At 38.4% G+C, this 144,179-nt stretch overlaps 2 protein-coding genes and 1 pseudogene across 3 annotated transcripts; all 3 read left to right on the plus strand.

The window, feature by feature from the left end:
- Nucleotides 1-32,941: 32,941 nt before the first annotated feature.
- Nucleotides 32,942-43,688, plus strand: LOC149025440 (putative LRR receptor-like serine/threonine-protein kinase At1g53440; annotated as a pseudogene). The gene is made up of 25 exons (XR_016171735.1): nucleotides 32,942-33,093; nucleotides 33,235-33,410; nucleotides 33,527-33,598; nucleotides 33,692-33,760; nucleotides 33,906-33,977; nucleotides 34,103-34,174; nucleotides 35,389-35,460; nucleotides 35,559-35,630; nucleotides 35,935-36,006; nucleotides 36,133-36,210; nucleotides 36,351-36,425; nucleotides 38,376-38,444; nucleotides 38,733-38,801; nucleotides 39,010-39,075; nucleotides 39,157-39,195; nucleotides 39,284-39,333; nucleotides 39,460-39,835; nucleotides 40,051-40,249; nucleotides 40,329-40,457; nucleotides 40,578-40,586; nucleotides 41,705-41,815; nucleotides 42,102-42,312; nucleotides 42,451-42,688; nucleotides 43,022-43,172; nucleotides 43,282-43,688. The product of XR_016171735.1 is annotated as a putative LRR receptor-like serine/threonine-protein kinase At1g53440 (transcript).
- A 29,505-nt stretch (nucleotides 43,689-73,193) lies between these two features.
- On the plus strand, nucleotides 73,194-90,192 carry LOC149025441 (putative LRR receptor-like serine/threonine-protein kinase At1g53440). The gene is given in 24 exon segments (XM_089143577.1): nucleotides 73,194-73,329; nucleotides 73,471-73,645; nucleotides 78,666-78,723; nucleotides 80,301-80,407; nucleotides 80,549-80,622; nucleotides 80,772-80,841; nucleotides 82,055-82,126; nucleotides 82,221-82,292; nucleotides 82,456-82,527; nucleotides 82,649-82,726; nucleotides 82,850-82,924; nucleotides 84,855-84,923; nucleotides 85,196-85,261; nucleotides 85,486-85,551; nucleotides 85,641-85,679; nucleotides 85,775-85,824; nucleotides 85,951-86,321; nucleotides 86,540-86,738; nucleotides 86,818-86,946; nucleotides 88,145-88,254; nucleotides 88,537-88,747; nucleotides 88,881-89,118; nucleotides 89,452-89,602; nucleotides 89,707-90,192. Coding segments are annotated over 24 exon segments (3,174 nt in total).
- A 17,224-nt stretch (nucleotides 90,193-107,416) lies between these two features.
- On the plus strand, nucleotides 107,417-118,203 carry LOC149025442 (putative LRR receptor-like serine/threonine-protein kinase At1g53440). The gene is made up of 24 exons (XM_089145670.1): nucleotides 107,417-107,593; nucleotides 107,724-107,898; nucleotides 108,017-108,088; nucleotides 108,182-108,250; nucleotides 108,397-108,468; nucleotides 108,582-108,653; nucleotides 109,936-110,010; nucleotides 110,113-110,184; nucleotides 110,348-110,419; nucleotides 110,548-110,625; nucleotides 110,744-110,818; nucleotides 112,751-112,819; nucleotides 113,108-113,176; nucleotides 113,371-113,436; nucleotides 113,518-113,556; nucleotides 113,645-113,694; nucleotides 113,821-114,194; nucleotides 114,410-114,608; nucleotides 114,686-114,814; nucleotides 116,088-116,197; nucleotides 116,485-116,695; nucleotides 116,834-117,071; nucleotides 117,405-117,555; nucleotides 117,667-118,203. The coding sequence occupies exons 1-24, from the start codon at nucleotides 107,455-107,457 to the stop codon at nucleotides 118,066-118,068; spliced, it is 3,078 nt and encodes a 1,025-aa protein (XP_089001796.1). The 5' UTR covers nucleotides 107,417-107,454; the 3' UTR covers nucleotides 118,069-118,203.
- Nucleotides 118,204-144,179: the final 25,976 nt, after the last annotated feature.

The following is a 144,179-nucleotide window of genomic DNA, read 5'->3' on the forward strand; positions in this document are numbered from 1 at the left end:
AGCTCGTCATAATTGACTTCTTCCAGCGGAGAATAAACAGGAGAATCTTCCAGATATTGCATAATATCTGGATCGGAAGGTGGAGGATCAATCTTATCCTTGGTCCAGTCGGGAGGAGGAATACCCGGGTCGGTAAATACTTCAGGATGGCAAACAAGACCGTAGGGAGTCGTATCAAAATGAGGATCTTTCCTTAATATTGATTCCCATACTTCGTTCTCACCATCCCGGTACGCCCTGCAAGTTATAAGCATTCAGGATATCAACAAAAGGCTTACTGTGTAAATACTTGAAGACGCAGGCTCTGCGAACATAAGTTGGAAGGGATTCGGGCAAAGGAACGACAACTTGCCTTTCGGGTAATGTTTCAGATCCTTTAGCTCCTGACTTTCCAACTGTCCGCTCCAGTCGTCGGATCTTCTCCCCGGCATCACCCAAGTCCGACCGAAGACGACCAATCATCGAATTCTTTTCTCCCTGCCACCTCCCAAGCTAGATTCCGAAGGCGAGCAATCTCAACATCTTTAGCTTCAGAGATTTCCCGAAGCCTAGAAACTTCATTGCTCAACCTACCGAGTCTAGTAACTGCTTCCACTTGGTTGTGGAAGTTACCAAGCAAGACTCCCGCAAACAACTTCCGAGTTAGCAAGGAGCAAAAAAGTAATTTTTCAGAATCGAGAGGATAATGAAGAAAGACTTACATCACCAAGTGACTTCGTAAAGACTTCATCCGGAAGTTTGGAAAGAACTGCGCTCTCGAAGTCATTCGAGCAGCAGTACACCATTCCAACGCTCCGTCAAACTCGTTTGACACTAATTCAAGCGAAGGATGAGAAGGATGAACTACATCAAGCAAAGGCTGAGCTTCATCACTTGTCACCCGATGGCGCTTCCAGTGGCAAAATCCTCCAACTCGAAGGAGAGGAGGAGGATGCCAAACAAGCACTAGAGTTAGAAATAGGAGCAGCACCTGCTGGGACAACACCTTCATCGACGCCAACATAGTTGCCTCGGATGCCCGAAGAGTCTTCTTCGGGGGTGCACCAACAAGCTCACCAACAAGCTCACCAACAGGCTCACCAGCGGAGAGTTCCGGCAGCACCATCGGCAACGGAGTGATCAAGATCTTCCGGGAAAGACGAGCGATCACTTCGGGCAAAGGAGGCGTAGGGACGGCATCAACGTAAGCTGCAGGAATCCGACTTGAAGATTCACCGCCAGCAGCCGCCTTACACTTGGAGGATTCACTAGCTGAAACCACCGCACCGGCCCCAACCACCACCGACGCAACCCTTTTCTTGCAAGATTTTGCTCGATAAAGTTCGGGTTGATCTTGGGAGTCACTATACAAAACAACAAAAAAAACCAGCCGTATCGATACGAAATAAACGACAAGCAACAATGGGGAAACCCTAGTTTTCTAAAGATTCTCGACGGACCAACAACCTAAACCCCAAGTATAACTACTGTGCGGTTTACTTCGGGGGAAGTGGGGAAAGAGATGAGAAATCAAAAAACTCACTTGTTCGAGAAATGGATAGAGTCTGTCGTTGGAGTACGAGGAATACGGAGGCAGGCCGAAGGACGAAAGGTTGCTTTGGCACTTTAGCAAATCTATCTTGCGAAGTCGGGATAGATGGAGAGTACCCACGAAGGCTTTAAATAGCCTAAGGTATAAGACGACGGCTGAAGGCTAAGGACAACCGACGACCCAGATCGAAACGACGCTTCGAAATCCGCAAAAGCAAGATCAACGGTCGAAGAGATGCCACATGGAAACATGTGGAAGCGAGCACCTGATGCGAGAGAAACCTCCAATCGTCGCACCGCCATTAAAATAATGGATGTATTTCCGATTCATTGGAAACAATGAATGGTATACAAAAGCAGGAAAACGTTTGAACTTCGCAGAAGGGAAACGTGCGGACTTTGCAATAAATAAAGTAGTGGGGAAGATTAACGCGTCTTCCCGAAACGCATCTTCATGAGATTTCTATAAGATCATTATTCGGCGAGGAATGAAAAGTTAAGTGATAAGTTTTATCATTAATACTTTGATATTCAAGGCAAGACTTCGGGCGGGGAGACGGGGAAATTTTGAGGCCAACATGAATAAAGAAATGTCTATTCATTAAATTGAGAGTACATCTTTACAAAAGAATAACTCCCTAAGCCTTTTCTTCATTGTTGCCCGAGGGACCCTGGGGTCGGGATGACTTTTCTCAGGACCATGAGAAGAGCCTTCCTCAAGAGTGGCATCGACTGAATCCTCTACAGCAACAACTTGAGACTCGGCTTGTGATTTCTCCTCTGGAAGTGCCGGCTCGTCATTCAGATATGCCTCATATTGAGGTTCAGCTGGAAAAGGATCATCTTCTCCCTGAGCCCAGTCTGGGAGATCCATACCAACTTTTCCGAAGACCTCTGGGTGGCATACCTCGCGAAAAGGAGCAGTGTCGAAGTCAGGGATCGTTCCAAGGATCTGCTCCCAAACGTCGTTTTGCCCCATGCGATAAGCCTGAATGTTGTAGAAACCTAGCAATTCGGAGAAAGGTACGCTGTTCAGGTATTTCCGAATGCACTCCTTCCGAAGGTCTGGCTTTATATGCTCAGGCTTGCTAGGGATTGCCAACTTCAGATGCTCTTCGAGCTCCCTACTTTTGATTTCAAGGCTGTCACCAAACAACGTGGCAGCTTTTCTTTCCCTCCCGGCCCCCCCCCCCGTCACACCCGCTCGCCGTCGGTCTCGGTTACCCGCCCGACAACCCGTGGGTGCGATCCGTCACAAGATCCAAGGTTTTAGTCTATCAACAATATTTAAGACAAATACAGATAATCATGAGCAAGAATATTCAATAACTAAATTAAATGAATTACAGAAGCCCAAAATGCTCCAATAACAAAGGAAAGAAAATAAAGAATAATGAATAAGTCAAAAATGAGGGCAGCGGAATAAAAGTGTTTAAATCAGTTTCTTTCCAGTTTGTTTCTCTAAATCAATGAACTTAGATTCCAGTTTAATGAGGTGAGGGGTTCTCCAATTCTTCTCCGGTCTCGGTCTGCGAACCCACCACCTTTCGCCTCCGACCATCAACCGGTGCGATAAGCGCACTCCATGCACCCGCAGGAACTCCCCGCACATGCTATTTCCATCTCCCATCATGGCGGTGCCACATCTTCTTCAAACGGGATGGTTCCTTCATAGGGAACCAGCCCATCTTCGATACAAATCCTTCTTCTCGTATAGGCTAAAAACATACAAAGAATAAAGGAATGAGTTCTAAAGAACTCGCAAGAAACAATCATATATCTCATCCATCATCCAAAAATGCCATGATACAACAAGTAATATGAATGAATGCAAAACATGAATGATGCTATGATTTCTAACTATGCAAGTCTCTAATAGCTGACATGCTTTAAGATAAACACCAGCCCTCCTCTGGGTAAGTCTCATCACTCTGATCCGGCAAGGACTGGTTACCTCTGTAGGGATCCAGGGAAAAAGGGAAAGTCCACACCTGGCTCACAAACCATGGTTAGGGGTTAAGTCCACACTCTCTCACCACGACCATTGGTAATGAGTACTGGCGCATGTCTGGGTTTCTAATCCAATGCAAGGTCATAATGGTTACATGTCTACATGAAGTCCAGATACATCCCCTATGGCACCGACCAACTTGGTTCAAGTATCCTTCGCAACCTAGGAGTAAGAATCCTCACGGACTGGCTACCTCTCGTTGGACTCTACTCCATAACCCTATGGTCATCCACATATCATTGGGGCGGATGCTCTCATGATTCCTCCCGACACCCGGTCCGGTCCTTGGACATCCATGAGCCCAACCCTAACATATGCAACCCTACCATTTCATGACCAACAAGTGGACCACCAAGTCACATCACTGTCATCACGGGTCACTCGGTTTCAATTCCCCTACCGAAAGGGTAGTAGCATGTGGGGTACCTAGCCATGCAATCTAGACTCATCCTAACAATGTCATCAATTAATCATGATAGTGCTGAAGGCATCAGCAGGCTTGTGTCCCATTCCACAGCCTCCTGATAACATCAGCCAAGATATCCCAAAAGGAATACCCCAACTATCATAATCATATACCAACTACCACCATCTCATAACAATCACAAACCATAAAGTAAATATGAAATCAAAGTAAACAGCAGTAGTATAACAGCATTATATATGAAACTACATCATTTTATATTGGTACAGATTAAGAATAACAATTACTAAATCAACATGTTGAAGTATACATAAATAGATAAGATAGACTGTCCTTACTTGCATATACTGAAACGTCCATAAAATGGAATCCAGTAATTATTAGTAGACTTTTCTTTTAAACAGTAATCACCTAAACACAGGGTTATTAGAATATATAAGTCACATAAACCAAATTGAATCAAAACCGAAATCTATTTGGTCATCATTTACCCAGCCGGTCGCTTGTTCCGGTCGCTTAGGTTAAGCGACCGCCACTAGTGACCGCCCTAAAAACAATGGAGTTTCAATCCGAAACTCAGGCTTCTGATTACTCGATTTCAATCCGGTTTTCGAGTAATCTCATCCTAAGTCTCGAATTAAACACTCCCTAAGCCAAAAGGGTAAGAGAAAACAATCCACTATCATCAGTGGATTACCCCTAACCCTCTCCTTGATTGGATTTACCATCTCACAGAAGCAGGGTTCCGTTTATGGTTATTCCATCTCACGTAGATTAAAAAAAAGGGTAAAGAATAACCAAGGGGTAATCACAGTGACGAGGGAAAAAGGGTAAAACCAAACTAACGGAGATAAGAGAGTAGAGAACGAAGGGTTAGTTCAATACCTCACACCAGAAAGCCAAAGAAGAAGAGAACTGATCTTCCAAACCACTGTCAGTACTCCAGAGACTCTTTCGGATCTTCCCCGCAGCCGTCTTAACTCCCAAATAAGAAATAACGAATAAAGTAATCGTTAATGAGACGGAGATTGCCTTTTATAGAAGTCTGGGGGCAAAATAGGGCAAAATCCCCGAAAACAGACCGGGCGGTCGCTTGGGCCGGTCGCTTAGGTTAAGCGACCGCCACTAGTAACCGCCCCCATGTAATTTGCCATACAAGGGTGCTTTTACTAGGGGGTTGATACCCAAGGTCAACCTAGCCCTAAATAAGAGATGGGGGAGATCTTACCTTCATTCCGGACATCTCTGAACGACACTTGACTTCCAGAATTTCCCACTCCAGCCAAGGCAGGCTTTTCAGACATAGGATCCAGATCCATGGGTCCTGGGTATGGATAATGGGCTTCAATCCGGATACTCCACAAGTTCACCCGACTAGACCTTCGGGTTCTCGGACCTGGAATACGGATCTCGGGTTAGAAATACGGGGGGTATTACACGCTCGGCTGCAGAGACACGAATTCTCGAAGCTTCAAGGGCTTCCTTGAGGGAGATCACTTCTTTCTCATGCTTTTTCTGCAGCTCCACGGTAGCTGCAGTCAGCTGGTCTATTTCAAAAGTGGCCTTGGCCAATTTCTCTTCACAAGTTTGCAGCAAGGAGCTGGTGCGACCAACCCGGCTCAATGCTTCCATGTGTTGATAAAAGCTTAACACAACATTCCTGGGAAGACGGAAGATATCAGAAGAAGTCATAAGAAATTATGAAAACATAAGTAAGCAAGAAGACCGTTACCTTGTAGATTGACTAACAAGGGAGGTGTCATCCAGGGCTTCAAACTCCTGGCGATCAGAAGGAGCAAGACTGAGGGAGCTCCACTCTACAGCTTTCTCGGGATCCCGAGTGACCCCGTCGGTCATCTTCGGGGTCCACTGGGGATGAAGACCTCCTCACCATCCGTCGAAGCTTTGGATTTTTTGTTGGAGGGAGCATCAATTGTGTCATGCCTCCTCTTGGTTCGGACGGAGGAAGAGACGTTAGCCCTCTCCACCATTGGTTTCTTCCCTTTACCCGAAGCATCAGCTACAGGCCCGATATTCCCGATACCCCCTGTAAGAGGGGTCGGGAGAGGGAAGAGAAGCCTCTTGATCTGCAGTCAAGACCCCGGGCGATCGTTGCTCGGCTGTCACAACGGCCCTAGCGGCCTTCACCCGCAGGCTTTCGGGGTTCGTTACGGGAGGCACTACAAAGAAGAAGGACAAGAATCGGAATTCAAGACATATCACTTCAGTCAAATCAAAGGATGATGGTTAGAAGCTCACAATGAGCCAAGCCCCAAGATCTTGAAGGATGGAGTTATACTCCATTTCATATCCATGTATCTCTTGATACCACGGAATGGATTTGATCTTCCTGATGGCCGCCTCGTCTTCTCTGGATAAGGGAAGGCCCCGGTTACTTTCGGACGAAGAAGTAAACCTCCTCCAGGTGGTCCGGAAGTTAAGATCTGATGGAGGCGCTCAACAGAAAAAGTATCGTTCGCGCCATCTTTTGTGGTTAGAAGGGCAAGTTCCTTTGACAAGGATGCTGCCCCTCCAATCAAGTTCAGCCTTATTGCGTTTGGAAAGAAAGACCCATCCGGGAGGATGGGAGATAGAAAGAACATGAAAATGTACAAAAAGAGAAAGAGATGGCGTAATGCCAAGCTCAAAACACAAACCCAAGAAGCTGACGATGAGACGCCAGCTATTGGGGAGGAGCATTCCGGGACAAATGTTCCAGTGATTCAAAACTGCGGAGAATAAAGGATTAAAAAAGGGAAAGCGAACCCCGCTTTCCAATGCATCTATGTACAGAGAAAATTCACCCGAAAGGGATGAATCAACCCTCTCATCAAGGTGGGGAGCCCTAACCTGATAAGAGGAAGGAAGTTCAAAATCTTGGACAGCTGAAAGAAGGGTTTCTCCATTGAAAATGGAAGGAACAGAGCCGGGTCCACCATTGGACCCGGAGGTTTGAGGCTGCCTAGAAAAATCGACGATCTTGGAAGATCCAGACTCGAGAAGGACAAGAGAAGTTTCGGTTTTTCTTTCAAAACCTTTTTGAGAAACTTCAGCGAACTCCTGACAGAGGACGGTTAGGGTTTTGTTATCACTATCCGACTGTTCGGGAGCAGGAGAAGCAAAAGCATCACTGCTATCACCAACATGGGGAACTAAAGATGCCCTATCGTCCGCCATTACTCGTTTCAAGAAACTACAAAAAGAAAAGAACAAGAAACTTACCGATTCAGGGGAGACGGAAGCTTGAGAGCAGGGAAGGCGCGGAGCGCATAACAACAAAGGTTCAAATTCCAGACAGGAAGAATGAAACCTACGAAGACAACGAACCACTTTTAAAACTCCCGTACAAGTGTTTGGGAATCTGAACGATCGAGATTGATTCAAAATCAACGATCAAGATTGAAAGACGTTTTGAAAGTTTGAACTCACGAATCCGAAATAGGCGTTCGGAAACCGTCGCTTGAATGACGTGAGCCACGACAAATCAACTACAACGGAGATACGTGGCCTTACGCTCACAACGCTCGAGGAAAAGTGACCACCGCATTAAATGTGATATGACATTTAATGAAGCACGCAGAGATCATCACCTGACGACGAACCCAGTTAAAAACCAAGCCCTCGGGATCGACCGAACGCTTGGTCTGGGGGGCTCGTGATATGGGGAGTTTATGATCAGACCGGGTTCATACCCGGTCTGACCCTCAACCCCGGTCGAGACGGAGAAAACCGAATCGCTCCCGAGCGAACCGGATCCGGAAGATGGCTTGCTGAAGAAAAAAGATTATTCGGCTGCAAGCGTGCCCTAATCTTACTTATGGATTAGGGTAATCACCCTGATGACAGCAGACTCAAACTGACGGCTGCGGATAATCATCATCAAAGGGATAACTATCGCATAACCTAACGGTTACCTCAGGAGTCCTCTACTAGCCCAAACTAGTAGAAGTCTATCGCTCAACGGATCTCATTGATAAGATCCAACGACTACCCGAAGAAGGCTCGAGTGCATCCAACGAAGGAGATTCGAGGGTACACTCTATATAAACCTCACTACCATACAAGGTGAGGGACGGATCAATCGATCAAAAAGAATACTATCTGAGACTCAGGTTCAGATACATACTGATAGATCCAAACTATCAGCCGTCTGCTATCTAGATCACCTTTCCCGTTTCTTCATTCATTAGCTCTGTGCTTCTAGCAGAGCCGTTTGTGATTAAGTTCATCAACTGACTTAGCCTTCGGAGGTGGACTCCCGACCCCAGCGGTCGGGCCACATCTGACGCTTTCGTTTTGCAGGACATCACATGAAGATCCAAGGGCTGAGCAGATTTTGGACGCATCAAGGCGAAATTCATGAGTGCCACTTGTTTAGGGATATGATAGAGGCCCTTCTTCTTTCATTTAAATTTTTTAAAAAATATATATATTCTCTTCTAATCTGTTCCACTTCTACTATACCATATTTCACTTCATGGAGATGTATATGGTTTATATATTAGTATCTCATTGGTGACTCTTCCAAGTCGTGTGATCCCTTGAATAGATCGAAGGTGATATGGATTGTTAAAAGCATGGTGAAGGTTAAAAGCATTGTGAGTAGATCTTCTTTGTAGTTGCGGGTCTCCGTAGTTAATACCACTGAGTGAGCCTTTTGGATTCTCACTGGGTTAACATTGCACAATTGGAGCTTAGGGACAAAGGCCACCGCAACGCTTAGATAGATAGTTATTTGAGAGCCATGTTACGAGTGTAGGATATGTCTTGGACTGCTTCTTGGGAGATGTGTTATCACTTAAAAAAAAAAATAAAAAAATAATAAAAAATAAAAAAAAGGAGAAAAAAAGAAGAAAAGAAAATTGGTGCTTCAATGTAATCATCTCCATATATGTATTTAGCTCTAGTCTATATTTCTTTCACCTTCACAAGTCCTCTTGACCTTGGATAAGTGATTGCTCTTCATTAGTGGAGAGAGGGATGATAGGTTGGACATAAGAATTGACCTTGAAACTAGGGAGTTGTCGGTTGCATTTGGGATCTCAAACATTCATGCACTTGATTGGTTAAGGTATACACAAACACACGGGTCAAAGTTTTGATTTTGTGATCTATCTACTCATCTCTTATTTAGCTTATTTTATACATTCCTTTGAATTATGGTTGAACTTGACTAAGATTGAATATTTAATCAAAACGAGAGTTTGTCTGATTCTGATGTTTGCTCGAGGACAAGCAAATGTTAAAGTTGGGGGTAATTTGATAAATTGATTTCATGCATATTATTTTATACGATTAATTTATTATATTTCCATGTATTTACAATTGTTTTATATCAATTTACCCTAATATAATATGAAAATGAATATGTTGCACCATTTCCTTTAATTTCTATAATTTGGTGATTTTATATATTTCCTAACAAATTCTAATTAAGATTTATTACTTTTACGTATAGGAAAATATCGATCAAATCTGGGTATTATTGCAAGAGTCCTACCTCAAGTCAAAAACATAGAGAGAATGAGTCCTTGCATGCTTCTATGATTTATTTCCTATTTAGGATTTGATCAAATAAGGGAAAAGAGGAAGAAGAATCGAATTCAAATAAGGAAGGCAGAAAAATCCCGTTTTTGAGGGTCTCTGTCTAGTTTTGATGAAGATTTTCATTGAATGGTCATCTTGTGTCCGATCGAGCCAATTTTTGGAGGAGAGCTTCACGACTTCTTGATCTTCAAATCCAACGGTGGGATTATGCATTGGAGATCTCTAAGTTAGTCCGATTCATACGTCAAAACACTCATTGGTTAAGTCAGATAAGAACTCTGAGTTTAATTAATCTATAAAAGGAGAGCAAACTCCAGGAAGAGGAGGAGGATGTTTTTGGGGAGTTTTGGAACATCAGAGAGAACCTTCTTGGAGCTTTGGAGGAGCGGAGAGGTCGAACCAGAAGACGTTGGATGGCTTTGGAGATCTGAAGCTTAGGAATAAGTTTTTCTTGATCTTCTTTCAATGTACTTGAACTCCTCTGTAATGTTTTTAATTTCGAGTATGAACTAATTTCGTTTCTCTAGGGATCAGATGTAGCCTATCTTTGAATTCCCACTCTTGAATTCATCAATATAATTTTGAATATTGTTTCGTTTGATTGAGTTTTTTACTTCTATTCTTCATACTTTTGATTAATTGGCCACTAATCAACTGATTTGTTAATCATAATGAACTGAGAGGGGATTTATGTGTTTAGTTCATTGGAGTAAAATCCATGAATTACATGTAGGATAGAAATATACTTACATGGTTTGTGTAGTTGTTACATGGGAATCCATAGAATTTAATGATTTCTCAGTTGTTGTAATCCACATAGAAATATAGTGGGTTAGCAATTGAAGGAATTTCTATTAGTACTCGAGAGAGACTAGTAGATAAGGAAGGGAATCTCGACTATCAATCAAGAAAATATTTCTCAAATTATAAAAAGGGATAAAAGGGTGGGAATGCTTAGTTATGGTGAAATCTGACCCCTAGGTCTTTAGCAATTAATAATCTCAATTTAACTTTCAATTTGCATTATAGTCTAGAATAATTATCTTCATTATTATTTGTTCAAATAAAATTGGTATAATTAATTTGGTACTTAATCTATAGTCTTCGAGGGATCAATCTTTTATCATTATATTACTTGTTATGACAATACAGACACTTGCGTTGTACTTTTTCACCTCCTCTATCACTTCTAAGTCGTTTCATTTTCAAATTTAACTGATTTTCAACTATACTCTTAAAAATCTTGAATTTTTCAAATGCTTCATTTTTTGATTTTAACAAATAAATATGACAATATCTAGAGAAATCGTCTATAAAGGTAATTAAATACTTCCGTCTTCCTCGAGTTGTGAAACTTTTAAAATCACAAAGATCGAATGTATTAATTCTAAAAGTTGTGTGCTTCTAGAAACCCGACAAAAATGTTTTCTAGTAATTTTTATTTTGGCACACACTTCACATCTATTAAAACCTTTAGATGTATCTAATGGTATGTTATAAATTTTAGAAAACTGGACCATCTTCCTATAGTTCACACGTCCCAAACTACAATGCAATGAATTAGAATCAATTAAGCTTGAACTAGTATGGTTTATGGTCTCATTTCCTAAACTTAGTTTGTCCATACCATTAATTAGATAAGCACGTCCAAAGTAGTAAGAGTTAAAGTTACACTACCACTATAAAAAGAAATACACATGCCAGCATGCATAAAAGGCTAAGTGAAATTAAAATTCTTTTCTAAATTAGGAACTATTTTAACATCTTTTAAAGTTAGTCTCTTACCTAAAGATAGAATCAGATTTGCAGTTCCTCTCTGGGTTACCATGGCTGATGCTCCATTTGCAACTGTTACAATCTCTCGAAGCCTCGATGTCACGACAAAGTTTTTATTGTGGTAAACATGACATGTAGCTCCTGAGTCCAACCACCAATTTGAAGAAGTACTGGTCTTGACCTCCTTTGCGCCCACCATGGCTTCAAAATGTCTAGGCTCAATGTTATCAGTCATCATGTTGATTTCTTTCTTTTTAGTGTGTCCATCACTCCTTTTTGGTAGTCTATAGTCACTCACATAGTGTCCCCATTTTTCACAGTTGTGGCACTTGCCCTTCTTTTTGTTTAGGATAGTCTTTTTGGCCTCCAACTTACTGGGTTCACTTTTATGTGGCTTGGTTTTCTTAGAATTATTGTAACAACCGCCATATTTCTAACTCGAGATCCGTATTGTAAGTCCGAGAACCCGAAGGTCTAGTCGGGTAAATTTGTGGAGTGTCGAGATAGGAGTCCATGATCCATACCCTGAACCCATGGATCTGGATCCTCTATTTGAAGAGCCTGCTTTGCTTGGTAGTTGGTCTTCTAGAAGACAAGTGATGTTAGGAGATGTTCGGAATGAAGGTAAGATCTCCCCCATCTCTTCTTTAGGGCTAGGTTGTACTTGGATATCAACCCCCTAGCAAAAGCACCCTTGTATGGCAAAATACATGGGGGCGGTTGCTAGTGGCGGTCGATCAAACCAAGCGACCGCCTGGTCTATTTTCGGGGTTTTGCCCTATTTGCCCCCTGAAATCTATAAAAGGTAACCCTCGTCCAATTTACGAATATTTTATTCGTGGTTACTGTTTTTGGAGGTTAGACAGCTGCGGAGAAGTGTCGAAAGCGAATCTGAAATGCTGGCAGTGATCTAGAGATCAATCCTTCCCTGTTTCTGGTATTTTGAAGTGAATTAATGGATTCACCCTTCATCCTTTATCTCCTTTGTCTTTCAATTTATTTTTAACCCATCCCCTCATCATGGTGGTTACCCTTTTGATCAATGGCAACTCTCTTTCCAATCTTCTTGATGTGATTCATCCGAAAACGAAACCCTGGTTTCGTGAAAAGGATAGATCCAGTCAAGGGGAGAGTTCTGGGTAATCCAATGATGGTAATTGTTAGGTTTCCTAGCACCCATTGGATATAGGAGTGTTAGATTCGAGATTTAGGCCATGATCACTCGAAATCCGTTTTGAAAACGGATGATCGAAGCCCGAGGTTTCGGATTAAAACTCTCTGTTTTTTGGGCGGTCGCTAGTGGCGGTCGCTCAACCTAAGCGACCGGCACGAGCGATCGGCTGGTAAACAGTGACCAAATGACTTTTGGTTTGATCCACATTGATTCAACTGACTTATGCATTATTGTAACCCTGTATATAGGTGTTCTCTGTTTGAAGAGAAAGTCTTATAATAGTTTACGAATTCCGTTTTACAGACGATTTACTTATATGCAGGTAAGGACATTCAATCCTATCTTTATGAATAGACTTGAACATGCTAGTCTAGTGTCTGTTAGTATTAGTCTTTCATTATGTATGTTGTTGTAACCATGTTTTACATACTGATCTTGTTATATTACTGCTGTTCATCTTGTTTACATATATACTTTATTGCTTATGAATGTCATGTATTGATAATGGTTGCTATGTGGTTCTGATGGATGAGGTATTCCTCTGGGATATCTTAGCTTGGGATATCAGAAGGCTGTGGAATGGGACACATGCCTGCTGATGTCTCCAGACTTGTCATAACTATTGGATGATATTCTTAGGTAGAGTCTAGAATTGCATGGCTAGGTACCCCACATGCTACTACCCTTTCGGTAGGGGGATTGAAACCGGATGACCCGTGATGACAGTGATATGACGTTGGTCCACTGTTAGTCATATAAATGGTAGGGTTGCATATGTTAGGGTTGGGCTCATGGACATCCAAGGAACGGACCGGGTGTCATGAGGAGTCATGAGAGCGTTCCGCCCCAACAATATGTGGATGACCATAAGGTTATGGAATGAAGTCCAATAGCGGTAGCCAGTCCATGAGGATTCTCATTCCTAAGTTGTGAAGTATACTGAACCGAGTTGGTTGGTGCCATAGGGGATGTATCTGGACTTCACGTAGACATGTTACCTGTATGACCTTACATTGGATTAGAAACCCCGACATGCGCCAGTACTCATTACCAATGGTCGTGGTGAGAGAGTGTTGACTTAACCCCAGCCATGGTTTGAGAGCCAGTGTGGACTTTCCATTTTGCCCAGGATCCCTACAGAGGTAGCCAGTCATTGCCGGATCAGAGTGACTAGATTTACCCAGAGGAGGGCTGGTGTATATCTTAATGCATGTCAGCTGATAGAGACTTGCATAGTTAGAATTATAGTATCATTCATACTTTGCACTCATTCATATCATTTATGCATTGCTGATTTGTTGGATATTTGGATGGGAATTGTAATTGTTCTTATTGAGTTCTCTAGAACTCACTCCTTTATTGTATATGTTTTATTAGCCTGCACAGATGGAGGAAATGTGTCGGAAGATGGACTGGTTTCCTATGAAGGAACCTTTTCGTATGAAGAGGATGTGGCACCTACAATGGGAAATAGAGATAGCCTGTGCGGGAGCTCCTGCAAGTGCATGGAGTGCGCTTATCGCACCTATTGATGGACAGAGACGGAAAGTGGTTAGACAGTTTGCTCAACGATTGGAGAAGAACTGGATGACGCCTTTTCTAGAAATTCATGAGAAACATTATTTAGCCTTAGAAAAGGAAACTGGAAAGAAAATAATATAACTCTAATTGAATTGCTTCCGCTGAACTCGTATTCATTTTAATTCATTATTCTTTCATTGATTATTTTTATTGGAGTATTTGGACTCCTGTAATTCTTTAATTCATTTATTGAACATTTTGTGCTCTTGATTATCTATATTTGTATTTATTATTGTTAATAGACTAAAACCGTGGATCCTATGACGGATCACTCCCACGGGTTGTCGGGCGAGTAACCGAGACCGGCGGGTGGGGTGTGACAATTATACTTGGGATGAGTGACCATATTCGCAACAGATTTTTGTCTATTCACCATCTCCAAGTTGTTTCTAAGTTTGTTCTCATCTTCAATTCGTATGAATCATTTGAGATCATCCAGCCTCACTTGTACCTTTTTTCTATACATCTCAGTCTTAAATGAGTGACAGGTTGATGGTAACTTATATATAATTGCCCCAACAAGAAATTTATCACAAATATTTATTTTTTCTGTGACTAGTTTGGATCTCAGGTTTTCAAAATCTATAACTTGAGGGAGTATTTCTTTGTCTTCAACAAATTTGAAGTCTATGAATTTGTCCACTAGATGAGTTTTAGACAATTCTTCCTCATTTTTATATTGAGCATCCAGGTTGTCCCATATTTCTTTAGCACTTTCAAACTTGCTATAGGTTTCTGCAAGTCTATCTGACAAGACATTCAACAAATAGTCTCTACAGAAAACCTCATATTTTTTCCATTGTGATTCATTGATTTCCTCAACAGTATTTTCAAAAGAGGTTTCTACTGTATAAAACACATTCAGATACCTTAATCCAAATTGTGTTTTTCTTTTCCAGGCATTAAACTCAGATCCAGTAAAGGTCTGCAGTTTGACCATGTCAATTGGAACAGCATCCATTATAATACTGGATATAAAAAAATAATTAAAGAAAGATACAGGTAATAACCATGTATTCTATTTTTATAAAGTCTTCATGCAACAGAAGAGTACTTATAATTAAGTCTTCAAGATGTCTGATCATCAACTAAAAAAGAAAAAAATAATCGACTCACTGTTTAACAGCAATCATAATAGGTTTCGTCAGAATAAAGTTCAGTTACCAAAAACCGAATCAGTAAAGTGACTTTTGTCTCTTTTTGGTTAAAAATGAAAACTATAAACATAAAGTTACTTTATGTTAAACTCACAAAACCGAGTATAAATAATCAGAACTGACAATGTCTTTTAGATAAAAAAACCCTTTAAACATAAAGTTACTTTATGTTAACTCACGAAACCGAATCCCAAGAAAACAAAATTGACAATGTCAGAATAACTCTTATTTTCATAACTCTAATTCCAAAAACTAAGTTAGAAACAAAATCTCCCTAAAATAAGCGATATCTCGTGTTGATCGAAGAATTTAATAAACAATGAAATCTCTAAAACGAGACAAACAGATATCAATTGTTCCGCCTAATAGAGATTCGTTCGAATCCCAAGAACAGAGCAGAACAGAATAGATTACTCAAAAAGATATTATTCTTTAAAAAGAAATCAATAAGCATAGAGAGGGCCACTTACTTGTGTGAAAGAGATAACTCACTCTAACTAAATTACAGATAACTTGAGTCGAGCAGTGTTCGATCACCTTTTTTCAAACAGGAACTTCTCTAGAAAAACTAATTCTTTAAGATTGTTTGGGTTAGGGTTTAAGCACGAGGTTGCTTAAAGCATTACACCCTGAGTATCTAGATTGGAATACCCAGACCGCTGCTTCCAACTAGTATTTATAGAATAAATACTGAATTCTATTGGTAATTGGACTCTCCTACAAAGGCCCATTACACCGTTAGATCATAACTAATCTGATGGCTCATATTAGAACAGAAGAGTATTACTCAAATACCTCAACAATAAGTTGGGTATAACTTGAGTACCTCAACATAAGTTGAGTATGACTCAAATACCTCAAGAAGATCTTCTCCCAATGGGCAGGACTATGATAATGAGCCTAATTCGCAGGGAGCTTTTTAAGGAGGAGGAGGGGGTGAGAGCGTCAACCGGAGTCGTAAGCGGCCTCATGTCGACCCTCTTGATGACATTCCATTGCTTCTTGAGTCCTTCCGCCTAGCTCTCAACACTCTCCTTGTTGGCTCTCCTGAACCAATCTCCCAATTTCTCACTTTCTGGGAGGAGATGAAAGCACGCTACATCATGATGTTTGGCTACCTGTTGAATGATCCTCTTTTCACTCATACAAACCAGATGAACAACATGGCATCAACATCAAATACCCCTTAGGCTTTCCCTTATCATACTATAAAGACTTCTTTAATATGTGCATTGTTTACTTTGTCTTTAATTTGGGCAATTATCTACTATTGGTATAAGGATTCTTGTTTGAAGTCTAAATCTATTTCTAGAAATAGGTTTTTTGCCTCATACATACCCCTATGCGTGCTGGTGTCTTTGGTTTGTTCGTTTCCTTTCTCGTTGGTTATGATTTTAGCCCTTTTGTTTGCCCCAATCTATATTACTTATGTTTTGTTTAGCTTCTTTATTGGTATTTTGTTTCTTCTTGTTCCGACTCTTTTTCTGTCCTTCAGTTTGCTGCTTTTGTGTGCATGTTATTCGTGCTCTCTTTGCTATCTTGAGAGATTTTATGCACAAATGAAAATCTTTTCTTGGAATATCCGAGGTTTGAATGGACAACTTTCCCAACAAACCCTAAGAAAGTTAGTTTACAAACATAAACTTGACCACATTTTCCTGTGTGAAACGAAGATTCAGAATCATTTAAATTTCTACTCTTCAAAAAAGACATTTCCTTCACGGCTACATGTTAGTAGGTTTTTGCAACAGCCTTGGCTCCTGAGGTCTTAAGGGGGGGGGGGGGTTGGGTGCTTGCACTGGAAAATGACAAAAATTCTTGTCTTATGCTTAACAACCATTTCATTGCTCTCCGCTTGGTGAAACCCTCTCCTTGGATTGCTATATGTGTCTACGCCCCCCCCCCTCTTCATCACATAGATACCCTTTCTAGGAGCTACTTGGGAACTTTGTTAATAAGCTCGATTGTCCTTTCATCATTTTAGGGGATTTTAATGAAATGCTTTATGTTGATAACAAAGATGGGGGATCTTTTGAACCCTCCCCTTCCTTTTCTGCTCTACAACAAATCATCTGCTCCTTTGACCTTTGTGAGAGTTCTGCTCCTGGAACCTACTTTACTTGGACTAACCAACAAAAATATCTCAATTTAGTCAAGGAAAAACTTGATCACTGCCTTGTGGAACCAAGATGGGTCTCCCTTTACCCAAATGCTAAGTTAATGAAATTATCCACATTATGTTTAGATCATAATCCCGTTCACTTTCTACTTCTAACCCTAGCTCCAGGGGCCGTCGACTGTTCCACTAGCAAATTGCTTGGCAATCTGCACCCTAAATTTCTTGATGTTCTATCCTCAAACTTGACTGCAAATGTGGAGAACTCTCTTCCTCGCAAGCTGGAAAACATGCCCTAATTCCTCCAAGGATGGAATAGAGCTGTTTTTGGTGATGTTTCCCTTCTTTTTGACCAATTGTCTCTCAAAATTGATGCCTTGGAATCTCTATCACATCCTCCCAGCCGGTACCCTATCTGGCATACCCGAGAGTGTGATCCACAGCCCGAAGATCAGGTATCGAGTAATCAACCTCCCACATAAACAATAACATAATCATGAACAATAATAATAATAGTGCGGAAGATAAACCATAGATCCAAATAAGGAAAGAATGAATCATATATAAATCAGAGTACTAGATATAATCAGAGTGTCTAAATCAGATAAGTAAAGTGAGGCGAAATCCCACTCTACAACCAGCGGAAAAGTAGTTCTAAAAGAATAAACAGGATAGAATCTAATCCCAATAGCAGGTACAATAGGTAACTAAATTGTTCTCAATCTTATAGACAACATCCCTATAAGTATAAATCTCATAAACGGCACAAGGGCGCTTCCACTCTATGGTCGGACTAAACATCGTACGGAGCATAACCACCCGCGGGATCTTCAGTGTAATTGTTGTAACCGCAATCACCTTCCTGGAGATATGCCTCTTCTCCTTGCGCTTCTTCATACGGGCCGTCATGATATTCAGAACCTATAGAATAGTCTAACAAACATTGTACAATAAAGGAATGAGTTTCAAAGAAACTCAGTAAGGCAGTTAAATCCATAATAACACAAATGGCAGGATTTCAGAACAAACATAAATGCAATATGGTATGAAACAAACAATGAATGTATGAATCTAACTCTACATATGCTGGTCTCTATTGGCAGACATGCTTTAAGTCATAGTACCGTACTTCTTTAGGAAGGTCTCAATCACTCATCATCAGTTGGTAATGGGTCCGGCATCCCTCGGGACATTCTATGGCTGGGGGTATAGGTCACCACTCTCTCACATCACCATTGGTCTAAGTACCGACGCATGTCAGGGTAAAGCCTAGCCAAATGCAAGTCTTCTACTTAGTTACATCAAGTCAGATCCAGATACGTCCATTCCTCGTCCCTGACGATCCTTTCCGGTATCCTTCACACTAGAGTCCTCATAGTCCCTGACTACGGACTCATCAACCCTACTGGTTATCCACATATGGTAAACAGGAAGCTCTCACGTCCCCTCACGGGTTGGTTACCGGTCTTGAGCGCCCGTGAGCCCAAGTCTATCCATATGCAACCCTCCAATAAATGGCCCCCACAATGTGATTCCTGTCCTCTCACGGGTTGGTTACCGGTCTTGAGCGCCCATGAATCCCCATTGCTACCACGGGTCGTTCGGTCTCAATACCCCTCCGATTAGGGTCTGACATAACGGGACATCCTAGCCCAACACTACTAGACAATCCTAGATATGTCATCCAACAGTTTAGGAAGGTGTCCAGAGGGCATCTCCGGAAACATCCCATAATATTCCCGTAGTAGTCCAAGGACAAAAGTGTCAAAAGGACACCTCTCCTTTCCAAACCATACTTAAGCATACACAAGCATCAATTCATAACATCACATATATGGTAGCTTCATATATGGAAAGAAATCAATAAGTACAATTAACTTGTATATAACTGGTAAGTAAATCATACATGAGTCAATTTAATATAAACAAGTAATGCTACTGATATCAAGACAGTACCACAGTAGTATAACATTATAAGAATCTAATTAAAGAAATAAATTAACAAGATTCAAATATAGAAACTAAGATATGCAATTTATGTTGTCAAAGAAGTAACCATCCTTACCTTTTATAACTTGCAAAGGAATCCTAAGAAATCAAGTAAGATCTTGACAAACTTGAGAAGAAGGTCCTAAACAAGTGTATACAACATATTAGGAAAGATCCCTAACAGAAAAGATACCAAAACATCCAAAACAGACCAATTCCGGAGTTGCTGTACTCATTGGTCGATTGGATTGGTCTATCGCCCCTCGACCAATCAATCACGACCAATGCAGACAGTAGCCTATAAAATCAGAGTTTTGAGATATAAAATCCGAATTTGGTGGTTCAAAAGGGTACTAATCAAGGGGTAAACTACATTAGTAGTATCCTAACATATAGGGGATCTCAAAACACTAATCAACTCAAGTCATCAAGATACAAATTAGGAAACAAAAAGTTACCATAATTAGATCAATCATGGTTCTTGAAGAATTCAAGATAGAAATCAAAGACAAGAACAATAGGAGAATGAATCATTGATTCAGGTAAAGGTATCATGAAAGGCATACTTAGATCTTCAAGAAATTAGACCTAAGAGCATAAATCTAAATAAGGAAACAAAACCTACCATATATGTAACTATCATGATTCATGAAGAAAACATGGTATGGTAGAAGAGAAACAACTAGAGATTGATAGATCATGGATCATGAAAAGAAAACACAGCAATTGACTACTAACATGATCAATATAGTAGATCTAAGGAGATCAGAATTCAAATCGAAAGATAAACAAAGACAAGATCATGATTTGATCATGATTCCTTCAAAAGCTTGCAATGATCATGGTTAAGATCATTGCATTAGCCATTAATCCTTAGGAAGATCATGAGAGACAAGTCTAGAGATGTTTGCAACAGAGAATGCAGCATCTCCTCTACTGTCTCAACTCAAAAAGGAAAGAAAAACAGAGATGGAGGAGAAGAAGAGAGTGTAGACATACCTTTGATGCAAAAGGAAGAGTTTTGACGAAGATCCATCAAGAAAAACACCAAGGATGCAAGGGAGATGACTTGCAGAGGTCTTTGGTTCGTTCCAAAGAGTTTGGAGGCAGAAAATACGAAGTAGACTCGAGAGTGGACTTAAATAGAGCAAGCAAGACCTAATTGCCAAAGACAGCACCCATTGGTCGAGTGGATTGGTCGACTGGTCCAACCGACCAATCGGTTCAAAGAACTCCTAAACAGGGAATTGAAGACCCAGATCAAATCCAATCCTAAAGGGATTTTGCACACATATCAAGTGACTTACCTAATAGGTAGAAATGCCTTCAAACCATGATAGAGAGCACTCCAAGTCCATCAACTAATCCGATCTTCATCAAGATTCAGTTTCCATAAATAGAACCTCATCATCAACTCTCATGGATTCAAAGCCAGACACCAAGTCCTCCACTGGGATGGCCCAAAGCTGACTTCTTACTTTACTTCGGGTCACCGGACCTACAAATAACAAGGTTTCCGGGTCAAGGTTAGGGCTGGGTTTTACATTCTCCCCCCCTTAAAGAAATTTCGTCCTCGAAATTGAAAGCGTACCTGTGCTTCCAAAGAGGTAAGAAAACTTCTCCTTCATATCTTCTTCCTTCTCCCAAGAATCTTCTTCAGGGGTATGGTTCTTCCACCGAATCTTCACCCAAGGAATGGTGCGATTCCGCAGCTGCTTGTCCTTCTTATCCAAGATTTCGGCCGGCTCTTCATCGTAGGTCAAATCAGCACTAAGTCCTTCAGGTGCTTGCTGCAAAATGTGTTCTGGATTCTCTATGTATTTCCGGAGCATCGAAACATGAAACACATTGTGAACACCAGCAAGAGGCGGAGGTAATGCTAATCGATACGCAACAGGTCCAACCTTTTCCAAAATCTCGAAAGGTCCAATGAAACGAGGGCTAAGCTTTCCCTTAACATTGAATCTCATCACACCCTTCATTGGTGAAACCTTCAGAAAAACTTTCTCTCCAACTTGAAATTCCAAATCGGTCCTTCTCTTATCAGCATAAGATTTCTTTCTTGATCAAGCAGACTTAATCCTTTCTCTTATCATATCTACCATAGCACTCGTAGCTTCAATCATCTCAGGACCTAAGACTTTTCTTTCACTTGCCTCGAGCCAGAGTACAAAGGTGTCCTACAAGTACTGCCATACAAAGCCTTGAATTGAGCCATGCCTATTGTTGCTTGATAACTATTGTTATAGGCAAACTCAACCAAAGCTAGGTGTTCATCCCAATTACCACCCATATCCACCACACAAGATCCGAGCATGTCTTCCAATGTCCGAATTGTCCGCTCGCAGTTGTCCATCGATCGTGGATGATGAGCTGTACTCAAGTTCAATTGGGTTCCCAAGGCCTTCCGCAAACTATTCCAAAACCTTGAGGTGAACCTAGGATCATGATCGGAAACAATACTCAATGGCACACCATGCGAAGCGAACCACATTATCCACGTAAAGCCTTGCTAGCTTATCCGAGTATGAGTGATCTTCATAGGAATGAAGTGGGCTGATTTGGTCAACCTATCAACAATCACCCACACAGTGGTCATTGCCTTTACTTGTCCGAGGCAAGCTAGTCACAAAGTCCACAGAGATATCCTCCCACTTCCAACTAGGAATAGGAAGAGGTTGAAGTAATCCAGATGGGGGTTGTCGAACGGCTTTCACACGTTGGCAAGTCTCACACTTGGCAACAAAATCATCAACATCAGCCTTCAAACCAATCCACCAAAAATGTTCCTTCAAGTCCTTGTACATCTTGGTGCTTCCCGGTGTATAGTAAAGACCGACTCGGTGTGCTTCCTTCAATATTTCCTTCTTAATTTCTTCGTTTGCAGGTGCACGCACGCTCTTCCTCTAAACAATAAAGCACCATCCATGGATATACCAAAGTCGGGGTCCGACTCAGGATTCGAAGAAATCTTCTCAACTTTGATCAAAAGTTCTTGGTCAGAACTCTGTAGAGCAACAATTTTATCTCTAAGACCAGATCTTGCCATCATGGCAGAAAGAATAAAATCAGAATTCTCAGGAACAATTTCCAAATCAAAACTCTCAATAGAAGACCACAATGGTAAACTCAAAGCATTCAAATCCAAAGTCTTCTTCTCGGTTCTTCCTACTAAGAGCATCAACAACAACGTTTGCCTTCCCAAGGTGATACCGAATATCACAATCATAATCGAGACTAGTTCCAACCATCTCCTTTGTCTCATGTTCAACTCCTTTTGGGTAAAGAAGTATTTCAAACTCTTATGATCCGTGAAAATGGCAATCTTCTCACCGTAGAGGTAATGTCTCCAAATCTTCAAAGCAAAGACAACAGCAGCAAGTTCTAGATCGTGAGTGGGGTAATTTCGCTCATAATCTTTCAATTGCCGAGAAGCATAGGCTACGACCTTGCCATGTTGCATCAGTATGCAAACCAATCCAATCTTTGACGCATCGGTATAAACTGTCATACCACCGAAACTATCAGGTATAGTCAAAATCGGGGCACTTGTCAATCTATCTTTCAACTCATGGAAATTCTTCTCACAGGCGTCAGACCAAACAAACTTTTCTTTTTTCCTGGTCAACTTAGTCATAGGAGCAGCCAACCGGGAAAAGTTCTCAATAAACCTTCTGTAGTAACCCGCCAATCCAAGAAAACTTCTTATTTCCGTTACCGACTTCGGTCTTTCCCAATCAGCCACAGCTTGAACTTTTTCGGGATCGACACGAATACCTTCGGCTGAAACCACATGGCCAAGGAATACTACTCTCTTAAGCCGTAAATCACACTTGCTAAACTTGGCGTACAACTTCTTTTCTCGCAACCTTTGCAAAGTGAAACTTAGATGGCTCGCATGCTCTTCTTCGCTCTTCGAATAGATCAAGATGTCGTCGATGAAAACAATCACAAACTTATCAAGCACATCGTGAAATACTCGGTTCATGAGGTCCTTGAACACCGCAGGAGCATTGGTCAATCCAAAGGGCATGACCCTAAACTCGTAGTGACCATACCGTGTTCGGAAAGCTGTCTTGAAGATATCACTAGACTTCACTTTCAATTGGTGATATCCGGATCTTAAGTCAATCTTTGAGAACACAACTGCACCCTTTAACTGATCGAAGAGATCATCTATTCTTGGCAGCGGGTATGTATTCTTGATAGTCAGCTTATTCAACTCACGGTAGTCGATGCACAGGCGCATACTACCGTCTTTCTTCTTGACAAACAAGACCGGAGCTCCCCAAGGTGATACACTAGGTTGTACGAAACCTCTATCAATGAGTTCATTCAACTGATTTTGCAACTCTTTCAACTCGAGAGGAGCCATCCTATACGGAGCTTTAGATACCGGAGCGGCACCAAGGACGAGATCAATAGAAAACTCGACATCCCTGTCTGGAGGCACTCCCGATAGATCATCAGGGAAGACATCAACAAAGTCACAGACAACCCTGACTTCATCGACTCTTTTCTCCACTTTACCCTTGCCTTCAGATGAAGCATCATCCACTAGGGCATAGACTTGCATCAGTGCAGACAGCACCTTCTTACAAACCCTTCTCTTCTCACCATGAAATTCTAAGACCGGACTTCCACAAATATGGAACTGAATCTTCTTTGAGGAACAAAGAAACACAGCTTTGTGGGCTGTTAACCAATCAATTCCCAAAATAACATCGAAGTCCTTCATATCAAGAAGTACAAAATTGGCTTCCAAGTTCTTCTCACCAATCAACACAGGACATTTAGATAACCCCACCCAACCACACCAAAAAAAAAAAAAAAAAAAAAAAAAAAAAAAAAAAAAAAAAAACAACCAAACAAAAAAAGGGGACCCCCCTTATTTAAAGGGGGGGGACATGAACGAATGAGATGCACCCGTATCAAATAAGACAAATGCAGAAATAGAAGCAACTAACAATGTACCTGTAATCACTTCATGGCTTGGATCCCATAATATTCCCGTAGTAGTCCAAGGACAAAAGTGTCAAAAGGACACCTCTCCTTTCCAAACCATACTTAAGCATACACAAGCATCAATTCATAACATCACATATATGGTAGCTTCATATATGGAAAGAAATCAATAAGTACAATTAACTTGTATATAACTGGTAAGTAAATCATACATGAGTCAATTTAATATAAACAAGTAATGCTACTGATATCAAGACAGTACCACAGTAGTATAACATTATAAGAATCTAATTAAAGAAATAAATTAACAAGATTCAAATATAGAAACTAAGATATGCAATTTATGTTGTCAAAGAAGTAACCATCCTTACCTTTTATAACTTGCAAAGGAATCCTAAGAAATCAAGTAAGATCTTGACAAACTTGAGAAGAAGGTCCTAAACAAGTGTATACAACATATTAGGAAAGATCCCTAACAGAAAAGATACCAAAACATCCAAAACAGACCAATTCCGGAGTTGCTGTACTCATTGGTCGATTGGATTGGTCTACTGCCCCAGTCGACCAATCAGTCGACCAATGCAGACAGTAGCCTATAAAATCAGAGTTTTGAGATATAAAATCCGAATTTGGTGGTTCAAAAGGGTACTAATCAAGGGGTAAACTACATTAGTAGTATCCTAACATATAGGGGATCTCAAAACACTAATCAACTCAAGTCATCAAGATACAAATTAGGAAACAAAAAGTTACCATAATTAGATCAATCATGGTTCTTGAAGAATTCAAGATAGAAATCAAAGACAAGAACAATAGGAGAATGAATCATTGATTCAGGTAAAGGTATCATGAAAGGCATACTTAGATCTTCAAGAAAATAGACCTAAGAGCATAAATCTAAATAAGGAAACAAAACCTACCATATATGTAACTATCATGATTCATGAAGAAAACATGGTATGGTAGAAGAGAAACAACTAGAGATTGATAGATCATGGATCATGAAAAGAAAACACAGCAATTGACTACTAACATGATCAATATAGTAGATCTAAGGAGATCAGAATTCAAATCAAAAGATAAACAAAGACAAGATCATGATTTGATCATGATTCCTTCAAAAGCTTGCAATGATCATGGTTAAAATCATTGCATTAGCCATTAATCCTTAGGAAGATCATGAGAGACAAGTCTAGAGATGTTTGCAACAGAGAATGCAGCATCTCCTCTACTGTCTCAACTCAAAAAGGAAAGAAAAACAGAGATGGAGGAGAAGAAGAGAGTGTAGACATACCTTTGATGCAAAAGGAAGAGTTTTGACGAAGATCCGTCAAGAAAAACACCAAGGATGCAAGGGAGATGACTTGCAGAGGTCTTTGGTTCGTTCCAAAGAGTTTGGAGGCAGAAAATACGAAGTAGACTCGAGAGTGGACTTAAATAGAGCAAGCAAGACCTAATTGCCAAAGACAGCACCCATTGGTCGAGTGGATTGGTCGACTGGTCCAGTCGACCAATCAGTTCAGCAACTCCTAAACAGGGAATTGAAGACCCAGATCAAATCCAATCCTAAAGGGGTTTTGCACACATATCAAGTGACTTACCTAATAGGTAGAAATGCCTTCAAACCATGATAGAGAGCACTCCAAGTCCATCAACTAATCCGATCTTCATCAAGATTCAGTTTCCATAAATAGAACCTCATCATCAACTCTCATGGATTCAAAGCCAGACACCAAGTCCTCCACTAGGATGGCCCAAAGCTGACTTCTTACTTTACTTCAGGTCACCGGACCTACAAATAACAAGGTTTTCGGGTCAAGGTTAGGGCTGGGTTTTACAATCTGAACCTCACCCAAACTGGCAAAGCATCTTTAAAAAAAAAGCAGGTTCTCTCTCGGATCCTTAATGCTGAGGAGTGGTTTTGTTTCAAAAGTCTAAATAAGGCTACATCTCGGATGGAGACAGTAATACAAAGTTTTACCATTTAATTACAAAAATTCATTGCCATTAGCGGAGAATTGTCTATTGAGCACAATGGGGTCACCTTATCAAACCACATTCTATTGCAAATGTTTTTACCCATTATCTTCAAGACTTGTATACAACCTCCAACCTCCAACCCCATTGATACAACCTTTGTAGCTAGCATGTTGCCTTACCTTGATAACTCTTCCCTGTTGGAGGGGTTATCGGCCATCTCCTCTATTGAGGAATTAAAAAGGTTGTTTTCTCCTTTGGCTCGTTTAAAGCCCCGGGGCTTGATGGATCCAATGCTTTCTTTTTTCAAAAGAAGTGGGATCTCATTCAACATGATGTATTCAGGTTTGAAAAATCTTAGTTTGAGGATCTTGTTCTGCCTTGGGGCACTAATCATATGCTAGTCTATTTCATCCCGAAGAAAGACAACCCAAATGTGGAGACCGAATTTTGACCTATCAGCCTCTACAATGTCACATTCAAAATCTTGGCCAAAACCCTAGCTCTGAGACTGAAACCCTTGCTCTCTACTATCATTTCCCCTCTACAAAGGGCCTTTGTCCCAAAAAGACAAATAACAAAGAACATCTTTTGGCTCATGAAAATTTTCACTTTATGAACCACACTAGAGGCAAGTGTGATTTCATGGCACTTAAGCTTGATATGTCTAAAGCCTATGATAGGGTCGAGTGGTAGTTTCTTTCTAATCTCTTTTCTTTCCTATGATTTGATCAGGTCTGGTGCAATTTGGTTCACAAATTGTTTAGCTCTACCTCGTTCTCAATTAAACTCAATGGTTGCCCATATGGATGGTTCAATGGAAGCCGCGGCCTTAGTGAAAGGTGCCCCCTGAGTCCCTAGCTCCTTTTTCTTATAATGGAGATTCTCTCCAGACTCCTCAGTGATTATAAGAAGCTTAATTTATTCAGAAGTATAAAAATTGTCATTCAGGCTCCGAAGATTTCCCACCTATTTTTGTCGATGATACTTTTCTCTTCTGTAGGGTTGACATGGATGATGTCCTCTCTATCAAAGTTGTTCTTGATCTTTTTTCTAACCTCACTGGCCAAACGATGAATTTTAGAAATAATGGAGCCTTCTTTAGTCATAATGTGCCAAATGACCAAAAATCCCAAATCCTATCGATTTTGGGAATTTTGAAAATGAAAAAAGATGCAGTCTACCTAGGAACAAATTTGATTTATGGTAAGGCCAAATCCATAAACCTAAGTTTCATTTTGCAAAAGATTTCTCGTCACTTTGACTCTTAGAAAGCTTCTTCTCTCTCATTTGTTGGGAGGCATGTTTTGATCAAATCAGTTCTGCAACCCCTCTCTTTGTACCATATGCAATGTTTTCGCTTTCCTAAACAACTTTATCATCAAATTTATTCTCTTTGCCAAAGGTTTTGGCTTGGAAATCTGGCGAAAACAAAACAAAAAAACCTTGATCTTGTGGCAAAAATGTTGTCAACCAAAACTTAGGAGGTTTGGGCTTAAAAAAAATGAATGATATCAACTGTGCCCTTCTGCTTAGACAAGGTTGGAAGCTCTTGACAAAACCCCAATCTCTTTGGGCTTCGGTTGTTAAAGCAAAGTACTTTCCTAAGACCAGTCTTTTTAATCCGAAGGTTAAAAAGAAAGGGGAGGGAGGTTCTGGCCTTGGCGGAGTATATGCAGTATCATTCCCACTTTACAAGGGATGGTGTCTTAAAAAGTAGGGAATTGGGGTGGATACCTCCTTTTGGTTTGACCCTTGGTTGCCCAGGGCGAAAAGTATTGTTTCCGAACACCCAGACAACATTGTGTGGAGAGAAGAATCTTAAATTTTTAGAAATGTCTCGTTTTTACACACTAAACAGGGAGCACCTTTCAAACTAATTTACCAAATACTCTTCTCTCCTCTATATCTCTCAATTCTTCTTTAGATTAGTGGATCTCAACTATTTCTTCTAAGGGTGTGTTCTCTGCCAAGTTGGCAAGGCACACTCTGCTGAAAAATAGTATACCCTCCCCTCTCAATAGTTTGAATCCGTGGTGGAAATTACTCTAGAAATTACCACTAAATCCTAAGTTTAAATTCTTCTTTTGGAGTTTTTTTGCATCCAAGACTTCTTATTAAATCTATGCTTGCCCAATGGATGGAGTTGTATACTGAATGTCAATCATGTGGAAATATGACAGTGATTCTCTAGCATGTATTCATCTCATGTGAATGGACCAAGTGAATATGGGCTGTAGACCTCTAGGATTGCGGACTGAATATCTACCCCAACAATCAATATTGGACTTATGTCTCTCCTTCTTTGGTGGGGGAAACCATACCTACTGGGATGACACCCTCTGGTTTTTTTCCATGTTTATAATTGTTTGTTTTTTCCTATGGAAAGAAAGAAATGTGGTGACCTTTAGTAAAACAAAACCCAATCCATACAAATTATTGGCCAATGTTTCCAAATGGATTTTGGATCTCCAAATTAGTCCAACTGTGGCCTCATATAATGACCTACAAACATATGTTATCAATAGTCAATCACAAAAATAAGTGCTTATGCCATTCATTACATTATGATGTAAAATACGACTCACATATACTTTTTTGTACCAGGGTATTTAACAGATTTCTAAATAGGACTGCATGGAGTGTGGTGATTATTAGTAGCCAAAGATCACTGTTGCTTAAAGTATGACTTACAGAATATGGAAGTGAGTTAGAAGTAGTGCAAGAGGTGATTCAGGAATGACTCAACCACCCAATTGCATAGGGTTCTCACTAGACGAAATTTGGTGTTATAGCAGCAATGCAATCCAGTTTTTACCTAAATTGGAAGGCGTAGCATGACCCCTCAATTTGCTTCCAGCTCTATTAAAAATATCTACTTTAACAGTTACTACTTCTTTTTGCCAATTCAAATCCCCCACCTTGCTAGAATGGTGTTTTATATTGCTAACCAAACCTTTCGCGAACCTAATAGTATTACCAATAGGAATGAATTATCTATATGTATTGTACGTAGTTATGTAGTTGTTTTTCTGATAAAAAAAAAGGGATAATTATTGTTGCCCCCTGTAGTTTGATTTTATTACTAATAAAACCCTGTTCTTTACAAAATTACTATTGCCCCCCTTCCTTATAACGGTGTTAAGTAGCCGTTAAGTTTAAATATGTAATGTCTAATTTGCTCTTCATTAAACTTAATAAATCAAAAGACGATGCTACCCCATTTATAAAAGTCAGATTAAATGTCAATCTTACCCTAAACTTCATTTATTTTGAATTAATGAAATGGGCAAAATCCAAATCCAATTTGGTTTCCCACCTTCACTAAACTTCTTTTATTTTGAAAAGAAATGGGCAAAATCCAAATCCGATTTGGTTTCCCGCCTTCACTAAGCTTCATTTATTTTGAATTAATGAAATGGGCAAAATCCAAATCCAATTTGATTTCCCAGCTTCACTAAACTTCTTCTATTTTGAATTAAAGAAATGGGCAAAATCCAAATCCGATTTGGTTTCCCGCCTCCACTAAGCTTCATTTATTTTGAATTGAAGAAATTGACAAAATCCAATTCCAATTTGATTTTCCACATTCACTAAACTTCATTTATTTTGAAATTTTTTTAGGTGATATTCAGTTTTCAATTTGAGTTGAATTCAATTTTCCTTCCTCTTCGGTTTCTATTTGAGTTTTATTCAATTATTATTTCTTTATTTGGTAGTTTTTTTTTAGAATAAAACATATTATAGTTTTTTTTGTCCACAGTTAATTAAGTGTACTACTGTAACTTGACAAAAGGGTAAATAAATAAAGAGATAAGTATAAGGGTATTTTAGGATTTTTGAGAAAATATAAAGATGCCACATCATCAGTAAACTAACGGAACTTAACGATAGGGGGCAGTAGTAATTATAGACAAAGTTGAAGGTTGGATCAGTAATTTTGAAAAGTACAGAGGATACAACAGTAATAAAATCAAAATATAGGGGGTCAATAGCAATTATCCCTAAAAAAATGTGGTTCATTATGGGTTAATTTTAATTTATATATCTTTATTTCCTTAATTGCAATTTCACGGCCCTTTCTAGACTTCCAAGTCGAAGTTTTTTTTTATTATTATTATTTTTTTTGCAAGTCAAGTCAAATCCATTCATATCATGTTTTCATGGGTCATATCTTAGGGTCGGTCAAAAAGTTTTCTTTTTTCTTTTTTTAGTAAAGGGATCAAAAAGTTATTGTGTATTCATGTTTCCAATAAAGATGACAATTGAAAGGACAGCAACCCTTATAAATTGATGAAAAAAAAATAAATTAATTAATTAATACACACTGCCAAAACTACGCATGACTTTTTTAAGGGCTAGACATGCTAACAAATAGCAACTTTTTTTTTTTCCATCCATAAATAGCAACAGTTGAGATGGTTAGCAGATATTTAATGGCTTATGCAAAATCCATGATTTTTTTATTACTAGCAACCAAGGAACAACTTATCGTCGAAATTCAGCGAAATATCGCCCCCGGGTGAACCGAAATTGGGGGGGGGGGGGGCGAAACAAGACTTGCGAGATATTGCCGAGAATTCGGCGATATGAATTCTCGACAATATCTCGCTTTTTTAATTGAAATTTGGCCAAATATGACGATTTTTTGTAATTTCTTGCCAACCCAACCCCTCTCTCCTCTCTCATGTCATATCGAGTTCTATGCTACGAATAAATAAAAAAATTTATGGTGGTGAAGATTCCAACCACGGAAGAATAGATCGCCAAAATTTGGTGAAATATCGCTGAATTTCTGTGATTTCGCCCCTTGGCGAATTGAAACCAGGGGGCGAAACGAAATTGTATTAATGTCAACGGAAAATCGATTTTCTGGCGAATCAACAAAAATAGCCGAAAAATTGTTGATTTTCCGGCGAATCAGCTAAAATCACCGGAGATACTTTACTTGCTTTGAAGAACTTGCCTCTTGTGCAATCTGTAACATGAATCACTTCATACGGTAATGAATTGTCTTCAAGATCCCCAAAAAATATTAGCAGAGATATGAAATCAAAAGTGTTCCCTGTGTCAAACTTATTGTTGCATAGGTAGCTTTTTTATCAATAAGAGTAAGAAGCTGATTTCCGTCGATGGCGCTGTTTTCAGCGATGCTTTTTAGGAACCGAAAGATCATGCTGAGACGACTACTCCTGAATTTCTCCTCCATCATGATGCCATTGAAATAATTTTATCAGAAATTTCTTCAGGAATACATGAAGTAATTACATATGTCACGGTATTATAGAAACTGAGATTGGGAACCAAAGAAGCTTTGAAGTTACGATTTTTCAGCAAATGAAACATAAGAGAAGTAGTACTAAAGCAACCACTGAATCTTGTAGCACAACTGAATCTCGCCGATTTGCAGGAACCTTTCAGGCTTTCAGCCCAGGTAATATTGGCAAAATCTCGACGAGATTTCGCCGGTTCGCCTGGTTTGCCAAGTGGCGAACCGGCGAATCTCAGTGAGATTCCGTTCCTTGATTCCAACGTGGTTAGCACTTCATTGAATGCCAAGGTTTACTTGTGATTCACGTTACCCTTCTACTCTTTTGTCTCACTCTCACCGTCTCTCGTTATTAAGTGTATTTTATTCTCCTCTTTTTCACTTGTCTTATAAATTAGCATTAAAAAAAAAAAAAATCATCTTTTAAGTAATTTGTCTTGTCTTCTTTAATGTCCAAACACAACACTCTCATCTCCATCTCCATCTCCGGTGACTTAGAAGATTTATTTGTAAAGATGAAATGACAGAATTTTTTTTCAGAAATCTAACTAATTCTCTCGTTGCTCCTCTTGCTCTTCTGCTGCTCAAACACCAACAAAGTAACAAACCTATTTACGAATTGGTTTCGGCAACCAGCAAACCAGCAAAGTTCGCCGAAAATTCACACCTTGGTAGCAACTCAGTGTTCTTGAAGGGACTAGATAGAGTAATGAGCCAAGGGAATTTGTTACGTGTGCTTTGTGGCATTAGTGCCTTATTTCTAATTTTTGTACTCTTTGTAGGGTTTCAACCTAGAGTCTAACTTCCCTTGGCTTGTTATCATGTGCATAAATAAATGGAAGACTGACGACAATAACTAGCAAGTTGAGTATATTGTGATTCAATAATTTTCACATCTTCTTGTGCTTGCTCTCTTATGGGTAAAACTTTTTTTTTTTAATCTATTAACCCAAACATAGAAAGGCTTCGAGAATTCTAGCATCTATGAAAATTGAAGAGTTTAAATGAAAACAAAAACTAGGCATCATATATCATAACACATTTTAAATACTTAGTACAATATAAACCAATTAAACAAGGAATAGTACCAAATTTGTGATACACAAAGATGGATCATCTTTTGGAAGTGATTGACATCTCCATTGTATTCATGTTTAATGAGGAATATTACCTCATTAAAGTTGCAATGATTGTCTCCTTTTTCTAACAAGTGGGAAACTCTCATTTCTCGATCTAGACAGTGGAGCAAAATCATCAAAGGGGAATCCTATGGAGTTTCACTTTGAGTACCAAAAGTGAAAATGATGAGATAAAGTAATCATCATTGGTAATGACAATTAAAACCCTAATGAGCTAAGCCATTACTTTAAATTTTCTTTTCTTAGTAGCGGTACTCAATTGTAGGGATCAAAGAAGGTAGTTGAGGAGGAGCTAGCAGTTAATGGCGAAGAGACCTAGAATTCATGATCATGCACTTGCAAACAGCAAGGTTTCATGGGTTCTTCTCATCGTTGTTGTTTTGTTGAATTGCTTCGCTTTGTTGATATCTGAAGCTCAAACCTTGCCGGATGAAGAAGGTGCGTATCTATATAGCTACAATATATAACGCAATAGCTGATCAATACTAGCTACAAGTACTCTCTCTCTTTCTCCTAGATTGATTCAACTGAAATATTTTTATCTCTTGAGAATTGAATTGTTTCCTTTGATGTTAACAGTACAAGCACTCAAAACGATAGCAGCAAAATTGAAGAATCCTTATTGGAATGTGAGCTCAAGTTGGTGCAAGTGGTGGTGTAGGTTTAAATAGGAGCTTTGGGTCTACGCCTACGAGCACGATCATGAGCAACGTCACTTGTAATTGCTCCACCACTGTTTGTCACGTCACGAATATGTAACGCTTCTAATTAATTGACTTCAAATATATGTTTCAATCATCTTAATTTGCTTTTAAATGTTTTTATATATATAATTTCCTCTTAACTCTTCTTTGATTTGTTTGAATTTCAGTCAATTAACGAGGTTGAACCTCAGTGGTGTTTTGCCTGAATAGTTCGCAGATCTTCTCTATTTGCAAGAAATGTAAGTCGTTTTCTTCTCTTCTCTTCTGTACTTAATTGAGCTTTTGAAATCATTGATCACAGATATGACATATGGTGGATTCCATTTGTTCAGCGACCTATCCATGAACTATCTGAGTGGATCAATTCCTCTTCGTTGGACTCGAATCCCTCTTGTCATCATGTAATTATTGTCCCTAGCTTCTCTGTTTTTTCCCCCCCTCTTAATTTGGCTACTTGGATTTCAGTTCTTCAAATTTGTAAGAATCGTTTAGTTAGGATTAGAAAATCTAACCTGACCGATGCATGGGCACATTAATTAACTGCAGCAATCTTCAGATAAACCGCATCAGTGGATCCGTTCCTAAGGAGATTGGTAGCATCGCTTCGCTGGAGCAATTGTGAGTGTTGATAAGATACATAGCCTAATCAATTAAACTCCTTGGTAGGCCAAACTGATTTCATTATTATTATTATTATTATTATTATTATTATTATTTCTAATTCAAATGGTCACTCCCTGCAGGGACTTGGATTCTAACCAACTTGAAGGAACCCTTCCTCCAGAGCTTGGTAATCTGCGTCGGTTGAAGAGATTGTGAGCTTTCTCTTCTCTAGCTTCTGCATGTTCTTTCCAATATTGTTTCTGTCGATCAAATAATTAAGGGTTTTTTTTATCTGGACCCCCTTAAGGTTTAGCTAAAGTCACTCTTAAGCCCAAGAAAGAAAAAAAATCTTTGCATCTGGCTCCCTTAGTTGATTAAAGGAAATCATTCATTTAACAAAGTGTATGACCAAAATACCCTGCGTCTTTTTGAATTTCTTTCAAATTATCTTTTTAAAAGAAAAAAAAAATCCTTTGTCATACTAAAAAAAATCAATCTTTCTTTCTTTAATCTTTTTCCTTTTTTTTTTTTTTGGTAAGATTACTTTCTTTTGTTCCATCTACCAAAATAAATAAATAAACAATGCTTCAAGAGAGAAAATAAAGACAAAATGAGAGATGAGAAGAGAGTAGCAGTTGAAAGCTGTAGTGCAAACACAAGTCCCTTCTCCAAAGAAGGCGCCGGAGATGGAGCCATCTCTAGGCTGAATGGTGACCACGAGACTAATGATTTGAACCGTTGGAACATGAGGGAACTGTAAAAGAGTAACTGAATAACAAGAAGATGAACACTACACAAGCTCTGATTTTGAGACATCTCCCACCTGGAAAAATGCAACATAATATACCAATATTTACTCAAAATACAATAAGTAGACAATGGGATTCAACAGGTGAAAAAAAAGAAGGTCCCAAGTGACAACAATATTCATGTTTAGAAAATCTACAAGAGCCTTATGAGGCAAAAAGGAGAGCTTGGAGCTCACATCAATGCAGATGGCTTTCCAAATCTGATTGGAGGATCGAGATTCAGTAGTCAATCTACGGAAGTTTCGGTTAGTCCCTCTAGATATGTGAGATGCAAGCCCTTAGAAATAGCTTTCTAATAGTCCTCACCGGTTGAATAATCTTTAAACGCAGAACCAAACCAATATGTTGCACTCAATGTCCAGGGGCTGGGGGCGCCTAGGTCTAGCCCAAATAAGAGAGAAGATGCAAGAGATCGAGAAGATTTTCCAGTCTATTGATTTGATTAATGTAGATTGGTAATGGTGTCGAAGAAATAATTAGGGTTATTTAATTATTTTGTTGTACCTTTATTATCATCATTGACATAAACTTTTAATTATATACACCGATCGACTAGTACTGTTACCATTTAATTCAAATGAAGTCATTAACTGTATACAAATTTCTTACTCTTGCAGCCGTGTTTCCGCAAACAATTTAACAGGAATTATACCGGAAACATATGGAAACCTTAAAAGCTTGGAATATTTGTAAGTTGGAGGTAGTTAGTTGCTTGAATAGTTTTATAAAATTTTGAAATAATGAATGCCTGATCGATCGATCGAATTAACTTGCTATAAATTTGTAGTCGGATACAGGGGACTGGCATCTCTGGGAAGATCCCTAATTTTATTGGAAATTGGACTAGTCTTGTTTCACTGTATGTACCAGAACCTTTCGTCTGTTTACTTCATTTGATAAATTTTGAACAAATCTGACGAGGATTAATCTTGCTATTATTATTGTATAAGATTAATTGAATATCTTATATATATATATATATATATATATATATATATATATATATATATATATATATATATATATATATATATATATATATATATATATATATATATATATATATATATATATATATATATATATATATATATATATATATATATATATATGTTGCCTTCGTCCTTTTGGGTTTTTGCAAACTGCATGTCTCTCTATGGCAGTGATATGCAGGGCACTTCCATGGAGGGCCCTATTCCTGCTAGCATCTCCTTCATGAAAAACCTAACTCAATTGTAAGTATATCTGCTTATAGATCCAACTTCTAAAGTTGTTATACTTAATCAACCTGAATATATATTGAAGGATCAACAAATTAAAGATTTGGTTAATTTGTTGCATTAATTAATTTTGAATATCAGGAGGGTGTCTGATCTTCATGGGACAAATATGACTTTTCCTTTCCCTGACTTGCGGAATTTGACAGATATATGGGAATTGTGAGTTTTCCCGCTTCAATTGAATAAATTTACTTGTAGTTGAAATACTGATGTAGTTAATGACATGCATGGTATTGACTTATGCCAGTTTGTTTATGGTTCTGTGTGATAATGAGGACTTGCTTTCTTTGGTGATGTAGGACACTGAGAAATTGTTCTCTTATGGGTTCAATCCCAGAATACATTGGAAAACTGATGCCATATTTGCAGCTTCTGTGAGTTTCATTATATGAAACTTCAACTTCTTCCCTTTTGACTAAGCTAATTATGTTCTTGTCCATGGATCTACTAAGTGATAATCCATCAAAAGTTAGTGTTTGTATATTCTGTTTCGCATTCTCATTAAAACTGATTGAATAAATAATGTAACCATGATGACAAATTAAAGGTGGTGGTCTATTAAGTGGTCATGATTTGATATTTCCTTCTGGTTTTACCTTTATTGAATTCTCATAATTAATGTTATCAGAATAGAATCACAAAAACTAAAGCAATCTACAGCCTCAAGGATTGTGGTGATATGTTACATGAAAATTTTATAAAACCTATCTAATATTCAAGATCCACCAATTGAAGGAGTATGCCAACTTCACTTGATTCAGAGTCTACAATATTGCAAGTTTGGGTTATGCATAAGGATAGAGTTGTGCCGAATTGTCCCTCTCCTCAAGGTGCTAGAGGTCTCATATTGGTGCAAATGGTATACTAGCCAATCAATCCCCAAAGTAAAACAACCCTAAAATATGAGGCTATCTAATAGGGTTGTACTCCCTAACTAGGTTGCAATATTTTGATCTCAAGGCTCATCTCAATAACTTAAAACCTAGCATTTTCATGAGATCTAGGAAACCATGTGTTGATTGGCTTTAGATCTCCTCAAGATCTCAATGAGTTGGTGGAATTTTTTCCCAACTTGAGGCTCCAACTTAAGGGTAATTAGGGGGTGATCATTTGGGACTTGATGTCCAGCATGTTTCAGCCCTTCTAAACACACCGGTGACCTTAAATTTATGAGAGAAAAAAATATATAAATATATATATATATATATATATATATATGAATTCCACTTCAAACCCTAACTTGAAAACCACTATGCTGAAGTGAAACCTTAAAACTTTTTGTACACATCATACACTCATATATTAATGCTAAATGTTCAAAATTCAAACATATTTAACACACCACGAATGTTTATAGTTCAAATTACAAAGTTTTGTCCACCAAACATAGATTACAAAGTTCAAACGATAATCCAATCATCAAAGTTACAAATCAAGAGTCGAGAGTCAAGACTCAAGACAAATCAAGAGTCTCTTGCTAAATGAAAAAAAGTAAGATCTTGTAGGTTCACGTACTATATGTCCATGAATACTTAAGGTTGTACTCAATTAGACATGACCAATGAAGAGGGATAAACCCAATAGAAAAACAAAGATGGGATTCTTAAAGCATTGTTAAAATGGACTTAATCTCCTATATTCATGGGAAGATACAAGAAAGAAGTTTGTCTAAACATATGCTTAAACATCATGTCTTTTCCACAAGACGTACTTATGCCTATTACGGAGAGATACAACTTTCTAAGAAAATAAACCACCCCATTAGACTTCTGGTTAATTTCAATTGTATTTTATATTGTTCTAATGTATGACAAGCATAAATAGTCTATTATAGAAATAACTCTTTGTGTAGTTGTTAATTTGAATTCTATTGTTTAATATATGACAAGAGCAGATTATTTGTTACGAAGGTTATCCCTTTGTCTAGTTGCATATTTCTGAAGGTTTATATTTGTTTTGTCTTGATTTATTTTGCCTTTCCCATATATTATCTTGTGGTTGACAAATTTGATCTCATTACTGTCAAAACACAAGGCAAATTCACTTCAAGGATTTGAGACTGAACTAATAACCCGACAAAAGTTTCATTAATTGCAAATTTAGTATCAAAGGCAGTTTGACTACTAGGAATAACTCCATTAATTTATTATCTTAAATCAATATTCTCTATAGACACATCAAGTGAATGTCTTCATGGGCTTAAATTGCTAAATTTAATTTTGTATTGATTAGAATGTATCACAAGTCCATCATTAAATTACATTATATGAACAATCTTTTATAGTTATGTTCTGAAGGGATTTGTTTTTTTCTATCATTTGTAGAGACCTAAGCTTCAACAGGTTGACTGGTCACATTCCAGATTTTCAAAGTTCAACGAATCTACAATCCTTGTATGTAGAATAAAATTTTTAATTTGTATTTTTTCTTTTTATATGTCATTATTTTATTTTATTAACTTCTAATTACTGACTGTCCATTGGTAAAATTAATCAAAGAATGATGTCTCATTATTTCTTATTATCTATGATTAGCACTTCATTAAACTTTCTTACTGGCATATTCATAGGTCTGTTGAATAAACATGATAATTCTACTTTTCTTATCAAAGATTTCTCTTAATATATTAATGAAAATTTTATTTATTCTCACAATAGACACTATATTGTTTATGGACATAGGTTTCTTGGTAACAATTTGCTGACTGGAGAAGTGCCACAGTGGTTGTTTACAATCAAGAGCATAAAAGTGTGAGTATTTCTCTTATTCAAAAGTTTCGGCGCATGGTTAATAGGATCTTTTAACTTCAATTGACTTGCTTTTTTGATGAATTTTTCACTTAGATATATTTATAGAAACTATCTCATGTATCTCAACATGTTCTTTCTTTCTATTTTTATTTTTTTATTTTTAACCAAGAACTACAATACCCTAACATGATGCCACTTTATCTATCAGTGATTTATCCTACAACAATTTTACTGGATACGCTTTGCAAACCAGCTGTGAAGAACAAACTAAACTGTATATTCAATACCCTATATTATCTCATTCCATACAACAAATGATTTTCTTACTTCTCTAATGAAATTGGTATGTAAACAGGAAAATAATTGCTAGTTATTCATTTTCAGAAAACAATTCGTAAGTTTTATTTTCCTTCTCGAATGTTAATTTTATTGATTAATAAATCTTGTGAAGAAGCTAAATTTATCTGGAGAACCTTTCGCAGAGTTGACTGGTGCTTGAAGAAGGACCTCCCTTGCTATGGAAAACCTAAATGTAATTGTACAACCTATTTACACTTTTAGATGACAAAACATTAGAGCCTTTATAGGGGGTTCACAAGTGATTGATAAGAAATAAACAAATATGAATACATCCCTCTGATTCCCGCTACCCACGCAGATCATTCATTGTTTATCAATTGCGGAGGTCCGTCAACAAATTTTGATGGGGAGGCATATGAACCGGATGACACACTTGAAGAGGATGCTTCAACATCATACATCTGTCACACTGATAGATGGGCTTCTAGCATTACAGGAAACTTTTGGGATGGATTCAATGATCAATATATCACTACAAACTCATCAATGTTGAAAATGCCTGATCCATCCATATATAAGACAGCTCGAATTGCTCCGATCTCATTAAGATATTATGGCCACTGCTTACAAAGTGGTAGTTATACAGTGCGTCTCCACTTTGCTGAAATAACATTTACGTGAAGATCGAGACATTCAAGAGCCTTGGCAAAGGTATATTTGATGTATCAATCCAAGTGAGTGATTGACAATTTCTATCGTTGGTATTTTGTTTATCTTGTCATTTAGTTTCTCTCAAGAAACTATCCTATTGTTCCTTTACTTTTTTCCCTTCACATGTTTTTTGAATGTGTGTTACAATTAACTTTCCAGCAAATTCCTAAGGAACATTGATAATCATTTTCTTTTTCCTTTTTACACAATATCTCCAACATTCTTTTGTTTTTTGCAGGGAAAAATATGTTTGAAAGATTTTAATATTGCACAAGAAGCTAATGGGACTGGTAAGAGCGTCATTAAGAAATTTAACGATGTTACTATCAGTGGAACTACTTTGGAGATCCACCTCTTCTGGTCTGGAAAAGGGACTAATATGATTCCCTATATGAAAGTATATGGACCCCTAATATCAGCTATTTCAGTGACGCCAAGTACGACACCTGTCCACTTTCTATTTTCCCCATTCTTTGCACTTCTCATTGTGATACTACAACTTGCTTGATTGTGCAGATTTTGACTCTGGACTTTCAATTGGAGTAATCATCATTATCGTTGTTGCTTCATGTGTCCTCATAGCATTGATTTTACTAACTCTTTGGGTGAAAGGTTGCCTGGGAGGAAAGGATCTTAATAACAAAGGTTGGACAAATTGATCATCCATGTGTTTGTAATGCAATGCATTATTCTATGTTTCATTTATAATTGACATGAAACTACATTTTAATTAGAAATCTTTGTTATTATTTAGGGTTAGAAAAGAGATCAGGAGTTAATGGGGAAATGAATAAAATAGAAAATGTAGGGGTTTCAGTATTAGTCAATTAACAAAATAAAAGTAATTTGTTTTGGAACAGTCTTAGGCTAAAACAAGGATTATTGGTTGAGAGAACAACATCAAGCCACCAACATCAATAGTTAAGATGGTTATCACATATTTAAGAGCCCATATAAATATCCACTATTTTGTTGTGATAATAAAGTGGTTGCTTTCAACCCAATGTTCACGAAATGACTAAACACATTGAAATCCATTGTAATATTGTGTGGATGTAGTTATGTAGAAAATAAATGTGACTTCATTCATTTCCTTTGTCAAACAAGTGGGTGATATGTTTATCAAGCCTTTTATCTAGTCCTACCTTTTAGAAAGATTGATCCAAGTGGGGCATGGATGATCTATATGCTCCAGCTTGAGGGAGAATGTTAAGTCATTAAGTGTGTCCCTCTAGTACTATTGTCTTGGCAGTAATATGTTAGTTGTTGTCACAATTAAGGATTTTTTATGTGATAATTGTTTTTGTCTTTTCTTCAGTTTCTTTTTCATCATGTAATTGCTAATCAATATTTTGTACTTTTAGTAAGTTCCTACTTAAAGTCCATCTTCCCTTGGTTTGTAAATCTGTTTATAAATAAATGGCAGCCTAAGCACAATAACTCCCAAGTTGAGTATCTCGTGATTCCAAAATTTCCCCTATCTTCTCTTCCTTTTTCTTCTTCTTTTATTTGCTCTCTTGTCTTCAAGTTTTTATTATTGATTGGTTCTTGGTCTATGCTCGATGATTGTATTAGAACTTCTATATGCTCTCCTTTACTTCGTATGTCTACTCTTTACACTTCATTAATTTATTGGTTTGATCACTAGTTTTTATGCATTTCACGCATATCATATCTTCATATTCGTATCACATGTTCTCACCTACATGTGTGCTCTATATTTATAAAAAACAATATCTATGCAAAATGTTTATAGATGCCACATGACACATATCATTAACTGGATATAATGTTTATAGATGCCACATGACACATACCATTAACTGGATATATTATGTATCATTATAGTTTCTTCTGTGTAAGGAATATTACTAATTCTGTTGAACTTAAAGCCATAGAGCTACAAACAGGTCACTTCATTTTGAGACAGATTGTGGCTGCAACTAGGAATTTTGATGATTCAAATAAGATAGGTGAAGGTGGGTTTGGGCCTCGTATATAAAGTATGTCGTGTTCAAATCTTTGACTCACCCTTCTCACTTGTCACCATCAATCTATATCTTATTTTGTGGGTTGAGCCTTTAAATTATTCTGGCAGCAGCGTGCTGCAACACTTTGATGTTGTTAATTTGCTTTAGTCTTCAATAGGAAAGACGAAAATGTAGGATGTAAATGAAAAGTTTAATTAAGGTTGGGGAATAGAAAAGAAAAGAAAACTAGTTTTATTTCAAATATTACCTTGTCTATTTTGGAGAAATAGTGATTCAAATTTTACTTATGTTGTCTTAGGGTATACTATCAGATGGCAAGGTAATTGCTGTCAAGCAGCTTTCTTCCAAGTCCAAGCAAGGGAACCGTGAATTTTTAAACGAAATAGTCATGATCTCTGCTTTACAACACCCAAATCTTGTGAAGCTTTATGGATGTTGTATTGAAGGAAACCAGCTGCTATTGATTTATGAGTATATGGAGAATAATAGCCTAGCCCGTGCACTATTTGGTAAATCCTATACTATCATCGTGAATATAATGTGTGTTCTTTTAGTAAATGAATGATAGTCATTGACATTGTCTACAATAGGTTTAATTTGCACAATAATTTATGGTTAAATGATGATACATTGTGATATGCATTTAGGTTTTGAAGACCAAAGAATGTACCTAAATTGGCCGACAAGGCTCAAGATTTGCTTGGGGATAGCACAAGGTCTAGCTTATCTTCATGAAGAATCAAGGCTGAAAATTGTCCATAGAGACATAAAAGCAACTAATGTGCTGCTTGATAAGGATCTTAATGCTAAGATTTCGGACTTTGGTTTGGCTAAACTTGATGAAGAGGAGAATACCCATATTAGCACTCGAATAGCTGGAACTATGTGAGTAGTTTCTTTCTTTCTTACTCTTCTTTTCTACATGTGAATATAGTTGTCAGGTGACTCATGCCATAGCTTAAGAATTGCCAATCCATTCAGGCATTTTCTTATGTCAAGATGATAACATACATTTTTCTTTCACTAGTTTATGTTGATTATTTTGCTATCTTTTTAGATAAATATGTATGTTCTAGACTTCGTCTATTATACATATATTTATTAGGTCGTTTCTAGCATAGTTTTATCAGATTGCATTGGTATGATTTCCGTGTTTCGTATAAGAATGACTATGAAATTAAATATAATATTAGTAACATAAAAATTTTAATGCTGTAGAGGATACATGGCCCCTGAATATGCGATGAGGGGTTATTTGACGGACAAAGCAGACGTTTACAGCTTTGGAGTTGTAGTGCTAGAGATTGTTAGTGGAAAAAGCAACACAAGTTACAGGCCAAGAGAGGATTTTGTTTACCTTCTTGATTGGGTAATTAAGTAACCTCAAATTCATTTTTTAATGGAAAGAAGAAGAATGCTGCTGCACCTGCATGGTTGTGTGTGTAGCTTTATCTTGATATGTATTTCTCTTCTCACAGGCTTATGTCTTACAAGAGCAAGGAAATCTGATAGAACTCGTGGATCCAATCCTTGGGTCAGACTACCAAAAAGAAGAGGCACTGAGGATGTTAAATCTAGCTCTTTTATGCACAAATCCGTCCCCTTCTCTCAGGCCTGCTATGTCTGCTGTGGTGAGCATGCTTCAAGGCAAAATTGCAGTTCAAGCACCTGTTGTGAAGCGCAGCAGCACTACTACTGAGGATTTGAGGTTTAAGGCCTTTGAAAAGCTTTCATTGGAAAATCAAGCCACATATTATTCAAGCACTTCCCAAGAGAGCCAATCAATGGATGATTCTTTGATGTCTTTTCAGAGCCAAAAAGACAGACAACGAACTGAACGAAGATCCTCAGAAATCAAGCTTCTCCCTGATCCAAAGTGATTACAAAAGAGACACAAATTTGCTTGAACCAATAATTGTGACATTACGCCCGGTCGGACACAGGATTTTCATAACCTTGGATTAAAAAATTATTGTAAGCATCTTAATTGGAACCAAGTAATAGTTTTGGGAAAATTAAATGACTAGTTACTTCTAAATTTTCTTTACAAAAATAATCACTCAATGATTCCATTAATAAAATAAGTTAAATTTGACTTTAGGTTTACAAAACTAACTAAAACAGTGAAATTCTCAATGCAGCAAGTTACCTATCTATATACATGGTCTGGTTCAAGGATATAGAGCTGTTTCACATTCTGCTTCTACTTCAGATCAGAACAGGCTGTCAACCCCACCAAACGATTTCACAGAAACTTGCCTCTGTTGAGTCTGTAGACGAAACCAATAATTTTGCACTTCCTTAGCAACAAAGAGGAAGGAAATTAAATAACGCATCATCTTGCTCTCTTACAAGGAGAGGTCGTGACCACCTTGTCTTCTCTGGACCGCTTCAACGTGTAGCTGCATAAGTGCAGTGTTTAGCTGAGGTGACACTAGATGGCTATGTTCTCCAAGTTTTGGATTTGCAACCACACGGTTGCAATAGCGCAACTTAACCGTTGCATCAATCTTGGGGTTGGGGTGGGGTGGGGTGGGGTGGGGTGGGGGTGGGTGATTGGCATTAAAGGGAGAGGGGACATAGAACACATTACCGGATGCTACTGCTACAATAAATTAGCTTTGTACCTGATCTTCTTTTCTTCTCCAGCAGCTTGTCATCTTCAACTGGGGGCTTTCGCTTATCACAAAGCCCACTTGTTAGATAGAGTATATAGTCAGTATAGTATATTGTATTCTTAGGGTTATAAATACCCTTGTAACTCTTCATTTTAGATATACAGAATTACTATATTCTACATGGTATCAGGTTTCTATTCGGGCCTCTGCCCTTAGGTTGTTCGATCTTAAGGTTTCTGTTAGGGTTTCTGTTCGATTCTTCTCTTTCTCTCATGGCTTCTACGGCGTCTGGCACGCTCAATCCACCGCCATTACTGGCTTCTTCTCCTTTGGTCTCTATTAATGTCTGTCTTGGGTGCGTCATCAATCACCAGCTAAGCTCTTCGGGAATTTTTAGCTCTGGTGGGCTCTCCTTTTTCTCTTCCTCTTCTTCGTGGTTTTTACTATAGCGGAAGTAAATTGGATCCATGTCCTCGTTCCTCCACCAAAGCTTCACCGGGGTGATTCCACAATCACTAGGAAATGAAACAAATTCCACAACCCAAATGCCGTGTGGAAAGGATGGAAGAGTGATTTAAATTTTTTGGAAAACTTACGTAATGCAATCACACTCACTTATGCAGTAGTTACCAAAATATATAACCTTATATTTTGTAACAGCCCTTATAGTGAGTTTCCAATATTGCCCTTGGGCATATAATTAAACTAATAACTATAAAATCCCAACACAATCAATACCCTTGAAAGCAGATTGCAGAGTACTTATAAAACAGAAAACAGATCACCTATCAACATCAGCACAACATATCTTTTGCAAATGCCAACTTATTTGAGTCGCTAAGGATCTAATCTAAGTTCATGTAAAACCTACTCCGTCAAAAACCCTGTAGCACCTTTGACTTTTTGATTGTCAAATAGGCTGAAAAGTCCAACACCCTTCATTATAAGTTTTGATGGATTACAGCTGGCAAGGGCAGTAAGTAAATCAAAAAGTTTTATGTCCAGTTATTTCTTTAGTTTAGGGAGGGAAAACCCAATATCTTTTCTACCTCATAATTTGGTGACCGATAAGATTGAGCATATAATCGAACAGAATAAATCATAAGAAAATTCATTAACCAACCAAGAAAACTGAGAAATCCCCACTTTTATTCTTTGCCTTCTTGAGAAGTCCTGGATCGTTAAATCGCAGTTTGAAAATGAATAGATAAAATATATAACATTACTGTCTTCAGAAGCTGCAACAGATTCGAATCATGACTAGACCTACCTAAATGAGGGATGGTGTTATGTCTTAACGCATCCCTACCTTATTAGAGATTTGCATGGTTAGCTATTAAATACATCCATACTGTTGCATAACATCTTTCATTTTTATTATTGTCATGTTTATGATATTGATGTATATATGGGATTGTTGCCTTACTGAGTTCGTCATAACTCATTCTTTGTAAATGATCTCTATTTTCTTCTGATGACTATACAGATGCGAGAGAAGTTCCGTATGTTTGGGAGAACCCCAAAGAAGAGGCTCTGGAGATGTCAATGGGAAGTGGTGCTGCACGACACGAAGCCTCTTAATGGTGCTTGGAGTGCACTTATAGCACCTATTGACGGCAAGAGGATTCAGGTGGTCCGTCATTTAGATAGATCGATGAGAGAGACTTTCATGACTCCTTTCATTGAGAGATTAGAAGAGAAAAGTGTCAACCCCGAGAAAGACCAAAATAATAATTAGACTTTGATATTCTCTCTACTTCCCCTGAAATACCCTTTTGTACATTTCTTTTATTCATTCTTTGGATTATATTCATTAATTTTTATTGAATTTTGGACACTTGTATTCCTTCATATTTAATTATTGGGATTCATTGCTCTTGATTTGGTATTGTGTGCATTTATTATTAGTGATGGAAAAACCGTGGATCTTGTGATTGTTGATCGCACCCACGAGTTGTCGGGTGGGACCGTTAATGGTGGGTGGGGTGTGACACTTAATGTTGAGGAATGATTTTGGTCTCAAAAGTCTAGATGCCTCTACATCTCGGATGGAGACAGGAATACAAGGTTCTATCATTTGATTGCAAAAATTCATTGCCATAAGCGGAGAATTGAGTCTATTGAGCATAATGAGGTCACCTTATTGGAACCCCATTCTCCTGCAAACATTTTTACTCAATATTTTCAACCTCTAACCCCCTTGATACAACCTTTGTAGCTAGCCTATTCCCTCTCATTGATAACTCTTCCCTGTTGGACAGGTTATCGGCCACCTCCTCTATTGAGGAATTAAAAAATTTTGTTTTCTCCTTTGGCTAATTTAAAGCCCCAAGGCTTGATGGATTCAATGCTTTCTTTTTCAAAAGAACTAGGATTTCATTCAACATGATGTATTCAAGTTTGCAAAATCTTTCTTTGAGGATCTTGTTCTGCCTTGGGGCACTAATCACATGTTAGTCTGTTTCATCCCAAAGAAAGACAACCCAAATGTGGTGACCGATTTTGACCTATCAGCCTCTGCAATGTCACATACAAAATCTTGGCCAAAACCCTTGCTCTCTACTTTTATTTCCCCTCTACAGGGAGCCTTTGTCCCAAAAAGACAAAAAACAGAGAACATTTTTTTGGCTTATGAAAATTTTCACTTTATGAACTGCACTAGAGGCAAGTTTGGTTTCATGGCTCTTAAGCTTGATATGTCTAAAGCCTATGATAGGGTAGAGTGGTAGGTTCTTTCTAATCTTCGTTCTTTCATAGGGTTTGATCAGGCCTTGCGCAATTTGGTTTACAAATTGATTAGCGCTACCTTGTTCTCAATTAAACTCAATGGGTGCCCCTATGGATGGTTCAATGGAAGCCATGGCCTTTGCCAAGGGTGCCCCATGAGTCCCTACGTTCTTTCTTCTTATAATGGCGATTCTCTCTAGACTCCTCAATGAATATAGAGGCTTAATTTATTCAAAGGGATAAAATTGCCAATCAGGCTCTGGAGATTTCGCACATGTTTTTCGTTGGTGACACTTTTCTCTTCTGTAGGGCTGACATGGATGATGTCCTCTCTATCAAAGTTGTTCTTGATCTTTCTTTTTGACCTCATTGGCCAAATGGTGAAAAAAGTAGTGCCTTCTTTAGTCATAATGTGCCAAATAACCAAAAATCCCATCCTGTCGATTTTGGGAATTTCGGAAATGAAAAAAGATGTGGTCTACCTGGGAACAAATTTGATTTATGGCAAGACCAAATCCAAAAACCTTAAGTTTCATTTTGCAAAAGATTTATTGTTGCTTTGCCTCTTGGAAAACTTCTTCTCTCCCATTTGCTTCCAGGGTTGTTTTGATCAAATCAGTTCTGCAACCCCTCTCTTTGTACCATATGCAATGTTTTTGCTTTCCTAAACAACTTTGTCATTAAATCGACTCTCTTTGCCAAAGGTTTTGGCTTGGAAATCCGGAGAAAACAAAACAACTAACCTTGATCTCGTGGGAGAAATGTTGTCAACCGAAATACCTATGAGGTTTGGGCTTCAAAAAAATGGATGATATCAACTATGCCCTTCTGCTTAAACAAGGTTGGAAGCTCTGGACGGAACCCCAAACTCTTTGGGCTTCGACTGTTAAAGCAAAATACTTCCCAAAGACCAATCTTTTTAATATGAAGGTCAAAAAGAAAGGGGGGGGGGTCCTGGCCTTGGAGGAATATATGTAGTATCATTCCTAGTTTACAAGGGATGTGTCTTGACAAATAGGGAATGGCGTGGACACCTCCTTTTGGTTTGACCCTTGGTTTCCAAAGGCCAAAAGCTTTGTTTTTGAACATTCAGACAACGTTATTGGAGAGAAGAATCTATAATTCATGAAATGTCTCGTTTTTTACACACTAAAGAGGTAGTACCTTTCAAACTTAAATCTGCCAAATACTCCTCTCTCCTCTACATCTCTCAATTCTTCTTCAGATAAGTGGATCTCAACTATTTCTTCTAAGGGTGTGTTCTCAACCAAGTTGGTGGGGGTGTGCTCTAATGAAAAATAGGATACCCTCCCCTGTCAATAGTTTGAATCCGTGGTGGAAATTCCTCTGGAACTTACCACTACATCCTAATTTTAAATTCTTCTTTTGGCGTCTTTTGCATGCATGACTTCTTATTAAATCTACGCTCATCCAATGGACAGAGTTGCATACTGAATGCCAATTATGTGGAAATAAGATAGACTCTCTAGCATGTATTCTTCTCATGTGAATGGATCAAGAGGATATGGGCTGCAGGACCTCTAGGATTGCAGACTGAACATCTATCCCAACAATCAATATTGGACTTCTGTCTCTCTTTCTTTTGTGGGGGAAACCATTTCAACAGGGATGACACCGGCTAGTTTTTTTTCTTTTTTTTCCTGTGTTTGTAATTATTAATTTTCCTATGGTAAGAAAGAAATTTGGTGACCTTTAGTAAACAAAACCCAATCCATACAAATTATTGGCCAATGTTACCAAATGGATTTCACATCTCACCGTGGCCTCATACAATGACCTACAGACATATGTGTTGTGACTAAAATATCCCAGTCCCGGTTCAAGCTGGTTCACTCCGGTCCAATGACAATGCGATTGGATTCAATTGTTTAAACAAAGTAATCTATGGGTTCGCTCAAAATTTACAAAGAAAGGCTAATCATAGCCATCCAGTCATAAGCTACGATCCGACGGTCACAGTTAAAAACACTACAGGCGGGAAAACCTATATAAAAAGGAAGCAAAGGACTCATCAAGGGTAAGTCTCTCAGATCAATATGAACACTGGATTCTTTCCTGATTTTACTCCATTAGAGCACCTCAAAAGCTCCTTGGAGCTCTGAAGAACTGTCTTCATAAATCTAACTAGACCGTCGGAGACACGACCCGATCAAGACGATCGGCTCCGTTTCTAACCGATGTTTTATTTTCCAGTGAACGAGAGACTAGCAGAGGGATCAAACGAATCAGATTGATCCAGATCTGAAGAGCTTGGTGAGAAGATTACGGTCCAAAGCTATTGGCAAATTTAGCACCAACATTTTGGCACCGTCTGTGGGAAGTCAGCTTGAACAAGTTCAAAACAAAGGTCATGGCTCAATCACCTAAGCGAGAGGAGATATTACCAGTTGAAATGGCAGAAGCAAGCGAGAGGGAGCCGATGAGAGTAAATCCGAAAAGAAGAACAAGAGAAACGGCTCCAACACTGAAAATTCCAACAATGCAGACTCAGCAAAAGCAAAGAATGATAGAAGATCGCTCACCTCATCCTGCTGAGATTTTCGAAAGACAGGAGAAACAACTCGCAGATACGCTGATTGCTTCTCATTTGGAACTGGATCTGAATCAAATCACTGAACGATTTGAAAGTATGCAACATCAAATACTTGAAATGCAAAATCTGATGAGGTTGTTCATCAAGCAAGTCAAAATTCAACCAGAAGGAAGAGCCAGCTAGAAGATCTCGAACTCTTTCTCGAACTGAGGCGATTTCTGTACGAATCCTCAGATCTAGAGGTCAAGAGAAAGCCAAAGGAGATCAATTCTCAGGGAGGGATTAGGAGAAAGTGCAGATCCAAATTATATTCCTCTTGAATCGAAAGATCAAGGATCATCTAAGGATGATTGATTAAGCCACATTCAAAGTAAAAAGAGTAAAACTCTTGGAAGTTGGAGAGATAAGAGAGAAGCAAGGAGATCGGAAGGTAGCAGATCTGAAGTTCATGGATCTGAAATCAGTAAAAGATTTTGTATCCTAGACGATCAAATTCAACGATTGACGAACAAAGACAATGGAGAAAAAGTGGAAGAAGCGATGAATCAAAATCCATTTTCTAAAGACATCATGTCAGAACCATTGCCGCATAATTTTAAACTTCCGGTGTTCACAATGTATGATGGAAGCTCAGATCCGTTGAAACACCTGGCTCAATTCAATTATGTTATGATGTTGGCAGGTAATTCTGATGTTTTAAAGTATCGATCCTTCCCATCATCATTGAAAGGTCCTGCAACAACTTGGTTCCAAGATTCCATTAGAGATTTCAGAGACTTGACAAAAATATTCTTGTCAAGATTCCAAAGTAGCATGAAAAGTAACAAAACAGTGGATAATGTGGCTGCAATTCGCCAGAAGTCAGGAGAGTCAGTTTGAAGTTATATGAAGAGATTCAATCAAGAATCAATTCAGATAAAGAACTTGAATGAAGCAGTAGCTTATGATGCTATGTTTAGAGGTTTGGCGGACGATCATTTGTTAGAATTTCTGATCATGAACAAACCGGCGAACATTGTAGAATTGACAACCCGGTGTAATCAATATTCAAACATGAAAGATATCCTTCAGGCTAGGAAGGACACTGATGGTGATGGAAGCTAAAAGAGGGAAGACAGAGTCATGCGGTCTGATCAGAGAGATCGAAGAAACAACAGAAATTATCCGAGAAATGGTCCTGATTGTCAAATTAGAAGGGATATTCCGAGACCATTCTTGGAAAATTATACTCCTCTTAATACTCGAAGATCAGAAATTCTGATGCGAATTCAACATCAAGGATTTGTAAAATGGCCAGCACCGATGATAGCAAAGACAGATGAGCGGAATCCAAACAGATTTTGCAGGTATCACAGAGATCATGGTCATGATATTGATGATTGCAAAATTCTGAAGAATGAAATTGAGCGATTAATCAGTCAAGGGAGGCTGGATCATTACGTTCAAAGGAGAAATGGAGGTCACCAGAGAAATGTTGCTGATCAGCCAAGAAGATGGAATAACCAGACACCAGTGAAGGAGGATTAGGCGAAGAGAGATTTTCAATCTAGTTCTCCAGATGAAAATGCTAAACATCAGGAAAACCAACGAGTTCAGCAAAAGCAGTCTCCTGTCATGATCATCTTATGGAGTTTAGATTTGAACTCAATTTCAAAGTCTAAGGCTCATGCCAGGTATGTCAATGTTGTCGAATCTCATGTTATTCCTAAAAGAATTAAGAAGATGAAGGAAATAGTCCTCACAGAGGAGGAGATGGATGGAATTCAAGAGCCACATGATGATGCCATCGTTGTAGTCATTGAGGTGGCAAACAGAGATATTCACAGGGTTTTAATTGATACGGGGTCTTCTGTAGACATTATGTCTTATGAAGCCTTTCAATGGTTGAAGATGGATACTGTCAAGATAAAACATTGTGGAACAAGATTATTTGGATTTTCTGGAGAATCTACTTCGGTGGAAGGAATTGTGGAGTTAACAATTACATTGGGAACACATCCACAAACAGTAATAACAGTTACTAAATTTTTGTTGATAAAGAATCTGTCGGCTTACAATATAATTCTGGGAAGGCCAACTCTGAATTCTATTGGAGCTGTGGTTTCAACGAGGCATTTAAAAGTAAAATTCCCAACTAAAGGAGGCATTGGAGAATGCAAGTCTGATCAGAGAACCTCGAGGCAAAGCTATACAACTTTCTTGAAAGATTCTAAGTCACAAGGTAAAGCTCTTGCCCTTACTGTTGAGGTTATGGATAATAGGGATGAAGAAAAAATTCAGAGAGTAGAACCAGTGGAGAAGCTAGAAAAAATTTCTTTTGATCTCGAAAATCCAGACAGGGGAACCATGATTGGGGCTGATCAGACCAATCAAGACAAGGACCTGTTGAAAGAATTTCTTCGACTAAATGCAGATGTCTTTGCCTGGTCAGCACAAGACATGCCAGGTTTGAGCAAGGAGGTAGCAGAACACTGTCTCTGGATAGACAATACTGCTAAACCAGTAAAACAAAGACGTAGGAATTTCTCATTAGAAAAGCATGATGCGATTAAAATTGAAGTGGAAAAGCTCAGAAAGTCAAAATTTATTGAGCAGATTGAATGTCCCAAATGGCTGGCAAATGTCGTAATGGTGAGGAAGCATAATGGCAAGTGGAGAATGTGTGTGGATTATACTGATTTGAACAAGGCTTGTCCTAAAGATTGTTATCCTCTGCCATGAATTGATCAGTTGATTGATGCCACATCAGGTCAGCAAATGTTAAGTTTTATGGATGCTTATTCCGGCTACAATCAAATTCTTCTGAAGAAGGAGGACCAACCTCACATGGCCTTTATGATGAATCGTGAAAGCTATTGTTACAAAATGCTGGAGCAACATATTAAAGGGCAATGAATAAGCTGTTTGCTGATCAGATCGGAAGGAATATGGAGGTTTATGTTGATGATCTTCTCGTAAAAAGCCAATTCAGATCTGATCATCTCACTGATCTAAAGGAATTCTTTGATGTACTCAGAAGGAATGGAATGAGACTTAACCCTGAGAAGTGTACATTTGGAGTTTCATCTGGTAAATTCCTGGGTTATATGGTTACACAAAGGGGTATTGAGGCAAATCCAGAAAAAATCAAGGCCATTCTAGATATGTCGGCACCCAGCAATATGAAGGAGATCCAGAGTTTAACAGGAAGTGTTGCAGCATTGAGCAGATTCATATCAAAATCAGGGGATAAGTGTGCACCATTCTTCAAGGCATTGAAAATGTAAATGCACTTAATGAATTCAGATGGTCAGAGGACCTGTCAAAGTTCGTTTGAAGAATTAAAAAGGAGGCTGACCAGTCCGCCAATTCTATCTCTGCCAAAGCCAAGGGAAGTCTTGCAGAATATATTTATCTTCTTCGAAAGCGGCAGTGAGTGCAGTATTAATCCGGGAAGAAGGTAGTGTCCAAAATCCTATCTACTTTGTAAGTCATACATTGTTAGATGCAGAGTCTAGATATCCAGAATTTTAAAAAAAAAAGCCTTAGCTTTGATAATAGCGGCCAGAAAGCTTAGGCCCTATTTTCAGGCTCATCCAATTATTGTTCTTACTAACTGGCCTTTAAAGAAAATATTACATAAGCCTGATCTGGCCGGGAGAATGGTATCACGGGTAGTAGAATTGATAGAACATGATATAGACTATAAGCCCGGAACTGCGATAAAGGCTCAAGTCTTAGCTGATTTTATTGCTGAAAGTATTTCATCACCAGAAGAGCAGAAAGATTCTAGTGAAATATCTACTGGGTGGATTCTTCATGTGGACGGATCAAGTCATTCTCAGGGATCAGGAGCAGGCGTGATTTTACAAAGTCCGTTCGGATTTGTAATTCAGAACGCTCTTCAATTTAACTTTCATGCTTCAAATAATGAAGCAGAGTATGAAGCTCTCATTGTGGGATTACGACTGGGCAAATCCCAAAACATTGAAGTGAAAAGCAATTCTGAGCTGGTGGTTAGTCAAGTCACGGGAGTATATGAAGCAAAAGATGATCGAATGATCAGTTATCTTAAGAAGGTGTTAGAATGTAAAAGATGGTTTTCACAATTCTCAATTATGAGAATATCTAGAAATCATAACACAATGGCAGATTCTCTTGCGAAGTTAGCATCAACAAAATTTACTTCTTTACCACAGGCTGTATATATTGAGGAGCTGGATATTCCAGCATATTCAGAGCCAGAGATAATGGAAATTGATACAGAAGTGTCTTGGATGGATCCTATTATACAGTATCTTAAAGAGGATATTCTCCTCGAAGACAGAGAAAAGGCCAGAACTTTGAAAAGAAGAGCTGCAAAGTTTATTCTAAAGAATGAACTGTTATATAAAAGAAGAATATCTGGGCCACTTTTGAAATGTTTGGGACCATCTGATGCACAATATGCTCTGGCGGAGGTCCATGAAGGGATCTGTGGAAGTCATCTAGGTGGGAAAGCCTATAAAATTCTTAGGCAAGGATTCTATTGGCCGCGAATGCAAGCTGAAGCAATTGAATATGTAAGGAGATGCCATTAGTGCCAAATTCATGCTCCAATCCATAACCAACCGGTAGAACAGCTGACATCAATTCTCAATCCCATTCCATTTGCAATGGGGGATGGATTTACTTGGTCCATTTCCTGTTGTGTCTGGAGGAAGAAAATTTGTGGTAGCTGCAATCGATTATTTTACAAAATGGGTGGAGGCAGAAGCCTTAGCCACAACCACAACAAATCAAATTGAGAAGTTTTTTAGAAATAAGGTCATCTTCAAATATGGTCTGCCAAAAGTCTTATTGACAGATCACGGAACTCAGTTTGACAATGAAGGTTCAAGGAATTCTGTGCAAATTACCACATCGATTGCAAAAACTCTTCTGTGGCATATCCTCAATGCAATGGTCAGATCGAGATAACTAACAGAACTCTCTTACAGGGAATTAAAAGAAGACTGGATGAGGCAAACATCCTGTGGGTTGATGAGTTACCTCATGTGTTATGGGCATATAGAACTACAGTTCGAACACCAACGGGAGAAACACCTTTTAAGTTGGCATATGGATCCGAGGCATTGGCTCCACTGGGGTAATGGTTGGGTCAGATAGATCAGAGAGGTTCGATCCAGTAACTAACGAAGAAAGATTGAGGGTAAATCTAGAGTTTTTGGATGAAGTTAGGGAGAGGGCTCTGTATCGAAATATAGAGTACCAGAGGAGAACAGCGGATACTATAATGCTCGTGTCAGACCTAAGTCTTTTAAAGTTGGAGATTTGATCTTGAGAAAAAAAATCAGCATCAGACCCGAGAAACTGTGGAAAGCTCTCCGCAAACTGGGAAGGACCATATGTGGTAACAAAGACTGTGAGCAAAAATACATATTGGCTCAAGGATGTTTATGGAAGCTGTTTGAGGCGACCATGGAATGTAATTCACCTCAAGAGGTATTATCAATAGAAAGGGAGCAGAATTTTCTAATATTCTTGAAGAAATTATTTCTATCAACCATTGTCACCAAAAGGTTCTTCCTCAAATTGCGCAAAAGGTCTTTTTCGTCGAACCAGTTTTCTGATCATGCTTTCTAAAGCTGATCCAGGATCATTCCTTTCGACGGTGATCCCGGCATTCCGAAGTCAGGCTCTTGTAAGCCAACCTTCCGAGGCCTGATTATGCTAGCTGATCATTCCTTCCGAGGGTGGTCCTGACTTTCTGTAAGTTAGGCTCAAGTAGCCAGTGTTCCGAGGCCTGTCATGCTTTCCGAAGCTGATCACGGATCATTCCTTCCGAGGGTGGTCCCGACTTTCCGTAAGTCAGGCTCAAGTAGCCAGCCTTCCGAGGCCCGGTCATGCTTTCCGAAGCTGATCACAGATCATTCCTTCCGAGGGTGGTCCCTACTTTCCATAAGTCAAGCTCAAGTAGCTAGCCTTCTGAGGCACGGTCATGCTAGCTTAATCATGGATCATTCCTTCCAAGGGTGGTCCCGACTTTCCGAAGTCGGGCTCAAGTAGCCAGCCTTCCGAGGCAGCCTTTCGATCAAGGGTAGAGGAGCTAATCAACAGGATTTCTCACAAAACAGTTTATATTGAAGATTCTAATTACATTTTATTAGTTACTTTTTCCTAAGAATACTTCATCAGCAACTGATCAAAGATATAGCAATGGATCAGAAGTACAACAAGTGGTCAGAAATATAGTGTGTGATTAGATGTGCAATAGGTCAAGGATTGCTGCCATTTTTTCATGTTTATGATCAACGTTGCAAAGGTTTTCTTCAAAATAATCTTTTATCAAAGCCACAGAGAGAAAAAGAAAAGGAAGGGAAGTTCTATTGATATAAAAAAGAGATTAACAAAGTCAGAGCCATTGTATCAAAAGGTTAACAAAAAGGTAAGTTAAAAAGACAAAGGAAAATATTCTCTTAAACATTTGGGTTTTCTGGTGGACTGCTATCTGTAGCAAGCATTCTTATCACCTTTTGAAGGTGACTCATCATCATCATCATCATTGGAAGAATAATTGTTGTCAGAACTGGCAGTCTCATCATTAGCATCTTCCAAAGAACTACAAGAACCTGGATGCTTTAAATTTCTGAGATCAAAAAACTTTCTAGACGGGAGAAACTCTAGAGGCAGCAACTTGAAATCCACATTAGGGCAAATTTTGAGAATTTCAGAAAAGATTTGATCAGAACAGACCTTTACCATGTTCTTGTAGAATCCAAGGAAAGCTAGATTATCTCCTGCTTCCTCCATTGATGAGGTAACTGAACTAAGGACAACTTGATGTTCATTATGAAGTCTTTTCTTTTCTAGTTCAAATCTTTTCCTTTCTGACTGTATTTCTTCAAGCATAGCAGTTTTATTCTTCAAGGTCTCATCCAAAAGAACTTTCAGATTTTCTTTTTCCTTAGAAATCAAATCTAGAGAGACCTTGAGATTATCTCTTTCTGCAGAAGCCTCGCAAAATCTCAATCCCAAATTATCGTTTTGATATTCCAAATCAGATTTTTCCTTCAAAATTGAATTAAAGGCTTTATGATGATACTCATGTGCCAACTCCAAGTTTGCATTCAATTTTTCAGTCCTTTCAAGCTTCTCTAAGAGCTCACTTTTCTCTTTCTCAATGCCTTTCGACCAAGCAAAGCCTTGGCTAATTTTTCTCTAAGATCATCTCTCTCAACTGTAGCAAATCTAGCCCTTTCCAGAGCATCATTCTTTTACATTTCTAGCTGTAGAAGCTCATCTTTGTGTTTTAAAACATAAATCCTTAAAAGAGAAACTTCTTCCTGCAAGTCAGTGCATAGGTCAGAGCAAAGTTGGAAATCATTTTGTAAATCATCTATATCATTGCACAAATCTATCTCTCTGAATTCAGCAGCTATCAATTTTCTCTCTAAAGATTTCAAAATGTTTCTGAGTTCTTGTACCTCATTGATCAGTTCAGAATTCCTTTTGATCAAACTATCATTTTCTTGGGAAAGAACTTTTTCTCTTTCCAACACTTCAGAAAAAGCATTAAAAGCAGCTCCAAAACATCTGCAAGTTAAGCAATAAAAACCAAACAGAATAAATAAATGAAATCACAAATAAGTCAGTTTCAATAAGAGGAATAGAAATTTGTTCCTTACCCCAATGCATGTGAGTAAAGATCAAGGTCAGACATTCGGGCTGTTTCCCTTTTGTCACGAGGGATCCTACCCTTTGTCCCCCATTCACGGGCAACTTCCCTATTCTAGCTAGCAGTATGGTTCTCCTTCAAATTCCATTCAGGTTTAAAATGATTCCCTGAATCAGCAACACTTTGGGAATCATCTAACTGATCAAGAATTGGGTGAGGGTTGGCGACCTCCACCATAACATGAGGACCAACATTCGCAGCCGCATCATTCGAGTCAACTTGCATATCAAAATTTCTGGCTACAATGTTCTCCTGGTCCCCAGGACCAATCGGAGGATCAGCTAGTACATTAACTTCAGGGGGAACACCATTAATCTCAAGGGGAGCAACATCAAAAGTTTCTTCATTTGGTGGGATGTTTTGGACATTTTCTTCAATAACAGGAGCAATGTTAATGTCTGGAATGACATTATTCACAGCAAAATCTTGTAAAGGGAAAGTAAAAGCAGGAGTATCATTCACAACAACATTTTCATTTTGAGGAATATTTTCAGAAATATTCTCTCCAGCAACAGTTTCCAAAAGAGGATCAGGCACAACAACATTCTCATCAAACAATTGATCGGCAATCTATTCAATAATATCACTTGCAGCATGAGCAAGGATATCTTCAGCAATTTTCTTCAAATCGTCAAAAGAGTAATCAGGAATTTCCTTACCTTGACCTTCATTCTCAACCATTTCTTCTGGGAGAATAGAAGCATCGTGGGGTAATTCAGCTGATACAGGAGGAGTGCAAACTTCTTTCTTGGGAGGAAGTACAGGTTCTGCAATTTCTTCATCTTCAACAATATTATCAATGGCAGTGGGGGCTTCTTCCTGAAGATTACTTTTTTCAATAAGAATTTCAGTAGGAACAGAACCAGATTCTTTCTTCTTTCTTTTCTTGGATCCAGATAATCCCTGACCAGAAGCCGGACCTATAGACCGAAGTCTACATATCAAAGTATTGGAGGTCTTGGAAGTTCTTGTCTTGACAATAGGATTGTTACTGGCAATTATTTTGACAAGCTGCACGTCAGGATTTTCTTCAACAGTTTCTTCTCTAACAGTGTCTTCTGGTGCCTGGTATGTTTTTCCCTGACCAGGCGAAGATTTCTACTCAACTGTCTTTTTCTTGGAGGGTTTTTTGTGGCTATGGTCACTGGAAGGACGGAGGGCAGCATGCTTTCTCTTCTTAACAGATTGATTAGGTTTCTCTTCTTCTGCAGCGGCCGTTCGAAGTTCAGAGACGCTGGGAACTTGATGAACAACAGTTCGTATATATATATATATATATATAGCTATAAAATAAGTTAAAAAAAAAAAGAAAAAAGGAAAAAAGAAAGAAAGAAAGGTATATCATTATCATTGTTCTTTACCTGGAAAAATACCATGGTTGGCCAGACCTGCATCAGTTTTCAGGTCAGCCGCATCAATCGGTACTCCAGTAGAAATCAAACCCAAGTCTCTCGATCATACTCGTTGAGTTCAGGACGCTTGTTCAGAAGAAGAAGAGAATTTAAGGAACGCAAGCACCAATGGAAACGGTAATTTGGATTGGGAATGGCACAGAAAAAATATTTCTCTTGCCACTGCTTGTTATCATGAGGGATGGAGGAATCAATAAAAATTCGGGAATCTTGACCCAGTTCACTTGCAATACAGGTTCTTCTTGCAAAGTGAATGTATCCACGTTCGCGGGATACTTTCAAGGTGTAGTAATTTCTAAAGAGTTCAACGGAGGGAAGATGCTTCATTCTATGAATAAAAGCAAAAAAGCAGTATACTAACCTCCAACTATTTGGAGTAAGCTGAGAAGGACATACATGGTAGTAGTCTAACAAGGACTGGACTATTGGGACTAAAGGTACTCTAAAACCAGATTCAAGGTGATCGAGATAAACAGTAATGACTCCAGGATCAACAGTGTAGGAACGATCAGCAGATTCAGGGACCCATATCTTGGCAACGGAGGGAAAGTGATAATCCTCTAAGTAAGACAGTAGGTGAGATTTCTTTACCTTGGTCGGGTATCATTCTGGACCAGCATATTTTGGGTCTTTCTTTTCCTTGGACATGTCCACAGGCGTATAAGGAACAATAACTTCGTCGTGGGCATAAGGAGAGGGTTTCCAGTTTGAAGAAATCTGATCGGAAGAAGAAGTACCTAAGGTTTTTTCCGGTTGTTTGGTACTTGAAAGCACAGTGGGCTGCACAGAAGTACTGGGCGCTGAAGGAATAGTTGCAGGGTCCATGGTTAAGACAGAAAGGAAAGAGGAGAAAGATTTGCAGAATGCAACTTAGAAGGAAACTTGAAGAAGAGTAATAGAAAATGGCGGATGGATATATTTGATATTTTCGAAGAAAGCGGACAGAGTACGGATGAGAACAGATAGCAGCTGATGATAAATATAAAGAATGAAGAGAGGTGAAGGAGGTTTCTTGAAAAGTGGAGGGAAATATACGATGTTTCAAGATCGATGGTCATCACTTTTCGTAACCGACGCGTGGAGTCAATCGGTGGATTTACAGGCATTGCGGTTGAGAACACGAGGATGATAAGAGTGGGGAAGGACATGATAACCATACGTTGGGAAGAGACAAAATTTATGATCAAACGGCACAAGAGGGGATAACGTCAAGGAAGATGAAAAGTTGTATTTAAGAATGTATAAAAAGTTTGACAAGATAAAGATTTTGGCTGGTCTGCAGGATGATTTGGGGGCTGAGCACAGAAACGCCATGATTATGGAGGATGGTTTGGTTATCGAGAAAATTGTGATTTTACATAGAAGATGAACCACAGATCAACGTTCGAGTTAATGATGATTTGACAACCTGATATTACAGTTTTTGAAAATCATAAATCTCTTGGGAAAAGTTATAAAGTATTGATCCAGTGAAGATTAACTGCGTGGAAAAGGTGATGCAAAGGTTAACGAGGAACATCAAGAATCGACAATCACGAAGGAGAAATATGAAGAAAATCTTTATTCTGATTGAACGATTCAGATTCAACATATATAGTCTTCTGATCAGAGTTAAATATAGTATTCTGGAGTTGCTTGGAAGAAAGATTCAAACCTCCTGACCAAAGTCTCGTATGAGTTCGACCTGATCAGCAGGCTTGGGGGCTTGTGTTGTGACTAAAATATCCCAGTCCCGGTTCAAGCCGGTTCACTCCGGTCCAATGACAATGCGATTGGGTTCAATTGTTTAAACAAAGTAATCTATGGGTCCGCTTAAAATTTACAAAGAAAGGCTAATCATAGCCATCTAGTCATAAGCTACGATCCGACGGTCACAGTTAAAAACACTACAGGCGGGAAAACCTATATAAAAAGGAAGCAAAGGACTCGTCAAGGGTAAGTCTCTCAGATCAATCTGAACACTAGATTCTTTCCTGATTTTACTCCATTAGAACACCTCAGAAGCTCCTTTGAGCTCTGAAGAACTGTCTTCATAAATCTAACTAGACCGTCGGAGACGCGACGCCGATCAAGAAGATCAGCTCCGTTTCTAACCGGTGTTTTATTTTCCAGTGAATGAGAGACTAGCAGAGGGATCAAACGAATCAGATCGATCCAGATCTGAAGAGCTTGGTGCGAAGATTACTGGTCAAAGCTATTGGCAAATTTAGCACCAACAATATGTTATCAATGGTCATCATAAAAATAAGTGCTTATGTCAATCACTACATTATGATGTAAAATGCAACTCACATATATTTTTTTTGTGCAAGGGTAGTAATAGATTTCTAAATAGAACTGCATGGAGTGTGGGGATTATTATTAGCCAAATATTGTTGTTGCTTAAAGTAGGACTTACAGAATATGGAAGTGAGTTAGAAGCAGTGCTAGAGGTGATAACTCACTCTAACTAAATTGCAGATAACTTGAGTCGAGCAGTGTTCGATCACCTTTTTTCGAACAGGAACTTCTCTAGAAAAACTAATGCTTTAAGATTGTTCGGGTTAGGGTTTAAGCACGAGGTTGCTTAAAGCATTACACCCTGAGTATCTAGATTGGAATACCCAGACCGCTGCTTCCGGCTAGTATTTATAGAATAAATACTGAATTCTATTGGTAATCGGACTCTCCTACAAAGGCCCATTACACCGTTAGATCGTAACTAATCTGATGGCTCATATTAGAACATAAGTTGGGTATAACTTGAGTACCTCAACATAAGTTGAGTATGACTCAAATACCTCAACAAGATCTTCTCCCAATGGCAGGACTATGATAATGAGCCTAATTTGCAGGGAGCTTTTTAAGGAGGAGGAGGGGGTGAGAGCGTCAACCGGAGTCGTAAGCGGCCTCATGTCGACCTTGTTGATGACATTCCATTGCTTCTTGAGTCCTTCCGCCTAGCTCTCAACACTCTCCTTGTTGCCTCTCCTGAACCAATCTCCCAATTTCTCACTTTCTGGGAGGAGATGAAAGCACGCTACATCATGATGTTTGGCTACCTGTTGAATGATCCTCTTTTCACTCATACAAACCAGATGAACTGTAAAACCCAGCCCTAACCTTGACCCGGAAACCTTGTTATTTGTAGGTCCAGTGACCCGAAGTAAAGTAAGAAGTCAGCTTTGGGCCATCCCAGTGGAGGACTTGGTGTCTGGCTTTGAATCCATGAGAGTTGATGATGAAGTTCTATTTATGGAAACTGAAACTTGATGAAGATCGGATTAGTTGATGGACTTGGAGTGCTCTCTATCTTGGTTTGAAGGCATTTCTACCTATTAGGTAAGTCACTTGACATGTGTGCAAAACCCCTTTAAGATTGGATTTGATCTGGGTCTTCAATTCCCTGTTTTGGAATTGCTGTCAGCATTGGTCGACTGATTGGTCGACTGGACCAGTCGACCAATCCACTCGACCAATGAGTGCTGTCTTTGGCAATTAGGTTTTTCTTGCTCTATTTAAGTCCAATCTCGAGTCTACTTCGTATTTGCTGCCTCCAAACTCTTTGGAACGAACCAAAGACCTCTGCAAGTCATCTCTCTTGCATCCTTGGTGATTTTCTTGACGGATCTTCGTCGAAACTCTTCCTTTTGCATCAAAGGTATGTCTATACTCTCTTCTTCTCCTCCATCTCTGTTTTTCTTTCCTTTTTGAGTTGAGACAGTAGAGGAGATGCTGCATTCTCTGTTGCAAACATCTCTGGACTTGTCTCTCATGATCATCCTAAGGATTAATGGCTAGAACAATGATCTTAACCATGATCATTGCAAGCTTTTGAAGGAATCATGATCAAACCATGATCTAGTCTTTGTTTAACTTCTGATTTGAATTCTGATCTCCTTGGATCTTCTATATTGATCATATTAGTAGTCAAATGCTGTGTTTTCTTTTCATGATCCATGATCTATCAATCTCTAGTTGTTCCTCTTCTACCATACTATGTGTTCTTCATGAATCATGATAGTTACATATATGGTAGGTTTTGTTTCCTTATTTAGATTTATGCTTTTAAGCCTATTTCCTTGAAGATCTAAGTATGCTTTTCATGATACCTTTACCTGAAGCAATGATCCATCCTCCTATTGTTCTTGTCTTTGATTTCTACCTTGAATTCTTCAAGATCCATGGTTGATCTAATTATGGTAACTTTTTGTTTCCTAATTTGGATCTTGATGGCTTGATTGGATTAGTGTTTTGAGGTCCCCTATATGTTAGGATACTACTGATGTAGTTTACCCCTTGATTAGTACCCTTTTGAACCACCAAATTCGGATTTCATATTTTAAAACTCTGTTTTTTTTAGGCTATTGTCTGCATTGGTCGACTGATTGGTCGACTGGACCAATCGACCAATCCACTCGACCAATGAGTACCGCAACTCCAGAATTGGTCTGTTTTGGATGTTTTCGTATCTTTCCTGTTAGGGATCTTTCCTAATATGTTGTATGCACTTGTTTAGGACCTTCTTCTCAAGTTTGCCAAGATCTTACTTTATTTCTTAGGATTCCTTTGCGAGTTATAAAAGGTAAGGATGGTTACTTCTTTAACAACATAGATAGCATGAATCTAGTTTCTATATTTGAATATCATTGAGTTGTTTCCTAAATTAGATTCTTAGAATGATATACTACTGTTGCATAACCTTGATTACAGTAGCATTGCTTAATCATATTGAATTGACTCGTGTAGGATTTACTTACCAATTATATACAAAGTGATTGTAATTATTGATTTCTTTCCATATATGAGGTTACCATATATGTGATGATATGAATTGATGCATGTGTATGCTTAAGTATGGTTTGGAAAGGAGAGGTGTCCTTTTGACACTTCTGTCCTTGGACTACTACGGGAATATTATGGGATGTTTCCGGAGATGCCCTCTGGACACCTTCCTAAACTGTTGGATGACATATCTAGGATTGTCTAGTAGTGTTTGGCTAGGATGTTCTGTTATGTCAGACCCTAATCGGAGGGGTATTGAGACCGAACGACCCGTGGTAGCAATGGGGATTCATGGGCGCTCAAGACCGGTAACCAACCCGTGAGAGGACAGGAATCACATTGTGGGGGCCATTTATCGGTAGGGTTGCATATGGTTAGACTTGGGCTCACGGGCGCTTAAGACCGGTAACCAACCCGTGAGAGGACGTGAGAGCTTCCCGTTTACCATATGTGGATGATCAATAGGGTTGATGAGTCCGTAGTCAGGGACTATGAGGACTTTAGTGTGAAGGATACCGGAAAGGATCGTCAGGGACGAGGAATGGACGTATCTGGATCTGACTTGATGTAACTAAGTAGAAGACTTGCATTTGGCTAGGTTTAACCCTGACATGCGCCGGTACTTAGACCAATGGTGATGTGAGAGAGTGGTGACTTGACCCCCAGCCATGGAATGTCCCGAGGGATGCCGGACCCATTACCAACTGATGATGAGTGATTGAGACCTTCCTAAAGAAGTACGGTGCTATGACTTAAAGCATGTCTGCCAATAGAGACCAGCATACATAGAGTTAGATTCATTCATTCATTGCTTGTCTCATATCATATTGCATTTACGTTTGTTCTGAAATCCTGCCATTTATGTTATTATGGATTTAACTGCCTTACTGGGTTTCTTTGAAACTCATTCCTTTATTGTACAATGTTTGTTAGACTATTCTGTAGGTACTGAGTATTATGACGGTCCCTATGAAGAAGCGCAAGGCGAAGAGGCATATCTCCAGGAAGGTGATTGCGGTTACAACAATTACACTAAAGATCCCGCGAGTGGTTATGCTCCGTACGATGCTTAGTCCGACCATTGAGTGGAAGCGTCCTTGTGCCATTTATGAGATTTATACTTATAGGGATGTTGTCTATAAAGTGGAGAACAATTTAGTTACCCATTGTACTTGCTACTGGGATTAGATTTTGTCTAGTTTATTCTCTGTTAGAGCTACTTTTCCGCTGGTTGTGGAGTGGGATTTTGCCTCACTTTACATATCTGTTTTTGACACTCTGATTATATCTAGTACTCTGATTTATATATGATTCATTCTTTCCTTATTGGATCTATGGTTTATCTTCCGCACTTTTATTATGATTGTTCATGATTATGTTATTGTTTATGTGGGAGGTTGATTACTCGATACCTGATCTTCGAGCTGTGGATCACACTCTCGGGTATGCCAGATAGGGTACCGGCTGGGAGGATGTGACATGAACAACATGGCATCAACATCAAATACCCCTTAGGCTTTCCCTTATCATACTATGAAGACTTCTTTAATCTGTTTATTGTTTACTTTGTCTTTAATTTGGGCAATTATCTACTATTGGTATAAGGATTCTTGTTTGAAGTCTAAATCTATTTCTAGAAATAGGAATTGTGCCTCATACATACCCCTCTGCGTGCTGGTGTCTTTGGTTTGTTCGTTTCCTTTCTCGTTGGTTATGATTGTAGCCCTTTTGTTTGCCCCAATCTATATTACTTCTTATGTTTTGTTTAGCTTCTTTATTGGTATTTTGTTTCTTCTTGTTCCGACTCTTTTTCTGTCCTTTAGTTTGCTGCTTTTGTGTGCATGTTATTCGTGCTCTCTTTGCTATCTTGAGAGATTTTATGCACAAATGAAAATCTTTTCTTGGAATATCCGAGGTTTGAATGGACAACTTTCCCAACAAACCCTAAGAAAGTTAGTTTACAAACATAAACTTGACCACATTTTCTTGTGTGAAATGAAGATTCAGAATCATTTAAATTTCTACTCTTCAAAAAAGACATTTCCTTCACGGCTACAGGTTAGTAGGTTTTTGCAACAGCCTGGCTCCTGAGGTCTTAAGGGGGGGGGGTTGGGTGCTTGCACTGGAAGATGACAAAACTTCTTGTCTTATGCTTAACAACAATTTCATTGCTCTCTGCTTGGTGGAACCCTCTCCTTGGATTGCTATATGTGTCTACGCCCCCTCCCCCCTCCTCTTCATCGCATAGATATCCTTTCTAGGAGCTACTTGGGAACTTTGTTAATAAGCTCGATTGTCCTTTCATCATTTTAGGGGATTTTAATGAAATGCTTTATGTTGATAACAAAGATGGGGGATCTTTTGAACCCTCCCCTTCCTTTTCTGCTCTCCAACAAATCATCTGCTCCTTTGACCTTTGTGAGAGTTCTGCTCCTGGAACCTACTTTACTTGGACTAACAAACAGAAATATCTCAATTTAGTCAAAGAAAAACTTGATCACTGCCTTGTGGAACCAAGATGGCTCTCCCTTTACCCAAATGCTAAGTTAATGAAATTATCCACAATTTGTTTAGATCATAATCCCGTTCACTTTCTACTTCTAACCCTAGCTCCAAGGGCCGTCGACTGTTCCACTAGCAAATTGCTTGGCATCTGCACCCTAAATTTCTTGATGTTCTATCCTCAAACTGGACTGCAAATGTGGAGAACTCTCTTCCTCGCAAGCTGGAAAACTTGCCCTGATTCCTCCAAGGATGGAATAGAGCTGTTTTTGGTGATGTTTCCCTTCTTTTTGACCAATTGTCTCTCGAAATTGATGCCCTAGAATCTGAACCTCACCCAAACTGGCAAAGCATCTTAAAAAAAAAAAGCAGGTTCTCTCTCGAATCCTTAATGCTGAGGAGTGGTTTTGGTTTCAAAAGTCTAAATAAGGCTACATCTCGGATGGAGACAGGAATACAAAGTTTTACCATTTAACTACAAAAATTCATTGCCATTAGCGGAGATTGTCTATTGAGCACAATGGGGTCACCTTATCAAACCCCATTCTATTGCAAATGTTCTTACCCAGTATCTTCAAGACTTGTATACAACCTCCAACCCCCTTGATACAAACCTTTGTAGCTAGCATGTTGCCTTGCCTTGATAACTCTTCCCTGTTGGAGGGTTTATCAGCCATCTCCTCTATTGAGGAATTAAAAAGGTTGTTTTCTCCTTTGGCTCGTTTAAAGCCCCGGGGCTTGATGGATCCAATGCTTTCTTTTTTCAAAAGAACTGGGATCTCATTCAACAAGATGTATTCAGGTTTGAAAAATCTTAGTTTGAGGATCTTGTTCTGCCTTGGGGCACTAATCACATGTTAGTCTATTTCATCCCGAAGAAAGACAACCCAAATGTGGAGACCGATTTTTGACCTATCAGCCTCTACAATGTCACATACAAAATGTTGGCCAAAACCCTAGCTCTGAGACTGAAACCCTTGCTCTCTACTTTCATTTCCCCTCTACAAAGGGCCTTTGTCCCAAAAAGACAAATAACGGAGAACATCTTTTTGGCTCATAAAAATTTTCACTTTATGAACCACACTAGAGGCAAGTGTGATTTCGTGGCACTTAAGCTTAATATGTCTAAAGCCTATGATAGGGTCGAGTGGTAGGTTCTTTCTAATCTCTTTTCTTTCCTATGATTTGATCAGGTCTGGTGCAATTTGGTTCACAAATTGTTTAGCTCTACCTCGTTCTCAATTAAACTCAATGGTTGCCCATATGGATGGTTCAATGGAAGCCGCGGCCTTCGTGAAAGGTGCCCCCTGAGTCCCTAGCTCTTTTTTCTTATAATGGAGATTCTCTCCAGACTCCTCAGTGATTATAAGAAGCTTAATTTATTCAAAAGTATAAAAATTGTCATTCAGGCTTCGAAGATTTCCCACCTATTTTTCGTCGATGATACTTTTCTCTTCGTAGGGTTGACATGGATGATGTCCTCCGTATCAAAGTTGTTCTTGATCTTTTTTCTAACCTCACCGGCCAAACGATGAATTTTAGAAATAGTGGAGCCTTCTTTAGTCATAATGTGCCAAATGACCAAAAATCCCAAATCCTATCGATTTTGGGAATTTTGAAAATGAAAAAAGATGCAGTCTACCTGGGAACAAATTTGATTTATGGTAAGGCCAAATCCAAAAACCTAAGTTTCATTTTGCAAAAGATTTCTCGTCACTTTGACTCTTAGAAAGCTTCTTCTCTCTCATTTGTTGGGAGGGATGTTTTGATCAAATCAGTTCTGCAACCCCTCTCTTTGTACCATATGCAATGTTTTCGCTTTCCTAAACAACTTTATCATCAAATTTATTCTCTTTGCCAAAGGTTTTGGCTTGGAAATCTGGCGAAAACAAAACAAAAACACCTTGATCTTGTGGCAAAAATGTTGTCAACCAAAACTTAGGAGGTTTGGGCTTAAAAAAAATGAATGATATCAACTGTGCCCTTCTGCTTAGACAAGGTTGGAAGCTCTTGACAGAACCCCAATCTCTTTGGGCTTCGGTTGTTAAAGCAAAGTACTTTCCTAAGACCAGTCTTTTTAATCCGAAGGTTAAAAAGAAAGGGGAGGGGGGTTCTGGCCTTGGCGGAGTATATGCAGTATCATTCCCACTTTACAAGGGATGGTGTCTTAAAAAATAGGGAATTGGGGTGGATACCTCCTTTTGGTTTGACCCTTGGTTGCCCGGGGCGAAAAGCATTGTTTCCGAACACCCAGACAACATTGTGTGGAGAGAAGAATCTTAAATTTTTAGAAATGTCTCGTTTTTACACACTAAATAGGGAGCACCTTTCAAACTAATTTACCAAATACTCTTCTCTCCTCTATATCTCTCAATTCTTCTTTAGATTAGTGGATCTCAACTATTTCTTCTAAGGGTGTGTTCTCTGCCAAGTTGGCAAGGCACACTCTTCTGAAAAATAGTATACCCTCCCCTCTCAATAGTTTGAATCCGTGGTGGAAATTACTCTAGAAATTACCCCTAAATCCTAAGTTTAAATTCTTTTTTGCATCCAGGACTTCTTATTAAATCTATGCTTGCCCAATGGATGGAGTTGTACACTGAATGTCAATTATGTGGAAATATGACAGTGATTCTCTAGCATGTATTCATCTCATGTGAATGGACCAAGTGAATATGGGCTGCAGACCTCTAGGATTGCGGACTGAACATCTACCCCAACAATCAATATTGGACTTATGTCTCTCTTTCTTTGGTGGGGGAAACCATACCCTCTGGTTTTTTTTTCCATGTTTATAATTATTTGTTTTTTCCTATGGAAAGAAAGAAATGTGGTGACCTTTAGTAAAACAAAACCCAATCCATACAAATTATTGGCCAATGTTTCCAAATGGATTTTGGATCTCCAAATTAGTCCAACTGTGGCCTCATATAATGACCTACAAACATATGTTATCAATAGTCAATCACAAAAATAAGTGCTTATGCCATTCATTACATTATGATGTAAAATGCGACTCACATATACTTTTTTGTACCAGGGTATTTAACAGATTTCTAAATAGGACTGCATGGAGTGTGGTGATTATTAGTAGCCAAAGATCATTGTTGCTTAAAGTATGACTTATAGAATATGGAAGTGAGTTAGAAGTAGTGCTAGAGGTGATTCAGGAAGGACTCAACCACCCAATTGTATAGGGTTCTCACTAGACGAAATTTGGTGTTATAGCAGCTATGCAATCCAGTTTTTACCTAAATTCGAAGGCGTAGCATGACCCCTCAATTTGCTTCCAGCTCTATTAAAAATATCTACTTTAACAGTTACTACTTCTTTTTGCCAATTCAAATCCCCCACCTTGCTAGAATGGTGTTTTATATTGCTAACCAAACCTTTCGCGAACCTAATAGTATTACCAATAGGAATGAATTATCTATATGTATTGTACGTAACTGTTTTATGACTTAGTTATGTAGTTGTTTTTCTGATAAAAAAAAAGGGATAATTATTGTTGCCCCCTGTAGTTTGATTTTATTACTAATAAAACCTTGTTCTTTACAAAATTACTATTGCCCCCCTTCCTTATAACGGTGTTAAGTAGCCGTTAAGTTTAAATATGTAATGTCTAATTTGCTCTTCATTAAAATTAAGAAATCAAAAGACGATGCTACCCCATTTATAAAAGTCAGATTAAATGTCAATCTTACCCTAAACTTCATTTATTTTGAATTAATGAAATGGGCAAAATCTAAATCCAATTTGGTTTCCCACCTTCACTAAACTTCTTTTATTTTGAATTAAAGAAATGGGCAAAATCCAAATCCGATTTGGTTTCCCGCCTTCACTAAGCTTCATTTATTTTGAATTAAAGAAATTGGCAAAATCCAAATCCAATTCCAATTTGATTTTCCACATTCACTAAACTTCATTTATTTTGAAAATTTTTAGGTGATATTCAGTTTCCAATTTGAGTTGAATTCGATTTTCCTTCCTCTTCGATTTCTATTTGAGTTTTATTCAATCATTATTTCTTTATTTGGTGGTTTTTTTTTTTAGAATAAAACATATTATAGTTTTTTTTGTCCACAGTTAATTAAGTGTACTACTGTAACTTGACAAAAGGGTAAATAAGTAAAGAGATAAGTATAAGGGTATTTTAGGATTTTTGAGAAAATATAAAGATGCCACATCATCAGTAAACTAACGGAACTTAACGGTAGGGGGCAATAGTAATTATAGACAAAGTTGAAGGTTAGATCAGTAATTTTGAAAAGTACAGCGGATACAACAGTAATAAAATTAAAATATAGAGGCCAATAGTAATTATCCCTAAAAAAAATGTGGTTGATGTTGGGTTAATTTTAACTTATATATCTTTATTTCCTTAATTGCAATTTCACGGCCCTTTCTAGACTTCCAAGTCAAGTTTTTTTTTTATTATTTTTTTTTTTGCAAGTCAAGTCGAATCCATTCATATCATGTTTTCATGGGGTCATATCTTAGGGTCGGTCAAAAAGTTTTTTTTTTCTTTTTTTAGTAAAGGGATCAAAAAGTTATTGTGTATTCATGTTTCCAATAAAGATGACAATTGAAAGGACAGCAACCCTTATAAAATGATGAAAAAAAAAAAATAAAAACAAAATTGATTAATACACACTGCCAAAACTACGCATGACTTTTTTAAGGGCTAGACATGCTAACAAATAGCAACTTTTGTTTTTTCATCCATAAATAGCAACAGTTGAGATGGTTAGCAGATATTTAATGGCTTATGCAAAATCCATGATTTTCTGTAATAATCAAGTAGTAGCCTATATTACTAGCAACCAAGGAACAACTTATCGTCGAAATTCAGCGAAATATCGCCCCCGGGTGAACCAAAATTGGGGGGGTGCGAAACAAGACTTGCGAGATATTGCCGAGAATTCGGCGATATGAATCCTCGACAATATCTAGCTTTTTTAATTGAAATTTGGCGAAATATGACGATTTTTTGTAATTTCTTGCCAATCCAACCCCTCTCTCCTCTCTCATGTCATATCGGGTTCTATGCTACGAATAAAAAAAAAATTTATGGTGGTGAAGATTCCAACCACGGAAGAATAGATCGCCAAAATTTGGCGAAATATCGCTAAATTTCTGTGATTTCGCCCCTTGGCGAATTGAAACCAAGGGGCGAAACGAAATTGTATTAATGTCAACAGAAAATCAATTTTCTGGGGCGAATCAGCAAAAATAGCCGAAAATTTGTTGATTTTCCGGCAAATCATCAAAAATCACCGGAGATACTTTACTTGCTTTGAAGAACTTGCCTCTTGTGCAACCTGTAACATGAATCACTTCATACGGTAATGAATTGTCTTCAAGATCCCCAAAAAATATTAGCAGAGATATGAAATCAAAAGGGTTCACTGTGTCAAACTTACTGTTGCATAGGTAGCTCTTTTATCAATAAGAGTAAGAAGCTGATTTCCGTCGATGGCACTGTTTTCAGCGATGCTTTTTAGGAACCGAAAGATCATGCTGAGACAACTACTCCTGAATTTCTCCTCCATCATGATGCCATTGAAATAATTTTATCAGAAATTTCTTCAGGAATACATGAAGTAATTACATATGTCACGGTATTATAGAAACTGAGATTGGGAACCAAAGAAGCTTTGAAGTTACGATTTTCCGGCAAATCAAACGAAAATCACCGGATCGTTGAAGGAGAAGAAGAAGAAGAAGAAAGAAAGAGAGAAAGAAACATAAGAGAAGTAGTACTAAAGCAACCACTGAATCTTGTAGCACAACTGAATCTCGCCGACTTGCAGGGAATAGCAGATTTGCAGGAACCTTTCAGGCTTTAAGCCCAAGTAATATCGGCAAAATCTCGAGGAGATTTCGCCGGTTCGCTTGGTTTGCCAAGTGGCGAACCGGCGAATCTCAGCGAGATTCCGTTCCTTGATTCCAACGTGGTTAGCACTTCACTGCAGGCCAAGGTTTACTTGTGATTCACGTTACCCTTCTACTCTTTTGTCTCACTCTCACCGTCTCTCGTTATTAAGTGTATTTTATTCTCCTCTTTTTCACTTGTCTTATCAATTAGCATTAAAAAAAAATCATCTTTTCAGTAATTTGTCTTGTCTTCATTAATGTCCAAACACAACACTCTCATCTCCATCTCCGGTGACTTAGAAGATTTATTTGTAAAGATGAAATGACAGAATTTTTTTTCAGAAATCTAACTACTTCTCTCGCTGCTCCTCTTGCTCTTCTGCTGCTCAAACACCAACAAAGTAACAAACCTATTTACGAATTGGTTTCGGCAACCAGCAAACCAGCAAAGTTCGCCGAAAATTCACACCTTGGTAGCAACTCAGTGTTCTTGAAGGGACTAGATAGAGTAATGAGCCAAGGGAATTTGTTACGTGTGCTTTGTGGCATTAGTGCCTTATTTCTAATTTTTGTACTCTTTGTAGGGTTTCAACCTAGAGTCTAACTTCCCTTGGCTTGTTATCATGTGCATAAATAAATGGAAGACTAACGACAATAACTAGCAAGTTGAGTATATTGTGATTCAATAATTTTCACATCTTCTTGTGCTTGCTCTCTTATGGGTAAAACTTTTTTTTTTTTAATCTATTAACCCAAACATAGAAAGGCTTCGAGAATTCTAGCATCTATGAAAATTAAAGAGTTTTAATGAAAACAAAAACTAGGCATCATATATCATAACACATTTAAATACTTAGTACAATATAAACCAATTAAACAAGGAATAGTACCAAATTTGTGATACACAAAGATGGATCATCTTTTGGAAGTGATTGACATCTCCATTGTATTCATGTTTAATGAGGAATATTACCTCATTAAAGTTGCAATGATTGTCTCCTTTTTCTAACAAGTGGGAAACTCTCATTTCTCGATCTAGACAGTGGAGCAAAATCATCAAAGGGGAATCCTATGGAGTTTCACTTTGAGTACCAAAAGTGAAAATGAGATAAAGTAATCATCATTGGTAATGACAATTAAAACTCTAATGAGCTAAGCCATTACTTTAAATTTTCTTTTCTTAGTAGCGGTACTCAATTGTAGGGATCAAAGAAGGTAGTTGAGGAGGAGCTAGCAGTTAATGGCAAAGAGACCTAGAATTCATGATCGTGCACTTGCAAACAACAAGGTTTCATGGGTTCTTCTCATCGTTGTTGTTTTGTTGAATTGCTTCGCTTTGTTGATATCTGAAGCTCAAACCTTGCCGGATGAAGAAGGTGCGTATCTATATAGCTACAATATATAACGCAATAGCTGATCAATACTAGCTACAAGTACTCTCTCTCTTTCTCCTAGATTGATCCAACTGAAATATTTTTATCTCTTGAGAATTGAATTGTTTCCTTTGATGTTAACAGTACAAGCACTGAAAACGATAGCAGCAAAATTGAAGAATCCTTATTGGAATGTGAGCTCAAGTTGGTGCAGTGGTGGTGTAGGTTTAAATAGGAGCTTTGGGTCTACGCCTACAGGCACGATCATGAGCAACGTCACTTGTAATTGCTCCACCACTGTTTGTCACGTCACGAATATGTAACGCTTCTAATTAATTGACTTCAAATATATGTTTCAATCATCTTAATTTTTTTTTTTTTTTTTTTTTTTTTTTTTTTTTTTTTTTTTTTTTTTTTTTTTTTTTTTTTTTTTTTTTTTTTTTAAGGTGGTGGTCGGGGGTGGTTTTTTTTGTGGGAGTTCGCGAATCTTCTCTATTTGCAAGTGTGATCGCAAGGTCAAAATTCCTCATGCCCTAATCGTTTCGGACCAATCATACAAGGGTAAAAACGAAACAGAGAACAGAGAAGACAATCAACTGATGACGGAGTTCGGCTATTAAGCCTACGTCTCCGGGACTCGAGTGTGAATCCAATCCACTATAGGTTTGGGTGATTACAAACTAAAGAAGAAGAACAGCAAGGAACATATAACCTGTAATACAATGTATCTGGTTCTCATAAGACCATCGAACGATCGCCTTGCTCATACGATCAGAAGCCCTATCTTTCCATGATCAACAACCACCTAGAACCATAGGTACAGAAGATCGAAGACGAACGCCATGAACGAAACCCTCAAGATGCTTCAAGAACCCGTAGCAGAGAGCAAATCAAAATCAGAAAAAACTAGGTTGCATCACTCGTGCGAACCAAAACCCCAGCCTTAATATAATAAGACTTGAACCACATGAACCAAAACAAACCGGTTCGGTTCAATCACTAAATACAAGATTACCAGATTACCCCAACATTCTCCCCCTTAATCTGTATCCCCAAAGAACTAACTATAGTGAATTGGATGCGACCGTCATCGTCCACGTATACCTGCACACACAAGACAAAAGAAAACATAGTACAAAACAAATAAAGAATATGCAAAATACCTAGACACACTAACCATGCAACACTAATGACTCCATGCAGATATACCATGCAACAGACTGCACCAGGTAGAGAAAACCCTAAACATAACTCATAACTCATAACTCACTCATACAATAATGAAGAGCAAACATGCACACACCAGGCATATATCCCAAAACTGAGATAAACAGAATAAGAGTTATAAAAATTTGGGCAGCATCTCCCCTAAAACTGCAACAAATGCAAACCTGATAAACAAACAAATAACCACAAGACACACACCACAATCTAAAACAAGTAATATACAACTCAAAAAACTTACAGAACATATGTACTAAACAACATTACCAATTCCCAACAAATCAAGACAATGTAAAAATTTAGAAAGAGGCAATGACTTAGTACCACAGTCTGCAGGATTATGCTCAGTACTTACCTTTTCAACTAAAAGTGAACCATCAGTTATTTTATCCCTGAGAAAGAAGTATTTAATATCTATATGCTTGGTTCTATCATGATAAACAGGATTCTTACATAAGAAGATAGCACTCTGGTTATCAACAAAGACAACAGGTTTAATCTTCAAAATACCAAGTTCACATAACAAACCATTCAACCATATACTTTCTTTAACACATTCAGATGCAGCAACAAGCTCAGCCTCTGTAGTGGACAGAGCAACTATAGGCTGTTGTTGCACCTTCCAACTGATGCAATTACCAGATAACAGAAAGAAATAAGAAGATAATGATTTCCTGTTATCTATATTACTAGCATAATCTGAGTCAGTATATCCTTCAAGAATAAGATCACCAGTGTGGACTTGAACACTAGACCTTTATGAACAGTACCTTTCAAATACCTTAAAAGCCACTTAAGAGCAAGCCAATGTTCTTTACCAGGGTTAGACATAAACCTACTCAATACACTAACAGCATGAGCAATATCAGGTCTAGTACATATCATAAGATACATAAGAGAACCTAAAAGACTAGAATAAGGGATCTTTGACATTTCATCTTTTTCAAAATTATTCTTAGGACAATGATCATTTGAGAGTTTAAAATGTGAAGCTAAAGGAACATTTACATGTTTACAATCAAGCATGTTAAATTCTCAAGCACTTTCAATAAATATAACCTCTGACCAATGAACATAGTATCCTCCCCCTTATCCCTATGAATCTCAATCCCTAAAATTTTCTTGGCTGTCCCAAGTTCCTTCATCTCAAATTCAGATTTCAGCTTGTTCTTAACATCTTGAATCATACTAGAATCAACACAAGCAATCAATATATCATCAACATAAAGTATAAGATATAACACAACAGAATCTGAAATGAGAAAATATAGGCAACTGTCATAAACACTTTTCTTAAACCCTACACTCAACACAAATGAATCAAAACGTTTATTCCATTGCCTAGGAGCCTGTTTAAGTCCATAGAGAGATTTCTTCAACAAGCAAGCTTGTGATTCATCTCCAGCTGCCGAGATGCCTAAAGGTAGTTGCATATATATCCTTTCTTCTAAATTGCCATGAAGAAAGGCAGTTTTCACGTCCAATTGCTCTATTGTCATTTTGTTCTGAGCAACAAGGGACAACAACAACCTTATAGTCTTATACTTGGCAACCGGAGAGAAAATTTCATCATAATCCACCCCTTCTCTTTGAACAAAACCTTTTGCAACAAGTCCGGCCTTATATCTTTTGGAATTATCAATTCCATCATCTTTGATTTTAAATATCCACTTACAAGGTAATAACCTTTGATCCTTGGGCTTCGAACTAATTCCCAAACCTGGTTCTTATTTAATGAATCTAATTCATCATTAATGGCTTGAACCCATAAATCTTTATCTTTGGAACCCAAAGCTTCTTCATAGGAATTAGGTTCTTCTAACCCAATATCAGAGACAGAAATATCAGTCTCATGTGCAAAGTTGGCTACAAACCTTCTAGGTGGCCTAATCATTCTCCTAGCTCTATCCCTGGCCAATTGGTAACTACTCAGATCAGGAACTTCTTCCACCTTACCAGTAGAAGACTCAGGAGAGGGCAATGGCCCACTCTCACTCTCGAAACTACAACCTCGGACTCTTTATTTCCCGGAGCTAGGTTGAGGGGAAGTCAAGGGTACTTTTGGTATACTAAAATCAAGAGTCTGAGCAGGACTTAAGAAAACATCAGCCTGCCCTAAATCAAATTGAGTGAAGTCTGTCATTCTTTGATCAAGTGGATTCAAGTTGGTATTGTCAATGGAAAGACAAGGGAACACACTCTCCCTAAAGAGAACATCCCTACTAATAAAGGTCTTAACACCGAGGCACAGTCCTATCCCATAGCTTGTATCCTTTCACCCCCTCAGGATAACCTAGAAAGATGCTCTTTTTACTCCTGGGTTCTAATTTTCCAATACTCTGATGAGCAAAGGATTCACACCCAAATACCCTGAGGTAACTAAGACTGGGAGGTTTACCCCACCACATTTCCTCAGGGGTTTTAAACCCTAAGGTAACGAGAGGGACTCCTATTGATTAGGTGAACAGTTGTTGTATATGACTTCACCCCGAAACCCTTAGGTACCCCTGAACTGATGAGCATACATCTAGTCTTGTTTAAAATTGTCCTATTCATTCTTTCAGCAATACCATTTTGCTGAGGGGTGTATTTAACAGTCCTATGCCTTTGAATCCCTTTATCATTACAAAATCCATTAAACATTTCATTAACAAATTCTAATCCATTGTCAGTCCTTAATGTTTTGACTTTCTTATCACTCAAGTTTTCTACCAAAGCAACCCAATACTTGAACTTTTCAAAAGTTTCATCCTTGGTCTTCAATAAGAAGATCCACACCTTCCTTGAGTAGTCATCAACAAGGGATAAGAAATAAGAATTTCTACCATAAGACAAGACTGAAGCAGGTCCCCACAAATCAGCATGTACATACTCTAATATATCCCCAGATAAGTGAGACCAAGCTCCAAAGCTTAACCGGTGCTGCTTACCTAAGACACATGACTCACAAAACTCTAAGTTATCAATGACATCCTTGCCAAACAGGCCTTGTTTACTTAGAGCTTGCATTCCTTTATTGCTTATGTGTCCTAGCCTAGCATGCCACACACTAGTGATATTTGATTCACTTGACAGACAACAAGTATTGGAGATATTATTAAGGAATGTACTACCATCAAAAACATACAAACCAGACTGAGAAATGCCCTTTAAACATACATGAGATCCCTTAGATACAGACAGACTACCCCCAGAGATACAAGTTACAAATCCAGCACTGTCAAGGCTACTAATTGAAATCAAGTTTCTCTTTAAGTCAGGTATGTATCTAACATCATGTAATGTAAAAACAGATTTATTGTGATTTAACAATTCAACAGAACCAATACCAACTACATCACATAAATCATCATTACCCATCATAACTTTGGCATTATTCAACTCAGACAAGTGTGTAAACCAGTGTAAGTGTGGACACATGTGATATGTACAACCTGAATCTAAAATCCATCCTTCTTGCCTACTAACCTCAGAAATGGTAAGCACCTCACCGATGTCTTCATAGACATTGGCTTGACCATTCTTGGGTCCAGGCATATCAGAATGGGTATTCTCCAATTCCTTCATCTTTCTCTTATAAGCAAAACAGTTTTTCTTAAAATGTCCTACTTTCTTGCAAAAGAAGCATCTCTTGAGGTTTGTTTCAGACTTGTTGTTCCCATTATTATTCTTATTGTTAGACTCATGGCTTTCAATAACTTTCCCTTTTCCTTTTGGTCTCCCTTGTTTGTAAGAGCCCTTGCCCTTTACAAACAGGTTTTCCCCACTGCCCTTAGTCTTACCAGAAGCCAATAGTTCAGACTCCCTATTCTTTAAGGCATCAATCAATTGTTCTAGGGAAATGTTTTGACATGCGTATTTGATTGAGTTCTTCACAACAAGGTAATCATTATGTAATGAATTCAATAGGATAATAGACAAGTCCTGATTTTCCAATTTAGTCTTTTCACCTGTATTGGCTAAGTCTTGAATAAGCTTCTTAAATATATCTAGGTTCTTGTCAAGGGTAGTTGTAGGGTCCATCTTAAACCCATACAACCTCTCCTTTAAATAAATTTTGTTACCTAGATTCTTCTTCTGGTATATCTGCTCAAGCTTGTTCCAGACTTTTATAGGGGTGTTGTCTTCATCATCAAGACACCTGATGACCCCATCTGTGATGTTCCAGAGCATGCATCCAATTGCATTCTCCATCACTTCAGTCCTCAAGACTGGATCAATACTTTCAAAGAAAGCATCTGGGTCATCAATTGATCTTAGGAGCTTCTGTTGAGCCATTAAGGCTCGAACCTTCCTCTTCCAAATCCCAAAGTCCCCAGTTCCATCGAACTTCTCAATGTCTACCCTGGAACTCCCCATAGGAGTATCCAAACTTAGGTAACTAGGGTCCCTCCCTAGTCCTACAGCTCTACTAGAGCCTGTGGTTATAACACTAACCACACTGGGAGGTGTATCCTCCCCTGGTAGACTTAAACCCTTTCTGGGCTCCACTTTGAACCCGGTCCAAAACACTAATCAGTATATATAAGAATCCAATTCACAATACTGATTAATCAATTCTGAAAAATGAAGATTATTCTAACAAAGTGTTAAATAATCAATATTAATTAATCACAAAAAGGAATAGTCTCAGTTTATACAAATTATAAAAACAGCAGCCTAATAATCAGATGTTAACACCACAGATCAATACATACCAAGTATTAGATCAATACTAACACAGAAAAATTAGACAGCATATATTATAATGAGAAATTCAAGATTAAATGAGATTAATTACAGCCAAAGACATATCAGAATCATATATCTATACTCAGATTGTTTCCTTAACAGATTCTAAACACTTAACAGAGCAAACAAACAGTTATATGAAAATATAACAGAGATTTATATAACCCGAATCAGAGTCATATCACATACCAAACATATGAGATGAGAATCAATTTCATACGTTCATACTTATGACAGAACTTGAATGGAAATTATACAAACAACATAATCATTCATATAACAGAAAATGTCAGCAGCGAAAGAAATTAAAGAAAATTTAGAACAACATGTTACAATCTTAACCGTATAGACTATCTTCACAATTTAGGATTTAATTGATTTCACAAAACCTAAACGAAGCAGGGACCATGATTAACTTAGCTCTGATGCCAATCTGTGATCGCAAGGTCAAAATTCCTCATGCCCTAATCGTTTCGGACCAATCATACAAGGGTAAAACGAGGAACAGAGAACAGCAGAAGACAATCAACGATGACGGAGTTCGGCTATTAAGCCTACGTCTCCGGGACTCGAGTGTGAATCCAATCCACTATAGGTTTGGGTGATTACAAACTAAAGAAGAAGAACAGCAAGGAACATATAACCTGTAATACAATGTATCTGGTTCTCATAAGACCATCGAACGATCGCCTTGCTCATACGATCAGAAGCCCTATCTTTCCATGATCAACAACCACCTAGAACCATAGGTACAGAAGATCGAAGACGAACGCCATGAACGAAACCCTCAAGATGCTTCAAGAACCCGTAGCAGAGAGCAAATCAAAATCAGGAAAAACTAGGTTGCATCACTCGTGCGAACCAAAACCCCAGCCTTAATATAATAAGACTTGAACCACATGAACCAAAACAAACCGGTTCGGTTCAATCACTAAATACAAGATTACCAGATTACCCCAACAGCAAGAAATGTAAGTCGTTTTCTTATCTTCTCTTCTGTACTTAATTGAGCTTTTGAGATCATCAATCACACATATGGTGGATTCCATTTGTTTAGCAACCTGTCCCTGAACTATCTGAGTGGATCAATTCCTCTTCGTTGGACTCAAATCCCTCTCGTCATCATGTAATTATACTCTCTAGCTCCTCTCTTTTTTATCCCCTTAATTTGTCTACTTGATTTCAGTTCTTCAAATTTTTAAGAATCGTTTAGTTAGGATTAGGAAATCTAACCTGACCGATGCTTTTGCACATTAATTAATCGCAGCATTCTTTGGGGAAACCGCATCAGTGGATCAATTCCTAAGGAAGTTGGTAACATCGCCTCCCTGGAGCAACTGTGAGTATTGATACAATACGTGGCTTAATAAATTAAACTCCTTGGTAGGCCAAACTGATTTCATTATTATTATTATTATTATTATTATTATTATTATTATTATTATTATTATTATTATTATTTCTAATTCAAATGGTCACTCCCTGCCGGGACTTGGATTCTAACAAACTTGAAGGAACCCTTCCTCAAGAGCTTGGTAATTTGTCTCGGTTGGAGTTATTGTGAGCTTTCTCTTCTCTAGCTTCTGCATGTTCTTTCCATTGTTTCTGTCGATCAAATAATTAAGGGTTTTTTTTTATCTGGACCCCCTTAAGGTTTAGCTAAAGTCACTCTTAAGCCCAAGAAAGAAAAAAAATCTTTGCATTGGCTCCCTTAGTTGATTAAAGGAAATCATTCATTTAATAAAGTGTATGACCAAAATACCCTGTGTCCTTTTGAATTTCTTTCAAAATATCTTTTTAAAAGAAAAAAAATCCTTATCATACTAAAAAAAATCAATCTTTCTTTCTTTAATCTTTTTCCTTTTTTTTTTTTTGGTAAGATTACTTTCTTTTCTTCCATCTACCAAAATAAATAAATAAACAATGCTTCAAGAGAGAAAATAAAGACAAGATGAGAGATGAGAAGAGAGTAGCAGTTGAAAGCTGCAGTGCAAACACAAGTCCCTTCTCCAAAGAAGGCGCCGGAGATGGAGCCATCTCTAGGTTGAATGGTGACCACGAGACTAATGATTTGAGCTGTTGGAACATGAGGGAACTGTAAAAGAGTAACTGAATAACAAGAAGATGAACACTACACAAGCTCTGATTTTGAGACATCTCCCACCTGGAAAAATGCAACATAATGTAGAAATATTTACTCAAAATACAATAAGTAGACAACGGGATTCAACAGGTAAAAAAAAGAAGGTCCCAAGTGACAACAATATGCATGTTTAGAAAATCTACAAGAGCCTTATGAGGCAAAAAGGAGAGCTTGGAGCTCACATCAATGCAGATGGCTTTCCAAATCTGATTGGAGGATCGAGATTCAGTAGTCAATCTACGGAAGTTTCGGTTAGTCCCTCTAGATATGTGAGATGCAAGCCCTTAGAAATAGCTTTCTAATAGTCCTCACCGGTTGAATAATCTTTAAAAGCAGAACCAAACCAATATGTTGCACTCAATGTCTAGGGGCTGGGGGCTGGGGGCGCCAAGGTCTAGCCCAAATAAGAGAGAAGATGCAAGAGATCGAGAAGATTTTCCAGTCTATTGATTTGATTAATGTAGATTGGTAATGGTGTCGAAGAAATAATTAGGGTTATTTAATTATTTTGTTGTACCTTTATATATTATCATCATCGACATCAACTTTTAATTATATACACCGATCGACTAGTACTGTTACCATTTCAAATGAAGTCATTAACTGTATACAAATTTCTTACTCTTGCAGCAATGTTTCTGCAAACAATTTAACAGGAATTATACCGGAAACATATGGAAACCTTAAAAGCTTGGAATATTTGTAAGTTGGAGGTTGTTAGTTGCTTGAATAGTTTTATAAAATTTTGAAATAATGAATGCCTGATCGACCGAATTAACTTGCTATTAATTTGCAGTTCGATACAGGGGACTGGCATCTCTGGGAAGATCCCTAGTTTTATTGGAAATTGGACTAGACTTGATACACTGTATGTACTAGAACCTTTCGTCTATTTTCTTCGTTTGATAAATTTTGAACAAATCTGATGAGAATTAATCTTGCTATTATTATTATATAAGAATTGAATATCTTATATATGTTGCCTGCATCGATCTTTTTGGGTTTTCTTGCAAACTGCATGTCTATGGCAGTGATATGCAAGGCACTTCCATGGAGGGCCCTATTCCTGCTAGCATCTCCTTCATGAAAAACCTAACTCGATTGTAAGTATACCTGCTTATAGATCCAACTTCTAAAGTTGTTATACTTAATCAACCTGAATATATATTGAAGGATCAACAAAGATTTGGTTAATTTGTTGCATTAATTAATTTTGAATATCAGGAGGGTGTCTGATCTTCATGGGACAAATATGACTTTTCCTTTCCCTGACTTGCGGAATTTGACAAATATATGGGAATTGTGAGTTTTCCAGCTTCAATTGAAGAAATTTATTGACTTGAAGAATTTGACATTAGCTTAGCTTATGCCAGTTTGTTTATGGTTCTGTGTGATAATGAGGACTTGCTTTCTTTGGTGATGTAGGACACTGAGAAATTGTTCTCTTATGGGTTCAATCCCAGAAGACATTGGAAAACATATGCCAAATTTGCAGCTTCTGTGAGTTTCATTATATGAAACTTCAACTTCTTCCCTTTTGACTAAGCTAATCGTGTTCTTGTCCATGGATCTACTAAGTGATAATCCATCAAAAGTCAGTGTTTGTATATTCTGTTTCGCATTCTCATTTAAAATTGATTGAATAAATAATGTACCATGATGACAAATTGAATTGATATTTGCTGCTGGTTTTTCCTTAATTGAATTCTCATAATTTTATCAGAATTCAGAATCACAAAAACTTAAACAACCTATAACCTTAAGTATTGTGGTAATATGTTACATGAAAATTACATAAAACCTATCTAATATTCTTTAGCAAGATCCACCAATTCACTTGAAGTCTACAATATTGCAGATTTGGGTTTTGCATATGGATAGAGTTGTGCCACATTGTCACTCTCCTCAAGGTTGTAGAGGCCCCACATTGGTGCAAATGGTATACTAGCAAATCAATCCCCAAAGTAAAACAACCCTAAAATGTGAGGTTATCTAATAGTGCTGTTCTCCCTACTAGGTTGCCCAAGCATGGTGCAATATCTCGATCTCAAGGCTCATCTTAGTAACTTAACACCTAGCATTTTCTTGAGATCTAGGAAACCCAAAACCATGTGTTGATTGGCTTGAGATCTCCTCAAGATCTCAATGAGTTGGTGGAATTTTTTCCCAACTTGAGGCTCCAACTTAAGGGTAATTAGGGGGTGATCATTTGGGACTTGATGTCCAGCATGTTTCAACACTTCTAAACACACTGGTGACCTTAAATTTATGAGAGAAATATATATATATATATATATATATATATATATGAATTCCACTTCAAATCCCATCTTGAAAACCATTATGCTGAAGTGAAACCTTAAAACCTTTTGTACACATCATACACTCATATATTAATGCTAAATGTTCTAAATTCAAACATATTTAACACACCATGCATGTTTGTAGTTCAAATTACAAAGTCTTGTTCACCAAACGTAAATTACAAAGTTCAAATGATCATGCAATCGTCAAAGTTACAAATCAAGACTTGAGACTCGAGACTCGAGACTATAGGTGCTAAGCACATATATAGTCTCGTCTTGCTAAATGAAAAAAGTTAGATCTTGTGGGTTCATGTACTATACATCCAAGAATACTTAAGGTTGTACTCAATTAGACACGAGCAATGAAGAGGGATAAACCCAATAGAAAAACAGAGATGGGATTATTTTAAAACACTGTTAAAATGGGTTTAATCTCCTATTATATTGGAAGAGACCAGAAAGAAGTTTGTTTAAACATATGCTCAAACACCATGTCTTTTCCACAAGACATACTTATGCCTATAAAGGAGAAATACAAATTTCTAACAAAATAAACCACCCCATCAACTTCTAGTTAATTTCAATTGTATCTTATATTGTTCTAATGTATGACAAGCATAAATAGTTTATTATAGAAATAACTTTTTGTCCAGGTATTAATTTGAATTCTATTGTTTTAATATATGACGAGCAGATTATTCATTACAAAGGTTTACTCTTTGTCTAGGTGCATATTTTTGAAGGCTGATATTTATTTTGTCTTTCGATGATTTACTTTGCCTTTCCCATATCTTGTGGTTGACAAATTTGATTTCATAACTGTCAAAACACAAGGAAAATTCACTTCAAGGATTTGAGACTAAACTAATAACCCGATAAAAGTTCCATTAATTTTAGATTTAGTATCGAAGGCAGTTTGACTACTAGGAGTGATTCCATTGATTTATTATCTTAAATCAATATTCTCCATAGTCATATCAAGTGAATGTCTTCATGGGCTTAAATTGCTAAGTTTAACCTTGTATTGGTTAGAATGTATCACTAGTCCATCATTAAATTACACTATATGGACAATCTTTTGTAGTTATGTTCTAAAGGGATTTGTATTTTTCTATCATTTGTAGAGACCTAAGCTTCAACAGGTTGACTGGTCACATTCCAGATGTTCAAATCTCAACGTATCTGCAGTTCTTGTATGTAGAATTTCTATATTTTCTTTTTATATGTCATTATTTTATTTTATTCACTTCTAATTATAGACTGTGCATTGGTAAAATTAATCCAAGAAAGATGTCTGATAATTTTTTATTATTTATGATTAGCATTTCATTAAACTTTCTTGTTTGCATAGTCATAGGTTTGTTGAATAAACACGATAATTCAACTTTTCATATCAATGATTTCTCTTAACAATGAAAATTTTTCTTTATTCTCACGGTAGGCACTATATTGTTTATGGACATAGGTTTCTTACTAACAATTTGCTGACTGGAGAAGTGCCACAATGGCTGTCTACAAGCAACATAAGAGCGTGAGTATTTCTCCTCTTCAAAAGTTTCGGCACATGGTTAATAGGATCTTTTAACTTCAATTGACTTGCCTTTTGGATGAATTTTTCACTTGATTTAATTATTGAAACTATCTCATGTATCTCGACATGTTCTTTTTCTTTCTATATATATATATATATATATATATATATATATATAAACATATAACTGCAGTACCATAACATGATGCTACTTTTTGTATCAGTGATTTATCTTACAACGATTTTACTGGATACACTTCGCCAACCAACTGTGAACAACAAATAATGTTGTATATTCAGTACCCTGTATTATTTTCTTCCACTTTTACATACAACAAATGACTTTCTTATTTCCCTAATGCAATTGGTTTGTAAACAGGAAAACAATTGCCAGTTATTCATTTTCAGAAAACAATTCGTAAGTGTTTTTTTTTTTTTTTTGGCTCGAATGTTATTCTTATTGATTAATAAATCTTGTGAAGAAACTAAATTCATCTGGAGAACCTTTTGCAGAGTTGATTGGTGCTTGAAGAAGGACCTCCCTTGCAATGGAAAACCTAAATGTAATTGTACAATCTGTTTACATTTTTAGATGACAAAACATTAGAGCCTTTATAGGGGGTTTACAAGTGATTGATAGGAAATAAACAAATATGAATACATCCCTCTGATTCCAACTACCCACACAGATCATTCATTGTTTATCAATTGCGGAGGTCTGTCAACAAATTTTGATGGGGAGGCATATGAACCGGATTTAACACCTGAAGTGGCTACTTCAACATCATACATCTATCACACTGATAGATGGGCTTCTAGCACTACAGGAATCTTTCTGAATGAAGGCAATGCTCTGTTGACCACAAACACATCAGTGTTGAAAATGACTGATCCATCCATATATATGACAGCTCGACTTGCTCCGATCTCACTAAGATATTATGGCCACTGCTTACAAAGTGGTAGTTATACAGTGCGTCTCCACTTTGCTGAAATAACATTTACAGAAGACCAGAAATTTAGCAGCCTTGGCAGGCGTATATTTGATGTATCAATCCAAGTGAGTGATTGACAATTGCTATCGTTGGTATTTTGTTTATCTTTTCACTTAGTTTATCTTAAGAAACTATACTTTTGTTCCTTTACTTTTTTTTCTTCCCTTCACATGTTTTTTGAATGTGTGTTACAATTAACTTTCCAGCTAATTCCTAAGGAACATTGATAATCATTTTTTTTTCCTTTTACACAATATGTCCAACATTCTTTTGTTTTTTGCAGGGAAAAATACGTTTGAAAGATTTTAATATTGCACAAGAAGCTAATGGGACTGGTAAGAGTGTCATTAAGGAATTCAATGATGTTACTGTTAGTGGAAATACTTTGGAGATCCACCTCTTCTGGTCTGGAAAAGGGACTAATAGAATTCCCTATATGGAAGTACATGGACCCCTAATATCAGCTATTTCAGTGATGCCAAGTACGACACCTGTCCACTTTCTATTTTCCCCATTCTTTGCACTTCTCATTGTGATACTACAACTTGCTTGATTGTGCAGATTTTGACTCTGGACTTTCAATTGGAGTAATCATCATTATCGTTGTTGCTTCATGTGTCCTCATAGCATTGATTTTACTAACTCTTTGGGTGAAAGGTTGCCTGGGAGGGAAGGATCTTGATAAAAAAGGTTGGACAAATTGATCATCCATGTGTTTGTAACGCAATGCATTATTCTATTTTTCATTTATAATTGACATGAAACTACACTTTAATTAAAAATATTTGTTATTATTTAGGGTTAGAAAAAGTAATATGTTAGAAATAGATAGGGAAGAGGCCTGGGAGCTAATGGGAAAGGAATAAAATAGAAATGTAGGGGTTTTAGTATTAGTCAATTAACAAATTAAAGTAATTTATTTTGGAATAGTTTTAGTTTGAAACAAGGGTTATCGGTTGAGAGAACTATATCAAGCCACAAACATCAATAGTTAAGATGGTTATCACAAATTTAAGGGTTCATAAAAATATCCACTATTTTGTTGTGATATAAAGTGGTTGCATTCTACCCAGTGTTCACAAAATGACTAAACACGTTGAAATCCATTGTAATATTGTGTGGATGTAGTTATGTAGAAAATAAATGCGGCTCCATTCATTTCCTTTGTCAAACAAGTGGGTGATATGTTTATTAAGCCTTTTATCTAGTCCTACCTTTTAGAAAGATTGATCCAAGCGGGGCATGGATGATCTATATGCTCCAGCTTGAGGGAGAATGTTAAGTCATTAAGTGTGTCCTTCGAGTACTATTGTCTTGGCAATAATATGTTAGTTGTTGTCACAATTAATGATTTTGATGTGTTAATAAATTTTGTCTTTTCTTCAGTTTATTTTTCATCATGTAATTGCTAATCAATATTTTGTACTTTTAGTAAGTTCCTACTTATAGTCCACCTTTCTTTGGTTTGTAATTCTGTTTATAAATAAATGGCAGTCTAAGCACAATAACTCCCAAGTTGAGTATCTCATGATTCCAAAATTTCCCCTATCTTCTCTTCCTTTTTCTTCTTCTTCTATTTGCTCTCTTGTCTTCAAGTCTTTATTATTGATTGGTTCTTGGTCTATGCTCTCCTTTACTTCATATATCTACTCTTTACACTTCGTTAATTTATTGGTTTGATCACTAGTTTTTATGCATTTCACACATATCATATCTTCATATTCATGTCACATGTTCTCACCTACATGTGTGCTCTATATTTATAAAAAACAATATCTATGCAAAATGTTTATAGATGCCACATGACACATACCATTAACTGGATATATTATGTATCATTATAGTTTCTTCGTGGTAAGGAATATTACTAATTCTGTTGAACTTAAAGCCATAGAGCTACAAACAGGTCACTTCAGTTTGAGACAGATTGTGGCTGCAACTAGGAATTTTGATGATTCAAATAAGATAGGTGAAGGTCGGTTTGGGCCTGTATATAAGGTATGTCAGTGTTCAAATCTTTGACTCACCCTTCTCACTTGTCACCATCAATCTATATCTTATTTTGTTGGTTGAGCCTTTAAATTATTCTAGCAGCAGCGTGCCGCAACACTTTGATGTTGTAAAATTGCTTTAGTCTTCAATAGGAAAGACGAAAATTTAGGATGTAAATGAAAAGTTTAATTAAGGTTGGGGAATAGAAAAAAAAAGCAGCTTTATTTCAAAGTATACCTTGTCTATTTTGGAGAAATAGTGATTCAAATTTTACTTATATTGTCTTAGGGTATACTATCAGATGGCAAGGTAATTGCTGTCAAGTAGCTTTCTTCCAAGTCCAAGCAAGGGAATCGTGAATTTTTAAATGAAATAGTCATGATCTCTGCTTTACAACACCCAAATCTTGTGAAGCTTTATGGATGTTGTATTGAAGGAAACCAGCTGCTATTGATTTATGAGTATATGGAGAATAACAGCCTAGCCCGCGCACTATTTGGTAAATCCTCTACTGTCATCGTGAATTTAATGTCTACTCTTTTAGTAAATGAATGATAGTCATTGACATTGTCTATAATAGGTTTGCACAAGAATTTATGGTTAAATGCTGATAAGTTGTGATATGCATTTAGGTTTTGAAGACCAAAGAATGTACCTAAACTGGCCGACAAGGCTCAAGATTTGCTTGGGGATAGCACAAGGTCTAGCTTATCTTCATGAAGAATCAAGGTTGAAAATTGTCCATAGAGACATAAAAGCAACTAATGTGCTACTTGATAAGGATCTTAATGCTAAGATTTCGGACTTTGGTTTGGCTAAACTTGATGAAGAGGAGAATACCCATATTAGCATTCGAATAGCTGGAACTATGTGAGTAGTTTCTTTCTTTTTTACTCTTCTTTTCTACATGTGAATATAGTTGTCAGGTGACTCATGCCATAGCTTAAGAACTGCCAATCCATTCAGGCATTTTCTTATGTCAAGATGATAACATACATTTTTCTTTCACTAGTTTATGTTGATTATTTCGCTATCTTTTTAGATAAATATGTATGTTCTAGACTTTGTCTATTATACATATATTTATTAGGTCATTTCTAGCATAGTTTTATCAGATTGCATTGGTATGATTTCTGTGTTTCGTATAAGAATGACTATGAAATTAAATATAATATTAGTAACATAAAAATTTTAATGCTGTAGAGGATACATGGCCCCTGAATATGCGATGAGGGGTTATTTGACGGACAAAGCAGACGTTTACAGCTTTGGAGTTGTGGTGCTAGAGATTGTTAGTGGAAAAAGCAACACAAGTTACAGGCCAAGAGAGGATTTTGTTTACCTTCTTGATTGGGTAATTAAGTAACCTCAAATTCATTTTTTAATGGAAAGAAGAAGAATGCTGCCTGCATGGTTGTGTGTGTAGCTTTATCTTGATATGTATTTCTCTTCTCACAGGCTTATGTCTTACAAGAGCAAGGAAATCTGATAGAACTCGTGGATCCAATCCTTGGGTCAGACTACCAAAAAGTAGAGGCAATGAGGTTGTTAAATCTAGCTCTTTTATGCACAAATCCGTCCCCTTCTCTCAGGCCTGCTATGTCTGCTGTGGTGAGCATGCTTCAAGGCAAAATTGCAGTTCAAGCACCTGTTGTGAAGCGCAGCAGCACTACTACCGAGGATTTGAGGTTTAAGGCCTTTGAAAAGCTTTCATTGGAAAATCAAGCCACATATTATTCAAGCACTTCCCAAGAGAGCCAATCAATGGATGATTCTTTGATGTCTTTTCGAGCCAAAAAGACAGACAACGAATCGAACGAAGATCCTCAGAAATCAAGCTTCTCCCTGATCCAGAGTGATTACAAAAGAGACACAAATTTGCTTGAACCAATAAATGTGACATTACGCCCGATCGGACACAGGATTTTCATAACCTTGGATTAAAAAATTATTGTAAGCATCTTAATTGGAACCAAGTAATAGTTTTGGGAAAATTAAATGACTAGTTACTTCTAAATTTTCTTTACAAAAATAATCACTCAATGATTCCATTAATAAAATAAGTTAAATTTGACTTTAGGTTTACAAAACTAACTAAAACAGTGAAATTCTCAATGCAGCAAGTTACCTATCTATATACATGGTGTTAATACGGAATCTCGCTCGTCCTTCCCTGTCACAAACCTGCAAGATACGAGCTCGACCTTGGGGGGTCGAGGTACGTCTCCGACGAACAAGTCAGTACAAATAATATGATCTCAACTACTCAATGGAGAACTCAAGTAATTGATCACTCAAAGTATGAATACCTACCTCATGGTGTTTACCTGAGGTGTTTATATAATGTAAGTTGGTAGAGTTATATTCGGAATGTGACTCTACTGTGAGTTGTTTCTAGGAAAGTAACTCCATAAAGAGTTCTTTTACCTATTGGACTCTCTTCTCCAGTTGTTAGATAATAAGGGTTTACCTTTATTAGGTTTCCTCCTCATGCTAGGCGGTTGTACTTTTCATAATGGTCGGTCCTACCATGGACTGTCTGGTCGAACTTTCTTAGGTAACGAATCCTGGTCAGACCGTTCATCCTCGGACTCAAACCAGAAGGCATAGAATGACCATTCTAGTCATTAACATAAGCCCCCCAGTCCCTTGTGCTCGAGAATTTTATGCTCGGCTCAAGGGAGTATATGTCTTTTCGCATACGGGGTGTTTGGTCGAAACGACCAAAGCACCTTACCTCGAAATCTGTAACGTCCCACTCATGAATAGCCGCCGATTTTGTGCGCGTAAATCAATGCACGTCTCTCAATGCTTGTGCGTGGTTGACATGTGTCATTACTATCACTTCTCCATAAATGATCGTTATTATGGTGAAGAGACTCTTCATTTCCCATCGTCCACGTACTCATAGCAATCACCGTTGGATATGGATCATCGGATTTGCTGATTTTTAACCGTTGATGGCGCTTTTGAATCAACCCTTAGATTAGTATCTTCGTTTTTATATATACCAAATCCCCATTTCTTCTCTTCTTTTCACTTTTGCTTCGAAACTCGTTTTTTCTTACAACTGTGAATTTTCTTTCTCTGTTGGGGATTTGCTGCTTGTCTTGCTTCAAGCTTTTTGGTCTATCTTTGGGAGAGGAGTATCGTTCCTTTTCTTCTTCTTCTTCGTACGATCACCAACAAGTAAGTTCTTAGTGCTTTGCTTCCTCTTTCGTTTTCTGTTTCTAGCAGTTAGAACAGTGGTTAAAAAAAAAAAACTTATTTATTTGTGTTGTTTGCTTTTCTTTTTCCCTTCTTTTCATTTGTCTCTGGGTACGTTCCTCTGTCTTCCATTTGTTTAGGAAAAATGGTAGTCCTGAAGAGAGGGTCAGCCTTAGAAAACTTTAGGAAAGATTTAGGAAAAGAACCCCCTGGCTCCTCATTGGGCAAACCAGAAGCCGAACATCCCATCAATCCCGGCCTCCCTACCAGTGATCGGTCCGAAGATATTTTCGACGATCGCTCTGGTCGTGAGCCATCTAGTAATGATGGTGAAGAGACTGCTATAGATTCTCAATCTAGAACCGAACACCTTAGTGCCCGGGCTCGTTTCAAAGCCGAACGTAAGAAGTGGAAAGATACCTTGACTCTTGAGGAATATAAGCTCGAGCAGGCCAAAGAGTTGACTCCCGATCATATAGATTATGATCCTTATTCCACAGGCCCTGACTTCCTTCCTTCCCAGATGTCCGAAGAAAGGTTGGATTATCTTAGGCATAAATATGAAATTCCTTCCGACCATATCCTTCGTGTGCCTACTCCCGAAGAGAGGGCCAACACTCCTCGGCCCGGGGAGTTTGCTTTGTATGAAGACGCCCCGAAGAGTGGCTTTCATTTACCTGTTCATCCTTTATTTAGGGAAATTATGTTACACTTCCGCATGTGTCCGGGAATTTTTGTCCCCAACAGTTGGCGTAATGTTATCTGCTTTTGGGGCTTTTGTCAAGGGGGAAAGGTTAATGTCCGACTATCTCTTGCTCTGTTCCTTCATTTCTTTATGACAAAAAAGCAAGAGCAAGATGGGTGGTTCTACTTGTCAAAAAGAACAGCTTCCCAATGTGGTTGGGATGGTAATTTCGTCGGGACAGGTACCCTCCCATCTAACACCAGGGTGTGGCGCCCCAAGTTTTTTTTTGTTCGTCCTCCTTCCAAGCCTTCCTTTCCTATATACTGGGTCCGAGGACCGCTTCAGGGGTCAAATGATTTTCCTTTGCTAACTGGGGCCGAGGAGCGTGCTAGGGAGAAGATTTGCCATCTTCCTTCCGAGGATAAAAACATGTTTGCCGTTCATGGGTACTGTCCGGAATACCCCAATATTCTGCGTTATTGGGGGTTCCTTCCCGGTGAGTTGTACTTCATATTTTTTCTTCCTTTGGTTTATAGATTATGCCCTTGTCCAGGATTGACAGTTTTATATACTTTTCGTGCAGTGAGACTCAATCGTAATGTTGCTGAGGCTGCTGAATCAGATGTTGCAGAGGCCGAGGAAAGGGTTCCGACCAAATCTGATCGGAATCGCTCTAAAGGGAAGCAGAGTTCTGTTTCTACGGCCCAAAAGAGGCCTTCTAGTGAATCCGATCTTCCTCCTTGGGTGATCAAGAAGAAAGCTCCCATGTCTTTTATGGCCGGCTCGCTCGGGGAGAATGTGTTACCCTCCGTTTCCAAAGCTGCCACAGTTTCTTCTTCCGTGCTCATGCCCTCATGGTCGCTTAATTCCTCTTCACATGTTTTAAGCAATCAAAAGAACGGAACTGAAGTGGCGAAGGAGTGGTTGCCGGGAGTGACTCTTCCTGCCGACCAGAAGTTTCTGTTGGGTGTTGGCTCTTCCGCTACTCAAGACATGATGACGAGGTATCTTTTTCCTGAACAAGCTTATCCTTTTTCCCCATATTTATTGCCCATTGGGTTTGACTCATTTACCCTTTAGGTTAGTGTGCGCTCTGACACAAACATGGGCTGGAAATTTGGAGGTTGCCCGGCGAGACTTATCCGCTATTCGTATGTTGGAGGACAAGGTTAAAGATTTCAGTCTTAAGGTGGAGCACTTGACTGTTGAGAAGACTAAATCTGATGCTCGGGCTGATTCCGCCGAGCATCAGATGTCTACTTATAAGTTAGAAAATGACAATCTCAAAGAATCTTTGGAAAGTAAAGATCTGAGTCTTGCTGCTGTCGACCAAGAGAAGTTGGAGAAAGAACAGTTCATCAAAGATTTGACCGACCAACTTGCTCAAGCTTCTCCGACCACATTTGACGATCTTTCCAATGAATTGCGTCACGAAGTAGTTCGTCGGTGGGTTCGGACTAAGGGGTGTCAACAGTTTTTTGCAAAAGTGGCTGCCCTGGCTTCCGTTATGGTCGGCGTGCAGCCTTTTCCAGCATCATTGGGGAGTTCAGGGATCTCGATCTATCAAAGTTCGAGAAGTTCGTTGATCCGGGCATATACGATGATTTGAAGATCCCTCACCGGCCTGGGGCAGTAGGGAAAGAACCATTTGGGCTGCCCAAGGATGTGCCGGTCCAGGATTTTCTTGATTCCGACTGGGAGCCGGCCAGACGTCGACCACTGAACCTGCCGACCAAATAGATTCGGATGCTGTAGTTGCTGAGTAGTTTTTTCTTCATTTTGATCAACCTTTTTTGTTTGCTGTTGTTCACAGCTTTTAAACAATGATAAGTTTGTAATAGATAATTTATCATAGGTTATTTTGCCTATGTAAATTTTTGCTTGTCAATGGTATTTTCCTCTTTTTGTACCAAGTATACTTGTTCGGTATGATACCCTTTTTGGCATATTTCCTCCTTTGTACCGAAGTTTACTTGGTCATGGGAATACCCTTGTTCGGTATATAAAGGTGCTCGTTCGTGTCGTGCACTTGTATCATTCCAAGCCATGTTATTCGGTATAGTAAGGTTTGTTCGGTCATGGACTAAATATGTGTTCGTCGACAACTGTTCGTCCATAACCCCTACCTCCAGGGCATGATAACTTGGTATGTCTTTTGAAGTATTCGTGCCTAAGGAATGTTAGGTCTTTATTACCTATTGAGTGTAGGTCTTTTTCTGCCTAAGTAATATCTTAGGTCTTTTTTTGCCTGAGATTTTCAGGTCTTTTTTCTCGCTCGAGAATTTCAGGCCTTCCGAGAATTTCGCTTGAGAATTTCGGTCTTTTTTTGCCCGAGAGTTTCGGGTCTTTTCCCGCCCGAGAATTTCGGGTCTTTTCTACCCGAGAATTTCGGGTCTTTTTTGCCTAAGAGTTTCAGGTCTTTTCCTGCCTGAGAATATCAGGTCTTTTCTGCCTGAGAATTTCAGGTCTTTTCTGCCTAAGAGTTTTAGGTCTTTTTTGAGTGTCTTATTGAAGTTGAGTAGTAATTTGTACGAATGTCTTTATTTATATATAAAAACTAATCGGACTTCTTGAGATTATAAATCTCCCATGTTGTCTACACACTGAAATAAATAGCAAAACTGGAATAAAACGCTCAAAATTTGTCTAGTTCACGACTTTCTCAGATACTATTCTTATTGATAGTATTTCCTGAGATTGTTTGAATTCCATGATCGGGGGATCCTGTCGCTTGTTTCCGGATCTTATAAATGATATGCTCCGGGGGCGACTTGTCGTATGACTATGTACGGTCCTTTCCAATTTGGGGATAACTTCCCTTGATTGGTTGGATCTAAAGCAACTGATCGGCGAAGCACCAGTTCGCCGAGTAAGTATTGTTCATTTCGAACCTTGGCATTATAATATGTCGCTATCCTTCATTGATATTCTTCAAGTCAGAATTGGGCTTTGTCCCTTACTTCGTCAATCAGATCCAGATTGGTTCGCATTCCTTCGATGTTTGCCTCTTCTTCGAATTCTATTTCTCGAAGTGATCCAATTTGGATTTCTACTGAGACTCTAGCCTCTGCTCCATATGCTAGTCGGAATGGGGATTCTCCTGTGGTCGTCCTGGGAGTTGTTCGGTATGACCACAGTACACTGGGTAGTTCAACTACCCATCTCCCTTTAAGCTGGTCGAGCCTCTTCTTGAGCCCGTCAAGCATGGTTCTATTAGTAACCTCGACCTGGCCGTTACTTTGGGGATATGCTACTGAAGAAAATCTGTGCTCGATCCCTTGTTCTTTGCAAAATGTTGAGAATGCTGCATTCTCAAATTGCTTTCCATGGTCGGTTACTAATATTTTTGGAACTCCATATTTGTATGATATGTTATGCGTGACAAAACGCTTCATCTGCTCGGTATTGATAGTTGCAAGGGGTTCAGCTTCTACCCACTTTGTAAAGTAGTCTACTGCCACTACCAAGTATTCTCTTCCTCCCGATGCTTTAGGTAACTTCCCTACCAGGTCTATTCTCCACCTTGCAAAAGGTATTGGGGATAGAGTTGATGTTAAGGGAACTGCGGGGGTATGGGAGATCTTTGCGTGTGCCTGGCACTTGTCACACTTCTTAACGAAGTCTTTGGCATCTTCTTCTAAGGTCGGCCAATAGAATCCTTGGCTTATAATTGTATTAGAGAGTGTTCGGGATCCTACGTGAGATCCGCAGGTCCCTTCGTGAACTTCTCTTAAAACATTTGTAGCTTCTAATGGTCCCAAGCATCTTAGAAGTGATCGGGTGAAGGATCTTTTGTATAATAGTCCGTCCTTGATCGTGAACCTGGCTGCTCTTTGTCTTATTGCTCGAGCAATTTTTTGGTCTTCTGGGAGCTGATCGTTGTCAAGATAATGTATGATCGGCTCCATCCACCCCAGCTCGGTTGAAATTTGCATGTGCTCGGCCTTGTTTATGCTAGGGCTATCAAGCTCTTCAAGGTAGATCACTGGTGCTTGGACATCCATTCCTTCCGTAGCCAAGCGAGATAATGAATCAGCCTGGTCGTTTTCAACCCTTGGTACTTGAGTTATTTCTAGCTCTTGAAAGTACTATTTGTAATTGTTGACCAGGTTCAGGTATTTCTCCATCCTTCTTTCTTTGGCTCCATAAACTCCCTTCACCTGATTTACAATCAGCTGTGAATCACTTTTGATTTCTAGATGTTGAATGCTTAGAGCTTTGGCCATCCTGAGTCCTGCTAACATGGCTTAATATTCAGCCTCATTGTTGGGTGCTTTAAACTTGAAGCGAAGGGCATATTTTATTTCAAACCCCCCAGGACTTTTCATTAATAGGCCTGCTCCACTTCCTTGCGAGTTGCTCGATCCGTCCACGAACAGAGTCCATATTTTGATCGATTCTACCCCTTGCTCGTCCTCCTCTTGACTTGTTGCTTGTTTTTCAACAATGAAGTCTGCCAGGGATTGAGCTTTGATGCTTGGTCAGGGTTTGAATTCTATTTGATGTTTGCTCAATTCCACTGCCCATGTCACCATCCTTCCGGCCAGGTCTGGTCGGTGAAGGATCTTTTTGAGTGGTAAATTCGTCATCACTGTAATGGGATGAGATTGGAAATATGGACGGAGTTTTCTGGCCGCTATAACCAGTGCCAGGGCTTGTTTGTCTACTCCTGGGTAGCGAGTCTCGGCATCATTCAGGACATGACTGACATAGTAGACAGATTGTTGTATGTTACCCTCTTCTTGCACGAGAACTGCACTAACTGCCACTGACGAAGCGGCTAAATATAGTTGTAGCTCCTTCTTCCTGGTCGGCATAACGAGCAAAGGTGGTCGGGATAGTTTGTCTTTTAGGTCTTCAAATGCTCCCTGGCATTCATCATTCCAGATGTTTCCTTTCTGACCTGCTACCTGCTTTAAAATTTTAAAGAATGGCAGGCATTTCTCCCCTGATCTAGAAATAAATCTATTCAGTGCTGCCACCCGACCAGTTAGGCATTGGACTTCTCTGATGGTTTTGGGTGCTTTCATATCCAAAATTGCCTTGATTTTCTCAGGATTGGCTTCGATTCCTCTTTGGGATACCATGAACCCGAGGAATTTTCCCGAAGATACCCTGAAAGCTCACTTTTCCAGATTGAGCTTCATCTTGTATTTCAGATGAAGTCATTAATTGTATACAGATTTCTTACTCTTGCAGCGATGTTTCTGCAAACAATTTCACAGGAATTATACCAGAAACAAATGGAAACCTTAAAAGCTTGGAAGCATTGTAAGTTGGAGGTAGTTGCTTGAACAGTTATATAAAATTTTGAAATAATGAATGCCTGATCGATCAAATTAACTTGCTATTAATTTGCAGTTGGATACAGGGGACTGGCATCTCTGGGAAGATCCCTAACTTTATTGGAAATTGGACTAGACTTGATACACTGTATGTACCAGAACCTTTCGTCTGTTTTCTTCATTTGATAAATTTTGAACAAATCTGACGAGGATTAATCTTGCTATTATTATTATATAAGAATTGAATATCTTATATATGTTGCCTTCGTCATTTTGGGATTTTGCAAACTGCATGTCTATGGCAGTGAAATGCAGGGAACTTCCATGGAGGGCCCTGTTCCTCCTAACATCTCCTTCATGAAAAGCCTAATTTATTTGTAAGTATACTTGCTTATAGATCCAACTTCTAAAGTTGTTATACTTAATCAACCTGAATATTGAAGGATCAACAAAGATTTGGTTAACTTGTTGCATTAATTTTGAATATCAGGAGGGTGTCTGATCTTCATGGGACAAATATGACTTTTCCTTTCCCTGACTTGCAGAATTTGACAAATATAACGGAATTGTGATTTTTCCCGCTTCAATTGAAGAAATTTATTGACTTGAAGAATTTGACATTAGCTTAGCTTATGCCAGTTTGTTTATGGTTCTGTGTGATAATGAGGACTTGCTTTCTTTGGTGGTGTAGGATATTGAGAAATTGTTCTCTTATGGGTTCAATCCCAGAATACATCGGAAAACTGATGCCATATTTGTGGATTCTCTAAGTTTCATTATATGAAAACTTCAACTTCTTCCCTTTTGCCTAAGCTAATTATGTTCTTGTCCATGGATCTACTAAGTGATAGTTATAAAAAATCATTGTTTGTATATATATTCTGTTCACATTCTCATTTAAAATTGATTGAATAAATAATGTACCATGGTGACAAATTAAAGGTGGTGGTTTTTTTTTTGAAACCTTGTGGATGCAAAAAATCCCCGCTAGGAGACTCACCCACCACAGCCAGGTGTGCGACCCGGGTCGAACACCGGATTAGTCAGGGCAAAGCCTTGGAACCGGGGTTGGCAACCAAAAAAAAAAAAAAAAAAAACGGTGGTGGTTTGTTAAGAGGTCATGATCTGACATTTCCTTATGGTTTTACCTTTATTGAATTCTCATAATTAATGTTATCAGAGTTTCAGAATCACAAAAACTTAAGCAATCTACAACCTTTAAGGATTGTGGTAATATGTTACATGAAAATTATATAAGACCTATCTAATATTATTCTTTAGCAAGAACCACCAATTGAAGGAGTATGCCAACTTCACTTGATGTAGAGTTTACAATATTGCAGATTTGGGTTCTGCATATGGATAGAGTTGTGCCAAATTGTCCCTCTCTTTAAGGTTCTAGAGGCCCATATTGATGCTAATGGTATACTAGCCAATCAATCCCCAAGGTAATACAACCCTAAAATGTGAGGCTATCTAATAGTGTTGTACTCCTTAACTAGGTCACCCAAGCATGGTGCAATATCTTGATCTCGAGGCTCATCTCAGTTACTTAAAACCTAGAGTTGTCTTGAGATCTAGGCAACCCAAAACCGTTTGTTGGCTTGAGATCTCCTCAAGATCTCATTGAGTTGGTGGAATTTTTTTCTCAACTTGAGGCTCCAACTCAAGGGTTATTAGGGGGTCATTTGGGACTTGATGTTCAACATGTTTTGACCCTTCTAAACACACTGGTGACCTTAGATTATGAGATTAAAAATATTAAATGTGAATTCCACTTCAAACCCCAACTTGAAAACCACTATGCTGAAGTGAAACCTTAAAACCCATTGTACACATCATATACTCATATATTAATGCTAAAAGTTCAAAATTTAAACATATTTAACACACCACCCATGTTTATAGTTCAAATTACAAAGTCTTGTTCACCAAACATAAATTACAAAGTCTGAATCATCAAAGTTACAAATCAAGAGTCGAGACTTGAGACTATAGGTGCTAACTACATAATCTCGTCTTGCTAAATGGAAATAGTGAGATTTGCAAGTTCATGTACTATACGTCCAAGAATATTTAAGGTTGAACTCAATTAGACACGAGCAATGAAGAGGGATAAACCCAATATAAAAACAAAGATGGGATTATCTTAAAACATTGTTAAAATGGGTTTATTAATCTCCTATTTATAGGGGAAGAGACCAGAAAGAAGTTTGTCAAACATATGCTCAAACATCATGGCTTTTCCACAAGACATACTGATGCGTCCAAAATCTGCTTAGCCCTTAGATCATCGAAGAGTGACTTGCAAAAACAATCGTCAGATGTGGCCCGACCGTGGGGGTCGGGAGTCCACCTCCGAAGGCTAAGTCAGTTGATGAACTGATCACAAAGGCTCTGCTTGAGTACAGAGCAGAAGTACGAATACGAATATAAGGAATACAATTCAGTTACCTTTCTTGTACATAGGTTATGTCTTATATAGTGTTTACCTTCTAATCTCCTTCGTTGGATTTATTCGAGCCTTCTTCAGGTGGCCGTCCGATCTTAACGATTAGATCCGTTGATAATAGATCCGTTCGTTGGTGGGATAATGAATAACTCCTTTTGTTAGCACAATCATAGCGTCGCACTTATCCGAGTAAGCACGATCGTTTGCTCCTGTAAGTGCCGTTAACCATCTCCTTGACAGTTCGTCCACTCCGATATTACGGATTCGGGCGTGCTTGTTGACTGAGTTAGGTTTCTTCCTCAGCAAGCTATCTTTAAACCCAGCCCGCTCAGATGCGAGTAGGTCCGCTTCTTCCCGACCGGGGTCGAGGGTCGAACCAAGGGCGGACTTGGTTCCACAATGATTTTCCCATATCACGAGCCCCCCAGACCAAGCGTTCGGGCGACTCCGAGGGCTTGGTTTGATCTAGACCTGGTTATCAAATGAGGATTTTGAATAATCCTTCGCTTATTAAATGTCAAATCACATTTAATGTTGCTGCATCACTTTTTTCTCGAGTTTCGCAAATGTCTTCCTTTTTATGGGGGTGACGCCACGTGTCCTCAGCAGCCGAAATCATCATTGCTCACGAAATCAAAACGACGGTTTCTCAAAACGTCTGTATTGATTCGATTTGTTCAAACTTTTTTGAAACATCTCCCGATCATGATCTTCGATCCTAAACTTATCCTAATCGTACATGTCATCGATTATCTGCGTGTTTAAAAGCTGTTTGTTGTCTTCGCATGCTTCATTCTCTTTGTCTGGAGTTTGAAAACTTCGTCGTCTTTCTTGCGCCCTAACAGTCTTCTTGCTTTTACGCTCTCTGCTTCGGTGAATCAGTAAGCTTACTAACTCTTTTGTATCTTTTATTTGTCTCGATCTTTCCTTTTGCTTTTGTCTCCACTTTTTTTCCATTAAAAACCACAACCAGACCTTCCCAGTAATGGAAGGTGGTAGGGCTTCTAATGAAGGTCCTTCGAACATAGCGCCCGGTAAGGGCGATTCCGGTGGTGAGGCTTCCGTCCCTGTCCCCGTAGAACAGTCGGATAGTGACAAGCGAACTTTAACCGCCAGTTGGCGTGACTTCGAAGAAGTGAGCCAAAAGAAAAAAAGTAGAGAAAGATATTGAAGTTCCTTCCGCGCCTCTTGAGTCTGGGCCGTCCAAACTCTTAAGGCAACCCCCGAGGCCTCTCGGCAATTTAAGCAACCTAGCAGACCCAAGGAGGAACCCGGCTCTATTCCTTCCTCATTCACTAAAATTGAACTCCCTTCGGCGGTTGAACCTTTTGACTTTCCTCCTTCCTACTTTCTTAGACCTCCCAATCTTGATGAAAGGGCCAATTCGAACCTGCCCGAAGAGTTTTCTTTGTATATAGATACTCTAGAAAGTGGAGTCCGTTTTTCGTTATTCCATTCTTTGTTTTCTGTTGTTTTGAATCATTGGGATATTTGTCCCAGAATGCTTCTCCCCAATAGCTGGCGTCTCATCGTTGGCTTTTAGGGTTTGTGTTTTGAACTTGGCATTGAACCTTCTCTCCCTCTTTTTGTACATTTTCATGCTTTGTCTGGATGGAGAAGATGGAGAAGATGGAGAAGACTTGAATCGCTGCAACAATCGTTTGGAGAGTGGAATGGATCACCAGAGAGTTACCAGAGACGGAGAAGGTGGAGATAAATATGATTAAAACCTTAAAAAAGAAAAAATCTTCAGGATCTCAGATGAAACACAGAGGAAAAGAGATAGAGAAATTAGAGATCTCGCTTGAGTTACAAAAGAAAGACACGAACGTACCTGAGCTCAGAGAATTCTGAGTCACAGTCTCTGCTAGCTCTCTCGTTCTCTACTAATCAGATGTGCTTGAGAACAATCATTCCTTCTTAACAAATCATGTGTAAACATAGAAATGAGAATCGACTCTGTTCAAAGCAAGAGCACCAGGGACAGAGAAAAAGAGAGCGAGCGAGAGAATGATTGGGTTTTATTCGACTCCTCGTAACAGGCGGGGGCGGGGAAGTGAAAAATTGGCGGGGAGGAATTAGAGCAACCACGGCGTTTCAGGGAAATGCCGTGACATACGGAACGATGCAATGGCGTTTATGATAAACGCCATTATACTGTTATAAATAAACATACGACGGCGTTTTCCAAAAACGTCGCTATAAATACACATACGACGGCATTTTTGGTAAACGCTGTTATAAAGACACATACAACGGCGTTTAATAGAAACGCCGTTAAAAAAAATTATCTAATTTTTCTAAAATACACAAGGTAATGGGTAATAAGTAGAGTGGACATACGACGGCTTTTGTCACAAACGCCGTTAAAAATCTATATACAACGTCGTTTTACAAAAACGCCGTGATACGTAACATACAATGGCGTTTTTTGGTAAATGCCGCTATAAGTCAACATACAACAGCGTTTTATAAAAACGCCACTATATTCTTACCCGAAGTGCCGCTTTAAGTCCGTTTTCTTGTAGTGTGCTCCCCAGGTTTTGAAGGAAGCTTTGGAGGCCACTTCAAAATATTTCGCCTTTTGATGATATTTAAAATATCAGCCCGAGGAGTATTTAATGGAGTATACTCACTTTTATCAGGAGATCTCTGCCGCCATGCCTGAGGCTTTCCAACTCGATCATGAACATTTTGCTTTGGCTTCTGCTTGTTCTCAGGAGCCTTTTGTTCTTTGGTGGAGGCTTTATTGTCCCCCTGGCGTGCATCTAGGATCTCCATGACTTCCACCTGCTTTTGGCATCTCTGTACCAACTCAGCATAAATTGTAGGCATATCTTGAAGTAATAACTCCAAGAGTCTTCGGTTAGTGAGTCCAGTGAACAAAGCAGTTTTAGCTACTTGCTCATCCAGATTTTCTATCTCCATTGTAACTCTATTGAATCTTTTCAGATATTCTCTGATCGATTTGATCTTTCCTTGTCTGATGGTAAACAAGGTTTCCTCTGTCTTCTTGACCTGGATTCCACTCTGGAATCACCCTATGAACTTGCACGCCAACTCATCAAAATTTACGATCCTTCCCGATGGAAGATTCGAAAACCGTTTCTGCGCCGCTTCGGTTAAAGATGAACCAAAAACCCTACAAAGAATTTCATCAGAATTACCTGCAACTGCCATAGTCTGCTGATAATAACCGATGTGGGCCGTAGGATCTCCGGAGCCATCGAATGTGGAAAAAGTTGGCAAATGGAAATTGTGAGGAAACTGGTATCCCGCAATTGGCTCGGCAAATGGAGTCTTTCGAATAACTGAATAAATATCATCAGTTATCCTTCCTCTAGCCAATTGTCCCAGCTGTCCCAGCTTCTGATTAATATTGACCAATTCCTGACCAATATGTGTCGAATGATCCCCAGTAGCACGATTGCGACCTCGAACAAAACGATCATCACGAACCACTCGTTCATCACGAACAACCCGATCATCACGAACAGCCCAATCATCACGAAAAACTCGATCATCACGAACAGCTCGTCTAACAGTTGGTGAGTCACTCCTGTATCCAACCTCGTAGTCAAATCGGTTGTACTTCCTTGTGGTCTGTCAAACCGATCGTCTTGCCTAGGTAAATCATCGATTCTCCTAGGCACTCGGTCACCTTCACGAAAGTTCTGACCAATATTCTGATCTTTAATCAAGTCTCGGTCCCGTGGTAAAACACGCCTCCCTGGATCGCGATGATCAGGTTCTTGTGGTAATACCACTCGTCTGGTTAGCACGTAGAGTGCTTGACTTACTTCCAAAAGTTGGATCTTTACTTAATCCAATTGATTCTGGAGTGTCTCTGGAGGATTATTTCCCCCTTGACCGCCATCTACTTCGAGAGGTGGTAAACTTCCCTGAGGAATATCTGGATTATTTTCTCCAGGGATTTGGACACTAGTATCGCGTTATGCAGCGGCTGTTACAGCTGCTGACGATCTAGTCATCATAGCTTTCTAAATCATTTCCCACAGACGGTGCCAAATGATGCGTCCAAAATCTGCTCAGCCCTTAAATCTCCTTAGAATGACCTGCAAAACGAAAGCGTCAGATGTGGCCCGACCGCTGGGGTCGGGAGTCCACCTTCGAAGGCTAAGTCAATCGATGAACTTAATCACAAACGGCTTTGCTAGAAGCACAGAGCTAAGGAATGAATAACTGGAATACGATCTAGATCGTAAGCATATGAGTGTTTACGTCCAAATATGTGTGCATGGATCTGGGTCCTCCCTACCTTGCAGGTAGGTAAGGTTTATATAGAGTGTACCTTCGAATCTTCTTCGTTGGATGTATTTGAGCCTTCTTCGGATAGTCGTTGGATCCTAATAGTTAGATCCGTTGAGCGATAGACTTCTACTAGTTTGAACTAGTAGAGGACTCCTAGGATAATCTTGTGGTTGTTTGATGATTATCCCTTCAATAGTGGTAAGTGACAACCGCCAAGTTGTGTCTGCCATCATTAGGGTAATTAACCTAATCCATAAGTCGGATTAAGGCGTGCTTGTGGCTGATTTAGTTTTCTTCCTCAGCAAACTATCTCCTGGACCCGGCTCGCTCGGAAGTGAGTCGATTCCTTTCGTCCCGACCGGAGTCGAGGGTCAAACCAAGTATGAACCAGGTTCGATCATATTTTGTTATTCCCAGATTGACACTGAGAGGGGGGGGGGTGAATCAGTGTCTTCAAAAATTCACTTCAATGTGAAGCTTCTTTAATCTCGAAACAAGATTAATTAGAACATTCTCGTAGCTATCAACTGCACAAGGACACGTCCACCACACACCACAATGTGGCTGGGTCAGACAGTGTACCACCACTCTGCAATCAAGGCACTCCAATATGTGCAACAAAGAAAAAATAAACCAAAAACGCAATGCACCAGAGTTTACGTGGTTCGGCCAAATTGCCTACATCCACGGAGTAATACCCTACCTAGGGTTTCGTATATTACTCAATACACTCCTAGATATTTTGACTGCTACAACAGTCCAGGAACATCAATCCCTGCTATAGTCTAAAATGCAATTCAGACAAGGGCACCAACCCCAACCCCCTAGACAAGCTCCAACTTGCTAGGTCACAATGTAAACCAATAATTCAAGTTCCCCAAATTACATTCATGATCTAGGTTCTTCATCATTAACCATAACCTAGAGAATAATAGACAATAATTTGTGAATACGGGTTACTTCACCTTGTGTAAGATGCATGGTAACAATACTTGTTTCTCTTGGGTTATGGGCCCACCACGCTTCCGCTGCACTTTTCAGACAGGCTAAGACAGGCTAACAACAGCCCTTTATCTTTCTTGAAAGTAAGTAACTACAACCATGTTCCCTTCTTTTCTTCTGCTGCTTCTTCTTCCTTCTCTTTCACTTTCTTTCTTGTTCAGCAAAACAAAAGACTTCTTATTCCCAAGCTTCAGATCTCCAAAGCCAACCAACGTCTTCTGGTTCGACCTCCACGCTCTTCCCAAGCTCCTCAAAACGTCATTTTCTTCTACTGGAGTTTGCTCTCCTTTTATAGATTAATTAAACTCAGAGTTTGAATCAAACTCAGAGTTCCTATCTGACTTAACCAAGGAGTGTTTTGACGTACAAATCAGATTAACTTAGGGATCTCCAATGAACAATCCCACCATTGGATTTGAAAATAAAGAAGTCCCGAAGCTCTCCTCCAAAAATCGGCTCAATCGGACACTGGATGACCATCCGATGAAGAGGTTGATCAAAACTGGACAGAGACCCTTAAAAACGGGATTCTTGAGTTTTCTTTATTTGAATTGGATTCTTTCTCTCGGAACCTTTTTGTGTGTTGCTGTACCATATCAAAGCCCACTTAAGTTGCCAACAATGACAACACCTTCATTTTAGGCCAATGGAACAACATATTTTCTCCACATCAGTGCTTATTGTGACTCAGATTGGGCAAGTTGCCCTATGACTCGAAGATCTACCACTGGATATTGTGTATTTCTTGGTTCCAGCCCTTTATCTTGGAAATCTAAAAAATAAGTTACTGTGTCCCGCTCATCTGTTGAGGCTGAATATCATGCTATGGCTGTTACTACTTGTGAACTCATGTGGTTAGTTACATTGCTAAAAGATCTTGGCGTCATGGTCCCTAGACCAATACATTTATTTTGTGACAATCAAGTTGCTTTACATATTGCTGCAAACCCAGTCTTTCACGAGCGCACCAAGCACATTGAGATTGATTGTCATGTGGTTCGTGATCAGGTTCGACATGGTCTTATTCAACCCACCTCCACCACTAGTGCTGCTCAAGTTGCTGACATTTTTACCAAGGCCCTTGGAAAAGATTTATTTATCAGTCATAGAGGCAAGTTGGGAGTTCTTGACATTCACTCTCCAACTTGAGGGGGAGTATTAGGCGTGTAAGGATGATTTTTCATCATTTCCCTAATTGTCTCTAATTTGAATTCTTTCCATATCATTTCATCATCTCATTTGAATTCTTTTCATATCATTTCATATTCTCATTTGAATTCCTTCCATTCATCACTCTTTACATTTGAATTCCTTCCATTCATCATTCTTTACATTTGAATTCTTTCCATACTATCTCATCCTTCCATTTCGTCAATATCCTAATCTAGCTTTGGCTTGGTTAGGTTTCTCTATTAAATCATTTCCATACAAACATTTCCATGTATTATATTTACATACAAACATTTCCATGTATTGTATTTCTATGTTTTATATCTTTCTTTTATTGTTCATAGTTGCCTAACAGCATGAGATGTATGTTGCCTATATATTTGAGGTTCTCTCATATGAAATCATTCAACTATTTTTCCCATTGAAATTGTTTCTTAATACTTATAAAACCTTTTTGTGCTTTAGTGCTACACAATTAATACGCAGTACTGAGTTGCCTCATTGTGGTGGTCGAGATTGAACCATTTTGTTTTTTTTTTTTTTTTTTTTTTAAGGTGGTCAATATCGAATCTCACCACTTTAGATCTGGACCATATAAAAAGTTGCAACGATTGTCTCCATTCACTTTCAATATTAAAAGTGAAAATGAGATGACTCATGATAAAGCTAACAACGCTAATTAAAAAGTTGCGATGAATGTCTCCATTAGCTTCAAATAATAAAAGTGAAAATGAAATAACTCATAATAAAGCTAACAACGCTAATTAAAAAGTTGTGATGATTGTCTCCATTCGCTTTCAGTATGAAAATTGAAAATGAGACAACTCATGATAAAGCCAACAACACTAATTAAAAAGTTGCGATGATTGTCTCCATTTTTGAACGATTGAGAAACTCTCATTTTTCGATCTAGATAGTGGAGCAAAACCATCAAGGGAATCTTAAAGAGTTTCGCTTTTGAGTATTAAAAGTGAAAATGAGATACCGTACTCATCATCAATAATGACAATTAAATCCCTAATGAGCTAAGCCATCACTTTAAATTTCTTTTCTTAGTAGTGGTGCCATGCATAAGCAACTCAATTGTAGGGATCAAATTAAGAAGAAGGTAGTTGACGAGGAGCTAGCAGTTAATGGCGATGAGACCTGGAATTCATGATCTTGCACTTGCAAACACTAAGGTTTTATGGGCTCTTCTCATTGTTATTGTTTTGTTGAATTGCTTCGCTTTGTTGATATCATCTAAAGCTCAAACCTTGCCAGATGAAGAAGGTGCGTATCTAGCTACAATATATTATGCAATAATTAATCAGCCGTAACTACAAGTACTCTCTCCTAGATCTATCCAAGTGAAATAGTTTCTCTTGAGAATTGAATTGTTTCCTTTGATATATGTTAACAGTACAAGCACTCAAAACGATAGCAGCAAAGTTGAAGAATCCTTATTGGAATGTGAGCTCAAGTTCATGCAGTGATAGTGTAGGTTTAAATGTGAGCATTGGGTCTACGCCTACGGGCACGATCGAGAGCAGTGTCACTTGTAATTGCTCCACCACTGTTTGTCACGTCACAAATATGTAATGCTTCTAATTAATTGACTTCAAATATATGTTTCAATCATCTTAATTTGCTTTGAAATGTTTTTATATATATATAATTTCCTCTTAACTCTTCTTTGATTTGTTTGAATTTCAGTCAATTAACGAGGTTGAACCTCAGTGGTGTTTTGCCTGAAGAGTTCGCAAATCTTCTCTATTTGCAAGAAATGTAAGTCGTTTTCTTCTCGTCTCTTCTGTACTTAATTGAGCTTTTGAGATCATTGATCACAGATATGACATATGGTGGATTCCATTTGTTCAGCGACCTATCCATGAACTATCTGAGTGGATCAATTCCTCTTCGTTGGACTCGAATCCCTCTTGTCATCATGTAATTATTGTCCCTAGCTTCTCTGTTTTTTTTCCCCCCTCTTAATTTGGCTACTTGGATTTCAGTTCTTCAAATTTGTAAGAATCGTTTAGTTAGGATTAGAAAATCTAACCTGACCGATGCATGGGCACATTAATTAACTGCAGCAATCTTCAGATAAACCGCATCAGTGGATCCGTTCCTAAGGAGATTGGTAGCATCGCTTCGCTGGAGCAATTGTGAGTGTTGATAAGATACATAGCCTAATCAATTAAACTCCTTGGTAGGCCAAACTGATTTCATTATTATTATTATTATTATTATTTCTAATTCAAATGGTCACTCCCTGCAGGGACTTGGATTCTAACCAACTTGAAGGAACCCTTCCTCCAGAGCTTGGTAATTTGTCTCGGTTGGAGTTATTGTGAGCTTTCTCTTCTCTAGCTTTTGCATGTTCTTTCCATTGTTTCTGTCGATCAAATAATTAAGGGTTATTTTTATCTGGACCCCCTTAAGGTTTAGCTAAAGTCACTCTTAAGCCCAAGAAAGAAAAAAAATCTTTGCATCTAGCTCCCTTAGTTGATTAAAGGAAATCATTCATTTAATAAAGTGTATGACCAAAATACCCTGCGTCTTTTTCAATTTCTTTCAAAATATCTTTTTAAAAGAAAAAAAAATCCTTATCATACTAAAAAAAATCAATCTTTCTTTCTTTAATCTTTTTCCTTTTTTTTTTTTGGTAAGATTACTTTCTTTTGTTCCATCTACCAAAATAAATAAATAAACAATGCTTCAAGAGAGAAAATAAAGACAAAATGAGAGATGAGAAGAGAGTAGCAGTTGAAAGCTGTAGTGCAAACACAAGTCCCTTCTCCAAAGAAGGCGCCGGAGATGGAGCCATCTCTAGGCTGAATGGTGACCACGAGACTAATGATTTGAACCGTTGGAACATGAGGGAACTGTAAAAGAGTAACTGAATAACAAGAAGATGAACACTACACAAGCTCTGATTTTGAGACATCTCCCACCTGGAAAAATGCAACATAATATAGCAATATTTACTCAAAATACAATAAGTAGACAACAAGATTCAACAGGTAAAAAAAAAGGTCCCAAGTGACAACAATATGCATGTTTAGAAAATCTACAAGAGCCTTATGAGGCAAAAAGGAGAGCTTGGAGCTCACATCAATGTAGATGGCTTTCCAAATCTGATCAGAGGATTGAGATTCGGTAGTCAATCTATGGAAGTTTCGGTTGGTCCCTCCAGATATGCGAGATGCAAGCCCTTAGAAATAGCTTTCTGTTAGTCCTCACCGATTGAATAATCTTTAAAAGCAGAACCAAACCAATATGTGGCACTCAATGTCCAAGGGCTGGGGCACCTAGATCTAACCCAAATAAAGGAGAATGCAAAGACCCAAATGAGAAGAATGAAGGGGCATGGAGGAAAAGGTGAGTTAAAGTATGGTCCCATCATTGGTACAGAAGATGCAAGAGATCGAGAAGATTTACTAGTCTATTAATTTGATTAATGCAAACTGGTAATGGTGTCGAAGAAATAATTAGGGTTATTTAATTATTTTGTTGTACCTTTATATATTATCATCATTGGCATAAACTTTTAATTATATACACCGATCGACTAGTACTGTTACCATTTCAAACGAAGTCATTAACTGTATACAAATTTCTTACTCTTGCAGCGATGTTTCTGCAAACAATTTAATCACAGGAATTATACCGGAAACATATGGAAACCTTAAAAGCTTGGAATATTTGTAAGTTGGAGGTAGTTGCTTGAATAGTTTTATAAAATTTTGAAATAATGAATGCATGATCGATCGATCGATCGATCGAATTAACTTGCTATTAATTTGCAGTTCGATACAGGGGACTGGCATCTCTGGGAAGATCCCTAATTTTATTGGAAATTGGACTAGTCTTGTTGAACTGTATGTACCAGAACCTTTCGTCTGTTTACTTCATTTGATAAATTTTGAACAAATCTGACGAGGATTAATCTTGCTATTATTATTATATAAGAATTGAATATCTTATATATGTTGGCTTCATCGATCTTTTTGGGTTTTTTTGCAAACTGCATGTCTATGGCAGTGATATGCAAGGCACTTCCATGGAGGGCCCTATTCCTGCTAGCATCTCCTTCATGAAAAACCTAACTCGATTGTAAGTATACCTGCTTATAGATCCAACTTCTAAAGTTGTTATACTTAATCAACCTGAATATATATTGAAGGATCAACAAATTAAAGATTTGGTTAATAATTTGTTGCAATATTAATTTTGAATATCAGGAGGGTGTCTGATCTTCATGGGACAAATATGACTTTTCCTTTCCCTGACTTGCAGAATTTGAGAAATATAGAAATATTGTGAGTTTTCCTGCTTCAATTGAAGAAATTTATTGAATTGAAGAATTTGACATTAGCTTATGCCAGTTTGTTTATGGTTCTGTGTGATAATGAGGACTTGCTTTCTTTGGTGATGTAGGACACTGAGAAATTGTTCTCTTATGGGTTCAATCCCAGAATACATTGGAAAACTGATGCCATATTTGCAGCTTCTGTGAGTTTCATTATATGAAACTTCAACTTCTTCCCTTTTGACTAAGCTAATTATGTTCTTGTCCATGGATCTACTAAGTGATAATCCATCAAAAGTTAGTGTTTGTATATTCTGTTTCGCATTCTCATTAAAACTGATTGAATAAATAATGTAACCATGATGACAAATTAAAGGTGGTGGTCTGTTAAGTGGTCATGATTTGATATTTCCTTCTGGTTTTACCTTTATTGAATTCTCATAATTAATGTTATCAGAATAGAATCACAAAAACTAAAGCAATCTACAGCCTCAAGGATTGTGGTGATATGTTACATGAAAATTTTATAAAACCTATATAATATTCAAGATCCACCAATTGAAGGAGTATGCCAACTTCACTTGATTCAGAGTCTACAATATTGCAAGTTTGGGTTATGCATAAGGATAGAGTTGTGCCGAATTGTCCCTCTCCTCAAGGTTCTAGAGGTCCCATATTGGTGCAAATGGTATACTAGCCAATCAATCCCCAAAGTAAAACAACCCTAAAATATGAGGCTATCTAATAGGGTTGTACTCCCTAACTAGGTTGCAATATGTCGATCTCAAGGCTCATCTCAATAACTTAAAACCTAGCATTTTCTTGAGATCTAGGAAACCATGTACTGATTGGCTTTAGATCTCCTCAAGATCTCAATGAGTTGGTGGAATTTTTTCCCAACTTGAGGCTCCAACTTAAGGGTAATTAGGGGGTGATCATTTGGGACTTGATGTCCAGCATGTTTCAGCCCTTCTAAACACACCGGTGACCTTAAATTTATGAGAGAAAAAAATATATAAATATATATATGAATTCCACTTCAAACCCTAACTTGAAAACCACTATGCTGAAGTGAAACCTTAAAACTTTTTGTACACATCATACACTCATATATTAATGCTAAATGTTCAAAATTCAAACATATTTAACACACCACGAATGTTTATAGTTCAAATTACAAAGTTTTGTCCACCAAACATAGATTACAAAGTTCAAACGATAATCCAATCATCAAAGTTACAAATCAAGAGTCGAGAGTCAAGACTCAAGACAAATCAAGAGTCTCTTGCTAAATGAAAAAAAGTGAGATCTTGTAGGTTCACGTACTATATGTCCATGAATACTTAAGGTTGTACTCAATTAGACATGACCAATGAAGAGGGATAAACCCAATAGAAAAACAAAGATGGGATTCTTAAAGCATTGTTAAAATGGACTTAATCTCCTATATTCATGGGAAGATACAAGAAAGAAGTTTGTCTAAACATATGCTTAAACATCATGTCTTTTCCACAAGACGTACTTATGCCTATTACGGAGAGATACAACTTTCTAAGAAAATAAACCACCCCATTAGACTTCTGGTTAATTTCAATTGTATTTTATATTGTTCTAATGTATGACAAGCATAAATAGTCTATTATAGAAATAACTCTTTGTGTAGTTGTTAATTTGAATTCTATTGTTTAATATATGACAAGAGCAGATTATTTGTTACGAAGGTTATCCCTTTGTCTAGTTGCATATTTCTGAAGGTTTATATTTGTTTTGTCTTGATTTATTTTGCCTTTCCCATATATTATCTTGTGGTTGACAAATTTGATCTCATTACTGTCTAAACACAAGGCAAATTCACTTCAAGGATTTGAGACTGAACTAATAACCCGATAAAAGTTTCATTAATTGCAAATTTAGTATCAAAGGCAGTTTGACTACTAGGAATAACTCCATTAATTTATTATCTTAAATCAATATTCTCTATAGACACATCAAGTGAATGTCTTCATGGGCTTAAATTGCTAAATTTAATTTTGTATTGATTAGAATGTATCACAAGTCCATCATTAAATTACATTATATGGACAATCTTTTATAGTTATGTTCTGAAGGGATTTGTTTTTTTCTATCATTTGTAGAGACCTAAGCTTCAACAGGTTGACTGGTCACATTCCAGATTTTCAAAGTTCAACGAATCTACAATTCTTGTATGTAGAATAAAATTTTTAATTTGTATATTTTCTTTTTATATGTCATTATTTTATTTTATTAACTTCTAATTACTGACTGTCCATTGGTAAAATTAATCAAAGAATGATGTCTCATTATTTCTTATTATCTATGATTAGCACTTCATTAAACTTTCTTACTGGCATATTCATAGGTCTGTTGAATAAACATGATAATTCAACTTTTCTTATCAAAGATTTCTCTTAATATATTAATGAAAATTTTATTTATTCTCACAATAGACACTATATTGTTTATGGACATAGGTTTCTTGGTAACAATTTGCTGACTGGAGAAGTGCCACAGTGGTTGTTTACAATCAAGAACATAAAAGTGTGAGTATTTCTCCTATTCAAAAGTTTCGGCGCATGGTTAATAGGATCTTTTAACTTCAATTGACTTGCTTTTTTGATGAATTTTTCACTTAGATATATTTATAGAAACTATCTCATGTATCTCAACATGTTCTTTCTTTCTATTTTTATCCAAGAACTACAATACCCTAACATGATGCCACTTTATCTATCAGTGATTTATCCTACAACAATTTTACTGGATACGCTTTGCAAACCAGCTGTGAAGAACAAACTAAACTGTATATTCAATACCCTATATTATCTCCTTCCATACAACAAATGATTTTCTTACTTCTCTAATGAAATTGGTATGTAAACAGGAAAATAATTGCTAGTTATTCATTTTCAGAAAACAATTCGTAAGTTTTATTTTCCTTCTCGAATGTTAATTTTATTGATTAATAAATCTTGTGAAGAAGCTAAATTTATCTGGAGAACCTTTCGCAGAGTTGACTGGTGCTTGAAGAAGGACCTCCCTTGCTATGGAAAACCTAAATGTAATTGTACAACCTATTTACATTTTTAGATGACAAAACATTAGAGCCTTTATAGGGGGTTCACAAGTGATTGATAAGAAATAAACAAATATGAATACATCCCTCTGATTCCCGCTACCCACGCAGATCATTCATTGTTTATCAATTGCGGAGGTCCGTCAACAAATTTTGATGGGGAGGCATATGAACCGGATGGCACACTTGAAGAGGATGCTTCAACATCATACATCTATCACACTGATAGATGGGCTTCTAGCATTACAGGAAACTTTTGGGATAGATTCAATGATCAATATATCACTACAAACTCATCAATGTTGAAAATGCCTGATCCATCCATATATAAGACAGCTCGAATTGCTCCGATCTCATTAAGATATTATGGCCACTGCTTACAAAGTGGTAGTTATACAGTGCGTCTCCACTTTGCTGAAATAACATTTACAGAAGATCAGACATTCAGTAGCCTTGGCAGGCGTATATTTGATGTATCAATCCAAGTGAGTGATTAACAATTTCTATCGTTGGTATTTTGTTTATCTTGTCACTTAGTTTCTCTGAAGAAACTATCCTATTGTTCCTTTACTTTTTTCCCTTCACATGTTTTTTGAATGTGTGTTACAATTAACTTTCCAACAAATTCCTAAGGAACATTGATAATCATTTTCTTTTTCCTTTTTACACAATATCTCCAACATTCTTTTGTTTTTTGCAGGGAAAAATATGTTTGAAAGATTTTAATATTGCACAAGAAGCTAATGGGACTGGTAAGAGCGTCATTAAGAAATTTAATGATGTTACTATCAGTGGAACTACTTTGGAGATCCACCTCTTCTGGTCTGGAAAAGGGACTAATATGATTCCCTATATGAAAGTATATGGACCCCTAATATCAGCTATTTCAGTGACGCCAAGTACGACAGCTGTCCACTTTCTATTTTCCCCATTCTTTGCACTTCTCTGTGATACTACAACTTGCTTGATTGTGCAGATTTTGACTCTGGACTTTCAATTGGAGTAATCATCATTATCGTTGTTGCTTCATGTGTCCTCATAGCATTGATTTTACTAACTCTTTGGGTGAAAGGTTGCCTGGGAGGAAAGGATCTTGATAACAAAGGTTGGACAAATTGATCATCCATGTGTTTGTAATGCAATGCATTATTCTATGTTTCATTTATAATTGACATGAAACTACATTTTAATTAGAAATCTTTGTTATTATTTAGGGTTAGAAAAAGTAATATGTTAGATATAGATAGAAAAGAGATCAGGAGTTAATGGGGAATGAATAAAATAGAAAATGTAGGGGTTTCAGTATTAGTCAATTAACAAAATAAAAGTAATTTATTTTGGAACAGTCTTAGGCTAAAACAAGGATTATTGGTTGAGAGAACAACATCAAGCCACCAACATCAATAGTTAAGATGGTTATCACATATTTAAGAGCCCATATAAATATCCACTATTTTGTTGTGATAATAAAGTGGTTGCTTTCAACCCAATGTTCACGAAATGACTAAACACATTGAAATCCATTGTAATATTGTGTGGATGTAGTTATGTAGAAAATAAATGTGACTTCATTCATTTCCTTTGTCAAACAAGTGGGTGATATGTTTATCAAGCCTTTTATCTAGTCCTACCTTTTAGAAAGATTGATCCAAGTGGGGCATGGATGATCTATATGCTCCAGTTTGAGGGAGAATGTTAAGTCATTAAGTGTGTCCCTCTAGTACTATTGTCTTGGCAGTAATATGTTAGTTGTTGTCACAATTAAGGATTTTTTATGTGATAATTGTTTTTGTCTTTTCTTCAGTTTCTTTTTCATCATGTAATTGCTAATCAATATTTTGTACTTTTAGTAAGTTCCTACTTACAGTCCATCTTCCCTTGGTTTGTAAATCTGTTTATAAATAAATGGCGGTCTAAGCACAATAACTCCCAAGTTGAGTATCTCGTGATTCCAAAATTTCCCCTATCTTCTCTTCCTTTTTCTTCTTCTTTTATTTGCTCTCTTGTCTTCAAGTTTTTATTATTGATTGGTTCTTGGTCTATGCTCTGATATTGTATTAGAACTTCTATATGCTCTCCTTTACTTCGTATGTCTACTCTTTACGCTTCATTAATTTATTGGTTTGATCACTAGTTTTTATGCATTTCACGCATATCATATCTTCATATTCGTATCACATGTTCTCACCTACATGTGTGCTCTATATTTATAAAAAACAATATCTATGCAAAATGTTTATAGATGCCACATGACACATATCATTAACTGGATATAATGTTTATAGATGCCACATGACACATACCATTAACTGGATATATTATGTATCATTATAGTTTCATCTATGTAAGGAATATTACTAATTCTGTTGAACTTAAAGCCATAGAGCTACAAACAGGTCACTTCAGTTTGAGACAGATTGTGGCTGCAACTGGGAATTTTGATGATTCAAATAAGATAGGTGAAGGTGGGTTTGGGCCTGTATATAAGGTATGTCAGTGTTCAAATCTTTGACTCACCCTTCTCACTTGTCACCATCAATCTATATCTTATTTTGTGGGTTGAGCCTTTAAATTATTCTGGCAGCAGTGTGCTGCAACACTTTGATGTTGTTAATTTGCTTTAGTCTTCAATAGGAAAGACGAAAATGTAGGATGTAAATGAAAAGTTTAATTAAGGTTGGGGAATAGAAAAGAAAAGAAAACTAGTTTTATTTCAAATATTACCTTGTCTATTTTGGAGAAATAGTGATTCAAATTTTACTTATGTTGTCTTAGGGTATACTATCAGATGGCAAGGTAATTGCTGTCAAGCAGCTTTCTTCCAAGTCCAAGCAAGGGAACCGTGAATTTTTAAATGAAATAGTCATGATCTCTGCTTTACAACACCCAAATCTTGTGAAGCTTTATGGATGTTGTATTGAAGGAAACCAGCTGCTATTGATTTATGAGTATATGGAGAATAATAGCCTAGCCCGTGCACTATTTGGTAAATCCTATACTGTCATCGTGAATATAATGTGTGTTCTTTTAGTAAATGAATGATAGTCATTGACATTGTCTACAATAGGTTTAATTTGCACAATAATTTATGGTTAAATGATGATACATTGTGATATGCATTTAGGTTTTGAAGACCAAAGAATGTACCTAAATTGGCCGACAAGGCTCAAGATTTGCTTGGGGATAGCACAAGGTCTAGCTTATCTTCATGAAGAATCAAGGCTGAAAATTGTCCATAGAGACATAAAAGCAACTAATGTGCTGCTTGATAAGGATCTTAATGCTAAGATTTCGGACTTTGGTTTGGCTAAACTTGATGAAGAAGAGAATACCCATATTAGCACTCGAATAGCTGGAACTATGTGAGTAGTTTCTTTCTTTCTTACTCTTCTTTTCTACATGTGAATATAGTTGTCAGGTGACTCATGCCATAGCTTAAGAATTGCCAATCCATTCAGGCATTTTCTTATGTCAAGATGATAACATACATTTTTCTTTCACTAGTTTATGTTGATTATTTTGCTTTGTTTTTAGATAAATATGTATGTTCTAGACTTCGTCTATTATACATATATTTATTAGGTCGTTTCTATCATAGTTTTATCAGATTGCATTGGTATGATTTCTGTGTTTCGTATAAGAATGACTATGAAATTAAATATAATATTAGTACCATAAAAGTTTTAATGCTGTAGAGGATACATGGCCCCTGAATATGCGATGAGGGGTTATTTGACGGACAAAGCAGACGTTTACAGCTTTGGAGTTGTAGTGCTAGAGATTGTTAGTGGAAAAAGCAACACAAGTTACAGGCCAAGAGAGGATTTTGTTTACCTTCTTGATTGGGTAATTAAGTAACCTCAAATTCATTTTTTAATGGAAAGAAGAAGAATGCTGCTGCACTTGCATGGTTGTCTACGTAGCTTTATCTTGATATATACATTTCTCTTCTCACAGGCTTATGTCTTACAAGAGCAAGGAAATCTGATAGAACTCGTGGATCCAATTCTTGGGTCAGACTACCAAAAAGTAGAGGCAGTGAGGATGTTAAATCTAGCTCTTTTATGCACAAATCCGTCCCCTTCTCTCAGGCCTGCTATGTCTGCTGTGGTGAGCATGCTTCAAGGCAAAATTGCAGTTCAAGCACCTGTTGTGAAGCGCAGCAGCACTACTACTGAGGATTTGAGGTTTAAGGCCTTTGAAAAGCTTTCATTGGAAAATCAAGCCACATATTATTCAAGCACTTCCCAAGAGAGCCAATCAATGGATGATTCTTTGATGTCTTTTCAGAGCCAAAAAGACAGACAACGAACTGAACGAAGATCCTCAGAAATCAAGCTTCTCCCTGATCCAGAGTGATTACAAAAGAGACACAAATTTGCTTGAACCAATAATTGTGACATTACGCCCGGTCGGACACAGGATTTTCATAACCTTGGATTAAAAAATTATTGTAAGCATCTTAATTGGAACCAAGTAATAGTTTTGGGAAAATTAAACGACTAGTTACTTCTAAATTTTCTTTACAAAAATAATCACTCAATGATTCCATTAATAAAATAAGTTAAATTTGACTTTAGGTTTACAAAACTAACTAAAACAGTGAAATTCTCAATGCAGCAAGTTACCTATCTATATACATGGTCTGGTTCAAGGATATAGAGCTGTTTCACATTCTGCTTCTACTTCAGATCAGAACAGGCTCTCTACCCCACCAAACGATTTCACAGAAACTTGCCTCTGTTGAGTCTGTAGACGAAACCAATAATTTTGCACTTCCTTAGCAACAAAGAGGAAGGAAATTAAATAACGCATCATCTTGCTCTCTTACAAGGAGAGGTCGTGACCACCTTGTCTTCTCTGGACGGCTTCAACGTGTAGCTGCAAGTGCAGTGTTTAGCTAAGGTGACACTAGATGGGCTATGTTCTCTCTCTCTTGAGAACCTGAAAATACCCCAAAATAACACATTATTAATTATCTAAACAGTGTGAATCAGTAAGGAAAATCTAACGATCAGCTCATCCAATCAATTCAACAAAGCTATCATTAGTAATAGAAAACAAAATCGCAGAACCATGTAAAGTTTGGGTGGCAATAGATTGGACCTGAGTTTGTTTGATCCATCTTTGTTCGCTTGACTAGATTTACATTCTCTAGCCATGACTTCCTTTTGACACCCAGGGCATTGCACTTAACTACTGGATCAACATGTTCCCCTGAAAAGAAAAGAAAAAAAGAGGAAAAATGCTGATATCATCAGAAATAATTCATCTGCAAATGATAAAAGAAGAATCCAAGTGCAGGAGGCTCCCGCTACAGCAGGTTCCGACTTCCGGGTAGGGCAAATGTATGCAGCTTTGTCCCCACGTCTTGGATAGGCTATCTCCAAGTTTTGGATTTGCAACCTCATGGTTGCAATAGCGCAACTAAACCGTTGCATCAATCTTGGGGTTGGGGTTGGGGTTGGGGTGGGGTGGGGGTGGGGGTGGGTGATTGGCATTAAAGGGAGAGGGGACATAGAACACATTACCGGATGCTACTGCTACAATAAATTAGCTTTGTACCTGATCTTCTTTTCTTCTCCAGCAGCTTGTCATCTTCAACTGGGGGCTTTCGCTTATCACAAAGCCCACTGTTTTCATTTGTTTGATGATCCTTTTGTTCACCGGAAGGGTCACGTGATCCTGAAGAGATGCAACTTGGGTTAACAAATCTGATGTTTGATAAATTCAACATGATGAATACTGTGTGTAAAGGGGAAGTATTAGGCATTGAGAACATGAAGGTACATCAGTTATCTATGGCATCTCTGCCACCACATTAACTAGCATCATATTAAAGTTTGAAGCATGTAGGCAGAAGAATACAATCTCAATTATTTTTCAGTAGACAACAAGAATAAAACTGGAGGAGCATATATGATCAGAAATTTTGATGCCATCAACTCATCACCCGAAAGGTCCATGACTCCATTATCAACAAAAGTATACGAGTTAATAAATTATTAGAAGTAAATGTTCGCTTTCCATATTGAAGAACATATGTACTTGAAGGTACAAAAGTCATTGTGATCGAATTTACCTCAGGCCCTAAAATCTGATATGGACCGAAACATGCAAAGCTAATCAAAATTGAGAGAGAGAGATGATGATGGAGTTCGGCAAGACTACCTACGTCTCCGGGATTCAAGTTCGAATCCAAATCCACTATAGTTTGGAACTTTATAGAGAAGGAGAAGAAAGAGAGAGAATGTGATAACACCTGATACAGGTGAAAATAGAAGCCAATATCAACATCGAGTGGTCATCTTCCACCACTGATCAAAGCCCCAAATAATCTTCACAAAGATCCTCCAAGATTCATAGTTGCAAGAGCTCGAAGATGGCAGCCATGGACGAACACCGAGAGCTCCAAAACCCGTAGAACAGAAAACCCCAAATCAGAAAAATCGATTTTGCATAATACCCATGAACCAACCCCAAGCCTCAACATATACAAAGCCTTGAACCGTATGAACCAAACCGGTTCACTAGATACATGATTTAAATGGAAAATACCAGATTACCCCCCAACAATCTCCCCCTTAATCTGTACATCCAAAACGACTATAGTGACCTGGATTACGACCATCATCATCCAAGTGTACCTGCACACACAAAACACAGAGACCACAGTACAAAGCAAATAACAAATATGCAAAATACCTAGACATATACTAACTATGCAACACTAAGGACTCCATGCAGATACACCATGCAACAAACTGCACCAGGTAGAGAAACCATAATCAATAACTCATGATTCACAACTCACTCATATAACTATGAAGAGCACACATGCACACACCAGGCATATATCTCATAACTGAGACAAACAGAGCAAGAGTAATAAAAATTTGGGCAGCATCTCCCCTAAAACTGCAACAAATGCAAACCTGATAAACAGACAAGACAACAACAAGACACACACCACAATCTAAAAACAAGTAATATACAACTCAAAACTACGGAACATATGTACTAAGAGACAACATCACCAATTCCCAACAAATCAAGACACTGTACAAATTTAGAAAGAGGCAATGACTTAGTACCACAGTCTGCAGGATTATGCTCAGTATACCTTTTCAATTAAAAGTGAACCATCAGTTATCTTATCCTTGAGAAAGAAGTATTTAATGTCTATATGTTTGGTCCTATCATGATAGACCGGATTTTTACATAAAAAGATAGCACTCTGGTTATCACTAAAGACAGCATGTTTAATCTTTAAAATACCGAGTTCACACAATAAACCATTCAACCATATACTTTCTTTAACACATTCAGATGCAGCAACAAGCTCAGCCTCTGTAGTAGACAAAGCAACTATAGGCTGTTGTTGTAACTTCCAACTGATTCAATTACCAGATAACATAAAGAAATAAGAAGATAATGATTTCCTGTTATCTATATTACTAGCATAATCAGAGTCAGTATATCCTTCAAGAATAAGATCACCAGGTGTGGACTTGAACACTAAACCTTTATGAACAGTACCTCTCAAATACCTTAAGAGCCACTTGAGAGCAAGCCAATGTTCTTTACCAGGATTAGACATAAACCTACTCAGTACACTAACAGCATGAGCAATATCAGGTTTGGTACATATCATAAGATATATAAGAGAACCTAAAATACTAGAATAAGGAATCTCTAACATTTCATTCTTTTCAAAGTTATTCTTAGGACAATGATCATTAGAGAGTTTAAAATGTGCAGCCAAAGGAACATTCACATGTTTACAATTTAACATATTAAACTTCTTAAGAACCTTCAACAAGTATAAACTTTGACTAATGAACATAACATCCTCCGCCTTATCCCTATAAATCTCAATCCCTAGAATTTTCTTGGCTGTCCCAAGTTCTTTCATCTCAAATTCAGATTTCAGCTTGTCCTTAACATCTTGAATAAGATTAGAATCAACACAAGCAATCAATATATCATCAACATAAAGTATTAGATACAACACAATAGAATCTGAAATGAGAAAATATAGGCAACTGTCATAAACACTTTTCTTAAAACCTACACTTAACACAAATGAGTTAAAACGTTTGTTCCATTGCCTAGGAGCCTGTTTAAGTCCATAGAGAGATTTCTTCAACAAGCAAGCTTGTGATTCCTCTCCAGCTGCCGAGATGCCTAAAGGAAGTTGCAATTATATCCTTTCTTCTAAATTGCCATGAAGAAAGGCAGTTTTGACGTCCAATTGCTCTATTGTCATTTTTGTCTGAGCAACTAGGGACAACAACAATCTTATAGTCTTATACTTGGCAACCGGAGAAAAAATTTCATCATAATCCACCCCTTCTCTTTGAACAAAACCTTTTGCAACAAGTTTGGCCTTATATCTTTTGGAATTATCAACTCCATCATCCTTGATTTTAAATATCCACTTACAAGGTAATAACCTTTGATCCTTGGGCTTCTTAACTAGTTCCCAAACCTGGTTCTTATTTAATGAATCTAATTCATCACTAATGGCTTGAACCCATAAATCTTTATCTTTGGAATCCAAAGCTTCCTTGTAGGAACTAGGTTCATCAGATCCAATCTCAGAAACTGAAATATCAGTCTCAAGAGTAAAGTTGGCTAAATACCTTTTGGGTGGCCTAACCACTCTCCTAACTCTATCCCTTGCCAATTGGTAACTACTCAGATCAGGAACCTCTTCCACCTCTCCAGTGGAAGTCTCAGGAGAGGGCAATGGCCCACTCTCAATATCAGAAACTACAACCTCAGACTCTTTATCACTAGAGCTGGATTGAGGGGAAGTCAAGGGTTCTTCAGTTATATTAGAATCAAGAGTCTGAGCAGGACTTAAGGAAACATCAACCTGCCCTAAATCAAATTGAGTGAAGTCAGTCATTCTTTGATCAAGTGGATTCAAATTACTATTGTCAATGGAAAGACAAGGGAACACACTCTCCCTAAAGAGAACATCCCTACTAACAAAGGTCTTGACACCAGGCATAGTCCTATCCCACAGCTTATAGCTTTTCACCCCCTCAGGATACCCTAGAAAGATGCTCTTTTTACTCCTGGGTTCTAATTTACCAATGCTCTGGTGAGCAAAGGATTCACATCCAAATACCCTAAGGTAACCAAGATTTGGGGACTTCCCCCACCACATTTCCTCAGGGGTTTTAAACCCTAAGGTAACAGAGGGACTCCTATTGATTAGGTGAACAGCTGTTGTAACAGCTTCACCCTAGAAACCCTTGGGGTACCCCTGAATTGATGAGCATACATCTAGTTTTGTTCAATATTGTTCTATTCACCCTTCTAGCAATGCCATTTTGCTGAGGGGGTATACTTAACAGTTCTATGCCTCTAAATCCCTTTGTCAATACAAAATCCATTAAACATTTCATTAACAAATTCTAATCCATTGTCAGTTCTTAATGTTTTGACTTTCTTTCCACTCAAGTTTTCTACCAAAGCAACCCAATACTTGAACTTTTCAAAAGTTTCATCCTTGGTCTTCAATAAGAAGATCCACACTTTCCTAGAGTAGTCATCAACAAGAGATAAGAAATAAGAGTTTCTACCATAAGACAAGACTGAAGCAGGTCCCCACAAATCAGCATGTACATATTCTAATATAGCCCCAAATAAGTGAGACCCAGCTCCAAAGCTTAACCTGTGCTGCTTACCTAGGACACATGACTCACAAAACTCTAAGTTTTCAATTACATCCTTGCCAAACAGGCCTTGTTTACTTAGAGTTTGCATCCCTTTATTGCTAATGTGTCCTAACCTAGCATGCCACATACTAGTGATCGTTGACTCACTTGACAAACAACAAATATTGGAGATATCATTTAGGAATGTACTACCCTCAAAAACATACAAACCAGACTGAGAAATGCCCTTTAAACATACATGAGATCCCTTAGATACAGAAAGAATACCCCCAAAGATACAAGTTACAAACCCAGCACTATCAAGGCTACTAATTGAAATCAAGTTTCTCTTCAAGTCAGGTATGTATCTAACATCATGTAAAGTGAAAATAGATTTATTGTGATTCATCAATTCAACAGAACCAATACCAACTACATCACATAAATCATCATTTCCCATCATAACTTTGGCATTATTTAACTCAGACAAATGTGTAAACCAGTGCATGTGAGGACACATGTGATAAGTACATTCTGAATCTAAAATCCATCCTTCTTGCCTATTGCCCTCAGATATGGTAAGCACCTCACTGATGTCTTCATAGACATTGGCTTGACCATTCTTGGAACCAGGCATATCAGAATGGGAAGTCTCCAATTCCTTCATTTTCTTTTTATATGCAAAGCAATTTTTCTTAAAATGTCCTACTTTCTTGCAATAAAAGCATCTCTTGAGGTTTGCATCAGACTTGTTGTTCCCATTATTATTCTTGTTGTTATTTTCATGATTTTCATATACTTTACCCTTCCCCTTGGGTCTCCCTTGTTTGTAAGAGCCTTTGCCCTTAACAAACAGATTTTCCCCACTGCCCTTAGTCTTACCAAAAGCCAATAGTTCTGACTCCCTATTCTTTAAGGCATCAATCAGTTGTTCTAGGGAAATGTTTTGACAAGCATACTTAATTGAGTTCTTAACAACAAGATAATCATTATGAAGTGAATTCAATAGGACAATAGACAAGTCTTGATTTTCCAATTTAGTCTTCTCCCCTGTGTTGGCTATGTCTTGAATCAACTTCTTAAACATATCTAGGTTCTTGTCAAGGCTGATTGTAGGGTCCATCTTAAACCCATACAATCTCTCCTTTAGATAAATCTTATTGCCTAGATTCTTTTTCTGATAGATTTGTTCAAGCTTATTCCAAACTTTAATAGGGGTATTGTCTTCATCATCAAGACACCTGATAACCCCATCTGTGGTGTTCCAGAGCATGCAACCAATTGCATTCTCCATCACTTCAGTCCTCAAGACTGGGTCAATGCTTTCATAGAAAGCATCTGGGTCATCTATGGATCTTAGGAGCTTCAGCTGAGCCATTAAAGCTCGGACCTTTCTCTTCCAAATCCCAAAGTCCCCTGTCCCATCAAACTTCTCAATATCTACCCTGGAACCCCCCCCCAATAGGAGTATCCAAACCTAGGTAACTAGGATTTCCCCCTAGACCTACTGCTCTGCTCGAGCCTGTGGTAACCCCACTGACCACACTGGGAGGAGTACCCTCCCCTGGTAGACCAAATCCCTTGCTTAGCTCCACTTTGAAGCCAGTACCATACACCAATCAGTATATACAAGAATAACAAATTCACAATACTGATATACAATTCTAAAAAAAGAAGATTATCTTAATCAAAGATTAAATAATCAGATATTAATTAACCACAAAATCATAAGCTAACTTTATACAATTGTAGCAGCCTTTATTAACAAATTGTTAACACAGCAGATCAATACAGACCAAGTATTGTATCAAATATTAACAAAAGAAACAGGACAGCAGCTAGTATAATCAGAAATCAAGAAATTAATGTGATCAATTAATCTTTAATCATCTCAGAATCAACCTACTTATACTAGATTGTCACCTAACAATTTACAAACAGATTTATACAGGATACCAAGAACATATGAATCCAATAATCATGGTTTAACATAGAACAGAATCTTATAATTGACATATAACATCAGATCATATCATAAGAGATAGCATATATGACAATTATATAGAACACTATGAGAACCAAAACATTGAGGCATATATCGAGGCAGGCAAGGGAAAGAAACAAGAAATCAAAAATTTGTAAATTGAGATAATCGTTAACCATATGAGTAAACAATCAAATTAGGATTTAGATGCTATACAAAACCTAAAATGAAATCATAGAAACATGAACCAGAAGGCTCTGATGCCAATCTGTGATCGAATTTACCTCATGCCCTAAAATCTGATATGGACCTAAACATGCAAGGCTAATCAAAATTGAGAGAGAGAGAGAGAGAGAGATGATGATGGAGTTCGGCAAGACTACCTACGTCTCCGGGATTCAAGTTCAAATCCAAATCCACTATAGTTTAGAACTTTACAGAGAAGGAGAAGAAAGAGAGAGAATGTGATAACACCTGATACAGGTGACAATAGAAGCCAATATCAACATCGAGTGGTCGTCTTCCACCACTGATCAAAAGCCCCAAATAATCTTCACAAAGATCCTCCAAGATTCATAGTTGCAGGAGCTCGAAGATGGCAGCCATGGACGAACACTGAGAGCTCCAAAACCCGTAGAACAGAAAACCCCAAATCAGAAAAATCGATTTTGCATAATACCCATGAACCAACCCCAAGCCTCAACATATACAAAGCCTTGAACCGTATGAACCAAACCGGTTCACTAGATACATGACTTAAATGGAAAATACCAGATTACCCCCCAACAGTCATCAACACCACCATTGTAATAATTTGCAACAGGAAATTAGTTATAAATCAATACCCTTGGAAGCAGCTTGCAGAGTACTTATAAAACAGAAAACAGATCACCTATCAATGTCCGTACAACATATCTTTTGCAAACGCCAGCCTATTTGAGTCGCTAAGATCTAATTCAAGTTCATGTGAAACCTACTCTGTCGAAAACCATTTAGCACCTTTGGCTCCTTGATGGTCGAATAGGCTGAAAAGCCCAATGCCCTTCATTATAAGTGTAGATGGATTATAGCTGGCAAGGGCAGTAAGTAAATCAAAAAAAAATTATATCAAGTTATTTCTTTAGTTTGGGGGAAAAACTCGATATCTTTTCTACCTCATAATTTGGTGACAGATAAGATTGAGCATATAATCGAATAGATTAAATCATAAGAAATTGATTAACCAACCAAGAAACCTGAGAAATTCCCACTTTTATTCTTTGCCTTCTCGAGAAGTCCTGGATCATTAAATTGCAGTTTGGAAATGAATAGAAAAACAAAAGAAGAAATATATAACATGTTAGGGATAATGGATGCACAACTACGAACAGAGAAGAACACAAGCAAAGCACACAAGGGGATTTAACGTGGTTCGGCAAAACCCTGCCTACGTCCACCAGAGAGAAAAAAAGTTTCACTAGTTCCAGGGAACCTCACACCACTCTCACACCCACAAAGTATTACCCTTTGCTTTTATGTCTACTAGGTTATCCCATAGAGACTATTTATAGGGAAACCTAAAACCCTAATCCAATGTAATTACAAGTTTACCCTAGTATTAGTAATTGACCCAAACCCTGTTTCAATTACAAATACAACCAAAACCATAATTACATGGACCCACAGAATACAAGACACCCAAACCCAACAATCTCCACCTTGGCTTGAATTCTGCCAACCACCTTGAAGAAAACTGTTATTGATGTCTCTCTGCAATCACCGGCTCTTGTGTCCACCACACCTTACCACATGGCCCACATCCCCTCCAGGAATGCTTTTGTTACCGCCATCATTAAACCAGCTCGGCGCACACCCCCCACCTGGGGTGTCCCGTACAACTCATAGCCACTATACGACGTGACGTGGCTCCATCTCTCCTGTCATAGCTGGCTCCGAGAGATCACTGCCACTCACCAAATCCAAAGCGAAAGTCACTCACTTCTTTCCAAATTTGCCCTTGTTTTGCGCCTGAACAACCTGCAAATTCTGTCTACATGTACCCCTTGCCAAAGTGTCAACTGGAGCTCCACTTGTTTCAACACTCCCTGCAAGCCTGTACAACTTACCAATCATCTTTCCCTGCATCACAACCATTGATCCCCTTGAAACCTTGAGAACTCCACCTTCAGATGGCCATCTGAAACCTTTAGAATCTAGAGTACTCAATGAAATTAGATTCTTCCTTAGATCGGGCACATGTCTAACCCCAGTCAAAGTTTGCACAATCCCATCAAACATGCGAATCCGCACAGTCCCAACTCCGACAACCCTGCTTTTCGTATTATTTGCCATCTTGACTGTACCACCTTCACATACATGATATGTAGCAAACTGATTCCTGACTGAACACATGTGAAAAGAACACCCAGAATCTAAAATCCAATCTGAAGTATTCAAACCTGATGATGAAGTCAGAAGGACATCATCTCCTCCATCATCGCTCAATAAGATAGCAATAGATGATTCATCACCCTCCCCGTCCTTCCTTTTCCTATCCTCCTTACGTCTTAGACAATCTTTCCTTATATGACCTTCCTCTTTGCAATAGTAACAAGTTACTTTGCGACCAACAAACTTTGAGCGACCCCTTGACTTGCTAGACCCCTCCATTCTCCCATTTGATCATCATCTACTATGACCACCCCTTACAACCAAGGCACTACTTTCATCTAACTCCTTATTACTACTATTTTTCCGCCGTGTTTCATTCATCAGCAATGCAGTAATAACATCGTCAAGTTTCAAAGTATCCTTACCAAAAAGTAACGTGGTCACAATGTGATCATACGACTGAGGCAACGATGCCAACAAAAGTAACGCCTTGTCTTCCTCCTTGATCTTCTCATCAAGAGCCGACAACTCCATCAAAATCCTATTGAACTCATCCAGGTGCTTGTCAAAATTTGCTCCCTCTAACAACTGAATGCCATATAACTGTTTCTTTAAAAACAACCGATTTGTCAACGACTTGGACTTGTACCTGCTCTCCAGCTTTGCCCAGACTTCCTCTGGATCCGCCACCTCGATGACTTCACGAAGAACATTATTCGTAAGATACAACTAGATCGTACTATTTGCTAGATCCCTCAACTCTTGCCAATCGTCTTCCATCATCGCCTCTGGCTTTTCTGATTTTTTCCTGAGAGCCTTAATAGTCCCTTCCCGCATAAGGATGTTCTTCACCCGTTGTTGCCACAAGGTGAAATCGTTATGACCATTAAAAAGTTTTATGGAGAAATTAGAACTCTTCACCGCCATCTGATTTGTGCCCTTCATACCTGTCAACAACCCAAAAATCTTGTTCGTTGACCTCCGTACGAACTCACAAAATCAATACCAACGGAGTGAAATCTCCTCGATCCATCACTTCCACTGAGTCTGAAACGCCCAAAAACCTTAAGAACACTTAACTCCGTACAAGAAACCTTCATACAAAATCCTGTGGAAACAATCTATATGATACGATCCGATAATAAAAAAACAAAAAAGAAAAAAATCCCTTTTTCTTTTTTCGGTCTTTTTCCCCCACCGAATTTTTTTTCCTTTTTTTTTTTTCTCCCTGTTTTTCTTCTCCCCGTTTTTCTTCCACGTTCCAACTTCACTTTTTCGACTTTTTTTTTTTTCAACCCAATGTAATACTCATTACATTAAAAAAAAACTTCAAAAAAAACTTTTCTTCCACGGTCGTACCCACCGCCTACGATGCAAAGTGGACCGCCCTCTTTTTTTTAAGTGATCTGACCCGATCAAACTACAAGGAAAAAAAATAAAAAAACTTAACGATTCTAATTGTACCTTCGATCAGTCCGTCGAAGCCTTCTCCATTCTCCTGGCACTTATCCTCTCCTTTTTGGATCTTCGCAACCTCGCTCTTGATACCACTTGTTAGGGATAATGGATGCACAACCACGAACAGAGAAGAACACAAGCAAAGCACACAAGGGGATTTAACGTGATTCGGCAAAACCCTGCCTACGTCCACCAGAGAGAAAAAGAGTTTCACTAGTTCCAGGAAATCTCACACCACTCTCACACCCACAAAGTATTACCCTTTGCTTCCGTGTCTACTAGGTTATCCCACAAAGACTATTTATAGGGAAACCTAAAACCCTAATCCCAATGTAATTACAAGTTTACCTTAGTACTAGTAATTGACCTAAACCTTGTTTCAATTACAAATACAAGCAAAACCGTAATTACATGGACCCACAGAATACAAGACACCCAAACCCAACATAACATTCTTCAGAAGCTACAACAGATTCGAATCTCTTGCTTATTAACAATCTATTCGGAAGAAAAACCACACATATTTGGGAATCCCATTGATATTGATTCCCTAAAGGAACCTCTAAACTTCTCCTACCAATGAGAAAGAGGAAAGATTTCCTTTCCTCAATTACCGGCTAGTGAGAATTTGAAAAAACCAGTATGATTATGGTAGATGAGACAGTTGCAGTCAGTGTAGTATTCATGCAAAGAGGCTATACAATGTCAAAAGGATCCAATGGGACTGACACCATCATTCCCTTGACTTAATGATTGGTGAATAATGTGGACAGTTGGGGTAGTTATACAAGCATAACATAACCATCCACATACCTCATCTCTTTCTCACTCTCATAATCATCTCCTCAAACGTCTTCTCTATCACACAAAAGATTATCGATTAATTAATCTAAGAGAATACTATAGAAAATCTCCGAATTTTGGAGATCAATTAAGAACCCTGAAGATAAACGGATATCAGCACATTGAACTAATCAACTTCTAGCTATTAGAAACATAGTCACTGCCCTCCCCTGGTGATAATATCTCTCTAGGCTCGTTTACTTCTTCTAAATCTCATGAAAGTTAACTAAGTGTACTAATTCCAAATAAGTAGAATGAAGACAAATATAATCAAACTAATTCAAAATTTCTGGACATAAAATATTTGCACTATCCATGTTCTGCATCTCATTAACAAATACCACCTGTTCTCAACAGTATCATATATAAGATCCAACAGTCCACACTATCTAATTGCAAGGCCAAAAATTTTCTTGATCACATTCTGACATCCAACTAGAACATGTTCCCTCTATTAAGCATGCAAAAGATTTAATTTCTTGAAAGGTGTAAATAGAATACATGAGCCAAGCAGCTTGCAAGAATGGATGCTGAAATTTCTGCCACAAGCTTCTTACCCAAATTTACTAGACACATAATACTTAGGTTGCTTCATAATGATCATAGGTCCGAGTCCAGAAAAGAATCCTCTCTTCAAAAGATGGAGTAAGCTTGCACACATCACTACACTTGCCAGACCCCTCAGTAGCTGTAACCTCATACAGTGGGTACATCCATGCTTCTTAAAGAATCTACGCAGAAAATTATATTTCTGCTGTTTACCAAGTATGGGGAACACAATTAGATTTCTTTCGAGACCTTATTGAGCTATTTCTAAAATATTTTGACATTTAAAATTCAGATTCAGTCTAACGCCTCGGAAAATTATCAAACCGAAATTCCCAATACGTTTAAATTTGAAAAAGAAGTACCAACAGTGAACTCTCTAATATGCAGCATTGCACACATCCAAGAAACAAAAATACAAGGGCTACAACTCAGAACATGGAGAAAAGTAGAACCACTTAGCTGATCGATGTTAACAAAAATCCCAAAAAACTAGGGCACTCAAATAGACAGTTAAGTGCTAAAACCTTTACCAAAGTTCTCCAAGAACCCAAATAACCATTCCCAAAACAACGACATTGAAACAAAAAGGGAATGAAGAAAGAAAGAAGCCTACTTTTTGTTCCAGCCTTGCAAAGTTTTCCATCGGCGATGAGAGCATCAACATCGTTAGCTCCAGTAGATAAACCTCGAGCAGAGAAGAAGGATAGAAGCGACTTCCAAGTGACTGACGAAGAGATGAGATCGAGACCTCTACCGATGAAGTGACCAAAGCAGAACAAAATAGCTTGATTGTTCTGCTACTTGCAGACTGATACGGAAGTTTCATACCCGACCAGGTCTGACCCAGCTAGGGCTCCAGGCCCGGGCGATCACTCCATGAGGCGAGTTTCTTAACCCATCAGGTTATACTCGGTTGGGGCTCCACACTCAATCGGGAGAAGCACCGACTGTATTGATCACGGCATGATGAACGCTCGACTGATATGGCAACCCTTCTCTATGAGGAAAGTCAACTGCATCACTGATCGAACGGGATTGACGACATGAAGGCGTGATCTCAGGAGAAACAACAGTCTCCGTTCAATAAACTTACCAAATGCATATAAGGTAACATTAACGGTATAAAATAGGGGACATACCTCCCCGGTAAGCATCCAATACATTTTGAGTATAATCTTGTGTAGCTTTTGCACGAGACCTTACTCTATTCATCGTCTGACTTTGCCATTGGAGGCGGCTACCCGGCATACAAGTCGGCCAGCATCTAACCTTTCTTGCAGGACTCATCGTCTCGGAGACGAGTGGAGGCTAATTCAGATCTAGAAATTTAACTGAGACGCATCACAGACATTTACAGTATAGTATAGTTCAATCTATATTTCTTCTATCTATTTTCTTTCTCCTTCGAATCGTTCCTTCCAAGAACAAAGGTGATCAATTGACAACTCTTCCTGAATCCTGATGCTTGCTTCAGGTTCTAGTGGTTTCTGGAAGTATCCGACTTCCTCTATGTGTCCACTGTTCAATTTTTTTCTCTTTGAATAAATTTATATTTTTCAAATTTCACGGTTTTAAGGCTCCGTATCGGCTCGGGTGAATAGATTCATATCGGCATACCGATACCGATAAACATCAGTATTATTATCATTAACAATTAACAATTTTGAGTTAAAAATTAGTTTAAAAAACATTAAGTAAATTTCGATTTATTAAATTCGCCAATTTAAGGATATATTAATCAACAAGATTATCACATTAACTAATTTGAGACATACGAAAAACAAAGTTTACTCGAGTCGTGGTGATGGGTGTTAATGATCGGAAAAACCACAGGATTTCTAAGCCAGCCTAGCAAACCATGAGTCCGGTCTAACCATCGAGTAAACCTTGAGTCTGGTCCGACCATTGAATAAAGTTAAAGGTATGATTTAATAAACCTACAACACTCAGAGATAAGGACAGACTCTATCTCAAGAAGACTCCTCGGTCGATCAAAGACTTGACTCCTGACTACAAACTTCTTATATAAACTCCATGAGTAAACGGAGGAAGGTAAGTATTCATGTTTTGATGTGATTAGTTACTTGAGTTTATTAAGTGATTGAGTTCATATCTCTTTGGTACTAACTTACTCGTCGGAGATGTATCTCGACCCCCCAAGGTCGAGCATGTGTTTTGCAGGAATTTGACAGGGAAGGATGAGTAGGATTTTGTATCAACAATTGGCGCCGTCTATGGGAAACGCATCAAGAAGTCATGGTGCGAACCAAATCAATGGTTGGAGAAACTAGTGAAGGCAAATAAGAAATCAATAATGGGAACCTTCCCTCAAGAACCGCAAGGATTCCTCTACATGAGGAACAACTAGAGCAACCTAATCAATTCGTTACTATGAATTAGTTCGATGAGCTCCAAAAACAAATCTTATGTTTGAATGAAGTGGTTAGGGTAAGTATTCACCATAAAATCGCCCCAAGAGCAGGTTGCCAAGGAAATCTAATTAACCTTGATGAGACCAAAGAAGGGCGACCACAAATACCCGATCAATCACCCCGACCATCTCAAAGAGAACGAAGGAAAGCAAAGGAGAAAATTGGAGAAAAGTCTAGAGCATCAAAGGAGGCAAGTCCAAAATATATTCCTCCGGGAAATAACGATGAAGATCAGGGAAGCAGCACTCATCCGATCAAAGGTCCAAAAGACAAAAACAACAGTGGTCCAAATAAGAATGAAGATTACTTGAATAGACGTTTCGAAGAATTGGATGAGAAGCTGAAAAATTGAAAGATCCAGGTAAGGATGCATTGTATTCTATTTTAAAAGAAGATTTTTTTGTTCAAACCATCTCAGAAGCAGAGATGCCTAAGAACTTCAAGTGCCCGACCTTCACTATGTTTGATGGGACAAGATGCCCGAGACACCATATCATGCAATTTTTTTTTATGTAAAAGAAGTTTTATAAAAGCTTAAGCAACACAAATTACAACATACATGCAAATTTCCGTTTGTATGAGCTAGAGTAGCTATGCACGAAAATGTTTTTTGGAGGTAGGGGATTTAAACATGGTAATATGGGTCTTAATACAATCTTTTAGATCAAGCAACAAAGGTATAAGATTTAGGGGCCAATTAAAGTTCTTCATCCCATATCATGCATTATAAATATATCATGTCCTCATATAGACATAGTGAAATAGCTATGTGTAGAATTTTCCCAGCCTCCCTGATCGGAGCTGCTTCAAAGTGGTTCTTGGGACTCTTGAACCGGTTCTGTTGAAAATTTTTATCATCTTGGTGGGGTTTTCCTATCACGTTTTCAGAGCGGAGTAAGCACCAAGAAGAGAGAAAATACTTTGTTTTCTATTAAACAAGGTCGCACAGAGTCCATAAGAAGCTTTCTTTAAAGGTTCAACAATCTGACCATTAAGATTGAAAATTTAGATGAGAAGATTGCATTTCACACTTTGTATTAGGGACTTAATCATGAAGGCTTACTCGAACGACTCATGTTAGATATGCCAAAAACGTATGCTGATATGCTCGAGAGATGTCACAAACAAGCGGAGATATCAGAAACCATAGAATCTCGAAAGAAGGAGTTAAACACAGAAGTACAAAATGGCAAACAAAGATTTCAGTCGACTAGGATGCCAGGTTCAAATTCGGTCAAGCCTGGTCGAGTAGAGCCAACCAAACAACATGAGGGTAACTGTCCACCTCTCAATGCCAGGATGTCAGAAATCTTGATGCAAATAAAGGGTCAGGGTTACTCAAATGGCCGAACAAAATTTATGCTCGACCAGAAGATTGTGACAAGAGCAAGTACTGTGAATTTCGCAAAGATCATGGTCATTGGACCGATGATTGTAGAAACTTGAAGATGGAAATTGATAAATTAATTTCCCAGGGGCAACTGAAGAAATACGTCCAAACCATGCAAGGAGCACAACCACCAATTAAGGCAGGTCGGAATAGAGAAAGGTCAACCAGTCATGAGAGACAAAGAAGCCCGACCAAACACCGACCAAAGGGTGAAGATAACTGAAGGAAAAGATCCCTTGTGTACACGGTGTTCGGTGGACCAACGGAAGAATCAAATCGGCAAGCAAAAAGAAAGGCTCGGTATATTGGGAATACTGAAACCAATAGGTCCAATCTAAAGATCTTATCGGAATCTATCATCTTTTCCTCCGAAGACATGCAAAGTGTCAAGATTCTTGATGATGAATCTTGGTGGACAGATTCTTGATGATGAATCTTGGTGGATAGATTCTTGATGATGAATCTTGATGATTAATCTTTTAATAAAGGTTATCCTGGCAGGGACAGAAGTTCACAGAGTCTTGGTGGACACTGGATCTTCAGCAGATATATTGTCATTGGCGGCTTCCAAAAAGTTAAAGTTGAGTGAAGATATGCTCGTTCCATGGAACTCAACTATATGGATTCACATGATCATCCACCCGAGTAGAAGGAACCATCAGATTGGATCTTTGAATTGGAGAACACCCAAGGGGGTAGTACAATCAAAGTTTATGGTTGTTCGAGACCTGTTAACATATAATGTTATCCTTGGAAGACCAACCCTTTGTGCTTTTGAAGCAGTGGTCTCCACATTACATGTGAAAATAAAGTTTCCGACCAAAGAAGGGGTTGGAAAATGTACTGCCGACCATAAATCAAGCCAACAAAGCTACAACAACTATATGCAAAAAAGGGCAAAAACAAATTCAACAATGTCTGTCGAAGTCAGAGATGACCGAGATGAAGAAGCCTTACAAAGAGTTGGGCCAGTTGAAAAACTAGAAAGGATATGTTTGAATCCTGGTCAGAAAACGCAAGGAACCATGATTGGATCAAAGCAAGTGGCAGACTTCAAATCCATGCTAACTCACTTTCTAAAAGAAAACTCTGATGTGTTCACCTGGTTGGCCGATGATATGCTCGGGATTGATAGAAAGGTGGCTGAGCATAAATTGTGTATTAATTTGCAAGCAATTCTAGTCATATAGAAAAGAAGGAATTTCTCTATTGCGAAACACGAAGCCATCCTAACAAAGGTACAAAAGTTAAGGCAATCAGGTTTTATAAAGCGAAATAATCACCCAACATGGTTGGCCACTGTAGTGATGGTTAGAAAGGCAAACGAGAAGTGGCGAATGTGTAAAGACTACACAGACCTCAATAAAGCTTGTCCAAAAGATTGTTATCCACTCCCTAGAATTGATCTTCTTATAGATGCAACTGTCGAACATGAAATGCTCAGTTTTATGGACGCTTATTCAGGGTACAATCAAATCCTGATGCATCCAGATGTTAAGAAGCACACAACTTTTATGACTGACAGGGATAGTTATTACTACAAGGTGATGCCATTTGGCCTTAAAAATGTTGGGGCAACTTATCAAAGAGCAGTGAATAAAATTTTTGCTAATCAAATTGGTAGGAACAAGGAAGTATATGTAGATGACATGCTTGTGAAGAGCATCTTGAAGAACAACCACCCTGCCGTCCTGGCAGAAGTATTTGAAGTACTTCGAATGTACAGGATAAAACTTAATCATGACAAATGGACCTTCAGAGTATCATCTGGAAAATTTCTTGGTTTCATGGTGTCACATCCACCCAGCCGGTATCCTATCTGGCATACCCGGGATGTGATCCACAGCCTGAAGATCAAGATCGAGCGACCATGCCTCCCACATACACGATAACATAATCATGAACAATAATCAATGTTTAAAGTAAGTAATAAACAAATCAAGTGAATAAGAAAAGATAATCAATTAGAGTGCGGAATTATCAAGTATCAATTTCACATAAAAATAATCTCAAAGAGAAAGAGTGATCAGGAGTCACTCCTTCAATAATAGCAGAAAATGGTTGATCAAACTTAGTTACATATCCCAACATCAAAAGAGTAAATCCAAAGAGTTAAAACAACATATCCAGGTGTTTAACAGTAATCCAGGGAAATGGGGCACTAAGCAAGGGTTTCTTGTATTTTTATGATTGTTTCTTCATAAGTGTGGATGAAGTGAACCCCGCACGGCCGCTCCCTCACCATGGTGGGGCTAACCCTGGTACAAACCATAATCCTCCTCGGCACAATAATCCTGACTCCCATCGTAGCCATCACCCGAAGGGTAGTATGCGGGATCATAGCTCGTCTCGTAGAGTGCGCCATCAGAGTCTTCTACACCTGCAGGATAATCTAACAATTTGCACGAAAGGAATGAGTTCAAAAGAACTTAGCAAGGCAAGTCGTTTCATAATACACAATTCATAAGATACAAGTCACGATATGATGCAAGATGGTATGAGACAATGATGATATATGATTCTAACTCTAAGTATGCTAGTCTCTAAGGTAGACATGCTTTAAGTCATAGCATCATACTTCTTTAGGTCGTCTGTCACTCCCCCTCAATCATACATGATATCTTGGGTCTGCGGGGTAATTGGGTAAAGTCCTCATCAAAACCATGGTTGGGGATTAAGTCACCACTCTCTCACATCACCATTGGTATAAGTATTGGCGCATGTCACGACGAAGCCTAGCCCAATGCAAGTCATCTACTCAGTCGTATCATGTCAGATCCGGATACTTTCCCTATGGCACCGACCAACTCGGTTCCATATCCTTCACACTAGAGTCAGTGTATCCTATGGCTCCCACCAACTCAGACTACGGACTCATCAACCCTATTGGTCATCCACAAATGGTAAACGGAAAGCTCTCACGTCCTCTCACGGGTTGGTTACCGGTCTTGAGCGCCCGTGAGCCCAGGTCTATCCATTTACAACCCTACCAATAAATGGCCCCTTTCGGGTATCCGCAGTATGGTTTAAGTCCTCTCACGGAGTGGTTACCGGTCTTGAGCGCCCATCAACCATACTCTACCACAGGTCGTACGGTCTCAATACCCTTCCAATTCGGGTTTGATACAACAAGGATATTCCTAACCATACACCTAGACAATCCTATGTATGTCATCCAACAACCCGGGATAAGTGTTGATGGACACCTTTGGAGAATATCCCATACTATTCCCTCCGATGTCCAAGGACAGAAGTGTCGGAAGGACACTTCTCAATCCCAAGTCATATTTAGTCATTCACAAGCTCAATCTCATTGTATCATACATAATAAATAATTCATCATATAAGTAAAGGGATATCATAACATGATTGATCATATACATAATCATAAAGTATAATTAAGCATGATATTCTGAATGACATATAACATACTATTACTGATAAAATGCATACAACAGTCATGCATGGTTAAGGAGTACACATGTGATGTATATCTACTAAGTTTCCAAAGTATAAGCATGTTTGCATAATCAGAAAACTTGAGGTGGTGACCGTCCTTACCTTAATCGAGTCGGGAATAGAATTAAGAGTCACCAAGAATAGCCCCAAAAGTCAGTGTTGTATCCTAGACAACATATAATCAACATTAGAAAAGAAAGCAATCGAATCGTAGGTCAAACGAAGCATTTCGGCCACAAACAGGGATGCTGTCGTATCTTGGTCGATCGTCCAGGTCCAACCAAGCAGTCAACCAAAGCTTGATAGTAATGGGCAGAATTGAGGATTTGGCCCAAAATTGATCTTCCGGTGCTCCGATCGACATGAAACTTGGAGGGCATGATTATGACAATATGGGGATACTACACACCAAATATTATCACGATCCAACGGTCCAATTGTGAATACCCAAATCGAAACCCTATGTTTTATATGCTAAACATCACATATTGAATTGGAATTGATTGCAATGGTAAGAATTGATGGGGAATCAATTAAGGGGATGATAAGAATTGACTTAGGATCATGATTCAATAGTAATTCAATTTAGCATACAACTACACTTCAATTTGAACTAAAGAATAGGTTGAAATGAAGGGAATCAAAGCAATGCAATGTAAGCAATCTTAATGGGAGTATAACATAGCAAGAGTGGGGTGATAATCATGGAATTGAAAGGGGGAAACTCATGGTTAAGTGCTTGCAAGGTTGCAGCACTTCAACCATGGTCTTAAGATCATAAATTGATAGAATAATGAGTAGATTAGAAGAAGAATAAGAGGAATCATACCTTGAGTTGATGATTGAGGTGTAAAACTAATGATTGGAGTCAAGGATCTTCACAAACACCAAGAAAAGCCCAAGAGAGTGTCAAACCTCATTCTTTGGAGTGCCAATGAATAGTTTAGGCCTTCATTCACGAGTTCCAAAAAGGTAGGGTCAAAATGGTAAGTAATTTTGTGAATTTTTGAAATTCATAACTGTTGGTCGACTGTCAGTCGACCAAGCAGGTGACCAAGGCTTTACAGCAACTTCAAGAGTGGATTTGGAAGGCCAAACAGATCCGAATTGAGTTGGGTTTTCTCCTACAAGTCAACTAACAAGTCTAGTTTCAAGAAATACCTTTGGATTGAGCACGGGGTCCAATAGGTGCTTCAACTAATTCAATCTTCTTCGATGCGCAGATTTTCACTAAACACTTACAGTGTCCTCAAGTAAGGGGCATCATTGTCAATGTCCATAGGCTCTAGATCAAGCATCGAATCTTCAACTAAGAGGGCCCACAAGTCTCTTCTACCTCCACTTCGGGTCTTCGGACCTACAACAGTATAAAATCCGGGCCGGGTCAGGGTTAGGATAAGGCTGGATTTTACATTCTCCCCCCCCTTAAAAGAAATTTCGTCCTCGAAATTGAATGCATACCTGTGCTTCCAAAAAGATGAGGAAACTTCTCCTTCATGTCTTCTTCTTTCTCCCATGAAGCTTCTTCCGGGGTATGGTTCTTCCGCCGAATCTTCACCAAAGGAATGGTGCGATTCCGCAACTGCTTGTCCTTTTTATCTAGGATTTCGGCTGGTCCTTCATCGTATGAAAGATTGGCACTAAGTCCTTCCGGTGCTTGCTGTAGTATGTGTTCTAGGTTCTCTATGTACTTTCGAAGCATCGAAACATGAAACACATTGTGAACTCCAGCAAGAGATGGGGGCAAGGCCAAGCGGTATGCAACAGGTCCAACCTTCTCCAAGATCTCATAAGGTCCAATGAAGCGAGGGCTAAGCTTTCCTTTCACATTGAATCTCGTCACCCCTTTCATAGGTGATACTTTAAGGAAAACTTTCTCTCCAATTGGAAATTCCAAATTGGTCCTTCTCTTGTCGGCATAAGATTTATGTCTTGACTGGGCAGACTTGATCCTTTCTCTAATCATGTCGACCATCGCACTTGTAGCTTCAATCATTTTCGGACCTAAGACCCTTCTTTCACCCGTCTCAGTCCAATACAAAGGTGTCCTACAAGTGTTACCATACAAAGCTTTAAATGGAGCCATGCCTATTGTTGCTTGATAACTGTTGTTATAGGCAAACTCAACTAAAGCTAAGTGTTCATCCCAATTTCCACCCATGTCCACCACACAAGATCTAAGCATATCCTCCAAGATTTGAATTGTCCGCTCAGATTGTCCATCAGACTGTGGATGATGGGTTGTACTCAGATTCAATTGGGTTTCCAGGGCTTTCTGCAAACCATTCCAAAACCTTGAGGTGAACCTAGGATCACGATCAGAAACAATACTCACAGGCACTCCGTGTAGACAAACCACATTGTCCACATAAAGCCTAGCTAGCTTGTCCAAAGTGTAAGTGATCTTCATAGGAATAAAATGGGCTGATTTGGTCAACCTATCAACAATCACCCACACAGTGTCATTTCCCTTACTTGTCCGAGGCAAGCTAGTCACGAAGTCCATGGAGATATCTTCCCACTTCTAGCTAGGAATAGGAAGGGGCTGAAGCAATCCAAACGGAGGTTGACGAATGGCTTTCACACGTTGGCAAGTCTCACATTTGGCAACAAAATCTTCAACATCCGCTTTCAAACCATTCCACCAAAAATGTTCCCTTAAGTCCTTGTACATTTTGGTACATCCAGGGTGTATTGTAAAGATCAACTGGTGCGCTTCTTTCAATATTTCCTTCTTGATTTCATCAACAATAGGCACACAGAGTCTACCTCTAAACAATAAGTACCATCTAAAGATGTACGAAAATCAGGGTCCATTTTTGAATTCATGGCAATCTTCTCAATCTTCTCTTTCAACTCTAGATCAGAACTCTGCAAGGCAACAATCCGGTCTCTAAGGGTGGATCTTGCCGTCATGGCATAAAGAACACAATCCGAACCCTCAAGAACCACTTCCAAACCAAACCTTTCCATCGACGACAACAAAGGCCGACTCAAAGCACACAAGTTCAATTCCTTCCTTTGACCTTTCCTACTAAGAGCATCCGCAACTACATTTGCTTTACCTGAGGTGATACTGGATGTCACAATCATAGTCAGAAACCAACTCCAACCACCTTCTTTGTCTCATGTTCAGCTCTTTTTGGGTGAAGAAGTATTTCAAACTCTTATGATCTGTGAAGATAGCGATCTTCTCACCGTATAGGTAATGTCTCCAAATCTTTAAAGCAAAAACAACGGTGGCAAGCTCTAAGTCATGAGTGGGGTAGTTCCGCTCATAATCCTTCAATTGCCGAGAGGCATAAGCCACTACCTTGCCGTGTTGCATCAACACGCAACCCAAACCGATCTTGGAAGCATCAGTGTAGACTATCAACCCACCGGAACTATCAAGTATAGTTAAAACCGGGGCGCTTGTCAATCTAACTTTCAGCTCTTCAAAATTCTTCTCGCAAGCTTCGGTCCAAACAAACTTCTCTTCTTTTCTAGTTAGCTTAGTCATAGGGGCAGCCAACCTAGAAAAGTTCTCAATAAATTTCCGATAGGTAACAGTTTGCACTTTCTCCGGGTCAACACGGATACCTTCGGCTGAAACAACATGGCCAAGAAACACTACCCTTGAGAGCCAAAAGTCACACTTGCTAAACTTAGCATAGAGTTTCTTTTCTCTCAACCTTTGCAATGTGAAGTTCAGGTGTTTCACATGCTCTTCCTCATTCTTCGAGTAGATCAAGATGTCATCAATGAAAACGATCACAAACTTATCGAGCACATCATGAAATACCTGGTTCATGAGGTCCATGAACACGGCAGGAGCATTCGTTAAACCAAAAGGCATAACTTTAAATTCATAATGTCCATACCTTGTTCTGAACGCCATCTTAAAGATATCACTTGGCTTCACTTTCAACTAATAATACCCAGACCTTAAGTCAATCTTCAAGAACACAACCGCGCCTTTCAACTGATCGAATAGATCATCAATCCGGGGCAGCGGGTATCTATTCTTGATTGTCAGCTTGTTCAACTCCCGGTAGTCAATGCACAGACGCATACTACCGTCCTTCTTCTTCACAAACAAGACCGGAGCTCCCCAGGGTGATACACTTGGCTGCACAAAACCTCTCTCCAGGAGTTCATCCAGTTGTGTTTGCAACTCTTCTAGCTCGGTAGGTGCCATCCTATATGGAGCCTTAGACACCGGAGACGCTCCAGGAGTCAAGTCTATGGAGAACTCAACCTCTCTATCAGGGGGTAGTCTTGACAGATCATCTGGAAACACATCAGCAAAGTTACAAGCAACTTTGACATCTTCAAGTCTCTTCCCTTCTTTGACCTTGCTTCCAGGTGAAGCATCTTCCACCAAAGCGTGGACTTGAATTAAAGCGGTCAAAGTCTTCTTGCTCACTCTTCCCTTCTTGCCTTGGAACTCGAAAACTGAATTCCCTTCCATTCGAAACTGAATCTTCTTCTAAGAGCACAAGATCACAGCATTGTAGGATGTCAACCAATCAATTCCCAAGATCACGTTGAAATCCCTCATATCAAACAACACTAGATTTGCCTTCAAGTTCAATCCACAAACAAAAACAGGACATTCCTCTGACACTTTATCTAGTTTAACAGCAGACCCAACAAGAGTACAAATTGACAAACAACTAGATAAACATCTGGGTGTTAGGTTAGTCTTCATAGAAAATGTAGATGAAATGAATGAATGACATGCACTCATATCAAACAACACAAATGCTGGAAAGGAAGCAACTAACAATGTACCTGTGACAACTTCATGGCAAGGGTCCTGCTCAGTACCAGAGATGCTGAATACTCTGCCAGAAGGAGGGGCAGGGGCAGGAACAGGAGCAGGAGCGCCTCTCATGACAGGAGCAGAAACACCAAGTAGGGCAGACTTCTTCGGACAAGAGCGAGCGAAATGTCCGGGCTGCTTACAAAGGAAGCACACAAGATCTCTCTGTCCCACAGAAGCGGCTGCCATTGGGAGGTCTCGGAATGCAGGCCGAGGGGGCTGCACAAATCCTGTAGGTCGAGCTCCACTAGGTTGGCCACGAGGACCCACATAAGTAGCACTAGAACTCTGACCCACACTCCTAGGCTGGAAGGCAGGAGTGGGATATGGTGAAGGCCTCACAAATTGACGCTCGGTGCGATCCACAAGACCGGGGTGCCTAGGCTGCCAAGGCCTCTGAACACGCGCATTTTCTCTTTCGGCTTCTTCCAACTTCTTAGCATTCTGAACCACCTGGGCATAAGTCTCAAGAGGGAGGAGGGTGAGGTATGTCTTTAAAGATGGTCACAGTCCTTTGAAGAATTTCTTTGCTTTCGCATTGTCAGGCTTTATCGAATCAGGGGCGAAAAAGAACAACTCTTCAAATTTCTGCTGGTAGTCCAACACAAATAAGGAACCCTGAGCTAATGCCATAAACTCTGTCTCCTTGGCATCCTTCACTGCCTCGGGAAATAGTTCTTACAAAAGGCTTCCTTGAATACTTCCCAAGAGACAACACCAGCATGGAGGGTTTCTAGAATGGGGTGAGAAGAAGTCCACCATGCATCCGCTTCCTGCTGAAGCTTCTGCTCGATGAAGAGTACTTTCTGTGCATCCGTACACTGCAAATGCCGGAAGGCCTTTTCTAATTCCCTTAGCCATCTGTTAGGGAATAGAACATCCTTTGATACACCAGTAAAGGATGGCACTTGCAGTTTCAAGAAGCTCTCCATTAGCCTGGTATGCGGGGTTCCAGCAAACCTCTCCACATACGAGACTGCCATGACGGGGTTACCATGCCCGCCTGCACGGTTCTCTTCCCGAAGATTCACAAAACCAGCCATCATTTGATTGAACTGAGTTTGCTGCTGCTGCATCATGTTTGTCATGACACTAGCAATGTCCTTGAAGCTTCCAATATCAGGGGCATTGGGGATGCCATTTGTAGTATGGTGGTCCTCTTGGGTCTGTTGGTCAGATCCCCCAGCAGGTGTCTCTTCGTTACCGGTACTACCAGAGCCAACAAGACGATTTCTCAAAAGAACCATTCTGCAAAAGAAAGTCGACCACATCGAGACACGAAGATTCATCAAAACTCACTTGACCATATGATTAAAATGCTCAAATCATACATAGGTTCATCAATATAATAAGCAAATAATCAATCATTGGTCAAAATCCAAAAATTTCACCAAAAATCCAATTTTTCTCACTTTTATTAGCCTTGGTCGATTGGTTGGTCGACAGTCAATCGACCAAGCTCAACAGTAATGAAAAAAATCAGATTTTTAACTTCATTTCCACTTCA

The sequence above is a fragment of the Hakea prostrata genome, chromosome 2 (genome assembly GCF_041222555.1).
Source record: "Hakea prostrata isolate BN-2017 chromosome 2, UWA_Hpros_2, whole genome shotgun sequence".
In the NCBI taxonomy this organism is placed as follows: Eukaryota; Viridiplantae; Streptophyta; class Magnoliopsida; order Proteales; family Proteaceae; genus Hakea; species Hakea prostrata.

What these genes read in the sequence shown, in the direction of transcription:
- LOC149025442 (XM_089145670.1), top strand. Translation starts at nt 107,455, where the DNA reads ATGGCGATGAGACCTGGAATTCATGATCTTGCACTTGCAAACACTAAG. An exon ending in TTGAGAAATATAGAAATATT is followed by an intron (nt 110,626 to 110,743) that starts GTGAGTTTTCCT and finishes TTGGTGATGTAG; the next exon opens with GACACTGAGAAATTGTTCTC. An exon ending in ACTCGAATAGCTGGAACTAT is followed by an intron (nt 117,072 to 117,404) that starts GTGAGTAGTTTC and finishes TTAATGCTGTAG; the next exon opens with AGGATACATGGCCCCTGAAT.